A 144,179-nucleotide genomic window follows, 5' to 3' on the forward strand; every position below is an offset into this window, starting at 1 on the left:
TGAAGCCTCAAGCTGCTTGGCTTCATTCTGCAGGAGTTCCTTCCACCTAGCTTGCTATAATAGCTGCAGGAATTTTTGAAGAAGGCTGAGCCAGGCAGGCCTTAGAGACCTGTAGGGAAAATCAATATGCTTAGATTTATAGATGTAAATATAGCTGGTCCCTGACTTGATGGTTGGACTTACCCAGGATGGGAAGCAAGACACATTCACAGAAGCGATACTTTCTGGACCAACCCTCTCTCTTTATGCCAGTCAGTCACACAATCACAAGGGGAAACCACTGATCTACAGTGTGCTATGTTGCTAAGCTAGGATGTTCAGTAGGTTGGGTGGATTTCAATTCCCAATGGGTTCATTGGGAGGTAACCCCTTTAGAAGTCAAGAAGCATCTACATAAAGAATTCCAAGAGTATGACCAAAGAGATGAGAATGTCAATATGAAACGTGTGCTTCTGCCTGCATGTCCATCAGATGGCCTTTCTTCTAAGAGGGAGAATCAGAACACATTGTCTTGAGAGCTGCTGTAGGAAATGGTCCATCTGCCTATTTTAATTGGGCTTGGAAAAGAATTACTATCAGATCTATATATGGATCTCTCAGTGTCCTCACTGCCATGTACACATAAATCATCCGAGATCCTAAACCATGTTGGGCTATACTTTGTAGTCTCCCCACCGCCCCACTTAGTTTCTTAAATAGGGTGACTATGGCTCATGTTCAGCTTTGTGTACTCTGTAAATCTACCCTCTTCCAAGGTGTTTATTGTCATTGTTGTTTTAAAATCATGATTACCTAAAAGCCTTATCATTGTAAAGCCATTCTTTCTTTATGGTAGTCTTCTGTGAGTATATAGAAATATTACTCTAGCTCTTGAAATAGATGCTGTTTGGGGTGTCTTCCCGACTCCCTGACATTGAGAACATTTCCATCTCCACAAGGCAGCCATGTTTGTGATTGACGACTCTGCCCTCTTGGCTGTGAGTGGACACCTGACCCAAGGGAGCCAATCAGGTTGGGGCTGGATCCAGATGTGGTGGTCTGCCTGTTAGCTGGAATGAAGGCTGTAGACACTGTGAGTGGAAACTGCCACCATGGGGACATATTGTCCTCCACGTGCCTGGAGAAGCAGAAAAGTGGACACTTGAAGAGAAAGGGGAAACTGACAAGCAAAGTAAGGGACAGATGAAAAAATGATAGAGCCAGAAAGAGGAAGATGAACTGTCAGATGAAGAGAGAGAAAGGAGGGGGAAGAGAGGAAAAACGTGTTCCTGGTATGGTTCTAGGTACTGATTCTTGGCTCTTGTGAGACTCACTCCTGTCCTTGGGTTCTGTGATTTTTTTTTTTTTTTTTTTTTTTTTTTTTTTTGGACTGAGGATTGAACCCAGGGGGTGCTCAACCACTGAGCAACATCCCCAGCCCTTTTTTATATTGTATTTTGAGACAGGGTCTCACTGAGTTGCTTAGGACCTCAATAAGCTTCTGGGATTATATGCATGTGCAACTGTGCCTGGCTAGATTCTCTGGATTTGGATACAGAGTTCCCTTGACATTTTCCCCCATGCTAGCGTTAGTGAGTTTCTATTATTGATAAACTAGAAGTCTTTTATTAAAACAATTAGTACCTGCTTTAGTTACTTTTGAATCCTAGAACAGAAAATCAAACCTGATTCTCTCTGAATCAATAAATACAGTAATGGAGATTTACATCCAACCCGTTTGTTTCATAGTCAAAGCAGTGGTGCCCAAGGAAGTCATGGCTCACCCAAGGTCATGGTTAGAGATGGTAAAGCCAGAAGTAAGCCAGAAGTCTTTTAATGGCTTTCTGGTGTCTTCTCCACTAAACAAGTCTGCCTTTGTGTGATATTATTTAGCATCATATTTAGTGCAAAGAACACACAATCTCTGTTCTGAATGATATAGTAGGTCCAGCATAACACAGCCTCTAGTAACAGACTTTTTAGGAAGAATAATCAGAAACTCAGAGAGAAAGAGAGAATATAAATCTCTCATTTTCTAAGCTCCAAGAAAAAAAAAGCATATGAACTTAGAGCTGCTTGTGGTTGTCTTTTTAGCATGAGAAGATAGCCTGCTGAAAAACAGTGCCAGCACAGAGGAAAACAGAATTAAGAGATGGAGAGGGATAGATACCCAATGACTCGACATAGGCACCTAGATCCAACCATGCCTGAAACTGTTTTCAGTCACCAGACTCAGGCATTTCATTTTTTACTTGAGTTAGTTTGAGTTGCCTTTCTAGTATAGTTATCCCTCAATATCAGCAGAGATTTGTTTCAGGACCCCTTGTGGATACCAAAGTCTACAAATGCTCAAATCCCTTATATAAAATGGCATAACATTTGCATTTAACCCATACACATCTTCCTGTATACTTTAAATTATCTTTATATTACTTATAATACTGAATACAGTGTAAGTGTTATGTGAATAATTCTTACATTGTATTGTTTAGGGAATGATCAAAATGTACATATTCAGTATGGATGCAATTTTTTTTTTACAAATTTGTTTTACATGGGAAACCCCTCTTATTTGATTAAACAAAAATAAAATAAACTGCATAGGAACAATTTTAAAATCCAAAGAGACACTAACTTTGTTTCAAGATTGGAATAACTGATGCAACATCTCCTTGCTACCTTCTCCAGCCTTCTCGGTGGACTGCAGCGATGCATTCAGAAGCCTGTTAGCCAACACAGGAGCTTTTGAACACTTTTCCATTGATCTTTGCCTGCTTATTTCCTGTCATGCCTGCAGCTACAATATTAATATTTAATGCCCGGAGTGGTGGAACATACCTGTAATCCCAGCTGTTCAGAGGCTGAGGAGGAGGATGGAGAGTTCAAAGCCAGCCTCAGCAACTTACTGAGGCGCTAAGCAACTCAGTAAGACCCTGTTTCTAAATAAAATATAAAAAGGGCTAGGAATGTGGCTCAAATATTAAGCCCCCCTGGGTTCAATCCCTGTACATAATAATAATAATAATATTTAAGATTTAAAAGTAAAAGCCAAAAGAGGGAAGGGGGGAAAGATAAAGAAAAACCCACTTTTGCCTAAAAGTTTGAGGGAAAATCCTTATTTCTCCAACCATCCACTGAAATGATGTGCTCAGCATTACCAAGGCCAAGACCACTTAAAAAGTGGCAAGGGGCAGTCGGTATCCCACATGGGCTGACAAGGCTTTCTGCAGCTGACAAGGCTTTCTGCAGCAGGGAAGTTATTCTGGTGGTACATATTTCTCCTATCAGTTTGCCTGGAACAAATAATAAAAATTAGAGGCTTAACTTAGTCATTATGACTAAAATCAGACATAAGGCCTATCTTAGAATCCCCAATCCTGCATTTATTTTTTCACCCCCCCCCCAAAAAAAACCCCACAAAACAAAAACGGACCTCAACCAAATCACATATTTTTTTATTTTAGTTTTTTTTTTATTTTTTTATTTTAGTTTTTTTGGTACCAGGGATTGAACCCAGGGGTACTGAAGCACTAAGCTACATACCTAGTCCTTTTTTTGTATTTTATTTGGAGATAGGGCCTCAATAAGTTGCTGTGGTTGGCTTTGAACTTGGGATCCTTCTGCCTCAGCCTCCCAAGCTGCTGGGATGACAGGTGTGCATCTCTGCACCTGGCCCCAAGTCACATATTCTATACCAAAAATTTAAAGCATTTGCTACCCAGGCATAAGAGCTAATGGACAGTATTAAACACGATTCATAAAAAGAGTAGTAAGAACCCTGATACTCAACCATCATGCTAGTTAAAAACATCCCTTTACTCACCCACCCTCACCTGCCTGTCTTTAAGGAAAGGAGGAAAGATATCTTACCACTTTAAACACAAGAAAACCCCATAAATGTGAAAAATCTCCCTCAAGAAAGACACCAACACAGATTGCTCAAAACGTAATAGACTATTACAGAACTGGTCATTTAAAGAAAATAAGCACTTTGCCTCACACACCAACATTCAGGTAGCATGCTCTGAGATAGCCTTGATAGACTTAAGAAAAAAATCCTACCTGCACTCATAAGTTAATACAACCTTTAAAAGGAGGTCTAAGTTCATGTGGATACACAGAACTTTTAGAACCGTTACTGCTTAAATGATGATGGAAAACATTCCGCCAGACTGGTTTGTTAACCTGTAAGATCAGTTTTTAAAATAGACGTCACTGAGGTATTTCTTCATTACGACATTTATAAACCCAAGTCTTCTCACTACTGTGGACCAGGGAAGAGGAGGGACAGAGGGTCAATGCTTTATGTCTTGATACTATGCTTCTCAAACTTACCAAGTATTTTTCAAATATTTTTGATTCAAGATTGAATCCTTGGATGCACAACCCTCAGGTATGGAAGCCAACTATATATGCAATCAAGGTAGAATACCAAAACATTGATTATTAACCATCATTTAATTTGGTGTACTTTTTGAGGGGGTTACCAGGAATTGAACTCAGGGGTACTTGACCACTGAGCCACATCCCCAGCCCTATTTTGTATTTTATTTATAGAGAGGGTCCCCTGAGTTGCTTAGCGCCTCACTTTTGTTGGGGGTGGCTTTGAACTTGAGATCTTCCTGCCTCAGCCTCCTGAGCCACTGGGATCATAGGCATGAGCCCCTGAGCCTGGCTAATTTTGTATACTTTTGTTTCTTATTTTTACATGTTACAGAGATATATTTGGGTCATTGCAAACAGATGTTAATAATTTAGGCTAAAAGTTTAATTAACAAGAGTTATTAAAGCTAACCTAAGGGCAATGGTGACAAAGAAATACAACAGCACATGCACTTTTGTTTTCCAAAGAGAAAGTAATTTTGTCCTAAAGCAGTAATTCTTAACTGTGTGTGGGGCGGGAGTGGGAGGATAGGGGGTGAGGGCTGGGGATTTTGAATCCAGGGTCTTGCATATGCTAGGCAAGTGCTATCCCACTGAGCTACCTCCCAGGCCATTTACTTACTTACTTATTCGTTCATTCATTCAGAACTAGGGAATGAACTCAGTGTTGCTTTACCACTGAGTTATACCCGCAGACCTTTTTATTTTTTCTTGAGACAGTGTCTGGCCAAGTTGCTGAAGCCAGCCTCTAACTTGGTATCCACCAGCCTCAGTCTCCTGAGTAGCTGGGATTACAGACGTGCATCAGGTCTTGGACTTTTTTGTTAGGGTTCTGACCTGTTTTATTCTCTTAGAACTTATTGAGGACCCCAGATAATTTCTGTTTGGTAGATTATAACTGTCAATATTTAACATATGAAAAATAGAAGTCGATTTTTAAAAAAATATTTAATGATTCCTTTGAAGACAGCAGTGATAAATGTATTGCATGTTAACATAAATAACATCTTAGTATTATAGGATTAGTTTTGACCTTGCAAATCCTCTGAGATCTGTTCTAAAGAAAAATTTCAGAATTGTAGAATATGAAAGAAGGATAAAGCTTGAAAAGCGAGTTTTATTTGCCTTAGTTTATAACATTTGATCTAAAAAATAGCTCTGTAATGTGTTAGAATCTCAGCAAAGTTTGCCTAATTTGGGTGGATTGTTTCCTTGGTTTACTGATCACTGCCTTTGCATACACCATTACTTGCTGTGTCATTGACCTGGATGGCAGATTCTAGGTCTCTTCAGAACAATTTTCTACTCTTTGTGTTGACTTTATTATAGCCCTCATTTAAGGAAGGAAAAAGACAAAAGCTCTTTACTTATGGAAGAGCCAAGGGTCATTTAATCATGTTACCTTCTATGTTTATATTCAAATGCTAGATCATGTCTCTAATTAATTAGATAATAAAATACTGTTTCTGACACCCATGCTATGATCCTGTCTTAAGTACTCAAATATCAATGGTGAAAAACTGAAAGCATTCCCCCTAAAAACTGGAACGAGGCAGGGATGCCCTCTTTCACCACTTCTATTCAACATCGTCCTTGAGACTCTAGCCAGAGCAATTAGACAAACCAAAGAAATTAAAGGGATACGGATTGGAAAAGAAGAACTCAAACTATCCCTGTTCACTGATGACATGATTATATATTTAGAGGAACCTGGAAATTCCACCAGAAAACTCTTAGAACTCATAAGTGAATTCAGTAAAGTAGCAGGTTACAAGATCAATGCTCATAAATCCAACGCATTTTTATACATAAGTGATGAATCTTCAGAAAGAGAAATTAGGAAAACTACCCCATTCACAATAGCATCGAAAAGAATAAAATACTTGGGAATCAATCTCACAAAAGAGGTGAAAGACCTCTACAATGAGAACTATACAACACTAAAGAAAGAAATTAAAGAACACCTTAGAAGATGGAAAGATCTTCCATGTTCTTGGATAGGAAGAATTAATATTGTCAAAATGGCCATACTACCTAAAGTGCTATACAAATTCAATGCAATTCCAATTAAAATCCCAATGACGTACCTTACAGAAATGGAGCAAGCAATTATGAAATTTATCTGGAAGAATAAGAAACCCAGAATAGCTAAAGCAATCCTTAGCAGGAAGAGTGAAACAGGGGGTATTCCAATACCAGATCTTCAACTCTACTACAAAGCAATAGTAACCAAAACGGCATGGTATTGGTACCAAAATAGAAAGGTAGATCAATGGTACAGAATAGAGGACACGGACACAAACCCAAATAAATACAATTTTCTCATACTAGACAAAGGGGCCAAAAATATGCAATGGAGAAAAGATAGCCTCTTCAACAAATGGTGCTGGGAGAATTGGAAATCCATATGCAACAGAATGAAACTAAACCCATATCTCTCACCATGCACGAAACTAAACTCAAAATGGATTAAGGACCTCAGAATCAGACCAGAGACCCTGCAGATTATAGAAGAAAAAGTAGGTCCAGATCTTCAACATGTCGACTTAGGACCAGACTTCCTTAACAGGACTCCCATAGCACAAGAAATAAAAGCAAGAATCAATAACTGGGATAGATTCAAACTAAAAAGCTTTCTCTCAGCAAAGGAAACTATCAGCAATGCGAAGAAAGAGCCTACAGAGTGGGAGAATATCTTTGCCAATCATACTTCAGATAGAGCACTAATCTCCAGAATCTATAAAGAACTCAAAAAACTCTACTCCAAGAATTCAAATAATCCAGTCGACAAATGGGCTAAGGAAATGAATAGACACTTCACAGAAGAAGATCTGCAAGCTATCAACAAACACATGGAAAAATGTTCAACATCTCTAGTAATCAGAGAAATGCAAATCAAAACCACCCTAAGATTCCATCTCACCCCAATTAGAATGGTGATTATCAAGAATACGAGCAACAACAGGTGTTGGTGAGGATGTGGGGAGAAAGGTACACTCATACATTGCTGGTGGGGTTGCAAATTAGTGCAGCCACTCTGGAAAGCAGTGTGGAGATTCCTTAGAAAACTTGGAATGGACCCTCCATTTGACCCAGCTATCCCACTCCTTGGCCTATACCCAAAGGACTTAAAATCGCATACTACAGAGATACAGCCACATCAATGTTCATAGCTGCTCAATTCACAATAGCCAGACTGTGGAACCAACCTAGATGCCCTTCAATTGATGAGTGGATAAAGAAACTGTGGTATATATATATACAATGGAATATTACTCAGCCATAAAGAATGATAAAATTATGGCATTTGCAGGCAAATGGATGAAATTGGAGAATATCATGCTAAGTGAGATAAGCCAATCTCAAAAAGCCAAAGGACGAATGATATCGCTAATAAGTGGATGATGACACATAAGGGGGGAGGGAAGGGTTAGTGTTAGGGTTAGAGTTAGGGTTAGGGAGGGGGGCAAGTATGGAGAAAGGAAGCACTGTATAGAGGGAAAAGAGGGGTGGGAGGTGTGGGGGGAAAGGGAAAAAATAACAGAATGAATCAAACAGCATTACTCTATGTAAATTTATGATTACACAAATGGTATGCCTTTACGCCATGTACAAACAGAGAAACAACATGTATCCCATTTGTTTACAATAAAAAAAAAATTTAAAAAAAAGTACTCAAATATCATCTGACAAATACTGCCCCCAAAATTAGATCTTTTTTTTTTTTTTTTTTGCAGTGCTGGGGATCAAACCCAGGGCTTTGTGCTTGCAAGGCAAGCACTGTACCGACTGAGCTATCTCCCCAGCCCCCAAAATTAGATCTTAAATTGAAAAAACAAAATAAAATCAGGATTTTTTTCCCATCCTTTAATTATATATATATATATATGTGTGTGTGTGTGTGTGTGTGTGTGTATATATATAATTATATATATGTGTGTGTGTGTGTGTATATATATATAATTATATATATGTGTGTGTGTGTATATTATATATATATAATATATATATTATATTTTATTGTGGTAAAATATTTGGAAAATAAAACAATTTTTAAGTGTACAGAAAATCAGGATCTTTTTTACAAAACCGTCTTTGGAGTCAGGCGTGGTGGCGCATACCTGTAATTCCAGCTGCTTAGGAGGCTGAGGAAGGAGGATCACAAGTTCAAAGTCAGCCTCAGCAAAAATGAGATGCTATGCAACTCAGGGAAACCCTGTCCCTAAATAAAATACAAAATAGGGCTGGGGATATATAATAGGCTCAGTGATCGAGTGTCCCTGAGTTCAATTCCCGTTATCCCCAACCCTCTCAAAAAAAAAAAAAAAAAAAAAACATTTTTGGGATTTTCCAGTGGGCCCCTGGAATACCAGCAGGCCTAGCTCCTTCACCCTAGCAGGACATGGGTGCTGGCCTTCTCTGCTGTTGCAAGAGTCTTGTGAAAGGGCTTGAAGTCAGAAGAGATGCTCAGCCTTCCCTAAATATATTTGTATAGATAGAATATTGTTGATATAAGTATTTCAGGAACCATACACTTTAGAGGAGATTTGTCAGTGCCCTGATTGTCCGTGATTTGTTTTTACCCGCTAAATGGTGATCGGAACTCTGCTGAAATAGTGTTGTGGTGTTTTCCTGTATTTATCAGAGTCCTGGCAGCACTTTGCCTGATGATATTAGACACCAGGAGTGTAGCTTTCTCAATCCTAACTTCAGATACTATTTAAAAATGCTCCCTTGGCCTGGTCATAGCTTATAATTTTAATCTAGTATTGTTTTGTACCAAATATTTTTTTATTTGTTCTTTTCAGGTGTACACGATAGTAGAGTGTATATTTTTAAGTTGATGGACCTTTATTTTCTTTATTTATTTCTATGTGGTGCTGAGAATCAAACACAGTGCCTCACGCATGCTAGGCAAGCGCTCTACCACTGAGCCACAACCCCAGCCTCACAGTGTACTTCGACATATAAGACACACATGGAGCATACCTTATTCTAATTAGGATCCCATTCTTGTGGTTGAACATGATGTGGAGTTTCACTGATCCTGTATTCATATATGAGCACAAGAAAGTTAAGTCTGATTTATTCTACTATCTTTCCTATTCCCATCCCCCTTAATTCTAGTATTTTTTATTTGATTTTAGTATCTCCTCACCAGTGTTTTGCAAATGGAGATGCCTGTCAGATTTAACTATGGAGCTTTATAAAAAGAAAGGTGCTGCAGCCCTCCTCCTGGTTCTCTTCATTCATAGCCACAGGACCATTACCATGATTATCTTTCTCTGCAAAAATCATGTTCCTTGCCAGGCTCCGTGGTACATGCCTATAATCCCAGCAGCTTGGGAGACTGAGCCAGGAGGATCACGAGTTCAAAGCCAGCCTCAGCAACAGTGAGGTGCTAAGCAACTCAGTGAGACCCTTGTGTCTAAATAAAACACAAACTTGGGTTGGAGATGTGGTTCAGTGGTTGAGTGCCCCTGAGTTCAATCCCTTATACCCTGGTACCCCCCTTAAAAGAATCCTGATTCTCCATTTTATGAGTCAGATTTCTCTAATATAAGCTTTATTCTTTTTTCTTTTTGGTTTTACAAATTGCATTTTGATTCATTGTATACAAATGGGGTACAACTTTTCATTTCTATGGTTGTACATGATGTAGATTCACACCATTCATGTAACCATACATGTACATAGGGTAATGATGTCTGTCTCAGTCCACTCTCTTTCCTTCCCCCATCACTCCCACCCCATTTTCCTCTACACAATCCAAAGTTCCTTCATTCTTCTCTCCTCCACCTGGCCATCCCCGCTCATTATGTATCATCATCATCATCATGTATCATCACTTATCAGAGAAAACATTCGGCCTTTGGTTTTGGGGGCTTGGCCTATTTCATTTAGCATGATATTCTCCAATTCCATCTATTTACCAGCAAATGCCATAATTTCATTCTTCTTCATGGCTGAGTGATATTTCAATTGTGTATATATACCACAGTTTCTTTATCCATTCATCTATTGAAGGGCATTTCACTTGGTTCCACAAACTACCTATTGTGAATTGAGCAGCGATGAACATTGATGTGACTGCATCACTGTAGTATGCTGATTTTAAGTCCTCTGGGTATAAACCAAGGAATGGGATGGCTGGGTCAAATGGTGGGTCCATTCCAGGTTGTTTAAGGAATCTCCATACTGCTTTTCAGAGTGGCTGCACCAATTTGCAACTCCACCAGCAATGTGTGAGTGTGCCTTTATCCCCCCATGCCAACACTTATTATTGCTTGTATTCTTGATAATAGTCATTCTAATTGGAGTTAGATGAAATCTTAGGGGGGGGTTTAATTTGTATTTCTCTAATTACTAGAGATGATGAGCACTTTTTCATATATTTGTTAATCACCAGTATATCTTCTTCAGTGAAGCACCTACCCAGTTTCTTAGGCCATTTATTGGCTGGGTTCTTTGTATTTTTGGTGTAAAGTTTTTTAAGTTCTTTATAAACTTGGGAGATTAGTTCTTTGTCTGAAGTGTGTGTGGAAAAGATTTTCTCCCACTCTGTAGGCTCTTTTCACATTATTGATTGTTTCCTTTGCTGAGAAAAAGCTTTTTAGTTTGAATCCATCCCATTTATTGATTCTTGCTTTTATTTCTTGCACTCTGGGGGTCTTGTTAAGAAAGTCTGGTCCTAAGCCAACATGATGGAGATTGGGCCTACTTTTTCTTCTATTCGGTGAAGGGTCTCAGGTCTAATTCCTAGATCCTTGATCCAATTTGAGTTGAGTTTTGTACAGGGTGAGAGATAGGGGTGCAATTTCATTTTACTGCATATGGATTTCCATTTTTGCCAGCACCATTTGTTGAAGAGGCTACCTTTTCTCCATTGCATGTTTTTGGCACCTTTGTCTAGTATGAGATAACTGTACAAGTGGGTTTGTCTCTGTGTCTTCTATTCTGCACCATTGGTCTGCCTGTCTATTTTGGTGCCAATACCATGCTGTTTTTGTTACTATTGCTCTATAGTAGATTTTAAGGTCTGGTATTATGGTAACTCTTGCATCACTCTTCCTGCCCAGGATTGCTTTGGCTATTCTGGGTCTTTTGTTCTTCCAGATGAAGTTCATGATTGCTTTCTATATTTCTGTGAGAAATGCCATTGGGATTTTAATTGGAATTGCATTAAATTTGTATAGTGCCTTTGGAAGCATGGCCATTTTTTAAAATATTAATTCTGCCTATCCAAGAACATGGGAGATCTTTCCATCTTCTAAGGTCTTCTTCAATTTCTTTCTTTAAGTTCTGTAGTTTTCATTGTAGAGATCTTTCACCTTTTTGGTTAGATTGATTCCCAAGTATTTTTTTTTTTTGAGGCTATTGTGAACATAATTGTTTTTCTTGTTTCCCTTTCAGATGATTTATCGCTTATGAATAAAAATGCTTTAAATTTATGTGTGTTGATTTTATATCCTGCTATTTTGCTGAATTCATTTATTAGGTCTAGAAGTTTTTGGTAGAGTTTTTTGGATCCTCTAAATATAGACTCATGTCATTGGCAAATAGTGACAGCTTGAGTTCTTCTTTTCCTATTCATATCCCTTTAATTTCTTTGGCCTGTCTAATTGCTCTGGCTAGTATTTCAAGCACGATGTTGAATAGAACCGGTAAAAGAATGCATCCTGCCTTGTTCCAGTTTTTAAAAGGAATGCTTTCAGTTTTTCTCCATTAAGAATGTTGTTGGCCATGGGCTTAGCTTTACAATGTTGAGGTATGTTTCTATTACCCCTATTTTTTCTAGTGTTTTGAGCACGAAGGGGTGTTGTATTTTGTCAAACACTTTCTCTGCATCTATTGAAATAATCATATGATTCTTAATCTTAAGTCTACTGATGTGATGAATTACATTTATTGATTTTCAGATGTTGAGCCAACCTTGCATCCCTGGGATGAACCCCACTTGATCGTGGTGCACTATCTTCTTAACATGTTTTTGTAATTTGCCAGAATTTTGTCTTTATTCAATTTTGAGTCTTTATTCATTAGAGATATTGGTCTAAAGTTTTCTTTCCTTGATGTGTCTTTGTCTGGTTTTGGTATCAGAGTGATACTAGCTTGATAGAATGAATTTAGAAGAACTCCCTCATTTTCTATTTCATGAAATACTTTGAGGAGTATTGGTATAAGATCTTCTTTGAAGGTCTTGTAAATCTCAGCTGAGAAACCATCTGGTCCTGGACTTTTCTTGGTTGGTAGGCTTTTGATGACTTCTTCTATGTCATTGCTTGAAATCGATCTGTTTAAATTGTGTATGTCCTTCTGGTTCAGTTTGGGAGGATCATATAACTCTAGAAATTTGTCAATGTCTTCAAGATTTTCTGTTTTGTTGAAGTATAGATTTTCAAAGTAGCTTCTAATTGTTATGTATTTCAGTGGTGTCTGTCATGATATTTCCTTTTTAATCACGAATTTTAGTAATTTGAGTTTTGTCTCTCCTCTTTGTTAGTGTGGCTATGGGTTTATCTATTTTTGTTTACTTTTTCAAAGAACCAACTTTTTGATTTGTCAATTTTTGAATTGTTTCGTTTGCTTCAATTTTATTGATTTCAGCTCTGATTTTAATTATTTCCTATCTTCTTCTACTTTTGGTGTTGTTCTGTTCTTCTTTTTCTAGGGCTTTGAGATGTACTGTTAGGTCATTTATTTGTTGACTTTTTATTCTTTTCTTGAATGCGCTCCATGCAATGAATTTTCCTCTTAGTACCACTTTCATGGTGTCCCAGAGATTTTGATATGTTGTATCATCATTCTCATTTACCTCTAAGAATTTTTTTATCTCCTCCCTGATGTCTTCTGTTATCCATGCTTCATTCAATAGCATATTATTTAGTCTTCAGGTGTTGGAGTAGTTTCTATTTTTTGTCATTGATTTCTAATTTCATTCCATTATGATCTGATAGAATACAAGGTAGTATTTCTATATTTTTGCATTTACTAAGGGCTGCTTTGTGGCATAACATATGGTCTATTTTAGAGAAGGATCCATGTGCTGCTGAGAAGAAAGTGTAATTGCTCATCAATGGATGGAATATTCTATATATGTCTGTTAAATCTAAGTTATTGATTTTGTTATTCAGTTCTATGGTTTCTTTGTTTAGTTTTGGTTTGGAAGATCTATGTAGTGATGATAGTAGTGTGTCAAAGTCATCCAGAATTATTGTGTTGTGGTCTATTTGATTCCTGGAATTGAGAAGGGTTTGCTTGATGTACATGGATGTGCTGTTGTTTGGGGCATAAATATTTATGATCATTATGTCTTCCTGATTTATGGTTCTCTTAAGCATTATGAAACGTCCTTCTTTATCTTTTCTGACTAACTTTGGCTTAAAGACCACTTTAAGGATATAAGGATGGAAACCCCTGCTTTTATTGAGTCTGTGTGCATGGTATGTTTTTCCTATCCTTTCACCTTTAGTCTATGGATGTCCTTTTCTGAGATGAGTCTCTTGAAGGCAGCATATTGTTGGGTCTTTCTTTTTAATCCAATCTGCCAGTCTATGTCTTTTGATTGATGAGTTTAGGCCATTAACATTCAGGATTATTATTGAGATATGATTTGTATTCCCAGTCATTCGGGTTTATTTTTTATTTTAAATTTGACTTGGTTTCTCATTTGATTGGTATTTCCTTTAAGGTAGTTCCTCCCTTTGCTGACCTACATTGTTGTTTTTCATTTCCTTCTTTTGGAGTATTTTGCTGAGAATATTCTGTAGTTCAGACTTTCTTTTTGTGGATTCTTTTAACTTTTGTTTATCATGGAAGGATTTTATTTCAACTTCAAATCTGAAGGTTAGTTTTGGTGGGTATAAGATTCTTGGTTGGCAACCATGTTCTTTCAGAGCTTGACATATGTTGTTCCAGGCCCTGCTATCTTTTAGGGTCTGGGCTGAGAAATCTGCTGATATCCATATTGGTTTCTCCCTACATGTAATCTGATGCTTTTCTCTCACAGTCTTCAAAATCCTATCTTTGTTTTGTATGTTAAGCATTTTCATTATAATGTGCCTTGATGTGAATCTGCTGTAAATTTGTGCATTTGGTGTTCTGTAAGCCTCTTGTATTTGATTTCCTATTTCATTCTTCAAGTTGGAGAAATTTTCTAATATTATTTCATTGAATAGGTTGTTCATGCCTTTGGTTTGTATCTCTGTGCCTTCCTCAATCCCAATGATTCTTAAATTTGGTCTTTTCATTATGTCCCATAGTTCTTGAAGGTTTCGTTCATGATTTCTTACCATCTTCTCTGTTTGGTCAACTTTATTTTCAAGATCAAATATTTTGTCTTTATTGTCTGAGGTTCTGTCTTTCAAGTGATCTAGTCTGTTGGTGATGATGCTTTCCATTGAATTAATTTGGTTTGTTGTTTCCTTCATTTCAAGGATTTCTGGTTTTTTTTTTTTTTTTTTTGAGAATATCTCTTTGTTGAATTGATCTTTTGCTTCCTGAAGTTGCTCTTTCAACTGCTTATTGGAATGATCATTGATTGCCTGCATTTGCTCTCTTACCTCATCCTTTGCTTCAACCAATCATTTTAATTATGTATATTCTGAACACTTTTTCTGACATTTCTTCTACCATACTGTAACTGGATTCTATTAATCTAGGTTTACATGGATCATTTTCTTCCCTTGTTTTTTTATGTTGTTCACATATCTTCCCCTCTAGCAGTGCAGATCTGGGGTACTGAAGTTTCCCCCCATAGGTTTATAGTGACCCTACAGTTTTCCACAACCTCTTCTGACAATGAGCTTCCAGTCTCCCGCAGGCATCTCAGGATGGGATTGACCCCACTTAAAGATGGGAGCTTCTGCTTCCAGGATAATCCAAGATGGCAGCACTGGCTTCCAAATGTGTTGGCAAATGGGGACCTGCAGCTCGGATCATGGGCTCTGAGTTTGTGTGGGGTGCCGTCTTGGAGGCAGGGGTCCTGGAGGTGGGGTGCTGTCAGTTGGGCTGGTGGTCCTGCAGTTTCTGGCTGTTGTCCCAAAATGGTCACAGCCATATGTAACCAAAGTTGCAGGTACTGTGACAGTAGACTTCCAGTCAAGAGCAGGCAGCTGGTGATCTGCTGGCAGTCTGAGGCCAGTCTGTAGGGTACCAGCAGAGGACGGGCAGGTGGGCCTCGGATGGTGGGTGATAGGTAGCAGGTGATGGGAAGGTAGGAGGAAGGCAAATGGGCAAATGGCAGATGATAGGCAGCAGTCAGTGAGCAATCTGCACTCAAAAAGTAGTCAATATGCTGGCAGACTGCAGGTGATGGAGGTGAACAAAAGTGGTAAACAGCAGGGGATTGGTAAGCAGCAAAGACTTCCTCACAGAGAAACAGATTTTCCTCTGCTTAAAACCCGAGTTATAGAGCGACAGGGAACGCAGCTTCCCTCTACTCTGCCATCTTGGATCTCCCCATAAACTATATTCTTATACTTACTAATCATTTGTTTATTTTTTTCTTTTTTGGAATGACTTCATTATCTTAGTTTGGCATGCCTCATGAGCAATCAGATTTCCTTCCTGGTTACATTACAATGATGCAGGTACCGTCCCACCTTCCAATTTGATGGTTACTTGGTTATAAATTAACCACAACTGTTTTAAGTCTCTGCCACCTACAGGTAGTTTTTGTTTCACTCTGATGCTTGCCTGAAGGCTCCGCTGTAAGCTGGAAGCCACATTTTGTCTCTAACTAAGGACAGAACCTCATAGATAAAGGACTGCCTCAGACAGCAAACCACATAGACCCTTGGGCAGAGGCTCCTAAGCTGGTGTTTCTTGCTTAACTTTCAAGATGTGCCATGGACTGAATCAAGCTCTTTAGGACTCTTCAGCTGAGAGAACTGCTAACCCAACATGCATGGGATGGGATAAGAGTTAATTTCTAAGACTGAATGATGGGATGAGGGAAATTTTATTGTGTATGTGTGTTTCTTTTTAAAATATTGTTGATTTTGTTTCAAGGTTTTTCACTCTGCTTATATAAAGAAGCCCATTTCTTTCTTCTTAAGTTTTCTGTAACCTATAGAATTTAGTAGACTCTGCTTTTGTAAACTGAAATGAAACATCTAAAATGATTTTTTATTCTCATGGATCCCACATAATTCAGAAACTCCTAATTAACCTCCTTACTTTTTGTGGTAATACATTTATATGCAAAGGTTCTATAAGAATCTGGTTTGGGGGCTGGGGCTGTAGCACAGCAGCAGAGCGCTTGCCTAGCACATGCGAGGCACTGGGTTTTATCCTTAGCACTGCATTAAAAAAAAAAAAAAAAATGAACAAATAAAGGCATGCAGTCTATCTACAACTACAAAAAATATTTTTAAAAAGAATTCATTTTTCTTACTAGAATGTAATTGCATCCTATCAACTGTAAAATCAGGGCCTTAGCTAGAGTGTCACTTTGGGAATGCTGCTTCCTCTAAGGCCAGGAAACTGGAGAAATTTTGGAGAATTTAAAAAGAAATTCATCCAAACTTAGAAATGCTGCTGGAGGAATTCAGTGGTAAAAGTTTCCTAGCCACAACATATATTTTTAAACAAATATTTTTAAAAGTCATCCTAGAACTCCTTAGGAAAATGAGACAGAAGTTGATTTCAAAATTGGTCAATTCTCTATGGACCTGGTGTAAATCCAAGTTAAGAAGAACAATCTTTCTTTTTTTTTTTTTTTTGCGGTGCCAGGGATCGAACCCAGGGACTTGTGCTTGCAATGCAAGCACTCTACCGACTGAGCTATCTCCCAGCCTAACAATATTTCTTTGAGAGTGTTATGATCACAAAAGGAGAGGAAATACTAGAGGAAAATTGTGAAAAACTTTGAAATAGACCAAAAGATGCATTGGTGTTTTCAGTGGAAAATCGTTTCAGAACTCATCCTCTGAATGTTGTGATTCTAAGGTTTGTGTCTTTTGTTGTCTTTGAAATGTTTTATTGAAAAGTACTAATGGAAAAAATGGAAAAAGTGCATCCAATGAAATGCAATTCATTATTTTCCTGTGGATATTAGCTAATTTTGCATCTATTTATGCAACCTTCTCAACATTTCCTGATTCAACTACAAAAGTACAGTACTTCAAACTCTCCTTTATAGCATCTTATAGGTTCCCTCATTAAATAAAGAGATATTTTTTTTTTCTCTTTTTGGTACTGGGGCTTGAACTCAGGGGCACTTAACCACTGAGCCACATCCCTAGCCTTTTTTTATATTTTATTTAGAGACAGAGTCTCACTGGGTTGCTTAGGGCCTTGATAAATTGCTGAGGCTGGCTTTGAACTCTCCATTCTCCTGCCTCAGCAGCCTCAGCTGCTGGGATTACAGGCGTGAATCACCACGCCTGGGGATAAAATTTCTAATGTTTCATTTTGTATTTGTATAAGTGTCCTGATATGCCTTTCTGGGGGTAAAAAAATAAGCTTTAACAGGAATTTTCCCATTAGAGAGTTTCTAGCTCTTCTGTTACAATTTAAATGTGTCTCTTGTAAATGGCATAGAGATGAGTTTTGTGTGACTTACCCTATCCGACAATCTGTTTCCATCTCTAGTTCAGTCTCACATTGGCTCCCACATTTGCACTGATTATAATTACACTTAATTGCAATTATTTATTCCATCTTATTTTGTGCATTTTCTTCATGATGATTTTTCTTGGTATCTTATTGATGTCAAAATCTCTTATTCTTTTCTTAGTGTTTCCTGGATCAATGGAATTTTCTTTAGTCCCCATTTTCTTTTCTACTTGTTTGGAATTTTTTCATTCTAATATTCCGACTCAAAGATCCTGATATTCGGTGGTTGTCCTCATGGCAGAGCTGGCTGGTCACCCTACAGGAGTCACTCTCCATTTCTTCTTTAACAGTAAAACACTGAGAAACATGCCATGCCCCAAAACTCCATTTCTGTTTCTCCTCACAGGTAGAAGAGAAATAATAATACATAGGGAGAAATTGTTGGCTAAGACTTCTGGAAAGACTCTTTAATAACAGATGGCCTATCATCCTTTGTCCTTCCATCCTTTATCCTGCTTGGAATGTACTTGTGATGGCTGGAACTCCAGAAACCTTTGTGAAACATGAGGACAACTCTGAGGATAGAAGACTAACACTAAGGACAATGGAGCAGGAATAAGAGGCACTCACCTACTGATCAAAGAGTGGCCAACTCTGTCCTAAACTGCCCACCTCTAGATTCCATTCATGTGGAACAAAAATGCCTATCTCGTTCAACCATTTTAGTCAAAATTGTTATTATTAGATAAAATTTTATTATTAGATGAATGTATATCTTAAAATTTCAGCATGCCTACTTAATTTGGCAAAATCTCAAATTAGTTTGTACTCTATTCACATTATAGAACAAGGGCCCCTGCTCTAAGAACCTTAGGCATATAGTCAAATCTACATTTTTAAAATGTGTGAGGATTCTCTGTTCCCTTCCCCTATCACACACAAACACACTCATCTACACTCACATATTTATTTTCCCAAATCCTTACAACAGGGTCACAGGCATAGACCCATTTTTACAGCTGAGGAAACAGGTTCCCAGGGATTAGGTAACTTACCCAAGGCCACACTGAAGTCTTTTCTGACACCGGACGCCTTTCCATCGTGCCACAAATCCACCGGCACTCTTTCTTGGACCTTCCTTCCCATCGTGGTAGCTGGTGACAAGCACACTGGAGGGAGGCACTCCCTCTCCTGCCATCCAGGTCACGGTGGCACTGTGGTGAGTGGATGTGCCATGAAAGGTAACCAGCCAGCTCTGGTTAGCAAGTCACCTGCACACGTACCTCTTCTAGAGGAAATCCCACCTCCTCCAAGGAGCTCCTGGGTAAGGCGCTAGGGACCTCTCCCCAGAGCGTGAGCTCCATTGCCTGGGTCCTAATTAGCCTCAGCACACAAATAAAATAGAGGCAGTACTGTAATCACGATCGCAAGGTGAACAGAGGAAAATGCTGAAAGTACGGTTTTGTCACCTTGGAATCTGTGTGTGCCTCTTGGCACCACCTATGAGATATTGCTGGGAAGGAAGTTTCCTGCGTCCTGCTTGGCTGGAGCCAGGCCCAGGGGTAGAAGGGGAGATGGGAAACTATTCTAGCTGAAAATAAAGGCCAGCGGGGAGTGATTGAACGATAACAGTATCCAAGTGTGCGAGTGAATAACAAGGAAATAAAAACTCATAAGTGAATATTTCTGTTTCTTGACATATATTCAAGGAAAATATTTGCAAGGTAAATTTGATCACCTCAGTCATGTTTGAAGGCAAATGTAGTTAAGTCCTGTAACCTATATATTCCTCAAATTCTAGATCCAAACCCTAGAGAGGAATATAAAAAAATAATAATCTGTAAAAACTATTATCGGCAGTTTCAGAAACAAAATTCGGAATGAATTTTCCCAGCCAGAGGGTAGAAACACTGAAGTAAATCCTTCTCCTGAGCTTTATTGGCATTTGGGGTAAATCACAATGATTCATTTATGTGGATTTTAAATTTTTGCTGATCTCTCACTTTTTTCCAGACTGTAGTTACAATAAAGCATAAACTTTGGTACAAGCTTAACTCATGTGTCCCCCCCCCTACTTACCCTCCTAGGTCCCCATTCCTGTGTCCTGGGGGCAGGGGCTGGCTCTCATAATTCTAGGGGTGCCCTCTTGGGCCTTGCTTCTCAGATCCTAGTTCCTTTCACTTCGCCGTCACCTTTACCCTCTAGGAGAATTCGCACACTCTGGTGCCCTCTGCCTCCTGGAGCTTGGGGTCCACACAGCCAACTTGGGCTCAGACCAAGGGTGAATGTGGAACCAGCAGTTCCTCCCTTTCTAGTTCCTCTGCTAGATAACCAAAGGACTGTCTAGGGGAAGCAGATTTACCAAAGAGTAGGGCTCATTAAATGGACTTACAACGTAGGAGGGAATAAAGGGTCACATTGTGTGCCCTTCCTCATAAAAACCACACAGAACAAGGGTGGATGGGGAGCCGATGTTAGCAGGAGAGACTGCGTGGCCCCCTGCACTCAGCTCCCAAGACCTCCCGGCCAGCGGGGTTTTCGCACATATTCTCTTCTTCCTAGCACACATCTTCCAATGACAAATGGAGGTTTTCAGAGACAGCAAAGTCCAGATTCATATAATCACGCACATGTTTCTGTAGAAGCAACAAAGATTGGGCATCTTTTCTCCCATCCAATGGGCTAAGTTTTGATTTCCCTTCTACTTCCAAACCAAGGCCAAAAGTTTATGGGAACACAAGAAAAAGGGTTTGGGGAGCCCCTGATGTTCCTTTACCCACTGGTAACACAAAAGACCCAAAGGAAGTTCTCGGATGAACACTGTCCTGCACCTAGGACCTGAGCACATCCCTCCATGGGCTGCCCCATGGGAATACCCCCAAGCCAGACCGAGGCAGGGCGAAGACTGATCTTCTCATCTACCTAACGGAGGACTTATCCAGCTGTTTTATGGAAACCAAGGTTGGAGAGACTTCTATAGAACTTTCCTGAATGAACGTCAGTTGCTGTACATGCACATCCTTTCTGATTGTTAATAAGAATTACCAAACGGAGCTGATGGAAGACTTTTCTAAATCTGTAGTTCTCAAGTGGGGATAATTTTGTTCTCCAGGAGGTATTTGCCAAGGTCTGGAAACATTTTTGGTTATAACAAAAGGGAAAAGGGAAGGGAGAGTGACTTGTTACTGGCATCTAGTGAGAAGGGGTCAGGCATACTGCTAACTTCCTGCAATCCCAGCATATTATTTCTCATCTTAAGAATTTTTTGACAAAAAGTATTTGTTATATAAATATAACTTTGTAATTATGGTCATTCATCCCTTGGAGATGACTTAATAAATGGATTTTAAAACCTATGGACTTAACTCCCTCTTTGCCAAAAAGGATAAAAGTCATGTGTTTTACATAATTTTCTCTCAAATTTAAGAAATTTTGCATTTTTGGAATTTCTAAACTAATACATAATATGTGTTAAATGGTAGAACCAGGTAAAATGACAAGGAACTTTGTTCAATCTTGAGGTGCCCATAGACACATTTTTAAAACAGCATTCTGGACACTAGAATCTTATCTCTCACTCTGCACAAAATTCAACTCAAAATGGATCAAAAACCTAAGAATTAGAGCAGAAACTACACAACTCCTAGAAGAAAACAGGGTGAACACTCCAGCCTTTAGGCCCAGGAACCCACTTTCTCAATAGGACCCCCAAAGCTCAGGAAATAATGCCAAGGGTTAATAAATGGGACAACATCAAATTAAAAAGCTTCTACACAGTAAACAATGAGGAATGTGAAGAGAGAACCTACAGAATGGGAGAAAATCTTTGCAAGCTACTCTTCTGATAGAGGATTAATATCCAGAATATATAAAGATCCCAAAAAACTACACCAAAATGCAAATGACCTAATCAACAAATGAGCAAATAAACTAAACTAACACTTCTCAAAATAAGAAATATGAATGACCAACAAATACATGAAAAACTGTTTGACATCTTTACTAATTAGGGAAATACAAATCAAAACTACAATGAGATTTCATCTCAGTCCAGTCAGAATGGCAATCATCAAGAATACAAACAATAATAAATGCTGGAGAGGATGCAGACGAGAAGAAACACTTTTACACTGTTGGTTAGAATGTAAATGTGTACAATCACTAAGGAAATAATAAGGGAGTTTCCTCAAAAGACTAGAATAGAACCATCTTATGACCCAGCTTGTTATGGTTTGGATGTGAGGTGTCCCTCAAAAGCTCACATGTGAGATAATGCAAGGTGGTTCAGAGAAGAAAGGAAATCAGTGATTTAATCCCCCGAGAGAGGGATTAACTGAGTGGGAACTGAAGTGGTAGGGTGTGGCTGGAGGAGGTGGTAATTGGGGTGTGGCTTTGGCTATATATTTGTATCTGGTGAGTGGACTCTCCCTCTGCTTCCTGATGATGTCGGCCTCTTCCCTCTGCCATACTCTTCTACCATGATGTTCGGTCTCACCTAGAGCCCCCAGGAATGGATCTGGCCTTCTATGAAACCTTGAGCCCTCAAATAAACCTCTCCTTATTTAAAATCGTTCTGGTCAGATCCTTTAGTCACAGTAGTGAAAAAGCTGACTAAAACACAGCTACACTGCTCCTCAATATTTATCCTAAAGAATTAAAGTCATCTTACTACAATGATACAGGCATACCCATTTTTACAGCAGCATAATCCACAATAGCGAAATTATGGAACCAGCTTAGGTGTTCATCAGCAAGTGAATAAAGAAAATGTGGTATATATACACAATGGAGTTGTATTCAGTCATAAAGAGGAAAGAAATTATGTCATTTGCAGGAAAATAGATGAAACTTGAGAACACTGTTAAGTGAAATAAGTCACACTCGAAGAGTCAAAGGTTGTATGCTTTCTCTCATATGCAGAAGTTAAAGAGGAAAAAGGGAAATAAAGGTGGGAGGCAGTCTCATGAAAACAAGGGAGATCAGTAGACTAGAGGAAAGGGACCAGGGGGTAGGAGGAAGAGAAGGAAAGGGGAAATACTGGAGAACGATATTGACCAAATTATATTGTTCTTGCATGTGCATATATGAATCTGTAACAAAAAATTCCACTATTATGTATAATTATAATGTGCCAATAAAAATATGGAATAAAAGTCAAATTGTAAATTAAACTAAAACGTGAAAATCATTTAATTTTGTTATTTGGCTTTATAATCAGGTTTATTATCAACCATCCTATTGATAAAATTAGTTGCAATGTTAAATGCAAAAATCAGATGAACTGCTGGGCACGGTGTATGCCTGCAATCTCAGCATCTCACAAGGCTGAGGCAGGAGGATCACAAACTCAAAGCCAGTCTCAGCAATTTAGTGAGACCCGGTCTCAAAATAAAAAAAAAAAAAAATAAAAAAAGGACTAGAGATGTGTTTCAGTGGTTAAGCACTCCTGGGTTTAATCCCTAGTATTAAGAAAAATAAAATCAGACTAACCAAATTTCTGAATTTTACTTCTATTCTGCTTGAATCATATAAATTTACTTAAATGTTGATATCCTCAAATGCAGTACTTGGCTTTTATCCAGCCAGTATTTACATTCCAAAAGACAAACTTTCTCAATTAAGTTTTGTCTTTTAATAGTAGCAGTATATATTGTTGGTTGTTATTAATACTATATAGTTAGGATTATAGCCACTTCTGTGTTAAGGTTTGCAAGAAGGAAAAATAATCATTCTGTAACTGTACAATGGCAGGACAAATTTTTATATTCATGTGCCTGTATCCTTCATTGCCCCATGTTTTAGTTTCTCACTTCTACAGGAGAAATTTAAACAAACTTAGAAGCCTAAAACAACACCAATTTATTGGCTTACATATCTGAAAGTTTGAAGCCCCAGTACAGCGGTGACATAACTGGGTTCTCTGCTTAGGGTATCCTAATGCCGAAATCACAGTATCAATCAGACTCAGTTCTTGTTTGGAGGATGTGGGGGGGAAATCTGTTTAAGCTTATTTAGGTCATTAACAGAATTTAGTCCCCTGTATAGCAAGACTGAAGTTGTGTGTCCCTGCTGTCTGTGAGCACTGCTCACTGCTTTCAGCACTTAGACACTGCTCTCTGGTTCCTGCCAGGTGGTCCCTCCATCTCTAAAGTCACCAGTAGAAAACCTCCCATGAGATGATGAATCTGCTTGGTGCTTTGAATTTCTCTCCAGGAAGAGCCAAGTGTCTTTCAAGGGATCACCTGATTAAGCCAGGCCTGCCAAGGATGATCTCCCATCTCAAGCTTAATTGATTTGGGTTTAATTGCATCTGCAGTATTCCTCAGAGTAGCATCTAGATCGGTGTTTGATTGAATAATTGGGAGAATGTGTGTGTACACCAGTGAGGGGACAGGGATCTCCGGAGGTATCTTAGAACCCTGCCTAGTTTTCAGTCTGGAAATTCCTCCATGGCAAAAAACTGGGTCTTATGCATCATGGTCTGGTACCCAATTGATGTTCCATAGATAGTCACTGAGCTAAATTGTTTTAAAGGAAGACAAGGTCAGAAAATTGTTCCAGGGAACTATGAAGTTCTAGGACAGGTTATGGTTTAGTTATGGGATGTCCTCCAAAAGTTCATTGTGAAAGACTGCAAGAATTTTCAAAGGTCAAATGGTTAGATTATGAAAGATGTAACCTAAACAAGGGATTAATCCACCCATGTGAATTAATGGGACAGTAACTCTAGGCAGTGGGGTGTGGTTGGTGGAGGTGGGCCATTAGAGGTGTGCCTTTGGGGCTCATATTTTGTCCCTAGTGAGCAGAATTCTCTCTGCTTCCTGGTTACCAGGTCCTGAGCTCCTTTCCTCCTCCACACCCTTTCACCTTGATGTTCTGCATTACCTGGGGCCCAGAGATGTGGAGTCAGCCCACCATGGACTGAACCTGGGAAACCTTGAGCCAAAATAAACTTTTCTTCTTCCAAATTGTTCTTATCAGGTATTTTAGTCACAACGAGAAAAGCGAACTAAAACAGGACAGTTCCCAGCAGGAAAAAGATCAGAAAGGATGCAGTGCCCTGGATGCCTTTGTGCGCATCACTATCCTACCTTCTCCCTCTTCCAAAAAAGTAACTAGAGTTTCTACTTTCACTACGGAAATATAGTTTCTTATTCAGCGGGGAGGGGGATTCAAGGGAAAAATCCCTACTCCAGAAATATGGAAGGCAGACAATTTTCCAGAATCATGTCTAGCCCATGGAATCAAAAGGTGTGTTCAGCGGGATCATGATGTCATGATTGTCCCCCCCGGCAAAAGTACCAGCTCATTGAGAGTGGAGATGCATACTGCTCGTGCCTATATCCTCAGGGCTAGCATAGTGCTGGGCACAGCAGACACACTTAAAGATAAACGCTGATTTAAAGTTTATAGAATGAATGTTATTTAACGTGTCTCTGCTGGTAGTCATTCAGGTTCTATGCGCAAGGGCTCATTTTCTGTAATTCAGTAATGTCTGTCGGATCCTGGGCAGCCAGGGAGCATTCAACAGGTACAATCGCTGGGCCGTGTGTTTTCTCTTCTTCTAACCCAGCAGTTGACCATTTTAGGTTATGCAATATGAATTCAAGCTGAAAAATACTAAGTCTAGACTTATGAGGCTTATTCCTAAGAAATATTCAGCATTATGTAACGGAAAAAAACAAAAACCAAAAAACTTCCTTTCCAAAGACATTCATATCCATGTCTGGTAAACGCATTAACGGAAGACATTCCTTTACATTAAAGACCGAACTTTAGTCTCTGCAAAAAGAAAAGCTCCGTTTCCCTTAGATTTTCTCAGCTCCTCCACTCTTTGCCTCAGCCAAGGTTCACGTTATCTGCGGTTCTACGAGCGCCCTTGCATTTAAATCGCAGTCAGAAAAAAGCTTCCCGGACTTCCTAACTCCACATAAACACTAACCGGGCGCCAGGACAGCGCCCGCTTTCCCGTAAGCCGCGGAGCCGCGGGTGCCGGGCCCGCGCTGTGATGTCACCGGGCTCGCGGGCCGCGGCGCGGCCTCAGGTTCCGGGGATTGGCCAGGGTCCATGACGTCACGGGCCGGGGCGGCCCCGCACAGGCGAGGGCCCCGGGATGCTCCGGTTCGTTTAAAAAAAAAAGGGGGTAGGGGAACAGAGGAGAAGAACCGCCGGCCCGCGGAGTCACCAGCGCCCCGCCAGGCTCCCCGCGCTCCCGCCACGCCAGCCTTGCCCGCGGCCCGAAAGAGGCGGGGGTAGGCGGGGCGGAGGAGGAGCCGCGGGCGCGGCGCCGCGCCGTCCGCGGCCGCCGCCCGCCCCCGTTACACACCGCATGTAAACAGTCCCCGTCGGCGCGAGCCCAGGACCCGCAGGGAGTCCGCCCGGCTGGCCCGCCGCCGCCCCGGACCCGCGCCTAGCGGAGCGTCGCGCCGTGCTGCCCGCCCGGGAGGAGGGCGCCGAGGAGCGAGGAGGGCGGTGGCGGGAGGCGGAGGGAGCGGGGCGAGCGCCGAGGCGGAGGGAGCGGCGGCGGGCGCGGCGGGCCACGATGGATTTCCAGCAGCTGGCCGACGTTGCGGAGAAATGGTGCTCCAACACGCCCTTCGAGCTCATCGCCACCGAGGAGACCGAGCGCAGGATGGATTTCTACGCCGACCCCGGCGTTTCCTTCTACGTGCTGTGTCCGGACAACGGCTGCGGCGACAATTTTGTGAGTGCCTGGGGGGAGGGACCGCTGGAGCGGGTGGGAGTGTGGACGCTGCGGCCGCGTCGCTGCGCCGGAGCTCCCGCGCGGTGGGGAGGCGTAACCCGCTGGCCGCCGCGCACCCGCTGCTCCTAGCTGGGTTGGGGAAGCCCCGGGGCCGGGCGCGGCGGTGTCAGCGCCCCGGGTGGGGCGGGTGGGTGTCGGGCTGGGCGCCCATAGGATCCAGGGAACAGGGCTGGGGCGGGAGGTGTGGCGTTATCCGGAGTCCACCCCTTACCCCTGCGGGCGCTGTTTCGAGAACACGACCCCGCAGCTGGTGCGCGGTATCTGGCTTGGAACATCCTGGGGGTGTCAACCGCATCGCACTGACCGGGTCTGGGGCGCTCGGAACCTCTTAAAGAATCCGAAGTCCGGAGCTTCCTACACCCGGGCGTCCCGTCCGGCTAAGGAATCCCGTTCCCCTCCCAGTGCGCAAACACAACTCCACGAATTGCCCGGTTCGGAAGAACCCCCGACCCCCTCCCTTTTTTTCCCTGCGCTGCCTGTTTGAACACAAAGCCTCTGTCCACATTAACGATGCCCGATCTCCTGGACCTTCTTTGCGGAATTACACCCTGGATCTTAAAAACGCACGCGCGCGTGCGCATACATCCCAGTACACAGACACACACATACACACACTCGCGCGCGCGCGCGCGCGCGCGGGCACGCCTATCCCCCTTTTCCCGGTGCTTCTATTGCTCCTCTATGAGCCGCCAGCGAGGTGTGTGTGACCCGGGCGGGTTCTATCGGCCCGGAGGCGGCAGCGGCTCTGTCAAAGCCCCTGGACTTTTCCAGGGGCTGGGGAATCCCCTACACCCCTGGCTGGGAGCGATCCGGACCAGAACCTGCGGTGTCTATACCTTCCGACTTAGCATCCTGCGCCCACTTGGGATCTTGGTGCTGACAGTTTAGGAAGAGGATGCGGAGGGCAGGGAAGTTGCAGTGGAAGGGCGTGGAGACCAAGCGAGGATGGCGTTCCATGAAGTGTTTGTAAGCTCGGGGAATAAATATGGTCCCCAAATGTAAGATGGAGGCGGCTGTGGACGCGGGTTACCGTGTGGTCGCCGGCCTGAGCCTGGAGCTGGCGCTGCTGCCGCCCCTGCCGACCGAGGGGGCGGCGCAGAGGCGCGGCCTGGCGCAGGCTCCTCAGGTGGGGTGAGACAAAGCTGGGCCCTGGCTTTTACTGCCGCGCACCCCAGTTACCCGCGGGAAGTTCGCGAAGGAGTTAGAGCAAGAGTGCCTTTCTTGGACCTGGAGAGGTGAAGTCTGGTGCAAGCCTGGTGATGAAGCAGGCCTTTCCCACCATCCCCACCTCACCGAGGGGAGGAACCCACCTGAGCCCCGCCTTGCGTCACCCTAGAAGAGGGGTGACTTTGGGTAACAGCCAGATTTGAGTGCTGGCTGGGCGGCTATGACCAGTTGTCCTCCCCTGAGCCCAGTTTCCATAGCCACAAAATGAGCTTAATAATATCAGTGCTCTGATAATATAATCATGTAGATAGAGCACCTGACAGTCTCTCTTAAGCAAGGGCTCTACAAATTTGGGATTCAGAGACCTGGTGTTTTCCAAACTTTAGAGCTTGTCTATTTTTAAGAGCCTCAGTTTTCTCATCCGTAAAGTGGGCTTTCACAGGGTACTTGTAAAGAGAAAGTAAGCTATTAATAATAATCTGTAAGCACAGATTAATTGTGCTGGGAAGAGTGGGAGGACTTTAAAAAGGGATTCACTCCATTGGAAAAGTATGTGAAAATCCCAGGGATATAGTGGAAAGGGAATCAAGATCCAACTAACCATAAAATGTCAGGGTGTGATTAGAAGTCCCTCCCAGCTCCCGGCTTCCTTAGTTTGCCAGTGCCCCTCCTCCTCCCTATTGTGTGAAATAGGATATGGTTCATGGATTTTATAGGAGGGTTCCACACAGCCTTTCGCTGGGTCTGCAGGGGACAAATCCACAGAAATGACTCCAAAGAGGGCAAGTAGGCGGAGGAAGGTGCAAGGCCATTCTCTTGCCTGGAATGTGTGTGTTAAACCGTCGACATTCAGAAACATTATTTTTATTATTCCCTTTTCCACCCACATTGAGAGTGTTGACTGATAATTTAAATGGAATAGATAAGGAAGATAAAAGGTGGGGTGGAGGATAAATAAGAAGAGAGAAGATAAAAACAATTCTCAAAGTTTCTGGAAGCCATAGTGGACAAGATGCCAATAGCAGTAGTTTTCTTAGCCAAACTTTTTCTTGAATCCACTCCAGGCCAGGTGTGTCTAACTGCTGTCTGCATCTAATAAGTGTCCTACCCTAGTTCTTTTCCTTTTTCTCCATAAAATATGTTAAGCATTAGAAGAAATTTGAGTTGAGTGGAATCCCTGTTATTTGAAGGATTTGTTAGCATATTTACATAGCCACCTCTCAATTTAAAAGTTACTTTCACATCATTCTTTTATTCAACAAATTATTGAGGGCTTGTTCTTTGCTGGGTCATGGCTATCTAGCATATAAATAGCCCTCATGCCCCTGGGGCCAGTTTACCTAGCTAAGTAGTGTAGCACAGTGGTTAGCACAGACTCTGGGATCAGACATCTGAACTGTGCGGGCCCTGGGGAAGTCATTTATGCCTTCTATGCCCTGGTTTCCACTTCTGTAACCTCTCTAGCAGGATTACTTGGAATTGGTTCTGAAAGTGGGGATCATAGTTGTAGTGGTATCTGCAGGGTTGCTTGCGCATAGTGCCTGGCTTATTCTGAGCACTCCATTGGTAGCCCATTGTGCTGTTAGCTCTGTAAATCACCACCATCCATCTAGCTGCTGGAGCCAAAAATCTAAGGGAGATCCTTAACCACACTCTACTACTCCCTGAATCCAACTCACCAAAATTCTGCCAGAATCGCTTTCGAAAGACGTGCAGGTCCACCTCTGTTTTTCTTTACTCTCATACACTCACAGTAGCCTAAGCCACTATCATTTTTCATCTTCTCTCCTAACTTGTCTCCATGCTTATAGCACCTGCCCCCATACCAAGCCAGTCTCTAGCCAGCTGTCACTCAAGAGCTATTTAAAATATGATCTGGATCTGTATAAATATAAATAGTAGTGGTGGTGGTGATAACACTACCCATTCCCCACCTCACCTTAAACTGACTTCCTTTCCCTTTTGCATTAAAATCCAAGACCTTAAACTGACTTCCTGTCCCCTTTGCATTAAAACCCAAGACCTCGCCTTGGCCTCCAGCCCCTATTTAATGCGTCTCCTGTTGCCTCTCTGACCGCCTCTGGGACCGTTCTTCTCCCTTGCTTACTGTGTTTCTACTATACTGACCTTTCTGGTCTCACACACACCAAGCTCTTTCCTGCCCCGAGGCCTTTGCACTTGCTGTTCTCCCTGCCTAGAGCATCCTGGCCCCAGATCTTTACTTGACTGGCTCTTTCATGCCACGCAGACCTGGGAGAAGCCTTCCTGACCTCCCCTCCCTCACTTCACTCTCTTTTGTTCTTACCGGCGCTCATTAGACTGGATATTCTCTTTTTGTTTTCTGTGTTCTCCACTAGACTACAGATTCCATGAGGAGAGACTTCATTTATCTTATTCATCACTGAATCAGTACCTGGAACAGTGTCAGACAATTAGTTTGTGTGCAATACACATTTTTAAGAATGAATGAATGAGCTGGGTGTGGTTGCACAAACGTGTAATCCAAACTATTGGGAAGCTGAAGCATGATTGCAAGTTTGAGTCTAGCCTGGGCAACTTGGTGAGACCCCCTCTCAAAAAAAAAAAATAATAATAATAATAAAAAGGATGTAACTCAGTGGGAAAGCAACCTTGGGTTCAGTTGCCAGGACTGGAATAAAAGAAGGGGAAAAAAAAAAAAAAGAATGACATTCTAGTGTAGAAGACAAATTTCAAGAGTCAAGACTTCAAAGAAGCAGCAGTGCTACCTCTTATGTTCAATTTACTATGTATCTGACACTGTTCCAGACACTTTGTGTTTTTGAATTTGTTGAGTCTTAGTGATATCACAAGGCATGCTGTATAATTTTCCCTGTTTTACAGATGAGGAAACTGAGGCACAGTGAGGTTCACTGATTTTCCCATGGTTAGTAAGTAGTAGAACAACCTGAACCACAGCCTCAGATTGAATACAGAGCATCACAAGAGTGACAGCACGGCACCCAATCCAGTTGGGGTTCAAGGGTGACTTATTCCTGGGCCTCACAAAAATCCCTTGAGGCAGGTAAATATTATCACTGTTTTATGGGTGAGGAAACTAAGGCTCAGTGAGAGTAAGAGACTCACTGTGCTACTAAGAAGTGACAGGGACAGGACTTGAACTTAGGCCCAGATACCTGCTGTCACCAGGTAGAATGGCTGCAGGCAGGATCAGGTCAGTAGCTCAGAGGCCCAGGAGCAAGGACTCATTTTGATCATCCCTTCACTTTGGCAGCTCCAAGGTCCCTCATACACCCTTTCACAGGCTGTCCCAAACATGCTGTCCCTTTCCAGACTGCCTCTCTGATTGGGGCCACTCCCTGTGAATGGGCAGCAGATAAGAAACTGCTGGAGTGCAACTCAGTGGTGGCATGCCAGCCCAACACACCTGAGACCCTTGGTTAGGTCCCCAACATTGCAAAGAAAGCCCCCAAACCAAAAACCCTCCAGTTTCTTTTGTGGAGGGAGTTCAGGGCGGGGCCACCCTGCCTGGCTTTACATGTGTGACATCAAGGGCTCCTGGGCGCTGACAAGAGGAGGGCGAGAGGTCCTGGGCATGCAGGTGTGCCTGTTCCTCTGCAACTTGGAAGTTCTAAGGCTCAATCAGGCCTGAGGAGTGGAGTGTTGCAGCCGATCTCAGCGCTGGGCTTCTTCCTTGCTCTGGTCCAGGAGAAGGGAGCTCTGTCCTGCCCCTTTGGACCTAGGTTGCCCATGACTGATTGCAGGAGGGAGGGGCCATTTTATTGCCCCATCCCCTCGCTCAACTCAGAAACCCATTTGGATCAAAAATTCTAGGTCGTTTAATCCTCTCTCAATTCAAAAGCAAAGATAACCATTGTCATAATTACAAAGATTTTGTATGGAAGGACTGTGTAATTTGATTTTATGTATATGTGTTTGCTTATTGTATAGATGTATATTTCCCCCCTTCGTGTGGTCTAAGCATGTCTCTATTCTTAACTATTTAGTTTGTTAAATAACAACCTTTTCACTTGACAGAGAGAAAATATAACTTAATTAAAGGAGATTACATCGTGTTTATGTGGTGGTATAGATGAGAGAAAAGACTTTCTTTTCTACTTTATAGCTACACTCATTTTCCTCATCTCTCACACTGGGACAGGCATACCTGCATTGCATAGTCACCATGAGATTATGTGAGTAGCGATATGAAGATGCCTGCTAGCACGTGACATTCCACAGGGGCTGTGCGTTGTCCCTACAGAGAGGCCACTTCTGGGAAAAGATGGGCGATTTGTGTTTGTGGAATGGTAATCCTAAAGAGAGGCCAGTTATGTTAACATGAGCCCAAATAGGTGGGATTAAGCACTTACTAGGTTCCTGCTAAATGAGAGGCAGTCTACAGGTGATCCCTAAAATCTTCAGAACCCCCCTGTGAATATAATCATTTTCTATGACAGAGGCTCAGTTAAACATCTTGCAAAGTACAGTTGAAAGTGTGTGGACTCTGTTGATGTTCAGCTCCCCCTTGCTCCTGGTATAACCACAGGCAAGTTACTTAACCTTTCTGAGCCTCAGTTTAGTCTGTGGTAAAATGGAGCGACACAAGGAGCAGGCTCTCCTTAGATACAGCCTATCATGTTGGGTGGCATGTGACTTTTATGTTCAGCTGTCTTGTGGCCAGAAATCAGTTTTGGATTAAACTGCACCAATTCAGAATGGACTGAGAATGGCAGAAAATCCACACATCTGTAGAGTTGACCTTGGATGTCCTTATTGGACTGATTCCAGGTCCTACCTAGGATACCAAAATCTGAGGATGCCCAAGTCTCTTTATATAAATGATGTAGTACTTTTCATACTACCTACACACTTTCTCCTGTAGACTTTAAATCATCTCTAGATTACTTACTACCTAATACAATGATAGATACATTGTAAGTGTTATGTATACTCTTGTTTAGAGAATAATGTCAAGAAAAAGTTTTGACATATTCAGTACAGTTTTCTCCCAGTATTCTCCACAGACGTGGAATCCACAGATACAGTGCTGTGGATACAGAGACTGATTATACTACAATGAGAGAAGCCCACAGCAAGGGCCCTGACTCAGGTAAGTGTCCAGAGAGGAGAAATGGGTGTGTTCCTAGTACCCCCCAAACCAGTACTAGCTTAAGCACCTGGAGGCCCAGCAGCATGCCCACCAGAACTTAGAGCAGTAGGAGGACACAGCTTATACTCAAAACAATTTTGTAGGATCAAATTACCTTAATGATTTAATACCATTTTCTGGATTAACTGGATATTCTCATCTACACTATAGAAAAGAGGAAAGTGTTCATTTTCCTCTTTATAGGCGACATGGTTTTATTGTCTTAGCTGGGTGAGCTTTTGTAATAAACTATAGCCCACCTTAACAGAAAGAAGGACCGTAGATCACCTGTACTTCTATGGGCCACTTAATTGTGGGTATAGTGGCCTTCACTGAAGCTCACACCAGTGTGAGATTTGGAGTTGGCTGTAGTCAATAATGGCATTGCTTGAGGTCTTCCAGAAATATTTTAAACATAGCACCGCCTCCACCTTGTCCCTCTAAATAAGGGTTAGCCAAAGTTCTGCTCTGTCCCTGGTTCTCAAAGTGCAACCCAGAACAGCTGCCTGAGCATTTCTTGGAAATCAAAATATTAACCAGCCCAAGGCAGGTGTTTGATTATACATGCTTAAAATATTTTCCCAGTTGGAGTTACCATGGCCATGTGGCCCAGTACTCTGGGTCTTCACCCACCCACTTGTCTTTCTAAGACACTAGTAGACCCTCAAATCTGTTTTTAGAGCCATCAGCCCCGCCCCATGCATTCTCTCTGCCTTCCTTGGTTTGAGTGTAGACCGCTCTATTTTCCTGAAAGAATAATCATTCTGCCCTCAGTCCCTTGTCTGTTGATTGTCCCGAAGAGCCGGGGACACTGAAAGGAAGTGGTGCTTCTTTCTTTGCATGGGCTGCTTAGAAAGTGTTAGCACCAACCCTGTGTCCCATCTATAACAAGTGGCCAGGCCCTCCTATCTTGTTCTGTTTGTCCTCTTCTCACTGGGTTTTAGCTTATTTTCCTTTCATTTATTTTCCCTTTGTCCTTTTTTTCCCCAACTGCAGACTTATTTTTCAGTCCATCTTGTCTTGTTGTCTATGACTCTTTGCTACCTGCCTTCATTAGTTTTGGAAAGAAGCAACTTAAGTGAAATTCTTTTTGTTCTGAGATGCAGCGGATATAAGAAAATTAGTAGTTAGCAAATGGAGATGTCTTTTAAGTTGCCATGTCCACCTGGGTCTGTCTAGTTCAAACCCTATGTCCTTCATTTTATCATGTGGCTGGAGATTCAGTTAAAATGTTTTTTAAATTCACAAAACTGGGAATCCAGGGAGAGGTAGACACCTAAATAAAGGAAATTAGGCACAAGGCCCTTTGGTGGGTTTTAGATTTTCCTTCTCCAACATATATTCATAAGTGAATGAGTCCAAAAGTAGAGACATGGAAATTGCAGTATGAACAATCTCATCACGAGGTTAGAGATGCCTGTGAACACTTACCTACATAAACTGATCACTAAGAGGTAGTGGATGCATTGTGATTCTGTCACATGATAAGCTTTCCTGTTCACTTTGTACTTTAAAGTCCAAATGCACTTTCAAAAAAAAGTATACCAGTTTTTCATAGATCCTCCTACTTCTGAATTCACAGTGAAGTCACACTGGGTATCTGGTTTACTCATCGAGGACCTTAACTACATGGAAGGCAGAAAGTCCAACTTGCCATTTCTCCCCCATCCTGTAGATACAGAGTGGAAAGAAGGTGTGCTCTACATGTCATCCTGGCACTGTGCAAAGCACTTAATAAAACTTTGGCTTTCACTCTCTAATCTTGACACTAAGTCTAGGAAAGGCAGGCTTAAAATTGTGCGGTGCTAGATGTTAATCTCAGTTTCAGCTTGCATACTAATTTGAAATTGGCTGGAACGTCACAGATTTGAGGGTAAAAATGAATGCTGAGTAGAACTTTGTTGTCCTTGCTGAATCTCCATTGATTAAGAATCAAGTGAGATAGGTAATGGATATAAAAGTACTTTGTACTAGTAGACTTTTGTACAATGTAAGAGACTATTACATAAGTGACATTTCAGTAGCTTGACAACTTTAAGGGTCTCTAATTAATAGGGAAGCACATTTGAGCTCTTCTTGAAAGCTAGAGGGCCTGGCTGTTGTCTTTATTAGGTCGAGGAGGAAGCTCTGGAAGTCTGCTGGAATTAGAGCAGCGGGTGTCGGAAATGGACCTTTACAACTGCGAAACAGATAATTGGGGTATGAAAATTGCACATTAGCACCTAGTTATCCTCACTTGGATCTTGGAGCACTTTACGTGTGCAGCTCTAGTTCTTGGAAATCCTGCAGTGAGAAGGAAGGCAATGAAATGTGTTTATTGAGTGTCAAGCATAGAACTTTCTAGGGTGATTCTTTAATCATTTGCATGAATAGAAGGGGGTGAGTGTACATCTGACATGGACCATTTCTCCAAAGGGATCTAGTCCCCTGTGGCCTAGCCCCTCTGACTTGCTCCAGTCCACCAAATGTCTTCCCCTCTCCCTGGCCTTATATGGTTTTATTAGTGTTGAACTGTCATTGAAATAGAGCCTTGTACCTGGCAGATTCCCTGTTACCCTGGAAGCCTGATACCTAGGTCTCACTCAGATTTGCAGAGCTGGGACTTCCATATCCAGATTTCTCCTGCCGGATTCTTGGGTTTAGTCCAGATCCTTACAAAGTTTGGGAAGAGGTTTGCCTAGTCTTAAAGATATACTCACGTGGAGGAAAACTTTCTCCAGCCTTAAGAATAAAATAAAGCCTAAAACTCATTTCCTCAATACTTATGTTACCTTGATTGGTGATGCTTGGGTCTGATGCTCTCTTAAAGCACGTTCAAGGTGGTCAGCTTTTAGCAAACCATTGTTTCCCAGTGACTTTGGACTTTTTGTGTTCTCTTTAAGTTCATTTCATTTTAAAGTAAATTTACCACCACCCCCACTCATAGGCTGATCTGGGTAAGGAAAGCCTTGTTCCAAGTTCAGACTACAAACTATGCTTAATTATTCCTTCAGCCATAGCTGAAGGCAAAGTTAAGGAGTTTGAAGGCAAAGGCTCTGGTTTCTCTGCCTGTCTTAAAACCACCTTTAGCCTGCTGAATCAGGTGAGCTGTGGAAATTGCAGGTGAGGAATGTCTGCCCCCCCCCCCCCCAACCTCTTTGCTACCTCTGAATAGATGGGGAACAGAGCAGGCGAGAGCAGGGACTGGAGCTTGGGGCTTCTGTGGATCAGACATTTTCTGATCCCCTTCCATGCAAACAGACCAAGAATCAACATATGGATTCCACTCTGCACTGGAGGTTGTCTTCAGGGTGATGTAATTGAAAAAAAAAAAAAAAAAATCTGCATGGCAGTGGGTGATTCACCTCGAGGATAATGACCTGTGTGTCTTTGTTTTCTCCTTGCCCTCTTGTGGGCTTGCAGCACGTGTGGAGCGAGAGCGAGGACTGCCTGCCTTTCTTGCAGCTAGCGCAGGATTACATCTCCTCCTGCGGCAAGAAGACGCTCCATGAAGTCTTGGAAAAAGTCTTCAAGTCCTTCAGACCTGTAGGTGCCTGCTTGGCCTCTAAAGCCAGCTTGTTTTCTGCAGTGATTGTGTTTTGAATAACTCGGGTGGTAGGGAAAGTGGGCAAAACCCGGATGACTAATTGTTTTTCTCTTGTCTGCCCTGTGGCGTAAAGATAGCAGCCAGTGTGGGGAGGCTGGGGTCGGGGGGGAGGGGACGGGATGTGACACAGCTGCTTGTTGCAAGGGTGATGGTTATTTCTAGCATCACTTGAGTTGAGAATCCCTGATAGGGAGGGGAGCAGACAGATTCTATATGAGGCAGTGGAGTGTTGCTGCACTCAGCCGGCAGACTTCAAACCCAAAAGCATGGGGGCAGTTGGGAGGTTTCATTTAAATGGTGGGGTCTGTATTGAGGGTTTGCTGTAAAGAATAGAAATGTTCTACCTCCATGTTTATGGGTGCAGATGAGAATGAAATTGGATAGTGGTTCTATTTCTTTCCCTTTTTGTAAAATCTCTTGTGCAGAGCTTGCTTTTCCCCTCCCTCTCTTGGGATTTTGGAATCCATCCTTCTGTGGCTGCTGACAGGCTGTTTCCCTGCCAGCAGATAAACATGTAAAAGGAGTGCTCACCCCCGTTTTGAACATTTCTATTTCCCCCTGTCTTCATTGGAAGATAAGGTCAGATGACCAACGTCACAGCGTTCCCCCCAAGTTCAGTTCCCTGCCTATTGTAAACATTCCACATGTTCAATGGTATTTACTCTCAAATTTCTATTTATTTTTCAAATTGTTTTTAATATGATTTATTTCTCCACTGAAAAATTCAAGCTTTTAGTTCTTTGAACATAGTAGCTTGGTTGCATAATGGGCTGTGTCTAACATTCCAGTGTCTCGAGGTTTCTAAGTCTGCTTGGCATCTATCTTTCTTTCTTTTTTTCCCCCTTTTGCTGCTTGGTATCTTGTTTCTTTGTGTGTTGGATCATCTCTGTGTGCCATTTAGCGTATCTGAAAGTTTATGTAGGCAGGCACAGTGGTGCATACCTGTAATCCCAGCAGCTTGGGAGGCTGAGGCAGGAGGAGCACAAGTTCAAAGCCAGCCTCAGCAACTTAGTGAGTCCCTGAGCAACTTAGCAAGACCCATTCTCTAAATAAAATATAAAAAGGGCTGGGGATGAATGATACAAATCAGAGAATGTGACAAAAGTCACTGAAATTCCATTCCTTATAGTGATGGCCTACGGGATGGCTCAGTGCTTACGCGTCCCTGGTTTCAATCTCTGGTACCAAAAAAAAAAAAAAAAAAAAAAAAGCTATGTATAGGGGTAAATTTCGACTTCAGACGACATTACCTTCCTCCAGAGAGAGTTTCGTTAGCTCCTGCAGGACCCGGGGCTCCATCAGACTGAGACCACCTTAACAGTTGGAGGCTTGTAGTTCTTTGAATGTCCCAGGTGAGGGATAACCAGACTGCAGGACTGGTCTCTTCTAGTTCACCCTTGTCCTGGAAGAGTCTTTGGAGGTCCCAGCTTGGAGTGAGGACAGGGTAGCATGTCTGTTTCTTGGAAGACCCTGGGCTTTGACTTAGGTCTCCCCATCTCCTAGAATAAGCTGAGAATGCAGTAAAGTTTCTAGCTGCTTCTTCCAGGTTCACAGAAGCCTGCAGGACAAAAGCAGCTCTAGGCATATCTCTCTAGATCATGTTTTCCATATTTAATATGATTTTTTTTCATATTTTACTTGTTCTCAGTGGAACAGTTGGACCCATCCCTTAGGCCATCACAATAAGGAATGGAATTTCAGTGACCTTTTGTCACATTCTCTGATTTGTATCATTCATCCAACCAACCAGTTCTTTTTTTTTTTTTATTAATTTTGTAAACCAGTTTGGCTCATTCAAAATAGGTGTTTGGGGTCCTGATTTTTGTCACTCAATAAACATTTATTGAGCAGAAGGGGATGTGATCTGACTTCACTTGGCACCACATACTGCTCTGGTCCCAGCACTGGAACCAAGTGAGTGAACATCTTGGATCCCACAGAGCTCACGCTCTGGACTGGGAGGACGAGATGAACTAGTTCAGCATGTAACATGTCAGTAACAGGTGCCAAGAAGGAAGAAAGAAATCGGCGATGGGGCTAAGAAGTGTTAGAAGTCCTGAAGTTTTCAAATAGGAAGACCAAGGAAATCTTCACTGAGAGGTTAACCCTGGAGTAAAAGCTAAGTCAGGAGGAAGCCATGAAGAAATCTAGGGGAAGAGCAGCACAGGTAGAGAAGGCCTCGGGTGCAAATGCCTGTGTTCCGGGGACAGGAGGCACCAACGTGGCCGAAGGGGAAGAGAGGTGGGCAGAGTGAGGTGGAACACAGGGCCTTGCAGCTGCACAAGCAAGCCATTGGAGGGGTTCAAGCAGAAGGGGATGCCATCTGACGTCAGGCTTTGAAAGGCTGCTCTGAGGACAGTGTTGAGATTGGACTCTCAGAGGGGAAAGATGGACCAGCAGGGAGGCTGGTAGTGTCCTCCAGGCAGACACGAGGGGACACAGCATAGCAGAGATGGAGTAGAGGGCTTGGATTCTGGGGACACCTTGAAAGTAGTCCCAGCTAGACTTGCTGGTGGATTGGAAATAAGACCAGGATGACACCTGAGTTTCTTGCCTGAGCACTGAAGGGACCTGCACAGCTGTTGACAGACCGGGCAGGCCGTAGGATCTGGGATGTGATCCTGTCAGAGCTCACTTTTGGACATATCACTGTTTGAAATGCCCACTAGACATCCAAGTAGGTCTATCAAGTTAGGCAAATTTTTTAAAAAAATTGATTTCTTACCATGTGCAGTGGTACAAACTATAATTTCTGCTATTCAAGAGGCTGAGGTAAGAGAATCACAAGTGTGAGGCCTGCCTGGGCACCTTAGCAAGACCCTGTCTCAAAATTTAAAAAAAATAATAAAATAAAAAGGACTGGGATTATAGCTTTGTGGTAGAGCACCCTGGTTCAATCCCCAGTACACGAAAAAAGAAAAAAATGATCCCTCCAAATCTTAACTAGAAAAAAGGACCTATTAGCAAGGAATGTCCCCTCTGCATCTGATTTCCTCCTGGGCGTTCGTTCATTGGCCTACCACCCAGTTTTTTTTACACAGATGTCCTCTGTGCTGGAAAGCAAAGCAACTGCAGAACTGGCTTATCTGGAGAAGGTAAGCTCCAGCCAGAATTTGTTTTGCTGTTTTTCTTTACCAAGTCTGGATGCATTCTGGCAATCAGGCAGTCATGCGTAAAGGGAGGAGAATAATGCAGTCCAAAAAAATCCAGATGTGTCTCTGAAAGCAGTCGGCTTGGTTGAGTATTTTCTTTGGGTTTGAGCTGTATGTGTCGTGGAGACAGATCCGATTCAATGGTATTGGGCTTCCAGGTTCCGTTAACAATGTGGAGCTTTACATTTCAAGCAGGGATGTCGTTCCCCAGGTGCAGAGAGCCTGAGCTGGCAAAGAGCTCCTTCTGTTAGGGAAGGTTATGCTTAGGAAGCCACCTGGCTGGGTCTCTGCCCCTCCAGGAAAGGCCAGTGGGCGGCCACTTTGCAGGGTAGGGAAGGGCAGGTGCCTTTGGGCTTCAGTTTCTCCTGGGCAGGATGTGCACCAGGTTGGATGAAAAGGAGTGTTTCCAGCCGAGGAAAGGACTGTGGAGATGAGTGGGGAAATGGACCCACTCGCTCTCCACTGAGTAGTGTGCTTCTTCCTACAGCTGCTGTTTATGTTTGTCCAATAGTAAGGAGATTTGGGTTGAGCAGACAGACAGGAGGTTTTGCTGCTGTGGCCGTAGTTGAAAGTACTTGATGAAGACACACTTAGCCCAGTGCTCCAGGGCTCCGGGTCAGCGAGACCAGTGCATCGTTTCCCTGGAACTTTGTAATGACTGAATCAACCCATGCAGCTGTGCTGCTTTGCAGGGGAGCACCCACAGCAGGAATTTCTAAACACGAATCTTAGAACAGCTGATCCAGGACTTCAAATCCCTGTCTTTGTATGGTCACCCCATCGCCACCTCTGCCCTGTGCAGTCTCTCCAGAGAGATAAATACCTGATGGTTGGCAGTCCTCAGCTGCCCATTGGGGCCCCCTCCAGGCACATTCACTTGACCTTGCTGGAGACTTGGGTACCTTGCATCCATGGGCAGAAAGAACAGTCACCTCCTGTGCTGAGGAAAACCCCTGCCAAGGCCATGCCACGCCACCTCGTGCTCTGTGTATGATGACATCCACACTTTGTGGCCTGTGTACCTATACCCCTCCTCTCTGCCTTGTTTTCCCCATGCTGAAACAGTCAGTGTCACAGGGTCCTCCCTCCCTCAAGAAAGCTTTTTTTTTTTTTTTTTTTTTTTGGGTGCTGGGGATCGAACCCAGGGCATTGTGATTACAAGGCAAGCACTCTACCAACTGAGCTATCTCCCCAGCCCCTCAAGAAAGCTTTTGTTGGATTTTTTTTTTTTTGTTGGGGGGTACCTGGGATTGAACTCAGGGGTACTCAGCCACTGAGCCACATCCCCAGCCCTATTTTGTATTTTATTTAGAGACAGGGCCAAACTGAATTGCTTAGTGCCTTGCCTTTGCTGAGGCTGACTTTGAACTCGCAGTAATACTGCCTCAACCTCCTGAGCTGCTGGAATTACAGGCATGCACCACTGTGCCTGGTTGTTGGATTTTAAAGGAAGGAAAAAAGTTATGTATTTTTTCTTTGTAGGCATCTTACTCTTTGTTTTTCTTCTGCTTCATCACATTTTCAACATACCAATCCGCTGTTGCAAAGCCCTGTGGAGGGTGCAGGGCAGGGCACAAAATGGCCAGTTCTTGCCCTCAGGGAGCCAACTGATAGGAGATACAGCTGCATAAACGGATGGAAACCCCGTCTCACAGGATGGGGCATTGATTTTGGTTCAGACATTCTGCTAGATGCTATTCTGGACAAGTGACCAGTCCCATTTCCTGCTCAGCTTATCTTACTTTGTGGGTTCTTTGGGGGAAATACTTCTAAGAGGATATTTGTGAACAGGTCCTACATAGGGTGTTGTTTGTGGTTTCTTAGCCCAGTTATGTGGGATCAGGATCCTACAGTGATGAACAATCCAAGCTCTGTGGATAGGAAACTTGGGTTTGTTTTTGTCTGTTTGTTTTTGGTACCAGGGATTGAACCCAGGAGCACTCAAGCACTGAGCCACATCCCCAGCCCTTTTTTGTATTTTATTTAGAGACAGGGTCTCACTGAGTTGCCTAGGCTGACTTTGAACTCTTGATCCTCCTACCTTAGCCTTCTGAGCTGCTGGGATTACAGGTGTGTGGTACCACGCCCAACTCAGGCCACTTGGGTGTAAATCCCAGATCACTTGCTGTCTGGGCACCCTTAGACAAGTTACTTAATACTCTCTTCTGTTTCTCAGTTTTTCATTTATAAACTTAGGAAGCTAACAATAATAGATACCTGAGGAATTCTGTGAAGATTAAACAGCACCATTTTGGTGGGCTACTTGTATAGAGCATCGTACGTAGTAAGCACTAAATAAATCTTAGAATTGATCTGTATGGGGTGAAGACACAAGGCAAAATACTGTTGAGAAGTGAGCAGGACTTAATGAAAACTTTGGTGGGAGCCTTAGATTTTTGGTGGAGAAAGAAAACAATTTACTAAGTAATTTCATCACATGTTTGACACAGCATCTGGCTAGGGCAAGAGATTTTTAAAAAGCATTAGAGGATTAAGGCAGAGTTTATCAACACTGGTTCTGGCAAATATAATAAACACTCTGGGTGTCCATGTTGATCACTGCATTAGGTGCTAGGCTACAGGGAAGATGCATGGATGTTCCTGTCCCCTTCCAGAGGGCATTTGATCAAAGAGCTTTAGGGTCATGAGTGATTTTTTTTTTTTTTTTTTTTTTTTTTACAGTGCTGAGGATTGAACCCAGGGCCTTGTGCTTACAAGGCAAGCACTCTACCAACTGAGCTACCCAGCCCCATGGGTGACTTTTATTTTATTCGTTCCCACATTTTCTAAGTTTTCTATGATGATCACATAATCAAAAAATACGTTATACTTTTTAAAAGCTATTTGCTTGTGATGTGTTAGAAGTGCTGGGAACATCAGTGTGGGAGGCTGGTGGAGGCACTCAGGGCCAGGAAGTGGTTTTGTGAAAAGCTTCCTTTGTAGACATGCTCAGAGCAGGAGGCTGTCTAGCCAAGATAAGGTCCAGAAAGAGCCTGCTGCCTCCACTCAGATCCTTATAAATGTCCCCAAGTGGGGGACTAGAATCGGCTACCCTATCCTGCTCCCATGTTGTGTGGCCTCCCAGAGGTTGCTCAGCCTCAGTTTCTCATCTTTAAAATGAGAGCAACATCTATTTTACTGTGTTGTGGATTCATGGGGAGTTTGGAAATCAGACTGAGAAACACAAAAGACTGTCAAAGTCCAGCCACCCTGCTGAGGTTGGTTTCAGTTTCTGCCTCATGGCTGGTGTTGGGGCATGCTCACTGGATTCAGCTGACCACCTTCCCTCCCAGAGGGGCCCACATCCCGCTCCACTCCAGGGGCCTAGAGGTGTGATTCATTTTCTCTTGCACTGGCCCATCATATCCCAGTGGTACACGGATGGAAACAACAGTGTCATGCAGGAGTTGTTGCCATCCCATGTGCAGGCACTGCTCCCCATAAATGGCTTCAGAGACACCACCAATAACTGGCAAATGCAAGTCCATCATTGGAACCCTGCAATAAGTGACCCTCATTTGACAGGAGCTGCTGTCATGTGATTGAGCTGGATAATGAAACAGTGATTATGGGTCTCAATAATGGTGATTGTGCCATTCATTTTTTCCTCAATGTTTTCGTATCTTTTATTTTGCGATGATTGACAGATTGACTGAATAAATGAGAGAAGAGATAGCCTACTATTTCCAATTTTGCTGCAAAACTCAACCTTATCTTTGCCCTTGCAGATCCTCTCCAAGTTCTAACAGGAGACTACTCTTTCCTAGAGGATTGTCTTCCTCTCCTTTCTGTCCTGTGTCGGTCAGGGTCCCCAGGAGCCTGTTGCTCTTACAGTGCAGTGTGCTGCTTTGGCTGATGCTCCTGGGATGGCTCCACCTGGCATCAGATCCTGTGGCACCTGTGGTTTCTCCCTCAAAGTGACCCAGGTCATTTTGCCCTAAGTTGCAGTGCTATTCTGTTTCTTTTCTCAAGAAGCAAAGATGCTTCTATCAGAAAAAAAAAAAAAATCCCCTCATTCCAGCTTATTGACACGAGCAAGATTGACCAATAATGGCTGAAGACTCAGTGATCAATCCCAACAGGAAAAGTCTGTGGCCCAGAATAGTTCAGTTCTTGCTTCTGCTCCTATTGTCTAACAACCTCCTGGAAGAAGAGAAGGAAGCCACCTGTGTGGAGCTGCCCCCGTGAGTCAGAAAGTCCCATGAGAAAAAATTCTGTACACTTATGAGTTTGAATGAACAACATTGAGTGTTGAAAAGTTTAATTTTATCATGGTTTTTGTTTTCTGCTCATATTGGAAACATTCAAACCCTTGTTTTTTTTTTTTTTTTTTTTAAGAATATTGGCCCCTAAAAGTGAGATACATCTACCATTCTTGACCATTTGGCCCTTTCTTGCTGCCTATCTCTTTTTTTCCTAGTGTCAAGGAGACTGAGCTGGGTGCAGTGGCGCATGCCTGTAATCCCAGTGACTCAGGAGGTCGAGGCAGGAGGATCAAGAGTTCAAAGCCAGCCTCAGCAACTTAGCAGGACCCTGTCTCTAAGTAAAATATAAAAAAGGACTGGGAATGTGGCTCAGTGGTTAAATACCCAGTTCAATCCCCACTACCAAAAAAAAAAAAAAAAAAAAAAATAAGACTGATATAACTGATCAGGATTCCATCATGTGTTTCCTGGTATCACCATGGTACCAAGTATCATGAATCACTAAGATCTATGGTGTCAAATTACCCAAGTGCTTTAGCATCTCACTATTCAGAGTAGCTCCTGGACTGGGATACTCTTCAAAATACAGAGTTAGGCCCCACCTGAGACCCACTGAGTCAGGCTGTGCATTTTAGGTAGATTTCTAGGTGAATCACCTATACAGTAAGGTGCAAGAAATGCTGAGGGGAGCCTTTGGAAGCAGTATAAGGGACCTCTGAAGGCCCAGGGCACCTACTGTATGCACCAAAGTCCTCACTGATCAACTGCTTTCCAAGGCAGAGGCACACCTCCCTCTGATAAAGAAGCTAGCTGCTGTGCAGAGTGAGTGCCCCCTTTAGAGTGCCAAATGTCAGCTGAATGTGGCCTCAGGTAGATTATACCATTGTCCAAGGCCCTGCCGTCGGACTCACAGGTGACTGGCGTTTCTGGGTCTGAAGACTTTGGCAGCATCCCTTTCATGCACAACCTGCTGGGAGGGGTGGGCCTGCAGTCCCGTGGGATAGGAGGTTACTCCCAAGGAGCTTTGTGGGCAGCAGGGCTCTGGAAATGCCAGGGCTCCTGCCAGAGGAAGCAGAAATTTGTTATTTCCCAGCTTTCTGAGAAAAAATAATCACTGAAACTGGAGTGTATGATTATAACTTTTGGGAATAATTTAAATATACCAGCACTTAAGCTTTTTTTGACCAGTCCCCTTTTCCATGTAAGAATGTATGGGCACAATAAAAGGAAGGATCCACCAGTGTGTACTCCTGTCTCTGAAATTGCTGCTGCTTCTCCTCCTTCCCTTCCTTCTCTCTTTCCTCCTCTCCTCCTCCTTCTTCTGTACTGGGGATTGAACTCAGACACTTGTCCACTGAATTATATTCCCAGTCTTTTGTTGTTGTTGTTGGGGGGTAGGGGGAACCAGGGAGCCACATCCCCAGCCCTTTTTATTTTTTATTTTGACACAGGGTCTTACTGAGTTACTTAGGGCCTTACCAAGTAGCTGAGGCTGGCTTTGAACTTGTGATCCTCCTGCCTTAGCCTTCTGAGTTGCTGGGATTACAGGTGTATAGCCACCACATTCGGATCTGATATAGCTTCTTGACTGTGGAAGATTTGGATCCAGGAGTTAAATTTAGATTTGGCTTCCATAGATGGTAATGAGACATAGATGGGAATGCTAGATTATTATGTATCTGCATGATATCCTTGGAATTCTAGGCAAATTCTCATTCTGGTTTTTTTTTTTTCTATACACGCTTCCAGACTGTGCATAGGTATGCATAAATGTAGACATCAGCATTGCACATTTTCTCTTTATTTTTCTTTTTATTATTTTGTGGTGCGGGTATCAAACCTAGTACCTCACACATGCTAGGCAAGTGCTCTATCACTGAGCCATGCTCCAGCCCCCGGCATTGCAGATTTCAAAAACATATATTTCTCAGTAGAAAATACTGAAACCTCCAGCTGTTAGGCACAGCAATTGACAGGCCTCTTCAGGTAGCTTAATGGTTAGGTGTGGAATGTCTGCAGTCACATCACATGGGTTTTAGATCTTGGCTTTGCTATTACCAAGTAACTTTGGCAGGTTACTCAGCCTCTCCAGATCTTTTACCTGTAAAGGGGGATAATAATAGCACCTCCCCCACAGGATTATTATGAGGACCAAAGGAATCAGCATATGTAAAGCTATTCTAGACCATACCTAGCAGATAGTGAGTTAATATTCACCATTATTGTTCATCAGAAGTGTGAGATATCGCCTCCTTCAGTGGAATGCTGAATGCAAGCCTGGGAATCAAAGGAAAAGCCTGACAGATTGAGGTTCACCACTTCTTACTTCCTGGAGTGCTGATTCACAGCAGGGGGTCCAGAAACCAGCACAGCAGGAGAGAGGCAGAGAAGCCCTGCTGGAGCAATCTACTGAGGCAGCAGGAGCTCCCTGAAGATCTGAGCTGACTGTGCTTCACATGAGGGAAGCAAGAGAACCTGGCTAAGTGTTTCCACGACGCTGGACGTTTGCAGACCACCTACCTGCACTTTTCCTTTGAGCTCCATAGTTTCTGTGAGTTAGAGCAGGCGTCATGGTTCGCTTTACAGAGGAGGATGCTATGGCTCAGCAGAAGCAATGGCTTGGCAGATGCCCCTGCTAACTAGAGCCCTGGCTTCAGGACTCCAGCTCCAGTGTCTTCCCTTCCAGCATCTCAGTGGATCTGCAGACCCTGCACTGAGTGCCTGAACAATCCAGAAAGCCATCAAGAATGGCTTCTCTTCTCCAGCCCCCCAGAATGTAAGGGCTGAGCAGCTCTTCAGAGAACAGTCACAGTGCCCCCTGCTAAAGTGAAGGGCTTCCCTTGTGGCTTTCTCTGGGACCTATGACTGTGTGCTTTGAAGTCATGTCATGTGTAAGGTTAAGGTAGGGAGCTAGCAAGAGGAGGGCGAGGGAGGTGGTCATGGCTTCATGCTTGGTTTGCTGGGTCCTCTTCAACAAGGAGAGCTAAACTGATGAGCCAGAGTGTTGAGTGCTACCTACAGCTCAGGTCAGTATGGATCAACTGAGCCCCAGCAAGAAGAATGGTTGATGGCATGCCTATTTGGGACAAGGAGGCTCAGCTGCACCCTCCTTATATGGCAGTCATTGCTAACTGACTTTAATGTTTCCCCCTGAGTCTCAGAAGTCTCCCGAATCCAGGACTTCAGGAAGCTATTACTAGTCATGTCTGTTAAGTGAGAGGGACCCCGTTGGCCATTTCTCATTTAGTGATATCCCCAGTGCAGTTGAACAGTTAATTTCTTTTGAATTTTGGCATCTTCCTTTGGTGTTTAGGTGATTCTGGAATTCCTGGTCATGGCAACAGTGTATTTAACCAGCTATTGCAATGTTACCACTCTGACACTTCCACTTTGCTGTGTCATCAGGCAGCTCTTCAAATAAAACTTGGCCACCTCACTGGCCACACAATAGTCACCTGTGTTTGTTGTGACCAACCATCTCTTATCTCTTTGGAGGGAGGCAACTCTTTTATTCTATCCACTAAAATCTGGATGCGAGACAGTAGTAAGAAAAAGGGGCTTCTCTTTTCTCCCATGCACATATGATATTAACACACCCTGTCCAGACAAGCTGAGACCTGCCCTTCCTGCCCTGCCTTTCCAAGGTAGCATGTGTCTGCGTGCTGGGTGGGCTGTGTTCACCCTAGCAGACCATGTACATTGTATGACCAATAATGCCTCACAGATGATTTTGTCCTGAGTATGTCAGTCGGGCACCGTGGGACCTGTGAGAATTGCAGTTCTAGAACTTTAGACCATTGGCAGTACTTCTGTCGGACCTCTGCTTTTACTCTTTCCCCATTTGATCAATTAGGAGGAAGTTGGGGAGAAGGTGGCAGGACAGTAGACAGGCAATACAGATTAAACAGAATGGTCAGGCCAACTTTTCAAGTCTTAATGCTGTTCATGTCTGAGCCATTAGGGTCACTTGGTGAAGTGGCTTGAAAGTGATCAACCCTGGGCCACTATGTAAAAGTCTTTTGGTCACAGATAAGTTCAGGAGCCCTGAAGGCCAAGGCTTCCTTTTAGCACAAGAGCTTTTGATTCAGACTGACCAGGCCTGGCAAATGGCACTATTTCCAACCACAGATGAGTCAGTGCCTTTCGAAAATGTTTATCATGAATTCACTCTGAATGTTCCTGATCATACTTACAGTGTTTGGGAGACACAAAAAGATGAAAAAAAAAAAAAAATCATCCATAATCCCACAATCTAAACAAACATTTTCAACATTTAGATACATTTCACTGAAGTCTTTTTTATGCATCTTTATACAGATTTTAAGAAAACTGTCTCATGAAAATGAAATTTTACCATGTTCTTTTTACACTTAAGTACCAATTTTTATATCTTTAATAATTCGAAAACGCCATTTTAAGAATTCTTCTTACCGACGCACCATGACTTATTTAACTGTTTTGCTGCCAAACATTTTAGTTGTCTCAACATTTTTATGAATGTGCTGTTCATTATAGCAGCATGTGTTGTGGGGGAGAAAATAGAGTAGGGGATAGGGCTTCTGATGTCTCGATGGAAGGTCAGAGCTGTTCATCATATGCTACCACTCACCTCCCAGATGATTGCATGTGCACACAGACATGTCCTTGTATAGACACACAGAGTGCTTTTTTAAATAGTTTAAATAGCATTTTTGTTTTGTTTTTGTTTTGTTTTGTTTGATTCCAGGGATTGAACTCAGGGGCACTTAACCCCTGAGTCACATCCCCAACCCCTTTTTTTATTTTTTGAGATTGGGTCTTGCTAAGTTACCTAAGGCCTCACTTAATTGCTGAAGCTAACTTTGAACTTGGGGTCCTTCTGCCTCATCCTCCTGAGCCTCTGGGATTACAGGCGTGTATCACCTCCCCTGGCTAAAAAGCATATTTTAAATTAGAGTTTTATGGATATGCATGGTAGTTGGGTTCATCCTGACAGACTCATACATGCATACAATTTGATTTCAGTTCATGATGCCCCCTTTTCCCTGCCCTCCCCCATTCTTCTTCCTCCACTCTACTAGACTTTCTTTCACTCTTCTATTTATTTATATTTGATTGGTTATTTTTACTTATACATAAAGGTGAAATTCCCTGTGGTATATTTCCATATGCACACAACATGATTTTTAAAGAATTCATTCTGCATGTTTGCCGAGCATGTTTTTTTTTTATTTTGTTTTTGGTTTTGTATCAGGAATTGAACTCAAGGGCACTCAACCACTGACCCACATCCCTATTTTATTTGGAGACAGGTTCTCACCAAGTTGCTTAGAGTTTTGCTAATTTGCTGAGGCTGACTTTGAACTCAAGATCCTTCTGCCTCAGCCTCCCGAGCCGCTGGGATTACAGGCGTGCACCATCGCGCCAGGCTTCCTAGCATGTTTGATACTTTAAAAGAGACTCTCCAGGCTGCCCAGAAAAACTAAGCCCTTGCAGCACTATTAACAGAGGATTAACATTCTCTTCCAGGAAGTTTATAAAAGAAAAGCAATTGTAGTGGGTGGTACACAATGGCACACTCCTGTAATCCCAGGTACTTGGGAGGCTGAGGCAGGAGGATTGCAAATTCCAGGCTAGTTTGGATAACTTGTCGAGACCCAGTTTCAAAAATAAACAGTGAGAGAGCCTGGGGATGTAGCTCAGTGGTAGAGCGCCCCTGGGTTCAGTCTTCAGTACTACAAAAAGCAAAACAAAATCAGCAATAGGAGTAGTTGAGTCTTGGGGAGCAAATCATAGCTTCTGTGTTGAGTCATGTGAGGTGCTGTTTAACGGGATGTGATGCCTTTGGTTGTCTTCTTGCCTGTGGTCCATCTGGTATTTACAACTGCTTCTCTCTTGTTCTCTCCTTGTAGTTACTGGGGCTTCCGGATGCAGATGATGATGCATTTGAAGAGTACAGTGCAGATGTGGAAGAGGAGGAGCCAGAGGCAGACCACCCCCAAATGGGGGTCAGTCAGCAGTAAACCTCCAAGGGCACCTTCCGGAAAAGGAGAGTGAGCCTGCTGTACCCTAGGTGGGGTCCTGTGCTCCTGGGTTAGCATTTTGCATTAGCACTTCGAAACAGGACGTCTGGCTCCCAGCATCCAAATTAAAATGAAATACCTTTTTAATGACCACACGATATCTGTGATGAGCTTTGCTCAGAAGTGACCTGAATTTCAGTCCCGCTTCAGTGGGGTTTCTATGGAGTTGTCTTGGTAGCCTTTGCCACTTTGAATTTAGAGTCTCTTGTGGCTGCCTGTTTTTTCTTGAGTTTATGTTGGAGAATTAACATTAATTCACTGACTGGAATGTAGAGAACTCTGAATGTATTAAGGATGTGTTTTGAGTCCTCGCAGGTGACCTGGCTGAGGAGCAGCATGGCAGAGAAGCAATGCAGTCTGCACTTTTTATGTACCTTTTAAGTGTCCGTAAGTGAAAGGTTTTGCTTATAAAGCATGAGTTTAAATATCTAGTCGTTAAACTGCACAAGTGCGAATACAAAGGCAAAAAAGGTTGCTCACTTCGCTTTGGATTAAGAGGGTAAGAGAGGCAGAGAAGCCTGAAAGTGTTGCCATCACTGAGCTGGTTACCTGGTATGTAGCAGCTGGTTCCTGGTTAGATGTAAATGTTACTTGCTTGTTCAGTTGTTTTAAAACTTGCTAATTCCAAAGCCACTTTTTAAATCTAAGAGTGGAAAATATAAAGGGGTGAAAGACAAAAGCTAACAATTTCTTTAGGCTGTTTATAAACCATCCCACACATGAAATGAAACATTACCTTCTCTCTTTATAATGAGATGGCCACCTGTTAAATCATGAAAACACCCAGAATCCAAGTAAGTGCCACTTAAACTTTGAAGCCATAGATCCATAGATAAATTTAGTAGGTAAATAAACCAAGATAAAAATTTTTTAAAAAGTATAATGGAATCCTTTACTTTCTTAATCATTTATTCTTAAAAAAAAAAAAAAAGTCAAGAAAAGGCTCCCCGTCTATAATTTATTTAAAATTATAACAAGTACTTTAAGGGACCTAATGGAAATGAATTTTTAAAGTCACATGAAAATAGGCATCTTGATCATCGGGTAACTTGGTTAAAGGGGGCACTTTTAATGATCAAGATACTCAGAGAAACAACTGCTGGCATCATTTAGCCAACAAATGCTTACTGGGGACATCCTCTAATGCCAGGGTGGAATTATTTGACACACTCATTTTCTTGGACTGTGTGCATCATCTCTGGTTCTAATCATTTAGGATGTGGAATGAATGCCTCCTTTACAGCACTTGACTTCCCCTAGCATCTCTGCTGGGAATGTTCCAAACATGCACACATGTGCCCGTTAGATCATTAGTATTTTGAATTAAAAAAAAAAAAAAAAAAAAAAAAATCCGTAGCAGAGGCCACAGAACTCATGGGAGTCTTGTACATCTTCCAGGCATGTCGGTGTGAACCTGATCATCTTAACATTTTCTGTTTAATCGAGTGGTGCTGTGAGGAGTTTGGCTGCTAGTGGTCTAATAATGTGCTGTACTTTTCTGTCATCGGGTAAATAACACAGTGGTCTCCATCCATGCTCCAGTGACCCATGTCTTATTCTTTTCTTGGAAAAGCACATTAAAGGTTAATTTCAAGTCAGATCAATTTCCCTAGAGTAACCTATTAGCAAAAGCAGACTTAGTGTTTCATCCATTGGGGTGAGTGTGTCCTGCCCCTGGTGGCCCTGCCCATTCCACTGGCTTTGTCCTGAGCAGAGGCCATCGTGAGCTCTGCAACTGCAGAGAGAACCCAGGTTTGGTAACCTTGATTTTAACACAGTGACTGCAAGAATGACTTCTGCACCGAAAGAAAAATGGGTGATTAGCTTGCTCCATCCTAAGGTGAACTGGAATTTACACACAGAGGGTCTCACATCTAAGTTTATATATGTTTCAAAATGGAATGGATGTTAATGGAAAATGTATTCTATCAGAAAAGTGTTTAGACTTCGACCAGATACAGTTTGTTATTATCATGTTAATGTTCTGTTTATAAAAATGGAGCTGAGCTAGTCATTCAGTGAGCCGATGAGAATTCTGGTCTCTGTTCTGCCCCAGGGTTGGGGAGAGAGATCACTGTGTGTGACTTACTTGATGGTAAAACCCCAAAGGTTTTAAGCAGATCCAATTGTTTCCTCTAAAACTTCCTCCTCTGGTGGTGTGTATGCCCCTCAAGTGCTCTGGCACGCATGCACACACGCTCCCTATAGCCCACACTGTGGGACACTCTTATTAGCACCTGTTGGTCAGTGAGATTGGACAGCCTGTGGCTTGTTAGGGAATTGATTCTGTGGTGCAACTAGTGTGGGACCTTTCCTAGACACTAGGAGGTGCAGATGTGTGCTGGGGTGAGGAAAGACACCTAGGTTCTCGCCTTGACTCTGCCTTTTTTTGGGGGGGTACTGGCAATTGAACCAAGGGGCACTTAAGCACTGAGCCGCATCCCCAGCCCTTTTATTTTTTATTTTAAGTTGCTTATAGCCTCGCTAAATTGCTGAAGCTGGTCTCAAACTTGAGACCCTCCTGCCTCAGCTTCCCCAGTCACTGGGATTTTGGGTGTGCATCACCACACCTGGCTTGCCTCTGTCATTGACTGCGTGACCTTGATGAGTCATTTGACTAGTGTCTGAAACAGGGGTGTTTGCTCTTCCAGCTTTTAACACTGTCCTTCACCTGCTTAGCCAAGTGTATGTATGTGGGAGCAACCATCAAGGACACTTAGAGACACAGAAAGGAAATTTGTTTGGAATCTTGCCAAAGATACTGTCCTGAGGATGCTGGCCACAGATGGGCTACCTTAGAAAGTGTTGACTTGTGAGTGTCCAAACCTCTGGGGCCTGGGATGGGCCCCAGCCTGGGTGGCTGACGAAATCCCGTTTCTCTTAGGAGAGGGCACAGGGAAGCCCCAGAAGAAGTGCTCCCCTCAGCTGTACGTTCACTGCCTGTGTCAGGCACAGCTTCTTAGTGCCCTGCCGCTGGGGACTTTGAAAGTGGTATAGTTTAGCTTAACTGAGAGGGGAGATTTGCATGAAGAACAGTTGGAAAACTGTGAAAGATGAGTCCTTTGACTTTTACCATGTCATTCAGGAGAGAGAAAGTGACAGTGAGAGTGGAGTGAGTGTGTGTGGGTGGGGGGGGTGAGTGTGGGGGAAGGGTTGATGACTTGTTGATCCCTGTGGCCAGTTGTGAAATCAGAAATCATGCCTGTGATAATATATAAAACCTTGATCCTGGGTTTGAGTGAACCATGGAGATGTTTTTCATGGCTGCCTGGTTGCTTTCCTCTGCCCAGTGGCCACATGGAGCAGGCTTCAGGGAATGGCAGAGATGGCAGGGCTGGGGGGGTGAAGCCCCACGCAGTGCCTGGCACCACCATGGTTCAGGGTGCCAAGGTGTCCACCCGTGTCTCCCAGGCCCACAGCAGCACATGGTACATTGTTTTTCCATGAGCAGAACACAAAAAGTCTGTTATGTAGGGAGATTCTCCTCATGTCCTGGGGCCAGAATTAGGCTTCCAGTGTCCTTAAGAGAAAACTTCTCTAGTAGCAGCCGTCCTTGTTCACATATAAACAGAAACTGTTCTCTAGCACAATACGCATCTCTGAATATTGTTTCAGTTTCATAAGAGCACAAAGTGGATGGTCCGAGGGGAGCCGTGATCCCAGAGTATCAGTGCAGTTGATACTTTAGGAACCTGCTGGGCAAGTTAAAATTCATGATTTGGGAAACTAGTATGAACAAATCTGGCTTCCCACAGCGAGAGGCATGTAGGAATAGACAGGACTTAATTTGGGGTGGGAGGTGATGGAGAGGCACAGTGAGAGAGTTAGGTCTTTAAGTCGGGTGTCTGAGTTGGGGGAACACCCTTGACAGTTCCCCATGAGGCGCAGGAAAACTGTTTTCCTGACTGACTCTAGGGGCCTCCTTATCCTCAAAGAGAATGACTGCCGAGAGGACTGAGAGGAAAGGCCTTGTGCTGGTGATGGCTTTGTGATTTTAAAAATCCCTATACCCCCACCTCTCCATCAGGTCCCCAAGCCAAGGATGCGATAGGTGTCCTGCACATCTGGTGAAATTCCTTCCCTTAATAAAACCAGCTGCTGGCCAGAGAAACCTGTCTTAACAAGAGTGCCGACAGATCCAAGAGCAGCCGTGATCACACGCAGGTAGAACATGAACCAAACTGAGTCTCGCCAGGGCTGTAAGAGGCCCTGGTCAGGAATGACCACCTGCTTCTCCTGCTTCAGGGGTGCAGAAAGAGCACAATGAAAACCCCAGTGAGCGCTGACTCCAACGAGATGTCATTGCCTGTCGGTTGCTTCATCTTCAGAGAAGCCTAACACTTTTTTTTTTGGCATTAAAAAAATAATCTTTCATAAAGACCAGTTATCTTGGTTTTATTATAACAGGTATGACACCAGAAGCTGAGGTCTTCTAGGTTTTATACAGAATAATTCTAAAACTTGACAAAATGCCAGTAGCCCATGGTGTCTGTGGCAGCGTGCTGTCAGCATTTCATGTTCCACACCCCACCTAGAGCACCGAAAGGCTGAATAGGCACAAACAGTTCAAAGTGGGTTCCAGGCCACATAAAAATTCATACTGCATTTGCTTAGAACTGTGTTCAAGTTGTTTGGTACTAGAGAGAAAGCTGACAGTTTGTTCTTGGTAAACTGCCTTCCCTGGTTTTTTCTTTTGTTTTGTTCTGGTTTCTCAAGATTCATTTCTTTACCAGGTACTTTCTGATACAAGCGTCAAGTCACAGAGTACTCTGTACAAGAATCAGCTTTGTAGAGGAGGAAGTAAACCTTCAGTGCCAGGCAAATCAGAACCGATCTGCCTGCCAGTCCCAGTTGGTGTATGAGAGCACATTTAGCCATCGACAGGAGAAGCAGAAGCAAGGAACGATTGTTTTTGTTGGTTTGGGCTTTTCTCTTCTTTTCTTTCTTTCTTTTTTTTTTTTTTTTTAAGGCAAGAAGTGTTTCCCGTAGGGTGTGTGTACTTTCTTTGCCTTCACATTTCCTTTCAAAGAAATCTCTTGTAAATTACAAAACTGTGAAATGGGTTGCCAAAAACTGTTGCCCTTCGTTAGATGCCTCGAACAGTGTAAAATCTCTCCTGCACCCTGTCTGCATCTGCTCCCTCCTCCCTCCTCGGAGAGAGGATCTCATCCAACAATGTAATTACCATACGCTTGCTATTAAAGAGCCTTCCAAACCCTGCTGGACTGTGTCTCTTTTTTACTCTCTTCACAAAGTTTGGTCCTAAAGGACGGCGGGAGGAAAACTGGGCCCCTGGGAGGGATTAATAGGGAGGTGGTTACATAAAACTGATCCAGGGCTGGGGATATGGCTCAGTTGGTAGAGTGCCTGCCTTGCAAGCACAAGGCCCTGGGTTCAATCCCCAGCACCACAAAAACAAAAAACAAACAAACAAAAAACACTGATCCAGAGGTTAATAACATGTATATGTGTATGTGTGGTGGTAGTGGGTATTCATAGATCTCATTCAGCCCGGTAGTGGTGTTTAGTAATTGTCTACTCTCCCTCTGAACTAGTATTTTAGTTTTGCAAGGACTTACTTATTTCTAACCTAGTTAGCAGCCCTTTGTGGCACAATCAGAAATCTATATCCTGTGGCCATTCTCTGACACCATTTCCCCATGACTTTCCTCCCAGCTGTCATTATTCACTAAACAGTGGCACTTAAATAATAAATCTGAAAGTTAGCTGTAAGTTTCATGATTTGATTAAGAGCAAGTTTCTTTTTCCAAATGAATTGGTCTCTATAGATTGTTAGATTAGATTGAGAGGGGCTTAATAGCTCAGAGGCCGTGTGTGTGTGTGTGTGTGTGTGTGTGTGTGTGTGTGTGTGTGTGTGTGTGTGTTATAACTTACTTTGTTTCTGTTGTGGCTGTCGTCAGTGATTTAGCCAAGTAGTAGGCAATTCGTAAACCTAGACCTCACTGGTCTGGAACTAACTGCATACTGGTGCAGACCAAACTTTTCTTACAAGGGAATCTCTTTGTTAGTGCAATTTGATCACTCTTGTATTTTATTGATCATTTATGTATTTTATAAAATGCAGGGACTGATATTGAACATACATTTCCAAGCTGGGTGTGGTCCTGTACCCGCATACACCGAATTAAAAATATTTTCCCCTTTGTAGATAATCATTCTGTAATCTGTTGGCAGGGGGAAAGATTTTAGCCCAGACTTGGCCCTGACTGACTGTTCAGCATGTCCCTTCTGCCCCCACCCAGCCTTTGTTTCCTCATTTGTAAAAGGAAGAGTAGGGGATGCAATTCTGAGCCCCTTTCAGGCACTAGCATTAGGAGTGCACCTGGACCTGGCTGTGGAGCCAACAGGAAGGGTGGGCATGATTCACAAGGAAAACAAGGTCTCACAGCCGTGGCTGCTACCAGCATTGGCAAACTGCTCTCCGGTTGGAGCCCAGTGTCCAGAGGATTCCTTTTAGAAACAAAGGCCCCAGCTGGTGGCATGGATGTATAATGAGCCAAAATGCTGGTCCCTCGACATCTTCTGCCTTCCTGTGCTTCCCTTCTCTTTGTGGTCAGTAATAAGGAGTCAGAAACGATAACAAAATAGGAAGAGCAGGGTGTCTTGCTCAGGGATGTAATCGAGTGCTGTTTTCTTTAGAAATAAGCTCCATTTCCATTACAATGTTGGGCCAAGTGTGATAACCACGCCGTCCCCAGTGCTCATTATGCACACGAATGGATAGATGTGCAACCCAAGAAATAAAGCACACCCCCCTACAGTGTTTGGACCTGCACCAGGGCTAGACCAAGGGGGCTGGTGTGTGTGTGTGTGGGAGTATCTGGGGTCCTGTTGAATTGCAGTGAATGAATATTCTTTTCTCCTTTTTGTAAGCTTGGCCATCTGGTAGTTTGGAAACTGGAGAAACGCAAGCTGAAATCGCTGGCACTCTACCTTTCCTCTTAGTATTGTACTAAGGGGAAAAACCACCCAAAATCTCTGCAATACTTTCCTATCACTGACCCACCTTTTCCACTGTTTGAAATAGAAAACCATGACACTTATAAAAATCTGGGCAATCTCTAAGTAGATAGCCAAAGGAAAGGTAGGCATTTCCTAGGAGAGAGTATTTAAGTAGCAACGATATTTCCTCCTTATTTTCTAGTGAAATACTGAAACAACCATGGAATGGAAACACCTGCAGTGAGATAAAGTTGGTCCTTCGGGATGCCTTTTAACTGGAATCCTCTAGAGGTCAGTACCACATAAGGAAAGGGCTTCCCGGTGCTGGGTACCCACGCCCTTCCCTTTGTGAAGGCTTTGGGAGAGGAGGTGCTGTCCCAGCCGGGCATAGGAGAGTAAAGTGTGTATTTTTCTTTATGTACAAACCCCTCCCACTTGACTCGTGTTGTTTTTTGTGTCTTCTCACCCATCTTTCTCCGCAGCTCCCACACCCACGTACCACGTACTGCTAGTTGATTGACCAGTCAATGAAGTGTGGCATTTGGCTCACTGGGAGAGGGGCTAGGGAACTGCCAAAGATGAGCCGGAGCATACTGCATTTTGCTTTGGGAAGGTGCAAGGCCGCTCTGCATTCTTATTCCTGCTTGTTAGCCCACAGGCTTTGCTAAACCCTGCAGCTCCTGATGGACTTCAGGGACTACGGGTTTCTATTTAGAGCCCAAGTCCAGCTCCTTGAGGTCTACATGGGGTTGGAAGGGGGAGGGGGAGAATTTGAGCATCTTTGAGAGACGTGGCCAGAATTTTAGTGGGAGCCTCTAAAAAAGTGTCAGGCATTCCTGGGGGCTTCCCAGGGACAAGATGCAAGAGCACCAGGCAGGGATGGTCACAGGCTTCCCAGACCACTTAGGTCCAGATCTGGAACCAGAGGCAACCTTGGGAGTCCCCAGAGGTTCCCAGTGTGGCCCAAGGTTTCCTTTTAGCCCAACAAGGAACAGGAAGGGGAAACTGTAAAGACTTCTCTCCCTTTCTTTGTTGCCCCTTCTTCTGTTCAGGACTCCTGAGGAGGCTTCACCCACACCACAGTCCACTAAAGGATATGGAAGGTTGTCCTTTGTTAGAGGATTGGACTGAGCCTAGGACACACTGACAAGGGTCATGATGGAAAGGACAATGGAAGCCAGGGCTCACGGGAAAAATTTCTTAATGCTTGGTGCCTTAACAACAGTTTCACTAGTACCATTAAATTTCAAAATGATGAACCAGGTGTGGTGGCACACTCCTGTAATCCCAGTGTCTCAGGAGGCTGAGGCTGAAGGATCGCAAGTTCAAGGGCAGCCTGGGCAACTTGACTCTCACCAATTTAGACCCATTTGACCATGCTGGGTGGGTTAGGATAAAAACTGATTCCCGCCTCACCTCCCCAATCCATGTGCTTTCAAAGATTGGACAATGGCTGGAAGAAAGAGTTGAAAGAAAGATTTGAAAACGACTGGCAACAGATTTATAAAATAGAATTTTCAGGAATGGGCAAGCCCTGGGAAGAAAACCCAATTTGCCTTCCTTTCTGGCTCCTTCCTAGGTCTTGTCCTCTGAAAAACCTCTAAAGCACCCCTGCACATTCCCAGCCCTCTCCTTCTCCTCTCCACACCAAGGCAGGCACCCACAGCCCCTTGGTCCCCACCGGTGGTGTTCGGTGGCCACACTTACCGCAGCGCTGTGGAGGGAACGAGTGGAAGCCAGACACCACATGTCAGAGGACATTCAAACCCCGGTGTGCCCTTCTGCTTGTTAGGGTCATCTCTACCTCATTGCTTCCCTAAGGAATGTGGGTGCCCAGATTCATCTTTCTTGCTTTGGAATCCTGAGTATCACCACGTACAGACAGCCCTGTGACTGGAACCCTCCACTGGTCGCAGGAGCGTGGGCTAACTGGGGAAGCTGCTATGGGAGAGCATGCTGAGCCCACAAGCTCAGCTTCTCTGGTTTCCAAATGCGAGGTGAGAGGAGGGAACAGGCCAGGTGAGTTCAGAAGCCCAGGGAAACGGATACTGAAGGTGCGTGAAGCTGTCCTGCCCTGGAAAGCCGAGAGAACAGAGTCACGTGGTGGGACACTAGGCTTGGTTTTCACTTGAGTTTGGTTTTTTAGATCTTTAGTTTGTTCTATGCAGCAATGTTAAAGGACCCTTTGAGCCTAAGCATATAAGGGGCCATGAGAATACAGACTTGTAGAAGACCAACTTTAGGGCCTGGAAAGCAGGAATTTTAAAAATTTTCTGACTCCAGTATCCTCTGACATCAGAAGTAGAAGTCTAGTAACTGGAAAGCCTACAAACTATACAGTCTGCCACTGAGGGCTTGCTCTGCAGGGGGCTTGTGGTCACATGCTCCCCCTCCTCAGGAGCATCCTTGAAAGAACTGTCCGTAAGTCTGTCTTTCGCACCCAACTGTCCTCCCTGAGTTCTCTCCTCGCCCCTCTTGCCTCCCGCCGAGCGCTTCAGCAGTGCCTTCTGCATCTGTGGACTCCAACGAATAATCAGAGAAAATGACACCAGTACTGAAGATGTGCAGACTTTTCTTGTCATTATCCCCTAAATAACAGCACTACAACCATTTACATAGCCTTTACATTGTATGAAGTATATGTAAATCTATAGTTTATTTAAAGTATATGGAAGGATTGCATAGATTATATGCAAATACTGCACCATTTTCAAGAGACTCGTGTGTCTCAGGATTTTGGTCTCTGTGGGGGGTTCTGGAACCAATCCCCTATGGGCGCCAAGGGATGACTGTAATTTAAAATCCATCATCTGAATTTAATATGGGGTATCATTAAATTCTTTACTTGACAACACTGACTTCAAAAGCAAATCCATTCTGTTTACAAGGGGACTCAGTTTTCAAAGTGTACTGGGAAAAAAAAAATCCCTGTATGAAAAATGAGTTACTGAAAGCAGGCCATTTGCCAGCTGACTTATACATGGCAGCCGCCCAGCTGGAAAAAACACTGGACACCAGTGTTAGGAGTTCTTTTCTTTCCTTCCTGGTAGGAATGTGGAAGAAGAGTGTTGAAAAGGTGAGGAAGGAGATGAATGAAGTCATCTGTCGACTTACAGTTTCTTTGTTGTCTTATAGAGATTTCAGCTCCAGGGGCCTTGGGCTGTCATTTTAATTGGGTGGAAGCTTATGGAGCTCACCTAAGCTTTCAGGGTAGGGACACAAGAGGGCTTCAGTCACTCTTTTCAGATCTTACTTTTAGCCAAGTGTAAGTAGAACTGATCAAAACCTCATAAAAGTTGCTATTATCAGGTCCGCTCTCTTTCTCCCAAGCTCCTTCCCTCTTCTCCCACTCTCATTCCTCTCCCTCATCCCTAGTTTAAAAGTGGTAATTGGGCCAAGAGATGGGTTGTGCTTGATGGTAGAGTGAGACCATTCTGATCTTGCTCTCCCTTTTCTTCAAAGACTCCATTACTGAGCCTGGTCCACTCCTAAACAGCTTCCATAATCGGTTCCAGGGAGGGCTAAGTGTGATAATGAGTCATTTGATTCTGTGTTAACAAATGGGAAGCATCTCTGTATATACCTCACCAAGCTCTTGAAAGCCTGTCGTCCTGAAGCAAGCCCCAAATGGCACCCAGTATGGTGCCAATGAACTCATCTAACCCATCCCCAAAGTCTGTCTCTTCAGAACTCTGGCCAACCCTTTGCTTGGTGCATGAAAGAGTGCTCCCTGGGGTGTGTTCCAAACCTTGCTCTCACCCATGCTCTTGAACTCTGGAAGAGCACAAACAAAATTGGCCACATGCTCTTGAAAAAAATCAGTTAGGAAGCTGGCATTGGCAACTACAGGTAGCATTCGGACAAAAGAAAAGAAACACCTAGTTGCACATGCTGCTTGCCTCCTTGGAGGACCTCTCCCTGGAGGAGCGTCTTCCTGCTGCTGAGGAAGAGCGTGACTGATGTCAAGTTGAGCAGAGAAGCTTCTGGGAAATACCATGACCTTGGGCTGTTATTCCATCATCAGAATAATGGCACTCTTGAGAATCCTCTGAAAATAGAACTTTTCATGTGGCTACACTGTGGGCTACACTTTGTAACAGTGATGTCACCAAGGAGGCAGAAAGGAGGGGGCATCCTCTGGGGCAGGGCGATTCATTCTGTTTCCCGACTTCTGAATATTGATGTCATCCATCTTCCCCAAACCACACCAGCCCGGGGGGTTAGAAGAGAACCACATCCACTGTCCCAATTCACATTTCTCTGACTCTGTCACTTACTTGGGGGATTCCCAGCCCTCCCAGTTTCTTCCCAAATGCTCTGGGGTGGGGTCATCAGGGGCTTACTCATGTATGTTTGAGAAACTCATCTTCTGGGGTCCTGGTACCCTCTGGCTTTAGCTCCCAGCTCTCTGCCATGGCTGCAGTACCCCAGTGGCTGCCAGGTGCCAGTCCTGCAAAGGAGCATGTGTCATCCACCAGTGGGGCCCACTTGCTGCTACCATCTGCTAGTGTTTGCCCTGAGGCTGCGAGACAGTAACACTGAGTGTGGTCCAGGGTGTTGTTGCCAGTGACACAGAGGTTTTCAGCATCAATGAAGGTGACACCCAGTGACAGCTTTTTTTACTTTGTATTCATCTTCTATGCTCTCACTGAGTCCACACACCTGGATATTGTGCCAACACTCACCTTCTCATCCAGCCATGTCTCTTTGACCTTGAACCAGTCTATGAACTTGACATGTTCCCCTTAGTTGAATTCTGCTCACAGAGCCTGCTCAACCTCCCCTGTAAGCTGCAACTGGCAGGTCCACCCCATTTGTGTCAGCCTGTGTGGAAAAGGCATAAACTGGCTCTTGCCACCCTCCTGAAATAGGGCAGATAATTCCTTTGGGTGACTCCAAGGTACTAAATGGAGGTAATTTAGCAAGCATAGAGGAAGGCTGAAACCCCATGTGATGTGAAGTCTTGTATGTGGATCAGGTGACTCTCAGGTGCTGGGGATTTGAACCCCAGGGGCACATTACTACTGAGCTATATCCCCAGCCCTTTTTATTGTTTATTTGGAGACAAGTTCTCAGTAAGTTGCTTAGGGCCTCACTAAATTGCAGAAGTTCGCCTCAAACTTATGATCCTCTGGCCTCAGCCTTCTGAGTCACTGGGATTACAGTTGTGCACCACCATGCTGGGCTCTTGTTAGCCATCTTCTGCCTCAGCCTCTGGAGTTGCTGAGATTACAGGCATGCACCAGCACATCAAGCGACTCTTCACGCTTATAAAAATTATTTTGTGTGGAGCCAAATATCACAAAGTGATTTCTTGACTCTCAGAGTGACAAAAGCCTGTGCCACTAATCAGAGTGGTGGACCAGCAAGCCTTAAGCCCTAATGCTCTTTAGACCTGATTACAAAACTTGTGAAACATGCAGATCCTTGGGCTCCACCAGGTCCCTGCTGGACACGGGAGCTGTGGGTTTACAAATACTTCAGGTGATCTTTATGTGGGTGGTCCATGAACCATGCTTTGAGAAACCCTGGGGTTTAGCCAGACGTAGACTCATCACATCATTCACCACGTCAAAAAGGAGCCAAGATTCATCACTAGGTTCCTGGGTGCCAGGGGCTGGGCAGAATGCCTTCCTGCTTTTAACACATCTTGTTCCACAAGGAAAATCTTTATAGAGCCACCACAGTTGACATCTTAAGACTCGGAGGACAAGAAGGCCCTCCCTCTAAGCTCACACAGTGACAGAGCTGGGAGTAGAAGTTCTGCCTGATTCCAAAGCCTGGTCTCTTGTAACAGGGTGTTGCTTTGGTGGTATATGGGGAACAATAATGAGCAGAGGCCAAGTTGTATTTGGCAACAGTGTTTTATTACAGCTGAAAACTACACTACCCTCAGCACATCTATGGCCCCAATAGGAAAGAAAGGGAAGTATTGCAAAGGGACCAGCCAGCCTAAACTTGAACCAGAGGACTCCCTCCATGAATTAAGTATGCCACCAGGTTGGACACTTGAAGGTCATGGCAGAAGAGGATGGATGTAGGCTTCATTATCCAAATGTGCCATGATGTATTCATTTCTTTGTCACCTATCTACCCCCCTTTGCTGCATAAGGATGACTGGTTTTCTAGCTATCCCCAATGCTAAGCACAGTGCTAGCTTTCGAGAAACTTTTGTGGAATGAATGAAGGAATGAATGAACGAACAAGTGAGTGGGGAGTGAGGAGAAGAAGGGCAAGGCTGTGCTTTCTCCCTGGGGACACGGGGAATTTGCTCTCATTCATTCACAGGTTGAGAAGTGAGCACTGGAAGTCAGATACCCAAGTCACAAGCTGCCACGACCCTGCCTTTGTCCTCATGTCTCCAAGAGTTGTTGGTTAGTTTCAGAGATGCTCTGTTACGTCAGAAAATAGGAAGAGGAGTGAGAGGGTGGTGTGTCTCCCCCACACCAAGCCTGGATAGCCCTCCAGGAAATATCATCTGCAGATGGCAAATTCAGGAAGCACAGCAACCCTTCATGCATCGTAGTGAGAAGGCCCAAAGTGTGCTGGGGGCTCTCCCTGCTTTCTGCATCACCCCCACCCCCATCCCCAACCCATAGGCCATCTTAGACACAAGAGCACCTTCTGGTGGCTGGAACATCTCGCCCAGGCTGCCAGCCTGTACACCCTCTCTGGGAAAGCTGAGAAATGGCCTTATCCCATCAGAGTGGTCCAGGGACAGAGTGGTCCGTGTGCCTCCCAGGCAGTAGTGAGAGTGGGTAGCAACTCTAATGAAGTCACCTGCCTTCTGGGTCTATATCCAAATCCCAGTACTGCTGGAGTTACAGGGAGCCTGCCTGGAACCACCAGTCCTCTTTTTAAACATTCCCTCCTCACATTTCAGGAATCCTCACTGTCTGCCATCAGGCCCCACAACTAACTCCATGATCATCAAGGGCTGGGGTGCGGGCCAGGAAGGAAGGAAAGGAGCCGTCCCAAGTCTTGGGTTTGGATTTCAGAAAATGAATTGCACCAAAAGACATGGACTGTCTGGCTCCAGTTGGCTCAGTAAGGAAATGGCCATAGGTCTTAGGCGGGGCTCCACAGAATCTGCAGGCACATTAAGGCGCTATGCCTTCAGAACCGTGCCATTTCATACTTCCATCTGCCTGCCCTTTCCACTCACTTCTTAATTGGCGCTCGCTTCCTATTTTGAGGTTCAACCCCCACTTTCCAGGACTGCTCAGACATACTTTGTCATTGCTGATTGCCAGGCCCACCCTTCTTCCCTGGTGACTGTTCAAGCAGGCCTTTATTACCAGGTATGATCTCCCAAGCCACAGACTTGACCCTTCAGACCCCATGGAACGTTGAGGAGCCTTACCCTACAGTTTCCAAAGATGTGAATGGGAATTTGGATTTGAGACACCTGCGTTAGAGCTCTGACACCTTCCCCACTGGGTGGCAGAATTGGGTTCTGATTGGGATCACATTCTACCTGTAGCATCTTCTTCCAGGAGTCTGTTGACCTCAACCAGCCTGCAATCATGTAATGTGTTGGTAAAGACACAAATGGTACCAGTGTCCAAGATGGGTCATTGAGTCTGGAGTGATGTAAAGAATCAAATTTGTTTTCTTGCCTGTAAACAAAATCCTCAATCTGCCTGGAGTCCCTGTGACACTGGTGGCAGCTGTAGGTACTGGCCTGTGATGGCCACAGGCCATTGAACTTGAACAGCTGCCTACCAGCAGCTCCAGCTCTTCTTCCCCAGCCATGCCTGCAGCTGGTCTGTGCAGAATGTGTATTACAGTAGCGATGCTGTTCCCGGTGTCTGCCCAGTAGAAGCCTGCAAATGACTTCTATTTATAGGGGGCATTCCTCAGGCCCACACGGTGCTCTCTGCCTGCTGAGCAGTCAGCAGAGTCCCTGACAGACACCAAAGGGTGGGGCTGCAAATCTCCTTTGGCAGAGAAGGGCATTGTCCTGCCACAGACAATGGTAGGACGGCCCTGGCGTGATGTCAGATGAGTTGACAGTAGCAGCTGCCTGCACATTCCCTCTCCGCAGTGACAGCTGAGTCCTGCCAAATCCAGTGAGCAGTCCCAAGTCTTGGGTCTGGATTTTGGAAAATGAATTGCACCAAAAGGCAGGGACTGTCTGGCTCCAGTTGGCTCAGTAAGGAAATGGCTGCAGGCCATAGGTCATTACTCAGTTCTGGCTGCCTGTGTCTTTAGAGGCAACGTGATTGCTAAAGGCAGTAGAACGAGCAGCAGGAGCCAACACAGGGCCCAGTCATGGCAGGTTGGCCAGGTGGTCTGGAGGGAAGGCCCTTCTTTCTCTCAGGCCCAGCATCCCCTGGTCTCGCCACCTCCTGCACCACCTCCTCCGGCTTAGCTGGTGGCACCTGAACCCTACAAAGTACTTTAAACATACAGCACAAATAGTCCAGATAAAAACAGCAAGGGCTCCATCTCTGCAGGGCAGTAATACTAGTTTCCTTTTGCAGCCTACAGGTTTCCACTTAGTAGTTAATCCTGAGAAAACAGGACAGCCCGCCTGCTGGTTGGGTTTGCACTATGGAGAGACACTGAGCCACACTCGAGTCTCAGCTTAGCCCTTTGCTGGTTGTGGGACTCCAAGCTAGCTAATTTCTCCCTGCATCAGATTTTCCACTAGTAATTTGGGATAAATAACCCAACAGAAAAATGAACTAAGGATACAGAGAGGCAATTCATAGAACAAAAAAATGTGATTGGCCAATAAATATATGAGAATGTGCTCAAGCTCTAGCCATCAGGGAGCTGCAAATTAAAACAAGACTTCATCCTTGGGAAATTGAAAAAGATTGATAATGTGCAGTGGTGGCACAGAGGCACTGTCATACGCTACTGGTGGGATTGGAAATTGGTTCAGCCACATTAAATGTGTACACATTAAATGCACTTTAGATGTGCAAGCCCTTTGGCTTCACAGTCCCACTTCTAAGAAGCTATCCTGAAGAACTAATGGCATATTATGGATATGCAGTGTTGTTTTTAATATCTAAGAAAAAGGGAGACAAAGAGAGGAAGGAAGGGAGGGATGGTGGGAGGGTGATGGGCAGCAGGAGGGAGCAGGGAGACTTCCGCTTTTCACTCGATAATTAAATCTGTGGTTTTGCATCTTTTACAATATATATTGCAAGGTTATTCTTGTGTTCTGTCACCCCCGTTCCTTATAAAGTTGTCAGAGCAAAACTGACAAGAGGAAGGTTGCAGCAGGAACAGAATTTGGAGGAAGTATCTGTTCCGATCTGGATGTGATGAATTCCGATGCCTGCTAGATAACTGAGCGTGGAGGCTGAGTAGGACAGAGTCTGCAGCTTGGACAAGTGGAAGTTGGAGAGACCTGATGGAGGACCAGCCCCCTAGGACTTATGGACAATGGAAGAAGAGTTTCATTCATGAGATAGGGTGAGGCATGGAGACTAGTATGGGGAGCACCCAAGCCCTGGGTTCCAATGCCCTAATGTGATTGGATTCCTGCTATGTATCTAAACAAGTAGCGTCCTAATCAATTCTTCCTGGCATCGCTAGCATCTTATAAAATTTCCTTCTATCTTCTTCTTAGCGCTGCTCCCTGCTCTCTCTCTCCAATTTACAGTTGTGTGTGGCTTCACTCTTTTGGTGGTCTCTGGAGTTCCTGACTTGGCCCCCATGGTGCCCTGAGGTGGACCCCCTACATGCTGCAGAGAAGCCCTGCCCACCCCTAGCCAGCCACTCCTCACCCCTTCTTCAAGCTCCAACCCAGGCTGAGCCGAGACCTCTTTGGAGATTTCAACATTTGTACATTTTTTTTTTTTTTTTTTGGCATGGTTTCTATTTAATTACCAAAAGGCAGATATGTCAACATTGTCACTTTATCCCTGCCCTCCTGACAGACCATAAAATAGAGTTAAGATGGAAAATGTCTTATATTCTATTGTGGTGTGACACATTGCCACAGACTCAGCAACTTAAAGCAACACACACCAATCATCTCACAGCCTCTGTGCGTCAGGAATCTGGACATGTCTCAGCAGGGTCTCCTCTGCAGCAGGGTCTCTCCTGAGGCTGCAGTCAGCATGTCAGCCAGGCTGGGGTCTCATCTGAAAGCTCCACTGGCCAAGGGATCCTCTCCCAAAGTACTCAGTGTATGTTGACAGAATTCAGTTCCCTTCTGGTTGTTGGGCTGAGGGCCTCCATTGCTGACTGGCTCGGGTCCCATGCCACCTGGGCCTGGGCAGCCTTTCTAGTTACTTTATCAGTGACTGTGAGCAGAGAAGGCAGTTAGGGAAACTGAAAGCAATGTCTTGCAATGTAATCTTGGAAGAGACATACCGGTCACTGTCTCTGAGTTCAGGTGGTTAGAAGCAATTGCCAGGCCAGCCCACACTCAAGGGGAGGGGCACCACAGGGTGTGAATACCAGGAGGGAGGAATCATGGGGGCCTGCTTAGAGTCAGCCACCACAGGAAGTAACACCTGGGGTTTAACTCAGGTCTGTGGGCCCCCAGTGCGTGGGCTCTTCCTTCTCTGCATACCTGGGCCTCTGTGCTTGTGCTCTGCTGGGCCTGAACAAAAAGATGACAGTACTATTATTTTCCTAATATGACTCTTGTAACCAGGGATATTGAGTAATCTTGTTTTAACAATCAAAAAACGGGACTTTCAAGTTAACTTGCCTTTTCCAAACCACAGTTTGATTAAAGCCTGGTAGTGAGGTGACAGTGGTAGAAGTTCAAGGTGCCCTGTTCATGAGGGCAACTGATGACAGTGGCCATCACCTTTCAGACTAGTCCTGTACCCTGGAGGCTGCCAAGCCATCTCTCTATGACCAGCTACACCAACTGGGCCATTTATTTAATGCTGCCTCTTGGGGAAGGAGGTGGTCAGAGGAGCAGGGGCGAAAAGGCCCAACAGAGCAGCTTCTCTGTCACCTTCTTCCAAGCCCCTTGGGTGGGATGGACCATCCTTGACCAGCAGAATGTACTTTCGTAGTGGCAGCTGAAAGAGATGGGAAGTATCAGTCCTCTCTCCCCATCTTACTCCCAGTCCCCGCACTGTTCCCAGCAATCCTCTGACTGGCATAAATCTCAGCGCCCAGGCTTCTGAGCTAGGTGGACGTAGTCTCTCAGATCTCCCTCCGTCCCCAGTCTGTTTCGCAGGCTGCGGCTGAGTGAAGCTCTCTGTCCACTGCCCCACTCCTCAGAAAGGTCACTTCAGCTCCCTCAACCCCCATTTATCTCCTCATCTGGTACCTGCTGTCTCAAGATTGACTATAAGTGAGTGTATTGATTTAATAAATATTTATTGAAAATTCACTAGAGGTCAGATAACATTCTGTATATTCTTTATACATAGGTATATCTGCACATAGGTACCTATAACATAGAGGCTAATAGCACAGCTTTGAAGTCAAATAGATCCTGCCAGTTAGTAACAGTGACCTTGACTTTGAGAAGTTGTCTAAACACTAGTTTTCTCTTCTGCAATATGGAGATGGTTATTCCTACCTCATGGGACAGTTATGAGGACCAAGTGATCTGATTCATGTGCAGTACTTAGCACTGTGCCTAACACATAGTAAATACTTAACAACACTCCTGTGTAGTCAGCATAGAACACATTCCCCACCCCCACCAAACTGCAGGCTTTGTGAAAGTTGGAACCACACCTATCTTATTCACCTTTATAGCCTCAATACCTGGCACAAGGTCTGGCAGGTGATGAGTGTCAAATGGGTTAATAAGTGAATAATTGTTACTGCAATAATGACAAAAATATTAAACCTGGTGCAAATTTCCCAGGAGCTCAAAGATCTCTCAAAATTATTTAATTCAGTTTCAAAGTCCATTTTGGATGATAAGTAACAAGCATGACCATTTACTTAAGCATTTGACTAAGGCTTAAAGGGCTAAACTCGACTTGACTAAGACCACACAATACATCTAGTTATAAGATTGCATGGCTATAGGGTTGACATTCAGATTCTTGAACTCTTGGCATATTGCTTCTACACATCCAATATAAAATCATCCTCTCAGCCCAACTAACTTTAGCAAATATGGAAAAGCCCCTCTGAACCCCAGAATTTGTGGGCTTTCTAGTTCCTTGTGACCACAAGTCATTTTAGTGCTGAGCAGGTGGTGGAACAAAAGCCAGCTGTCTGCTCCTTGTTGGTCAAGAGTGGGATCCAGCATCCCTGCAGAGTTGGTCCTGTAGCCCTGGGGTGATTTCCCTGCGTGGTGATGGATACTGCACATGAGGAGCGCCACTCCTGCAGGACGCCAACGAACCTGGCATCAGGCAGTCTGGCTTGCAATTCCTAGCACCACTAGCTGGGCGAACTTGAACAAGATATTCAATTCTTTTCACATTCATTTTCTCACCTGGAAAAGAGGGGAAACAACACCTTGTAAAGACTTTATAATAAGATATATGACACAAGGTTCTGTGCCCAGCACAGTTCCCAAAGAATGTTTGTAGAGTTTGGGTCAGAATGCAGGGCCAGTATTCATCATCCTACATGGTGACAAGCCCAAGGGAATTTTCTGATTCCCTATTCCTCCTCTATAGTCCAGCCAAATCCCCATTGGCACGTTGGACACAGCAGTGATTTTCAAGATTTATCTCAGAGCTTTTTTTGTCTAGCAAACTTAATATAGAATGGAACTTTCTATGTGATCTGCCCCTCCACATTTTGTGATGGTTTCTCCATACATCTTTTTGAGCCCTGAAGTTTCCCAGAACTTAGGTGGAAAACATCTGAACTTAGGATCCTAGATGGTCCCCCATCAAAGTAATAATAATATTAGCATATTATAATAGAAATGCTAGCTATTATTTATTATGATTACAGCTTACATTTACTATAGTGGTTCTCAAACTTTAGCTTGCATCAGACTCACCTGGAAATCTTGTTGAGACACAGACTGCTCTGGCCCTGCTCCCCATTTCTGATTCAATAGGTCTGGAGCGGGACCAAGACTCCAGATTTCTAACACCCTATTAGTGATGACTATGCTAGAATTTGGGAACATTCACACTCAGAGCTACTGGTTTACTGTGATTAGGTGCTGAGCTAAGCGCTCCATGGGAGTGGTTTTACTAAATGCTTAGAACCACACCATGAGGTAGCTCCTTACTGTTCAGATCCCTTACTTACAGGTGAAGAAACAAATAGGGTTTAAGAAACTTGCTGAAGCTCTTGCAGCTATTAAATGGCAGATTCCAATCCAGGTCTGACTTAAACATCCTAACTCTTAATCATGCTGTTAAAATGTTAGAGTGAAAACATACTATAAGGGATGAGTACACTTATTTACACTCATTGAGCCAGAACAAGTTGATGAAATATCACCTTGGAGATATTTTCCCAAGAGACAGTACTTGTGACCAAGGATGGAAAGAATGATCAAAAGGACAATTTTCACTTTATTCATTTTTAATGACTTTACTAATTTACTTACAGGTTGCCTACCATAAGCAGGGTGCCATTTGATGCAACAAGAGTCAAACAAAGTCCCATGTCCCTCAAAACTCACAGAGCACTCAATGATACTAAGTCAAATAGCAATTTGCTCAAGTTATGAAACCTTAAGGTTCAGCTTCAGCCCCGTTCTTCTCTTGTCTTAGCCCTTTTGGTTCTGACTCTTCTGAGTCTTATTATCTTGTATTATTCATTCTGTCTGTTCATCTGATGAATTTCCATTCTGACTCATGCAATTCAACCCAATTCTGACATCCTGATGTCAAAAGCCTTCCTTGTCAATAGACTTTTTGTTGTTGTTCTTGATTATGGACAGGATTTGGTTGGTGTTTGACAATTGCTAACTTGCAAAAATGACTAATAGATGGAGGTTTTTTAATTGGTCTGCTCTTGTGTTCTGACTCATTACTGGTGATTACCCAATGTGTCTGATATGCCAAATGGGCGCTTAATGAATGGTCAAATGCCTGGATCTGAGACAACATATTGAGGGTCAAGGGAACAATGGGCTTGGGAGGAAAGGAGGTCATGCAGATCCCCATTCTGCTGCTGGTACCTTTGCTTCTAGAGAGGTATGAGGAGGTAGAATTAGATCCTGAAGATATGTGACTCTTTCTGATTCTAAGGGAAATTCCTCTTAATTTAGGCTTTAATATATTTTCTGTGAAAACCCATTTCGAGGAAAACTCTCAGCATTACTGGTACTAAGTTGAATGTACTTATCCAGCAGAGCTATACCTGTTTTAAAAAGCAACCATAGATTACTTTTAAGTTGAGTCTTGACACTCAGTCAAGTTTCAAGGAACCATGTAAAGGAAAGAAGAAGGAAAAAGGGAAGAGAGGAATACAAGGACTGTGGCAAAAAAAAAAAAAAAAACATGATTGTTGGCAAACACGAGTTTTCATAATGAGCCATCGAAAAGCTATCACTGTCTCCTGGAGACACACGATTCCGTCATCTAATCTGCAGATTTGTTTACATTAAAAGCAAAACTAAATTTAAGTTTCAAAACCCATATGAACTGTTTGCTTGAATGGGTGGTTGCAGCCAGTCCTCCTTGCAAGCTGGCCCAGGGAACATTTAAGACACAGACTGTCACCCTAGCAGGCACTTGGATGAGTGGAATGAAACGAGTGCTTTCAAAACTTAAAAACTGAAAAGAGAATGATAATAATAAGCCCACACAGTTCTTTTAGTGAATGTCAAATTTTACTCCCTTGTCCCTGCAGAGTCACTAGTGATTACTCTTATTTGGGTATTTCCAGTGGAAAGATACTCAGCTTTGTGAAGTCTCTGTAGACTGTTTTGAAGGACACAGCTTTCATTTTGGCATGAAACTAGATTGGGCTGAATTTACCCCCACCAAGATAATTCATGCCGCCTACTCATGCCCCGCTCTGCCCTTCCTCTTGGCAGGGTCTCTTACAGTATATCATTCAGCCTTGGCCTTATCCTCAGGTTGCCTAGCCAGGACCTCATCCCAGTAAGTGGTGGAGAAGGAGAGGGAGGAGGTGGTATAGCTGAGTGTTTAGGGGCTTCAGATCTGGAGCAGGAAAGACCTGGGTTCAGATTTCAAATCTACCTCTTACTATGTGTCCCTTGACCTCCAGCTTAAAATAAGTCTTGATGATGATGATGATGATTTACTATTTTTCAGTGCTGGGGATCAAACCCAGGGCCTCAAGCATGTTAGGCAAGCACTCTACCACTAAGTCACACCCCCAGCCCAGTATGAGCTTATCATAATGACTCAGTGAGATAATGTGCACTGAGAGCTTAGTTTAGTGTGTATTAAAGGTACCTGTTATTACTGGCAGTCTTTGTCTTAGTCTTAAAACTCTTAAAAGAGCAGTCCTCTGATGAACTTGTACCAGATTATGAACTTTGTCAAAATTGGGTTCCAAATTCATTATACAGTGCTATCCAATGGAACATTCTATAAAAATAGAATTTTCCTTATCTGTGCTGCTCAATATAGTATAGCTACTTGCTGCAAGTAGCTATCAAGCACTTCAAATTTGGCTAGAGGAAGGGACTTTTCGAATTTAATTAACTTAAACATAAATAGGCATCCATGTGTGATCTGTGACTACCATGTTAGGGAGCACAGCTTTGTGAGTTAAAACTGCCAAATCTGTGTGCGAAAGAGCAAATACTATAACAAAGCAGTTATGTGGGGATATAAGGAAGCAGACAACTCACAAGATTGAACAAGTCAGAATCAAATTTTTAAAGGTGATGAGCATCATTCTTGTAAGTCCTTCAGTGTGAAAGCAAGTGACATCTGAACCATTTCTAAGGCTTCAAAGTCAAACAAGCTGGTTCAAATAACTGACGAATTGTAATTCCAGCGAGAAACTGAACTTTGACTTGGAATTTGCAATAGCAAAGTTGGTGCCATTGGTGAACAGCCATAATGAACAAATGAGGCAGCATCGAATCTGATCATCAAGCCCCATCAAGTGTGATAGAGTTCCTGAATGTCTTCAAGTGCATGTTGAACCTGTGCAGGTGAGAGCCATTTTGGGGGAACAATAATAGCAAACTAGTATTTATGTCACTCACTGCTGAGTTGGCCATGGATTTCCTCATTGGCAGCCTAATGAAATAGCCCATATGGGCAGAAATTAAGAAAGTTGGCATGTGTTCTCTTCCTATTGGCACAATTCAAGATATAGGTATAAATGGTGTTTGTTCAGTAATAACTCAAACATGTTACATGCATTTTAGAGAATGTTTAGTTGGATGATAAGTTTAAAAAAGAAGAGAATTACAATACAGAGACATTAAGAGTCCAAGATGAAAGAAATAATGTAGAAATAATGTTTCAAAAAGCACTGGTTTTACATAGCACTTGATAGTTTACATAGAAATCCTATGTGGTGGGAAATCCTAAGAGTGGCCCAGCACTGGAACTGAAGAGAACCGATTTTGAGAGCGAGTTCTACCAACTACCAGTTGGGAGTCCTTCAGCAAACATCTGACACTAGCTACCTCATAAGATTCTTCTAAGGGTTACATGGAAAGCTATAAAACACTTTGCAAATGAAAAGAATTATCATCATCATCATCATCATCATCATCATCGTCATGTTGATTTTCTCAACGATCCTCTGAGGGACTAGACAGCAGGTCGACCTTGTTACAGATGAGGAAACTGAAGCCTAAGGGGTTGAATGACTTGCCCAAAGTCACACAACTAAGAGGACCAGCATTCTTACTGTGGCCTCAGAAAATTGGGTGGAGCTCCAATGATGAATACAAAAGTTTGATACTTCTTTTGGAGTCCTTGTTCTAAAAATTCTTAAAATTATGAGAATGTAGATAGGAAGAGTCGGGAGTGCCTGACCCACAGGCAGGAGGAGAGGCCCTCCCTGAGGGCCTGTGTGTTGGTTATAAAAAACAGCAGCCAAGCAGACCCAGTCTGGCCTGCACTGGTAAATGAAGTTGTATTACAACACAGCCACACTCTCACTTCTGAATTCTTTGGTTGCTTTGGTACTAAATAGCAGAGCTGAGTAGCTGCAAAGGAGAACAGTGATCCTCAAAGCCCAAATGTACTATCTGGCCTGCTCTGACTACTGCTTTAGAGACCAGTTTCACACATAAAATACATGACACAATGTATAATGTGTACATTATATACATTATTCTTTGTATACATTATACATGGGTGTTCTGTCCCCCAGGATCTGTCAATCAGCATTGGAAGAGCATGACCCATACTTCTAAAATTGCCACTGTGATCAGCACTCCCGAGCCCTCAGCCCCAGATCTCCACATCTGCTTGTGTCCTGAAAGCAAAAAGGACTACATCTAGACACCAGGAAGGTTTGGGACTTCTGTTATCACTCACTTGGGTGGACATGGTTTGGGGTATACAAGAAAGAGTTGAGCAACAATGAGTAATTAGAAAACAAATGACAAAACCAATCGATTTGATAGATCCAGCTGAAAGGTAGATATTTTAATAACCAAATGAGACTGGGGCAAAGGATGAGTAGATGATTATAAGAGGAAAGAAAACGGGTAGATTAGCCACATGCGGTGGCAAACGCCTATAATCCCAGCAACTCGGGAGGCTGAGGCAGGAGGATCACAAGTTCAAAGCCAGACTCAGCAATTTATTGAGGCCCTAAGCAACTTAGTGAGACCCTGTCTATGAATAAAACATAAAGAGGGGCTGGGGATATGACTCAGTGGTTAAGGCCCCTGGATTCAATCCCTGGTACCCGTCCCCCCCTCACTTACTGATGTTACAGTGTTATATATGGTATTTATTCAATACCATGGAATAAAATTGGGGTGTTTTGATACATTGTTCTCTTACATCCTGTAAAAAACAAAATTAGCACTAACTTTTGTAATTGTCATGAGTTTGCTTTATCAGGGATCTTTCTTCTTCATCAAGATCTGAGTTCCTAGCAAAGGTCCTTCAGTTCAACCTGAAAGACTCCCTTCACAAGGGGCATATCAAGTGGGGACAAATTCCCTGGGCTCTTGTTTAATGGGTGCTGTGATTTAAATGTGTGTATCTCTCCAAAATTCCTGTGACAGTTCAGCCTCAATGTAACAGTTTGAGAGCTGGTCAGGCCAGGAAATGCCAACCCCAGGGATGGGAGGCGCACATTAAGAGAGCTTCTCCAGCATGTGCAAGGACCTGATGCATTTCCCAGTACCCCCTGCTGCACACCCCACCCCCAACAAGTACATTTGTCAAGATGGGTGCAATGATGTATGGCTGTGTTTTAATCAGCTTTTTGGTCATTGTGACTAAAACACCCAACAAGAACAATCTGGAAGAAGAAAAGCGTCTCTGGGGCTAACACTTTCAGAGGTCTCACTTCATAGACAATTGACCTCATTGCTTGACCAGAGGTGAGGAAGTCCATCGTGGTGGAAGGGCTCAGGGGAGGAAAGCTGCCCAGTTCAGGGCAGCAAAGAAACAGAAACCTTGAGTGTAGATATGATGAGGTCTTTCAAAACCACAAAGTTAGTTCAGATTTTCAGACTCAAGATGAAAAGACAACGGAAGTATCCTAAAAGTTTTAATTTCTAAACAAGTATATATCAGGCTCAAGACACTAAAGCAAACAACCTTCCAGAGTCCTTTGTTACTTGGACTATGAAAGTGGAAAAGGTCCTGGAGGCCCCAAAGTGAGATGACCACTGGGGGTTATGACCAGGTGTGACTGGGTCATTGCTTGCTCTGACCTCACAAGGGGCCATTGTGAGGGAATGTCAAAGGGCAGGTATATAAGAGAGTGGCCGCAGGTGGGTTTTTGTCCATAAGTACAGGAAGCTCTTGGTGGTGACCTGTCGGACTCCCAGATAGATAGCGCATTTGGTGGTGGTTGGCGGTTGGTGGTTGGCGGCTGGTGGTTGTGGTCTTTGGAGATTGGTTTTTTTGATTTGGGTTTTTTTTCCCTTTGTTTTTTTGCTTGCTTTCGTTTTTTGGTTTTTTATTTTGGTTATTTGTTTTAGTTTATTATTTTTTTTTTAGCTAGCATCCTAAGATGGTGTTCCGTTTTAGGATAAGCAGTGAGAGTAGTGAGAGCAGTGTAGAGCCCCAGGGGCCGGGCTCCTATGAGCCGGCCCTCACGGACCATTATGAAGTTCTGCAGGGCATTGGGGAAGGCGGCTTCGCCAAGGTGAAGCTCGCCCGCCATCGCCTCACGGGGACAGAGGTTGTGGTGAAGGTCGTGGCGAAGAGAGTCTGGACCCTCCCCTTCCTATGTGAACCTGAGCTGATGGCGAGCTTGGACCACCCCAACGTGATCCAGCTCTTCCAGGTCATTGAGACCAACAGGTATCTGTACATTGTCATGGAACATGCAGGTGGGGGACATCTCCGGAGCCTGGTCCCGGAACCCGGAGGCCTGCCGGAGGAGGAGGCCCGCAGGCTGTTCCGAGAGATCGCGGGAGCCGTGCGGTACTGCCACGCGAAGGGCATCGTGCACCTGGACCTCAAGCCGGAGAACGTGGTGCTGGACGCCCGGGGCCAAGCGAAGCTCATCGACTTCGGCCTGAGCACCCGCTTCAGCCCCGGGGAGAAGCTGAGCAGGTTCTGGGGCACGCTCCTCTACTCCGCCCCCGAGGTGGCCCGGCGGGAGGACTACGAGGGCCCCCCGGCCGACGTCTGGAGCCTGGGCGTCGTCCTCTACTTCATGCTGACCGGGAGCCGCGCCTTTCTGGCCAACACGGCCCGCGAGGTGAGGCGGCGGGTCACCGAGGGCGCCTACGAGCTGCCCCCGCACCTTTCCCAGGGCGCGCAGAGCCTCATCCGGGAGATGCTGACGGTGGACCTCGCGCAGAGGCCCACCCTGGAGCAGGTGCTGGGGCACCCGTGGCTGAGCCAGGGCGCGGAAGCGTCACCCGGTCCTGGCGAGGCGCCCCCTCTCCTCCCGGACCCCGCCATCGTCACCACCATGTTCGACCTGGGTTACGACCCCTACGACATCTGGGTGTCCCTGTCAACTAAGAGGTATGACAACGCCATGGCTACGTATCTCCTGCTCAAGCACCAGCGCAGCCAGGGCGCGGGCTGCCGGTGCCAGGTGAAGACCGTGCGGCGTCGGGGGCTCGGGCCTCGCCCAGGCCCTGGGCCTCCCCGCATCCTCCTCCCCAAGAGGTGTTCCAGCGAGCCTGCCCTTCCCTCGCCCCGGGAGCAGCAGCAGCCCGACGAGGCCAGGCGGACCTGGCAGGAGGGGGGTGGCAGTGCCAGCGTGCCTGCCATTCCCCTCCGCTTTTTCCACGTGGACCCACCCCCTCCCAGCCTGGCCTCCAAGCCCGACCCTGTGCCCAGCAGCCCCGACCGGTCCCTGAGCCTCAGGAGCCGGGTCGCAGAAGAGGGCAGCTCATCCTCCCCAGGCACCTCCCCGGAACCGTCACAGGATCGCACCGGGCGTTGGAAGAGGGTGAGGAGGAGGATCTCCAGCTGCTTCAGACAGCTGTGCTGTGTGCCGTGCTTCGGTCCGTCAGTGCTCAAGAACAGAGTGGCTCCAGAGGAAATGCCCAGCCAAGACCAGCGGAACCAGCGCACAGCCAGGAGACCCTGAGGTGTGCCAACTGGCTCAGGACTCTGCCCAGGAGCGCATCTGGATCCACCAGGAGTCTCCTGTGCCCCCACCTGCGAAGACGCCTCGTAGAGACTTTTCCGTGGGACACTTCCCCTGCCCTGCTATTGGTCCTTTCTCCCGTGCTTTGGGAGAAATTTATTCTTAATTTCTTTTTTGCCCCCACGAATTGTATAATAAAATTGATATTTCAAAGATTAAAAAATGGCAGTTTTGTTTGTTTCGTTTTTAAGAGGCGGTCCTCAGAGCAAAGGCCCAGGCCCAGCAGCCAACCTCTCCAGGGCCTGGACCACTGTGCCTCCCTTTCTGAGTCAGTGTAGATACTCGCTCCCCTTGAGTCAGTGTAGACTTGATTCACTTTGATCTGATCATCTTGGTCAGAAGGAATCCTTTTCCTGGTCTTCAGGCTCCTCCCTGAAGTGTGAGGGGAGGGTGGGTGGCAGCTGTTGAAGACACCTGTGGCAAGACAGTAGAGACTCCAGAGTGTTCTATGGCTTCATCTCCATGATGCCATGTGCAGGGAAGGGAGAGGTGGGCATATGAGTAGGGCTGGGTCTGCCTGCAGCAGTGGCTGGGAACATCACCACATGCCATGCAGCCTGCCCACCCCAAAGCTGCTCCTAGTCAAAGCTAAAGGTTGTGGAGAGAGAACACAGGGGATTTGGGGAGCAGAGATGTGAAATCTCAGGGATACTATGTACATAAAAGCATAGTGCACCCACGTGGAATTGCTCTTATCTTTGGAAAATGTGAAGTGCTCACAAAAAGTAAGAAAGGCTCAGTAGAGGAGGCTTTGTGCACCTTCCAGCTCTGGCATCTCTGCAGCTCTGGGACTCCAAGAGGAAATTTTTAAATAAAAATGTGTTTTATTTAAACATATATGTTATTTGTAGGAGTCAGAAGATGAAAGAATGAGTATTATTATGTTCATATGAGGGTATTTTTTCCATTAAATTTATCCAGAAAATTGCTTTTATCTTTAAAAGACAGTTGTGAGAATTCTAGTTTTTGTAGTATTTTGATAATGACTTGGGTTGAAAGCATTTTAAATAATTCCAAGGTTTTTAGTTCAAGATTTTAAAACTTTGTCTTACAATAACATGGCTCCATTAAAAATTTTTGTCCATATCAAAATGTTTCCAAGGATCTCCTGAGGAGTTGGTAAGAAGACAGCCCCATAATGGGCCATGTGCTTATCGAGCCCATGGTCATAGAAATAGCAACTGATCCCGCTAAATGACAAAAGGTTTTTGTTGAGAATTTTTTTTTAACACTGCAGACTCTGGACTCTAGGCCCTCTGAGCTGACATACCTTGCTTTAACCTCCATGGGCCTCATTTTCACAAATGTGAAATGTGGGCAGTGATAGGTCCCTCAGAGTGGACTAAACGTTCAATTTACGTTACAAGTTGGACATTGCCCTAGACCGATGATTGCCACTATCCCACAAATGTTCAAGCATATATAATTTAATGAATAAACTAACTTTCATGATTACACCATTTCCAAAGTAAGGACTGGTTTTGGGAAAGTGTTGTGTTTAACTAAGGCTACCTTTGCTTTATGTGATATGAAATTTCCTTCCTGTCCTATCAAAATTCCTAAACATATGGTCATTTTAATCTGATCAGAATCACTGGAGAGTGAAGAAGATGTGAACTATTTTAATCACAAATGGGAGTTCTTCAAAGGCATTTGGCAGAATGAATATGAAGTTTTATAAAATGTGTATAAATGCTATAAAAGCAGACTGCAATATTTTGATGATATCAGAAGAAAAGAAGGAAAGAAGGGTGTGTCTGGGATGCACACTTAGAAAAACAAATGGTGAGGGTTAGATTGCACTTTGTATGGGTCCTGGGGAGTCAATACACCTAGTGGCTTTGGTCCTGGGGTCCATGTAGTGCTGCACTCAGGAAAGAGCCTTCCACATCCTTGGAGAAGGTGGACACAGCAGAGGGACAGCCTGGGAACATCTCAGTGGCTCAGCATCTTTCTACCTTGTGTATGTGACTGGGAGTGAGAAGCAGATGAAGCTCATTGCTCTGTGATATCATCCCAGCTTTCTTTGGAGAGTCTTAAAGTAGATGTCACACTTCTAAGAATAAACCATAGCTACCTTCAGGAGCTCCTGGTCATCCCTTGTATATTACGAGCATCCATTTTCAAAGACAGCAGCATGAGTTCCATGATGGTTTAAACTCTGCCTCTTTCCAAATGCTTCTTAGACCACTCCTCACAGGACACCATATTTTCTGTTAATTCACTTCTATACCATGAGCTCAAGCTTCAAATTTGTGTTCCTTAAAATATCCAGTTACTCCAAGTGCTCTATGACTAAGTTATGTTGGAAAATTCTACATAGTCTTCTTTCTTGGAGAATTAGCATTTATATCACTGTTTAGACTATCAATATTTTCCAGACTTATCAGTCACTATGAATAAACAATGCATATTTAGCAGTACTCGTTTGGGATAGTCAATACTTAAGTTCAGGATTGTTATGTTGATTAAAACAGAGAATGCACATAGTTTCTAATGCATAAAACATAATCAGGGCTCAATAAAGGTAGAGTGATTTTTATCAAGCTTAGCTAAAGGTCCTGCTGCATCCTGAGCATTGCACACAAAAGTAGATAAAACGGTATCTGCCAGCTGCTCCTGGGTGACACTATGGGAGTGGATATGGTCGTCACATCCTTTTTCTCTTACATGGTAATTCTTTTGGGGTCACTGGATGAGATGATGTGACTCCAGGTAAGCACAGGCTTACTGGGCACAGCTGACAGCCTGCAGGACACTGAGACACATCAGTTTCTGGTGGGGTGGGCAGGATGCACCACCTCTGGCACTCAGTCCCAGGTGTGTTCACCAGCTCAACCAGGACACACCTCTGATTCTCATGGGTTACTCTGAATTGCTTCGATGTCCTGCTGGATAGGATGTAGGATGTGTAGGGTGACATCAGAGTCCTGGCATTCCACATTGTGACCTCTTCAACTCCCCAGTGCCAGTGAGTCTCCAGTCCCAAGATCTCTGGGCCCTGAGCCATGTCCCTGGCACCCACCCACCTTATTTCTAAAGACCCCTGATGAGGCTCAGGAGTGTCTCACAGGAGTCCTTTAGCCCCAAACGCTATGCCCCAAACAGTCTGCAAGCTCAGGAACCTGCTGCGACTCCCCTGGCTCTAGTCTTTGCACAAAGGCCAGTGGATGTGATCCTAAGAAGGAGCGCTGTGGGGTAGATGGAGTTTGGTGCGGGTCACAGCTTTGGGCATGTGTACCCAGTTGGGGGCCTGTTATTCTGGGCCCAGCTGCTTTGCATGAACAGAACATGGGTCTGTCAATGTTCAGAACATTAGGAATGTTCCCTGCCACTGTTCCAGCCTGTGCCAAGGGTTCCTCTCTCAAACTGGCATAATCCGTGATAAGCACCTAATTCCGGAAAGGAGGTAGAATTTTCTGGCCACCATGTTGGCAGCACATTCCAGGCATGATGGGGAGGCCAGAGATCTGATTTCTCACAAAAAGTTAATGATATACATCAATGAAAATGAGGCCCGAATGGGGATGAAGTTAATTGATAAGACTGCCTTCCTCAGGGATTCTAGGCTTCAGTTTCCAACACTCAGGGGTACGGGATTTTAAAATGGCTGTAGAACTCTTAATATATGCCTCTCATAGAGGTGTGAGGTATATGTCTCCTGCCTGGAATCCTGGATAGCCTGGTTACCACTTCAGATAATAAAATATGACCTCCGAGGCTGGGTGATAACAGGCAATGGGGCCTCAGCCTTGCCCACTGGAACCCTTGCACTGGAACCACAAACTGTCAGGTTCACTGAACCACAAGCTGTCAGGTTATATGTTCCACTGGCCTGAGGCTGCCACATCTGGGGGAAGCACAGCTGCCTGGACAGGACTCACAGATGCACCCTGATGGACGGTGCTGCTGAGCTCAGTGTGCAAGACAGCGCAGCCCAGGCGCCAGGCATGTGAATGGAGGCTCCCGATGATTCTAGCTCCCGGGTGTCAATGCCCTCGTGCCTTTGAGTCTTCCTAGACGAGATACCAGAGAACATGAAGCAGAGGCAAGTCATCCCCCCTGTACTCTGTCCTAATTTCTGACCCACCAAATCCCATAACCATAATGAATCAATGTTTTTGGAGGCATTTTGTAATTCAGCAACGGTATCCAAAACAGATTCTGATGATAGTGGAAGCCCTTCCACTCCCACATTGAAAAAGCTAATGTCCTTGAGGAAAAAGTAGATGTTTATTCCAGTTTATGCCTAATGATTCTTTTTTTATTTTTAAGGATTAACGCTTAGCAGTGTGACATCAGATGGCAGGTCTTATGCAGAATGCACTTGTTGTTTGGTTTTGTGCATAAACAAAACACATGTGAAACATGTATATTTTTTAAATCATGAGAAAAACAGTATTCCATGTACAGTATAAAATAGATTAAATGAGTGGAAATTTTTAGACATGAGTGTTTCAGAGTATGAAAATAATGAATTATATGCTGTAAGAAAACAGAAATATAGAGTTCCCATTTATTATATGTATCAGGCACTGCTCCAGACTCTACATCCTCCCACCCACCCATTCAGCCTGCCTGCCAACCAAATGAGACAGGGGCAAAAGACAGATATGTGATGTTCAAAGAAAAAAAATAAATAACTAGCTGGAATTTCCCCATCAACAGGTTGCTAACACCTCCCAGGGAGGGGGAAGGACTACACTTCCCAACACAGGCAATCGCCCCCTGAATGGCTCTTTTCCTGTTTGGTTATGTAGGTATGAGAAGAAAGGAAACCTAAAATCTACAAAGGGGCCAGACACCCCTACTTCCATGGGCACCAGATCTGCTGTGTCCTCTTCTCCAAGGGTGCCAGATCTGCTGTGTCCTCTACTCTTTAGAGGAGTCGTTCTCTCTGCTCTGTCTCTTCAATAAAATTTACTCTTGCCTTATCATTCTGCTGGTGTTTAATCTTCAATACCGGGAGAACAATGACCCGATCTTAATTTTCAACTGTGGTATCATAACCATACATCTAACTATTCTTCCTTCCAGCCAACCATGCCTCCACCTACTTGTTGATCTGTCCATATATTTTTCCATTTATCCACCCACCCAGCTAATCAGTCAAAAAAACCATTAATCAACATTAAGTGAAAATTCCTAGGATTAAGTTCTGTACTAGGTGCTGAGCATTCAAAATGAAATAAAATCCAGTCTCTGTTCTCACCTAAAATAATTCATAGGCATCAGGTGATATTAGCTTCAAAGAAAAAGTTTGGAAGGGTCCCCTCCTTTTCTATTTCATGGAATACTTTGAGGAGTATTGGAATGAGCTCTTCTTTGAAGGCCTTGTAGAACTTGGCTGAGAACCCATCTGATCCCGAACTTTTCTTGGTTGGTTGGCTTTTGATGACTTCTTCTATTTCTTACTTGAAACTGATCTATTTAAAATGTGTATGTCCTGTAGATTCAGTTTGGGTGGATCATATGTCTCTAGAAACCTGTCGATGTCTTCAAGATTTTCTTTTTTTTAAATATCTCTTTTAATTTTTTACAGACTGCATATTGGTTCATTGTACACAAATGGGGTACATCATTTCATTTCTAAGGTTGTACACGATGTAGATTCATACCATTCGTGTAATCATACATGTGCACAGGGTAATGATGTCTGTCTCATTCCACCATTTTTTATACCACCTCCCTCTCATTTTCTACTACATAATCTAAAGTTCCCCCATTTTTCTCTCCCTCCCCACCCTCCCACCACCATTATATATCATTCTCCACTTATTAGGGAAAACATTTAGCCTTTGGTTTTTTTGGGATTGGCTTATTTCAGTTAGCATGATATTCTGTAATTCCATCCATTTACCTGTAAATGCCATAATTATATTCTTCTTTATGGCTGAATAGTATTCCATTGAGTATATATACCACAGTTTCTTTATCCATTCATCTGTCAAAGGGCATCTAGGTTGGTTCCACAATCTAGCTATTGTGAACTGAGCTGCTATAAACATTGATGTGGCTGTGTTACTGTAGTATGCTGATTTTAGGTCCTTTGGGTATAAACTGAGGAATGAGATAACTGGGTCAAAAGGTGGGTCCATTCCAAGTTTTCTGAGGATTCTCCACACTGCTTTCGAGAGTGGCTGCACCAATTTGCAATTCCACCAGAAATGTAAAAGTGTACCTTTTTCCCCACATCCCCACCAACATCTATTATTGTTTGTGTTCTTGATAATAGCCATTCTAATTGGAGTAAGATGAAATCTTGGAGTTGTTTTAATTTCATTTCTCTGTGGCGGGCAGAACCCGGGGCCCAGAGTTATGCCACATGTATCCAAAGATGGCGACTGGCAGAGAGCAAACGGTGTTCTGAATATGCATGGAGAAAGGCAGAATGCGTTTACAATTGGCTGTATTATAATCAGTTCAGCTGCGTAGCACGTGGACAGATATACTTTACATGTATGCTCAAGCGAGTGACTGCTTGACCTTTAATAGGATTGGATGGACATATCTGGTTACAATTGCTTATGCATGAGACTGCTTATATATTGAGGGTGTTATTTGAATAAAGAGGAAGCTGCTTCATGAATTTCTAAAGAGTACGTGTCTTCTGTCCCGCTGGTCGGGTGTAAGCGCGAGGAGCGGAGGTTTTCTGCAAGTGGTTTTCAGTAAGCGAAAAGACAAAGAAGCCGTGGTTTCCCGTAAGAGAAGCCGTGCGGCGAGCCGCTTGAAGCAGCCCTGTCGGCAAGCAGCCGCGGTTTTCCGCAAGTGGTGGCCTGCCCAGGGAAGAAGCTGCAGCGATCCTTAAGTTGTGGCCTGGACTAGGATCAGACGAGGATCGAACTGGAAATTGGTGAGCGCTGAGGTATAAAAAAAAAAAAAAAAAAAACAGTTTCACTAGCGTAATTAACGAGAAGTTTTCCCTATTTGAGGAAACGGTTGCCTTAAGGTTTTAACAGAAGAGTCCCCTAAAGAGGGATTATTAACAGAGGATTCTCCTAGAGAGAGAATATATTGAAAGGCTGTCCCAAGAGACAGTGAAGGATGTCCCATAACAAATATGTGTAAATTAATATTTGTGTTACCTTTTCTTGTTTGTTTTCTGTTTGTTGTTGTTATAGCGTTGTGTACATTAGTTCGTTTTTGTCTGACTTCCAAAAAACCAAAATCTCAAAAACAGTTAAGAGAAGGGGAAAAGATATTAGAAACTGTTAAAAAAAGAACAATCAAATCAAGCTTCTGAAAGAGAAAGTAGATGTTCAGACTCTGAGGAACAGGAGAAATCTGAGACAGAGCCAGAAAAGAAGTTACCTCAGTGGCATTTAACCCCTACCGCACCACGCCCTCCGGCATATAATCCAGATCATCACTCTTTTTCAAGTTGTAAGGGCGCATTTACTTGCTGCACAGGGGAGGCCCCCAGACAGTGGGCTGATGTAGAATCTCGATCAGTGTTCCCAATACTCCCAGTATTTGAAGATCGAAACAATCAGAGATACCATTAAATATTAGATATAGACCTCTGTGTCTCCACCAGAGCAGTATTAACTCCAGAGATGGGAGTACAGCCAATACCACTTTGGCTGTTGGCCCATTACCTAAAGGAACAGTGGGACTAGTTCTGGGGAAGAGTTCTTCTGCTTTAAAAGGATTAAATATTGTCCCTGGAGTTATAGACCCTGATTTTACAGGAGAAATAAAAATCCTTGCTGCTTCACCAAGAGGTGTAACAATAATAGCTCAGGGTGATCGCATAGCACAATTGTTGGTCTTACCCAGTTGCTATGATCAATATCCATCAAAAATATTATTAAGGGAAATAAAGGGTTAGGTTCTACTGGCCAAAATAGGGTCATGTTAACATGGGGTTTAAAAGACAGGCCTATGACAAAGTTAGTGATAGAAGGCAAAAGTTTTGAGGGCTTATTAGATACTGGGGCTGACAAAAGTATTATCAAAATTATAGAATGGCCAAAAGCCTGGCCACTTCACCAGGCACATCAGACTTTAAGGGGATTGGGTATGGCTTCCAACCCTAACAAGAGTGCAGCCATATTAAAATGGAAGGTGGCTAACCAGGAGTTATGTTCTGATACTGCCTGACGTAATGCAGTTGCAGGCAATCCTCAATGGAATCTAAACATGCTGACAGGCCAAGGACCATATGAAGGGCAAGGTAATCAGATTAATTTCCACACTGGTGTGTATCAACAAATTAACCCTCAACTTTTAATCTATCCTTATATGGATGATATTTTGCTAGCTCATAAGGAAAAACCTGTCTTAGAGCAATGTTATAATTCCTTACAAAAGTCACTTGAAAGATGGGGCTTACATATTGCTATGGATAAAATACAAATCACAGACACCAAAAACTTCCTGGGATCTATCATAAATCAAACTATGGTTAAACCCGCAAAAATTACTGTTCAGGTGGACAAGCTTAGAACTTTAAATGATTTTCAAAAACTTTTGGGTGATATTAATTGGATTAGACCTTACCTTTATTTACCCACCTCAAGTTTGGGCCCCCTGTTTGATATTCTTAAAGGTGATTCTGACCCTCTTTCTAAGCGAGTGCTTACCCCTAAGGCTCGAACAGCTCTCAAGCTTGTTGAAACAGCTATGGAAAAGGCTCATCTTGATCGTATTGACCTAACTAAGCCTTTATCATTCATTGTCTTGGCCACAAATAAGTTACCCACAGGAGTGTTTTGGCAAAAGGGTCCTATTCTATGGGTTCACATGAATTATGCCCCTAACAAGGTCTTAGCCTTGTTTACTGAATCTGTGGCAGAATTAATCCTTAAGGCGTTAAAAATATCCCTTTCCAACTTTGGATCACATCCCTCAACTATCATTACTCCATATACTACTGATCAGATACAATATCTTATTAATAATTCAAATTCATGGGTGGTAGTCTTTACTAGTACTTCTGCTGTGTTTGACAATCATTTGCCATCTGATCATTTTCTCCAATTTTGGAGTCAACATCCTATAATTTTTCCTAAAGTCACCCGAAAAGAACCTATTACAGGAGCTACCCTTATATTTACTGATGGATCAAAAAATGGTACAGGTGCTATTACTATAGATAATGTTACAGAAACATTGTTGTTTAATACTCTATCTGCACAACAAACAGAACTATTAGTAGTTATAGAAGTATTCAAAACCTACCATGAGCCTTTTAACCTATTCTCTGATAGCAAATACATTGTTAATGCTGTTCAAAATTTAGAATTAACTGGTATGATTTCCCTCACCTCCACTATTACTAAATATTTGCAAAGTTTACAAAAACTTATTTGGGACAGAAAAAATCCTTTTTTTATTGGGCATGGCTGGGCTCATACTGGCCTTCCAGGTCCTTTAAGTTTACACAATGATTTAACAGATATGGCCACCAGAGACCCACACATCTTTAATACGCTTGAAAATGCAAAAACTTTTCATTCCAAATTTCACGTAAATGCTTCCACTCTACATACACGCTATGAAATTACTAAGGCAACAGCTCGAGACATAGTCAAGTCTTGTGCTAAATGTGTTTCATTTATTCCTAACCCCTCGTTAGGAGTAAATTCAAAAGGGCTTCAGCCCAATCATACTTGGCAAATGGATGTAACTCATTATTCAGAATTTGGAAATCTACAATTCATTCATGTGTCTATTGATACCTTTTCAGGATTTATTATGGCCTCTGCTCTTACTGGAGAAAAAAACCAAAGATGTAATAACACACTGTTTACACTCTTTCTCCATCCTAGGAGTTCCCAAACAAATTAAAACAGATAATGGTCCTGGATATATGTCCCAGGCCTTTAAACAATTTTGTTTCACCTTTGATATTCAACATGTCACAGGAATTCCCTATAATCCTACTGGACAAAGCATTGTTGAGCATGCCCATTTAATGCTTAAAAACATGCTTTATAAACAAAAAGGGGGAATAGGGGCATCATTCAGATCTCCAAAAGACAAATTATCTGTTGTCTTGTTCATTTTAAATTTTTTAAATCTTGATTCTGAGGGCCGATTGGCTGCTGACTGTCATTCAGAACCTAATAAAAAGCATCTACCTCAAGTGCTCTGGAAGGACATTCTATCAGGACAATGGAAAGGCCCAGATCCGGTATTAATCTGGACCCAAGGGTCTGTTTGTGTTTTCCCACAGGACGCACAATCACCAATTTGGGTGCCGGAGAGATTGGTCAAGGCCTCAACAGAGATTCAAAAACAGGAAGAAGATGGGGAGACTTCTCCTGCTGATGGTGCTGGCGAATTCTCACCAAATTAACAGAGGAGACTCGTGTGAACTATGGGGGATAGTAGATGTGGCCCTATCCTGTACCCCTTACCAATTCCTCTATTCTATATCTTCCTAACTTTACAACATTTGGCCACATTTCTGCTGTCTGCTGTTCTATGGGGAAAAGAATGGTTTAAGTTTTTGTCCAGGTGAGGTCTCTTGTGTGTTGTATCTGTCCTGTGCTTATACAAAATGCATATACATCTGCACAGAAAAACAGCCATTATTTGCCAAGCTCTCGTTGCAAATGATGCTGGCCCATCCCTTCAATTCTGGTTTATTATGCTGGACCCATAGCCAATGACGGGTAAGATTCATGGGGAGCTCATACCAACCTAACACAGGAAATGAGGGCTAGAGCCTCATTGTCCAATGATGAGTAAGGATGTTGCTCTGCCATGGACAACCTAAGACAGGCACGGTCCCTTTTATAAACAGAAAGAGGGAGTTGTGGCGGGCAGAATCCGGGGCCCAGGGTTACGCCACATGCATCCAAAGATGGCGACTGGCAGAGAGCAAACGGTGTTCTGAATATGCATGGAGAAAGGCAGAACGCGTTTACAATTGGCTGTATTATAATCAGTTCAGCTGCGTAGCACGTGGACAGATATACTTTGCATGTGTGCTCGAGTGAGTGACTGCTTAACCTTTAACAGGATTGGATGGACATATCTGGTTACAATTGCTTATGCATGAGACTGCTTATATATTGAGGGTGTTATTTGAATAAATGGGAAGCTGCTTCATGAATTTCTAAAGAGTACGTGTCTTTTGTCCCGCTGGTCGGACCGTAAGCACAGGGAGCGGTGGTTTTCTGCAAGCGGTTTTCAGTAAGCGCAAAGAAAAAGAAGTCGTGGTTTTCCGTAAGAGAAGCCGTGCGGCGAGCCGCTTGAAGCAGCCTATCGGCAAGCAGCCGCAGTTTTCTGCATTTCTCTAATTATTAAAGATGTTGAACACTTTTTCATTTATTAATTGCCTGTATGTCTTCTTCGGTAAAGTGTCTGTCCAGTTCCTTGGCCCATTTATTGATAGGTGCCCCGGCCCGCAGGACATCAACGGGTACCTGGAGGGGGGTGCTGGGATTGAAAGAGACAAGAGACACGAGAAATGGAGACAAGACAAAAGCCTGATCAAGTCTCGTTTATTAGAGGAATTAACACAGTTAATATAAAGTACAGAAACCAATCAGAGTAAAGCGCGCGAAGGCAAGACTAGTCTCGCGCCAGAACTCCAATAAGGAAGTGTAATTGTCCAATCATGAAGCACCACGTAATCTAGTGTGATGCACCTGGTATAGTCTGACAGGTGTGTAAACAGGTAATGGCACGCCCCGCCAGCATCCGGCAGGTGCCATCTTAGCTCAGCATGAGGCGCGGCAGGGGGCATGACCATGAGTCAAAGCGCCTGACCATAAGCCAAGGCGCGTGACCTTGAGGCAAGGCAGGGCGCGTGACCTGCCGGCTCCGGACAGATAGGGTTCTTTGTATTTTGGGTGTAAAGTTTTTTAATTTATAAATTTTGGAGATTAGTACTCTATCTGAAGTGCATGTGGAAAAGATTTTCTCCCACTCTGTAGGCTCTCTCTTCACATTCTTGATTATACCCTTTGCTGAGAAAAAGCTTTTTAGTTTGAGTCTATCCCATTTATTGATTCTTGCTTTGATTTCTTGTGCTTTGGGAGTCTTGTTGAAGAAGTCTGATCCTAAGACAACATGGTGAAGATTTGGGCCTACTTTGTCTTCTATTAGGTGCACGGTCTCTGGTCTAATTCCTATGTCCTTGATCCATTTTGAGTTGAGGTTTGTGCAGGGTGAGAGATAAAGATTTAATTTCATTTTACTGCATATGGATTTCCAGTTTTTCCAACACCATTTGTTGAACAGGCTATCTTTACTCCATTGCATGTTTTTGGCTCCTTTGTCTAGTATGAGGTGACGTATTTATGGGGTTTTGTCTCTGTGTCTTCTATTCTGTACCATTGGTCTGCCTGTCTATTTTGGTGCCAATACCATGCTGTTTTTGTTACTGTTGCTCTGTAGTATAGTTTAATGTCTGTAATTGGGATACCTTCTGTTTCACTGTTTTGGCTATTCGAGGTCTCTTGTTATTCCAGATGAAGTTCACAATTGCTTTCTCTACTCCTATGAAGAATGTCATTGGGATTTTAATTGGAAATTCATTGAATCTGTATAGCACCTTTGGTAGAATGGCCATTTTGACAATGTTAATTCTGCCTATCCAAGAACATGGGAGATCTTTCCATCTTCAAAGGTTTTCTTCAATTTCTTTCTTTAATATTTTGTAGTTTTCTTTCACCTCTTTTGTTAGATTAATTCCCAAGGTTTTTTTTTTTTTTTTTTTTTTTTTTTTTTTTGAGGCTACTGTGAATGGAGTGGTTTTCCTAATTTCTTTTTCAGAGGATTCATCGCTTATGAATAGAAATGCATTAGATTTACACGTATTGATTTTATATCCTGCTATTTTGCTGAATTCATTGATTAGTTCTAGGAGTTTTCTAGTGGAAATTTTTGGATCGTCTAAATATAGGATCATGTCATCAGCAAATAGTGACAGCTTTAGTTCTTCTTTTCCTATTTGTATCCCTTTAATTTCTTTGGTCTGTCTAATTGCTCTGGAAAGTCTTTCAAGGATGATGTTGAATAGAAGTAGTGAAAGAGGGCATCCCTGTCTTGTTCCAGTTCTTAGAGGGAATGCTTTCAGTTTTCTCCATTAAGAATGATGTTGGCTGTGGACTTAGCATAGACAACCTTTACAACGTTGAGGTATGTTCTTACTATTCCTATTTTTCTAGTGTTTTAAACATGAAGGCATGCTATATTTTATCAAATGCTTTGTCAGCATCTATTGAAATAATCTTGTGATTCTTAACTTTAAGCCTATTGATGTGATGAATTACATATATTGATTTCCGGATGTTGAACCAACCTTGCATCCCTGGAATAAACCCCACTTGATCATGGTACACTATCTTTTTAATATATTCTTGTATGCAATTTATCAGTATTTTCTTAAGGATTTTTGCATCTATGTTCATCAGGGATATTGGTCTAAAGTTTTCTTTCCTTGATGTGTCTTTGGTTTTGGTATCAGAGTGATACTAGCCTTATAGAATGAATTTGGAAGGGTTCCCTCCTTTTCTATTTCCTGGAATACTTTGAGGACTATTGGTATCAGTTCTTCTTTAAAGGTCTTGTAGAATTCAGCTGAGAATCCATCTGGTCCTGGGCTTTTCTTGGTTGGTACGCTTTTGATGGTTTCTTCTATTTTGGTGCTTGAAACTGATCTGCTTAGATTGTGTAGGTCTTCCTGATTCCATTTGGGAGGATTATATGTCTCTAAAAACTTCATCAATGTCTTTGATATTTTCTATTTTGTTGGAGTATAGATTTTCAAAGTAGCTTCTAATTATGTTATGTATTTCAATGGTGTCTGTTGTAATCTTTCCTTTTTCATCACAAATTCTGGTAATTTGAGTTTTCTCTCTCCTTCCCTTCATTAGTGTGGCTGGGGGTTTATCAATTGGCTTACTTTTTCGAAGAGCAAACTTTTTGGTTTGTCAATTTTTGAATTGTTTCTCTTGTTTCAATTTCATTGATTTTAGCTCTGATTTTAATTATTTCCTGTCTTCTACTATTTTTGGTGTTGATCAGTTCTTCTTTTTCTAGGGTTTGGAGATGTATTGTTAGGTCATTTAATTGTTGACTTTTTATTTTTTTAATGTATGAGCTCAATGCAATGAACTTTCCTCTTAGTACTTCTTTCATAGTGTCCCAGCGATTTTGATATGTTGTGTCATTGTTCTCATTTACTTCAAAGAATTTTTAAATTTCTTCCCTTATGTCTTCTGTTATCATTGTATCATTCAATAGCATATTATTTAGTATCCAGGTGTAGGAGTAGTTCTTGTTTTTTATTTTATTTTTCACTTCTAATTGCATTCCATTATGGTCTGATAGGATACGGGGTAGGATCTCTACTTTTTTGTATTTACTAATGGCTTCTTTGTGACATAGCATATAGCCTATTTTGGAGAAAGATCCATGAGCTGCTGAGAAGAAAGTATATTTGCTTGATGATAGATGAAATACTCTGTAAATGTCCATTAAGTCTATATCATTGATTGTATTTAGTTCTATACTTTCTTTGTTCAGTTTTTGTTTGGAGGATCTATCCAGTGGTAAGCGTAGTGTGTCAAGGGCCCCCCCACTATTAATGTATTTGGTCTGTTTGATTATTAAAATTGAGAAAGGTTTGTTTGATATACATAGATGCTCCATCTATGGGGCATAAATATTTTAAATTGTTATATCTTGCTGTTTTATGCTTCCCTTAAGCAGTATGAAATGTGCTTCTTTATCCCTTCTGACTAACATAGGTTTGAAGTCCACTTTATCTGATATGAGGATGGAGACCCCTGCTTTTTTACTGGGTCCGTGTTCATGGTATGTTTTTCCCCATCCTTTCACCTTTAGTCTGTGGATGTCTTTTTCGATGAGATGAGTCTCTTAAAGGCAGCATATTGTTGGTCCTTCTTTTTAATCCAATCTGCCAGTCTATGTCTTTTGATTATTGAGTTTAGACCATTGACATTCAGGGTTATTATTGTGATATGATTTGTATTCCTGGTCATTTGGGCTTATTTTTGGTTTTTAACTTGACTTGGTTTCTCATTTGGTTTTTCCATTAGGGTAGTTCCTCCCTTTGCTGACTTGTATTGTTGCTTTTCACTTCCTCCTCATGGAATATTTTGCTGAGAATGTTCTGTTGTCTTGGTCTGGATAATGTGTCTTGGTGTGGATATGTTGTAATTTTGTGCACCTGGGGTTCTATAAGCCTCTTGTATTTGATTTTCCATTTCATTTTTCAGGTTTGGGAAATTTTCTGATATGATTTTGTTGAACAGGTTGTTCATGCCTTTGGTTTGTATCCCTGTGACTTCCTCAATCCAAATAATTCTTAAATTTGGTCTTTTCATGATATCCCATAATTCTTGGAGGTTCCACTCATGACTTCTTAACATCTTCTCAGTTTGCTCAACTTTATTTTCAAGATTAAATATTTTGTCTTCATTGTCTGAGATTCTGTCTTCCATGAGATCTATTCTGTTGGTGATGCTTTCTATTGAGTTTTTAATTCGGTTTATCATTTCTTTCACTTCAAGTATTTATGTTTGTTTTTTTTTTTTTCCCCAGAATCTCTATCTCTTTATTGAAGTGTTCTTTTGCTTCCTGCATTTGCTTTTTTAACTGTTTATTGAAATGGTCATGCATTGCCTGCATTTGCTCTCTTATCTCGTCTTTTGCTTCATAGATCATTGTAAATATGCAGATTCTAAACTCTTTTTCTGTCATTTCTACTTCCATGCTGTCATTGGATTCTATCACAATAGCATCTTGGTTTGTTAGGGACACTTTCTTCCCCTGTTTTTTCATATTGTTTCTATATATTCCCCTCTAGCAGTGAAGGCCAGAGATACTGAAGTTCCCTGCCTGCAGGCTTATTATGACCCTGCAATTTTCCACTAAATCTCCTTTGAAGGGGAGATTAATACCAGTAGCACCCAATACAGAGAAAATGCAACCCTGAACCAGACAACCCCTATAAAGACTTTAATATTATTATGATGGAAAGGATCAGTTTGATTACTATTTACAGTATTTCTAGATGTGAACAAGAGGATGGGGAAAGGGTGTAGAACATAAGTGAGTAAATATAGGTACCTGTCAAAAGGCCTCCAGTATCCTGTAGGTGTCTCAGGAAGGGAGCTGCACTTCCAATGATGATGACCATGCCCTCAGGAATAATTCAAAATGCCTACACCAGCCTCCAAAGTAGCTGGGGAGCTCCAGCAAGGATGTGCTGAGTCAGCACGAAGGCAGGCATAGTGTCCCTCAGCAGTAGGGGGGCAGGTGTGCAGGCTCAGCTACTGGCCTCTGTCCTAGTATGGGGGTGGGATGGGGGGCTCAGCACTGGGTCCGACCTCGGTGTGGGGGAGGCCTCTCACTTTTGTGTGGGGTGTGGGTTCAGTGATGGCTTCCGACCTCAGTTCAAGATTTTCTATTTTGTTTGAGTATAGATTTTCAAAATAATTTCCAATTATGTTTCGTATTTCAATAGTGTCTGTCATGATATTTCCTTTTTCATCATGAATTTTAGTAATTTGAGTTTTTCTCTCTCCTCTTTATTACTGTAGCTAAGGGTTTATCAATTTTGTTTATTTTCTTCAAAGAACCAACCTTTTATTTTGTCAATTTTTTTAATCATTCAGTTGTTTCAATTTCATTGATTTTAGCTCTGATTTTAATTATTTCTGGTCTTCTACTATTTTTGGTGTTGATCTGTTCTTTTTCTAGGGCTTTGAACTGTAATGTTAGGTCTTTCATTTGTTGACTTTTTTTTTTTCTCTTTAATTGAATGCACTCCATGCAATGAATTTTCCTCTTAGTACTGCTTTCATAGCATCCCAGAAATTTTGATAAGTTGTATTATTGTTCTCATTTACCTCTAAGAATTTTTTTTTTATTTCACCCCGATGTCTTCTGTTATCCATGCATCATTTAACAGCATATTATTTTGTCTCTAGGTGTTGGAGAGTTTCTGTTTTTTATGTTATCATTGATTTCTTATTTCATCCCATTATGATCTGATACAGTACAAGGTAGTATCTCGAGGAAAGAAAACTTCAGACCAATATCCCTAATGAACATAGATGCAAAAATCCTTAACAAAATTTTTAGCAAATCACATACAAAAACATATTTAGAAGATAGTGCACCATGATCAAGTGGGTTTCATCCCAGGGATGCAAGGTTGATTCAACATCCAGAAATCAGTAATGTAATTCACCACATCAACATACTTAAAGGTAAGAATCATATGATTATTTCAATAGATGCAGAAAAATCATTTGATAAAATACAGCACCCTTCATGATCAAAACACTAGAAAAAACAGGGATGATAGGAACATACCTCAACATTATGAAGGTTATCTATGTTAAGGCCATGGCCAATATCATTCTAAATGGAGAAAAACTGAAAACATTCCGTCTAAAAACCGGAACAAGACAGAGATGCCCTCTTTCACCACATCTATTCAACATCATCCTAGAAACTCTAGCTAGAGCAATTTAAACAAACCAAAGAAATTAAAGGGATACAGCTAGGAAAAGAAGAACTCAAACTATCACTATTTGCCAATGATATGATTCTATATTTAGAGGAGTCAAAATATTCCATCAGGCCTGGGGAGATAGCTCAGTCGATAGAGTGCATGCCTTGCAAGCACAAGGCCCTGGGTTCAATCCCCAGCACTGAAAAAAAAAATTCCACCAGAAAATTTCAAGAACTCATAAATGAATTCAGTAATGTAGCAAGATATAAAATCAGTGCTCATAAATCTAATGCATTTTTATTCATAAGTGGTGAATTCTCTGAAAGAGAAATTAGGAAAACTACCACATTAACAATACTCTCAAAAAAATAAAATAAAATACTTGGGAATCAATCTAACAAAAGAGGTGAACAACCTCTACAATGAGAACTACAGAATACAAAAGAAAGAAATTAAATAAAACCTTAGAAGATGGAAAGATCTCCCATGTTCTTGGATAGGCAGAATTAATATTGTCAAAATAGCCATACTACCAAAAGCACTAAACAAATTCACTTCAATTCCAATTAAAATACCAATGGCATCACTCATAGAAATCGAGAAAGCAATCATGAAATTCATTTTGAAGAATAAGAGACCCAGAATAGCTAAAGCAATTCTTAGCAGGAAGAATGAAGAAGGGGGTATCACAATACCTGAACTCCAACTATACTACAGAGCAATAGCAACAAAAACAGCATGCTATTGGCACCAAAATAGACAAGTAGACCAAAGGCACAGAATAGCAGACACAGAAGCAAATCCACATAAATACAGTTATCTCATACTAGATAAAGGTGCCAAAAACATACAATGGAGAAAAGACAGCCTCTTCAACAAATGCTGCTGGGAAAACTGAAAATCCATTTGTAATGAAATGAAATTAGACCCCTATCACTCACTCTGCACAAAACTTAACTCAAAATGGATCAAGGACCTTGGAATTAGACCTGACACCCTGCACCTTATAGAAGAAAAAGTTGGTCCAAATCTTCACCATGTTGGATTAGGATCAGACTTCCTTAACATGACTCCCAAGGCACAAGAAATAAAAGCAGGAATCAATAACTGGGATAGAATCAAACTAAAAAGCTTTTTCTCAGCAAAGGAACCTATCAGCAATGTGAAAAGAGAGCCTCCAGAGTGGGAGAAAATTTTTTCCACACATAATTCAGATAGAGCACTAATCTCCAGAATCTATATAGTACTCAAAAAACTTTCCACCAAGAATACAAATAACCCAATCAACTAATGGGCTAAGGAAATGAACAGACACTTCACAGAAGATCTACAAGCAATCAACAGATACATGAAAAAATGTTCAACATCTCTAGTAATAAGAGAAGTGTAAATTAAAACTACCCTAAAATTCCATCTCACCCCAATTAGAATGGTGAATATCAAGAATATAGGCAACAATAGGTATTGGGGATGTGGGGAAAAAGATACACTCATCCATTGCTGGTGGGGTTGCAAATTAGTGCAGTCACATTGGAAAGCAGTATGGAGATTCCTTAGGAAACTTGGAATGGAACCATTATTTGACCCAGCTATCCCACTCCTTGGCCTAGACTCAAAGGACTTAAAATCAGCATGCTATAATGATGGAGCCACATCAATGTTTATAGCAGCTCAAGTCACAATAGCCAGATTGTGGAATCAACCTAGATGTCCTTTAATAGATGAATGGATACAGAAACTGTGGTATATATACATCATGGAATATTATTCAGTCATAAAGAAGAATAAAATTATGGCATTTGCAGGTAAATGGATGGAGTTGGAGAATATCATGATAACTGAAATAAACTTTGTTTTCAAAAAACAAAGGCTGCATGATTTCTCTGATAAATGGGTGATGATACATAACAGGTGTAGTGGGGAGGCAAGAATGGAAGAAGGATGAATAGTATAGAGGAAAATGAGGGGTGGGGAGGGGGTGGGTGAAGGAAAAATAATAGAATGAGACAAACATCATTATGCTATGTACATGTATGATTATGCAAATGGTATGACTCCACTTGGTGTATAACCAGAGAAATGAAAGTTGTAACCCATTTGTGCACACTGAATCAAAAATAAAAATAAAAAAATATAGTTCACAGGCTAAGAGAAGAGCTTATAGCATAAAAGTTTTGAAATGTGTGGGACTTTGATTTTTATCATCAAAGGGACCCTTGGTTCACTGTGGCACTGTGTTGGAGAATATAATGCTAAGTGAAATAAGCCACTCCCCAAAAACCAAAGGCCAAATGTTTTCTCTGATAAGTGAATGCTGATACATAACAGGGGGAGGGGAGAAGTAAGAGAAAATGGAGGAACTTTGGATTGTGTAGAGGGAAACAAGGGGAGGAAAGATGGTGGAATGAGACATCATTACCCTATGTACATGTGTGATCACACGAATGATGTGACTCTACATCATGAACAACCAATGAAATGAAAAGTTTTACTCCATTTGTGTGCAGTGAATCAAAATGCATTCTGCTGGGGCTAGGGAGATAGCTCAGTTGGTAGAGTGCTTGCCTCGTAAGAACAAGGCCCTGAGATCGATCCCCAGCACCCCCCCCCCAAATGCATTCTGCTGTCATGTATAACTAAAAAGATAAAACGATAAAAAAAGAAAACTGTTTATCACCAATTGCTATATCTAAATGCCAGGGTCATCACTAAAATCACAGGTTGAAATACTAATCCTAAAGCCATGGTATCAGGAGATAGGACCTTTTAGGAGATGATTATGTCATGAAAGCAGAGCTCTCAAAAATAGGAAGAGTATCCTTATAAAATAGGCCAAGGGAACTCTTTCATCCCTTTCACTATAAGGATATAGCAAGCCATCCTTGAGAAAGTGGGCCCTTGCTAAGCACCAAACATACCCATGGTGTGATCTTGGACTTCCCTCTGTAACTATGAGAAGTAGATTTCTTATGCTATGAACTACCTCATTTATGGTGTTTTGTTATAGAAATGTAAATGGACTAAGACACTACTCATTAGGGAAATACAAATCATTATCACAATAATATAATCCCTCATGCCCATTAGGATGATTACCATTTTAAAAAATAACAAGTGTTGGAAAGGATATGAGAAATCGGAGCCCTTGTACACTGTTTGTAGAAATGTAAAATGGCTCTAAAACTCTGAAACATGCCTCCCATCAAGGGGTGAGGTTTATGTCTCCTGCCTGGAGACCTGGGTAGACTGGTAACAACTTCAAACAATAAAATATGATGGTGGCTATACTATGTAACCACCAAGGCTGGGTGAAAACAGGCACGAGGCTTCTGTCTTGCCCACTGGAACCATTGTACTGGAGCCACAAGCTGTCAAGTTATATGTCAACGATCCGAGGTGTCCACATTTGGGAGAAGCACAGCTTCATGGAGGGGACACGTGTATGCACTCCAGCTGATAGTCCTGCTGATCTCAGTGTGCAAGACGTCTCAGCCCAGGTGCCAGACTTGTGAATGGAGACTCCCAATGACTCTAGACCTCAGCCATCATGTCCTGCTCACGTCTGTAAGTCTCCCTAGATGAGATACCAGAGAACATGAAGCACAGGCAAGCCATTCCCCTGTACTCTGTCCTAATTTCTGACTCAGTAGAAACTGTAACAATAATTCAATTGATACTTTTCACTACTAAGTTTTGAAGCATTTTATAATTCAGCAATAGTATTCAAAATAGATTTTGATAATGGTGGAAGCCCCTTCCACTTCCATGCTGGAAAAGCTAATGTCCTTAAGGAAAAGCAGATCTGTTTATCCTAGTTCATGCCAAATAATTGTTTGGTTTTTTAAAGGATTAATGCTTAGCAGTGTAACATATAAGATGGTAGGTTTTATGCAGAATGCACTGCACTTTGGTTCTCTGCACAAAAAAAAAAAAAAAAAAACATGCGAAACAATGTGCATTTTTTTTTCTAACATGAGAAAAACAGTATTCCTTGTACAGTATTAAGTAAGATAGGTTAAATGAATGGACATTTTTTGACACAAATGTTTTGGTATATGAAAATAGTGTATTTATATGCTGTAAGACAACAGAAATATATAGTTATAATTCATGATATGTACCCAGGTACTGCTCTAGACACTTTATATCCTCCTATCCATCCATCCATCCACCCTGCCAACCAAAGGAGACAGGGGAAAAGTCAGACAAGTGATTGTCAAAGGAAAATGAAGTAGATAGAACTTTCCCATCAACCAGTTGCTAACACCTCTAGAGGAGGGAGGAATCACACTTTTCAACACATGCCATCAGTCCCTCAATGAATCTTTTCCTGCCTTTTGGTCATGTAGGCTTGAGGAGAAAGAAAACCTCAAATTTATAAAGGGGCAAGACACACTCATACCTGAGTCTCCTATTTCCAGACTAATCTCTCTCTTTCTTCCTCTCTCTCTCTGTTCTCTTAAATAAAAATTGGTTTTTACTCTTGCCTCAGTGTTTCTTGGGTGTTTAATCTTCAACAAAGGGGGATGAGGACCTGATCCTGATCTTCAAGACAGTTATCAGCTGGGGGCTCTGGCAGGATGGTCACTGAGGTACACTCCTTTGCACCTGACATCTTTCCAAGGTGCACCTTCTGGTCTCTTTCTTTCTTCCTGGAGGACAAAAACGGGCACCTGTCACCTGATTAAATGCAGGTAATGCAAGCCGCCATTCTACAAGACTCAGGGGAGAGGAGTCGTGGCCCAGGTGGCTCCTAATGACCTGTCCTGTGGGTCAGGCATGTTGGGTTCTTCCAAACCCATTTCCCACTGTCCTATCCAGGCATGGAGCATGTCAGACATCAGTAGACAGCATCTCTAATCCCAGTTTGAGATGCCCAGAGAGATGAACAAATTTTGAAACAACTTTGAGATTCTGGCCAGGATGACTGCCCAGAGGTTTCTTTCCCAACCTCCTCTCCTCACAGCCTTGATAGGGTATCTTAGGGTGACTGGTTGATCAAGCGGTGCTGTGTGAACACCCCCGTAACATACACCACCATACGAGTTGAATAGCACTCTCCCATGCTCACTCTTCCCAACACTCTCCTCCTCTCCCCTGTCAGACTCTAGCCCGTGAGACTCTTGCCAATCAGACTCTAGTCAGTCAAACTCTAGCCACTGAGAGTGGGATATTTTACATGGCATAGTTCATAAGGAAATGCCTAGGTTCCCTTTGTTTACATATTAGGCCCCCAGAATTCTGTAGGGGTTCTCCCCATTGTTGTCTCTGTGCTTGCTGAGTTTCTTTGGTTGCAAAAAGGGAGGCACTTTCAATTCACTCCTCCAGGAAAAGGACATTAAACATTCAACAATCACTAGATCTCCTCCTTATCCTCTGGAGATTCCTTTAGCCTACAGGGCAGAGGAATATACTCCACCACAGGTCATTTTTATTTTTCATGGGTTATCACGTTTGGAAGTTTAATAGTGGCAGAAGGAGATCAGTCATGCTGCTGAGTCTGATTCCACCAGGGTCTTTGTCATGCAACCAACAGGGACACTTGTTCATTCTTGCCAGTGAGACAGCACTAAATCTGGCAGAACCAAATAGCAAGAGATGGGTTTGTTGGCTGTCAGAAGCTCATCTAGGGAGACATTCCTAAGGAAATGGACTCAGATGGGAGCTTCATTCTCAAGAGTGATGCCTGATTCACCACTAGCCTGAATACTGAAAAATTGGGTTAAGTTCCACCCACAGATACTCAAAACTGAGCCTTATATTCTTCTGCTGCCAGGCTTGGGAAGTGACCTAATCACAATTGGAAAAAGAAGATGTCTTATAATTTTCTACATCCAAACCTGGCCTCATTATCAACTAGGGGAATGGAAAATGATCTACAGGGGAAACATAAACTACAGCATCACACCTTAAGAGACTGATTTTACAAAAGAAAAAATGGTTAAAATACCCTCTGTGTGAGGTTTTGCCTCTCAAGCTCAAAATAGTAGTTTATCTTACTTGTTAGCCTTCTGCCAGGTCCCTATCTCTCCAAGGCATGCATCTGAAATGTAAGCAACAGAGGCGATTATCCAAAATGAGTTTGAGACCAAAGGAAAAGAGATGTCCTTTTTAAATTCAATCTGCTGTGGGACCTAAATTGCTGGCTATCTTATGCTCTTGCACTCCATCACTGGCTTTCTTAATAAGTTCCTCCCTGAAGCACAAGAGAAATAAATAGAATGATCTCATAATACAAGTCTTTTTTACCTTGAGAATCTTTACCTGAGGATTTCAGGACTCTCACATTCTTTAAATATCTGGACTGACTCTACTCTGTCCCAGAAGCGCACTTGATCTGATAAAGATGTTCTGCATCCTCCTTTAGTAGAGTGACTATGGCCTTGTCCTTGTTTTAGAACTCCTGTTGTTGGTGGTGGTGTTGTTTTTAATTATCTATATTTTTGAGCTTACGATTTTACAGTGAATTCACTTTTGATCTTCTCAAACTCAAAACAGTAGCTTACCTTACTTGTTAAATGGATATATTTTTCTGATCAGTCTTAATTTTATCTATCTATGAAGGTTTTTACACTCTTTGTCCAGAGGATGGTTTTTCAAGGGTCAGTTCTCAAATACATTGGAAAAATCTTACAAAATCCTAACAGGACATGGACATGGTGAACTTGGGAATAAATCTGATAGCCATCAAGGACAAGTGGCCACCTGAACTTTTATTTCAGTGTCCACCATGGTTGTCAGACTTTACACCTAACATTTACAACTGTACCGTCCTGCTCTATATTTAAGTCATCATGTAAAAGTCTGATAGGCTCTATTTGAATTTCTAAAAGGTTAAATCTAATAAACCAGGCTCTAATAAATATCTGTAGTGTTGTTTTCTACGTGTAGAACTACAAGATCTTTGTTTCCTGTCTGTTTTATGTATGTGTGCATATCTGTGTATTGTACTGTTGTGTCTACATCTGTGCTGTGTTCTTATATCATTGTACATGGTATCAAAATTGGCATATAGCTAAATGAGCATGCACAAATCAACATTAAATGAGAAATGGACCCAATACCTTTTAAAGTTCATGTGATCTTAAAAAAAGTTGTATTTAAATTGGGTAAACAGATGAGAGTAAAGATATCTTTAAAATTACTAACACACAATTTGTCTAGATGGTCAGACAATTAACAGGGTGTTGGTTTCTATAAAATGGTTAGAATGTAATATCCATTGCCTCTAGGATTTTTCTTCAACAGGGAGGAGATGGTTAAGACGGTAAACTACACTTGTCTAATATCTAGGCTTCTACAGTTAAAAATGAGTAAGTCACATTTAATATCAATGGGATTAATCATAAATATGTTTGTTAGAGGAGACATCTGATCAATTAGCAGAGTTAAAATGGTAAAATATAAACTGCTAAATACCCAATCAAGTACTCTTAACTTCTAAAATTCCATAAGATAATATATTTAAACATTAAATGGGTTTCATAAATTGGTCAATGGAAAAGATTAAGAATACTTTGTTTCTGTGTCCTCACTAAAAACAAGATTACTAAGAGTTAAGATGCAATCAGGTATAATTCCAATACAAAGAGCACAAAAGATTTCATTTGAGATTCAATTAAAGTACTATAAAAGCATAAAGTATTTCATCTTATTGAAGTGGAATGATTCAGAAATATCATAAGGATTATTTTAATTTCTGAATTTTAAGAGGAATCAATATCCAGGAAAGAGGTATAAGAAGGCTCTAGGTGTGGAAATACATTTCAATATGAAAGCAGAATAAAAATGGAGTGTTTCCAGATGAGAAAGTATTTTCTGTGATAAAGTAAAAGTTGTAGAATGTCTTCCTAAGTTGTAGAAGGTTTGTGGAGGATAAATCTCAAAAAGTTTGTGTGTAACTAAGTTGACTATAAACAGTTTAATCAGTTAAAGCTCTTCAAGATTTTTCCTAAGGTCAAATATTAATATACTGATATAAACCAAAGTTTCATCCTCTATGTGTTAAAGCAACAAAAATATCTTAAGATATTAATCTGGTCTTATCCAACAAGATAATTTCTTGGATCTGTTAAGTTTTATTCTTCAAAGAAACTAGTCTTTAAGGAATTAGGGTTTGTTTAATTTTGGTTAAATAGCAAGTGTTGATGGCTGCAAGATGGCAGACTAGAGGGAGGCTGCGTTTCTTGTCGCTCTGTAACTCTGGTTTCAAGCAGAGGATATCTGTATCCTTGTGAGGCAGTTTTTGCAGCTTATCGATTCCCTGGTATTTACCCCATTTGTCTGCTGTGATGACCTGCATTCTGCCAGCATATCAACACCTTTTTTGAGTGCAGATTGCTCACTGTCAGGTGCCTATCATCCACCATTTGCCTGCCTCTCGCCTGTCCATCGCCTGTTTTACACTTATCCATCACCCAACGCACGAGGTTCACCTCCTGATCGTCCGACAACAGTTAGCACACTGATTGCCGACCACCAGTGGAGCACCAGCTGCCTGCTGTTGCCTGGAAGTTCACTGTTACAGTACCTGCAGGTTTGATTATATGTGGCTGCTGCCATTTTGAGACAACAGCCAGGCCCCGTAGGACCCCTAGCAGGACTGACTGAGCTCCGTCTCCCGGATCCCTCAGCCCGACCGATCACTCCCTGCCTCTGGGGCCCTCAATTTGACTGACTACTCCCTGCCACCAGGACCCCCAGACCAACTGACTGCGCCCTATCACCGGGACCCCAGACCAATTGATTGCATCCGGCCTCCGGAATCCCACAACCACACCAAATACACCTGACCTCCAGGATCCCTGCCTGACCAACGCATCCCGCCTTCAGGACCTCCAGCTGACCACGTCCACACCCTGAGCTGCAGCTCCCCATTTGCCAACACATTTTGAAGCCACAGCCACCATCTGGGATAATCCTGGAAGTCATAGCTCTGATCTTAAGTGGGGCAAATCCCATCCTGAGAAGCCTGCTGGAATCTTGAAGCTCATTGTCAGGTACCTCTCAAGCATCAGGTTACTGAACGCTGGGAGGTTTTAATACTATATGACTGTTATACTATAGATTTTCTTTTTTCTCCTTATAGAAATATTGAAGTTTTTATTTCTTTACTTTTCTTGCTCTCTTTTCCTTTTGTTTACCTGTTCCCTCAGAGTCTCTTTCTCCCTTTCTGCATGCTAACATCCAATTCTTTTGATTATAACTCTCACCCCTTTCTATTATCTAGAACTGCTGTATAATCTTTTCTTATCCCATTAATAGTCAAATTCTACATCCCTCTGCATCCTCTTTGTCCCCACTACAAACTCCAGACCTTATTGTAAATCTGTTTTCTTTTTTATTGAAGATAATATTTTAACTCATTCTGTTTATTATGACAATTTTGTTATGGTCCTCATAGGGGTTATTTGGTCTAGGATTGCATAGTGTTTGAATTGGGCACTGCTAATATTTATCTTCCATTAAAGAAAGGCTTTTGGAAACCTATAGGGCCACGATAAGCCTATAGGGGGAAATCTGCAATACCGCAGATCTGCACTGCTACAGGAGAAGATACATGAACAACATAAAAAAACAAGGGAAGAAAATGACCCAAACAAATCTAGATTCTATATTAATAGAATCCAATGACAGTATGTTAGAAGAAATGTCAGAAAAGGACTTCATTATACATGATTAAGATGATTCGTGAAGCTAGGATGAGATAAGAGAGCAAATGCAGGCAATGAATGATAATACCAATAAGCTGAAAGAGCACCTGCAGGAAGCAAATGATCATTTCAACAAAGAGATAGAGATTCTCAAAAAAGAAAACAAATGGAAATCCTTGAAATGAAGGAAACAATAAACCAAACAGAAAACTCAATGGAAAGCATCGCCAACAGACTAGACCACTTGGAAGACAGAACCTCAGACAATGAAGACAAAATATTAAATCTTGAAAATAAAGTTGCCCAAACAGAAAAGATGGTAAGAAATCATGAACAGAATCTGCAAGAACTATGGGACATCATGAAAAGACCAATTTAAGAATTATTGGGATTGAGGAAGGAACATAGAAACAAACCAGAGGAATGAACAACCTATTCAATGAAATAATCTCAGAAATTTCCCAAGCCTGAAGAATGAAATGGAATATCAAATACAAGACGCTTACAGAACACCAAATGCACAAAATCACAACAGATCCACACCAAGGCACATTATAATGAAAATGCCTAACATTCAAAATAAAGATAAGATTTTGAAGGCCACAAGATAAAAGCATCAGATTACATATAGTGGGAGACCAATACGGATAGCAGCCGACTGCTCAACCCAGACTCTAAAAGCTAGAAGGGCCTGGAACAACATATTTCAAACTCTGAAGAACATGGTTGCCAACCAAGAATCCTATACCCAGCAAAACTAACCTTCAGATTTGAAGATCAAATAAAATCTTTCCGTGATAAACAAAAGTTAAAAGAATTTACAAATAGAAAGCCTGCACTAGAGAATGTTCTCAACAAAATATTCCATGAGGAGGAAATGAAAAAAAACAATGGAGGTCAGCAAAAAGAGGAACTACCTGAGAGAAAAACCACTCAAAGGAGAAACCAAGCCAACTTAAAAACCAAAAATAAGCCAAATGACTGGGAATACAAATCATATCTCAATAATAACCCTGAATGTTAATGGCCTAAACTCATCAATCAAAAGACATAGACTGGCAGAATTGATTAAAAAGAAAGACCCAACAATATGCTGCCTGCAAGAGATTCATCTCATCGAAAAAGACATCCACAGACTAGAGGTGAAAGGATGGAAAAAAACATCTACCACGCACATGGACTCAGGAAAAAGCGGGGGTTTCCATCCTTATATCAGATAAAGTAGACTTCAAGCCAAAGTTAGTCAGAAGGGATGAAGAAGGACATTTCATACTGCTTAAGGGAAACATAAATCAGGAAGACATAATGATAGTTAATATTTATGCCCCAAACAATGGTGCATCCTGTACATCAAACAAATCCTTCTCAATTTCAGGAATCACATAGACCACAAGACAATAATTCTGGGTGACTTTAACACACCACTGCCACCACTAGATAGATCTTCCAAACTAAAACTGAACAAAGAAACCACAGAACTCAATAACACAATCAATAACCTAGACTTAATAGACATATATAGAATATTACATCCAACAACAAGTGGATTCACTTTCTTCTCAGCAGCACATGAAACCTTCTTGAAAATAGACCATGTGTTATGCCACAAAGCAGCCCTTAGGAAATGCAAAGAAATAGAGACACTGCCTTGTGACCTATCAGATCATAATGGACTGAGAGTAGAAATCAATGACAAAATAAAAAACAGAAATTACTCCAACACCTGGAGACTAAATAATGTAATATTGAATGAAACATGGATAACAGAGAACATCAGGGAGGAGATTAAAAAATTCTTAGAGGTCAATGAGAACGATGATACAACATATAAAAATCTCTGGGACACTATGAAAAGCGATACTAAGAGGAAAATTCATTGCATGGAGTGCATTCCAGAAAAGAATGAAAGTCAACAACTAAATGACCTAACATTACAGCTCAAAGCCCTAGAAAAAGAAGAACAGAATAACAGGCAAAAGTAGTAGAAGACAGGAAATAATTAAAATCAGAGCTGAAATCAATGAAATTGAAACAAAAGAAACAATTCAAAAATTGACAAAACAAAAAGTTGGTTCTTTGAGAAAGTAAACAAAATAGACAAACCCTTAGCCACACTAACAAAGAGAAGGAGAGACAAAACTCAAATTACTAAAATTATGATGGAAAAGGAAACATCACGACAGATACTACTGAGATACAGAACATAATGAGAAGCTACTTTGAAAATCTGTATTCCAACAAAATAGAATCTATGGAAGACACTGACAAATTTCTAGAGACATATGGTCCTCCCAATCTGAACCAGGAGGATGTACACAATTTAAACAAATCGTTATCAAGCAATGAAATAGAAGAAGCCATTAAAAACCTACCATCCAAGTAAAGCCCAAGACCAGACGGATTCTCAGCCGAGTTCTACAAGACCTTCAAAGAAGATCTCATTCCAATACTTCTCAATGTATTCTAGGACATAGAAAAAGAGGGTACCCTACCAAACTCATTCTATGAAGCTAATATCACCCTCCTACCCAAACCAGGAAAAGACACATCAAGGAAATAAAATTTTAGACCAATATCCTTGATGAATGTAAATGCAAAGATCCTTAACAAAATATTGGCAAACTCTATCCACGAGCATATTAAGAAAATCGTGCACCACGATCAAGTGGGGTTCATCCCTGGAATGCAAGGATGGTTCGACACTCATAAATCAATAAACGTAATCCATCATGTCAATAGGCTTAAGGATAAGAATCATATGGTTATTTCAATTGATGCAGAAAAAGTTGTTTGACAAAATACAAACCCCTTCATGCCCAAAACACTAGAAAAAATAGGGATAGTAGGAACATACCTGAACATTGTAAAGACTATTTATGCTAAGCCCATGGTCAACATCATTCTTAATGGAGAAAAACTGAAACCATTCCCTTTAAAAAAGGAAACAAGACAGGGATGTCCACTTTCTCCACTTCTATTCAACATTGTCCTCGAAACTCTAGCCAAAGCAATTAGGCAGACTAAAGAAATTAAAGGGATACAAATAGGAAAAGAGGAACTAAAGCTGTCACTGTTTGCTGATGACATGATTCTATATTTAGAGGATTCAAAAAACTCCTCCAGATAACTTCTAGATCTTGTCAATGAATTCAGCAAAATAGCAGGCTATAAAATCAAAACACATAAATGTAAAGTATTTTTATACGCAAGCGACGAAACAACTGAAAGGGAAATAAGGAAAATAACTCCATTTGCAATAGCCTCAAAAAAAAAAATACTTGTGCATCAATCTAACCAAAGAGGTAAAAGATCTCTACAATGATAGCTACAAAACATTGAAGAAAGAAATTGAGGAAGACCTTAGAAGATGGAAAGATCTCCCATGTTCTTGGATAGGCAGAATTAATATTTCCAAAATGGCCATACTACCAAAAGTGCTATACAGATTCAATGCAATTCCAATTAAAATCCCACTGATGTACCTTACAGAAATAGAGCAAGCAATTATGAAATTCATCTGCTAGAATAAGAAACCCAGAATCAAACATCCTTAACAGGAAGAATGAAGCAGGGGGTATCGCAATACCAGAACTTCACTATACTACAAAGCAATAGTAACAAAAACGGCAATGGTATTGGCAGGGACACAGACCCAAATAAATACAGTTTTTTCATACTAGATAAAGGTGCCAAAAATACACAATGGAGAAAAGATACCCTGTTCAACAAACGGTGCTGGGAAAACTTGAAATCCATATGCAGCAAAATGAAATTACTCTATTACTCACCCTGTACAAAACTCAACTTGAAATGGATCAAGGACCTTGGAATCAGACCAGAGACCTTGCATGAAATAGAAGAATAATTAGGTCTGAATCTTCATGATATTGGCTTAGGACCAGACTTCCTTCACAAGACTCCGAGAGCTCAAGAAATGAAAGCCAGGATCAATAAATGGGATGGATTCAAACTAAAAAGCTTTTTTTTTTTGCAGCAAACAATCAATAATGTGAAAAAATAGTTCACAGAGTGGGAGAAAATCTTTTTCACACGCACTTCAGATAGAGCACTAATCTCCATAATCTATAAAGAACTCAAAAAACTTTACACCAAGAATACAAATAACCCAATCAACAAATGGGCTAAGGATATGAACAGACACTTCACAGAAGAAGATCTCCAAGCAATCAACATACATATGAAAAAATGTTCACCATCTTTAGTAATAAGAGAAATGCAATTCAAACTACACTAAGATTCCATCTCACCCCAATTTAGAATGGCAATTATCAAGAATACAAGCAACAATAAGTGTTGAGAGGATGTGGGGAAAAAAGGTACACTCATACATTACTGGTGGGACTGCAAATTAGTGCAACCACTCTGGAAAGCAGTGTGGAGATTCCTTAGAAAACTTGGAATGGAACCACCATTTGACCCAGCTATCCCACTCCTCGGCCTATACCCAAAGATTTAAATCAGCATACTACAGAGATACAGCCACATCAATGTTCATAGGCTGCTCAATTCACAATAGCCAGACTGTGGAACCAACCTAGATGACCTTCAATTGATGAATGGATAAAGAAACTGTGGTATATACACACCAATGGAATATTACTCAGCTATAAAGAATAATAAAATTATGGGCATTTGCAGGCAAATGGATGAAATTGGAGATATTATGCTAAGTGAGATAAACCAATCTCAAAAAAATTCAAAAGGCAAATGATCTCACTGATAAGCGGATGATGACACATAAAGGGGTGGTGGGAGGGGGAATGATGGAGAAGAAGGGACTGTATAGACTGAAAAGAAGGGTGGGAAGGGTGGGGGAGAGGAAAAAATAACAGAATGAATCAAACATTCATTACCCTATGTAAATGTATGGATTATGCAAATGATTATGCTGTTACTCCATATACAAACAGAAAATGTATCCCATTTATTTACAATAAAAAAAATGTAAGCTGAGGGCTGGGCTGGGGCTCAGTGGTGGAGCACTTTCCCAGCACACGTGAGGCACTGTGTTGGATCCCCAGCACCATGATTATAAAAAAAAAAGAAAAGAAATAAAAGTCTTTTTCCAAAAAATGCACAAAAAAAATAATAATAATTAATTTTTTTTGTAAACTTTATAAGTATGGTCCTTTAGTGCTTTACAAAGTACAACTTCTAATATAACAACCAGAGTTAATTTGAGATAACAGGCCATCACCCAAAAGACAGAGAGGAAATAAAGCTGACTTTGGGTACTAATACCTCAATTAAGAGAATGGGTTACAGACATTAAAGTTAAAACCCAGTACTCCTACTTTAAGATTGGTGAAATTGGATTGATGGAAGTTTAAGATCAAAATATAGAGACTACATTTAATGAAGTAAAAGGGCCAAGAAAAAAAATAGCCAATATTCAACTCTTTCCCCCTGAAGTCAGCTTGAACCCATGGAATGAGGGCACTTCTCTAAGGGCTTTGCCATCTGGGTCACATGACCTCTCAGTCAGGGGACCATAAAAAACAGAAAGCCAACCAGTGTGCATGCTGTAAAGAGGAGGGTCAAGGAGAGGAAAGTGTCTCTAATGCTTCTAAAGGAAGTCACGGGGTCAATAAGACCTTGAATTACCCTGGTAGATGACATCAGAGGAGCTAAGAGGTAGCTCCCAAGTTCCCAAGAGTGAGAGTGACCCCCTGAAGAAATTCAGTTCATTCTTAGCATTGGATAGGAACAAGGTCAACTTGATCTTAAACACCTGACAAGAGAGTTATAACCAAAACACAGCCTGCCTGGGCATTTAAAAGGAAAGACATTGGTTATCCAAATGTGACTTGAGATGTACATTTGTGTCAGCCTCACCAAGACTAAGTAAGACTGGAGGCTATGAAAGAAAGATTCTTAGAAAGGAGTGCCTAATAACTATCAAAAGAGACTATCATAGTCAGAAAGGTTTTTTTTTTTTTTTTTAGTGAACTTAAGACCTACAAATTTTCCTCACCTCTTATACAGGTAGGCTTCATGTATGTTTGCTAGTATGATTATCTAGTCTGAAGTGACAGAAATAAAGGGGTCTCTACTAAACACAGAGATCATGCCAATAAAGAGATATATTACAAAAATAAAATGATATTAGATATCTAACTATCTCTTGTGGGGACATCTATGACATTATAATAACTAAGTGTTCTGTTTACATTCCTGATAACTCTGACAATGCAATTAATATTCTTAAAGACTTATATTCCCAACTAGAGGCCATGTTTCTCACTGGTTTTTTCATGGGAACAATGCCTTCATTCTTATACCTCTGGTGAGAGATGATGGTTTCTATCATAATCAGGATATTCATGAACATGTTCCAGATGACATGGTATTTATTTTGCAATTTATCTCACTCCAATACTCATGGCTTCTTGTTTCTCTCATAGAAGCACCAATCTCCAAGATAAGTTTACAACCTTCTCTTTCTGAACCAAATTTTATCACAGACTCTTTGATTGACCCAAAGCATTTCTGAAAGGGAAACCCAAAATGCTTGTCCAATGTTGGCCCTCTCACCTGAAGCAGCCAGAGTGGTCATGGCTTATTTCCCTTACAAAGGATGGGGGAACAATACCAGGGCAAGGGACAGTTAACTGATTATGGAAGAAAATGAAATTAAGTAGACAGCACTTCCCCATTCACCTGGTGCTAACATCTCTTGGGGAAGGGAAAGATTGGACTTTCTAACTTAAGGCAGTTCACAAGCAATCACCCCTGAATGCTCCTTTATAGCCTTTTGGTCACTTTGGGTAATGTAGACATGAGAGGAAAGAAAACCTAAAACCAATAAAGGGGCACACACCCCTACTCTCATGAGCACCAGCTCTGGGTCCCCTATTGTCTGGAGGAGTCTCTCTCTCTCTCCCTTGTTCTCTTAAATAAAATTCAGTTTTTACTATTGCCTTGGCATTTCTCAAGTGTTTAATCTTCATCAGGGGAATGAGGACCCAATCCTGAATTTCAGGACCAGTATCACAACATACATCTAAATATTCACCCTTCCTTCTTTCTATTTCTCCATGCTTCCAGCAACTCATTTATCTGTCCATCCATCCACCCACCCAATCAATTGGCAAAATACCACACTAACCATATTAAGTGAAAAACTCCTAGATGTTAAGTTCTAAAGCAGGTGCTGGACATCCAAAATTAAATAAGATCCAGTCTCTGTGTTCTCACGTAAGATAGTCCATAGGCTAGGAGAAGTGCTTATAGTATAGAAGATTTGACATGTGCGGGATTTTGATGTTTATTATGGCCCATGCTTCAGTATGGTTTGTGTCCTTCCTTATGAGGAAATCAGGTTGGGGTCCTGGTTCAGCTTGGCTTTTGTCCTTATAAGGAGATCAGGGAGGGGACCTGGGTTCAGTGTGGTTTTTGTCCTTATAAGGAGATAGGGTGGGGTCCTGGTTCAGCTTGGCTTTTGTCCTTATAAGGAGAGAGGGGTGGTCTTGGTTGGCATGGCCATTGTGAGGGCATGTCAAAGGGCAGGTATATAAGAGAGTGGCCGCAGGTGGGTTTTTGTCCATAAGTACAGGAAGCTCTTGGTGGTGACCTGTCGGACTCCCAGATAGATAGCGCGTTTGGTGGTGGTTGGCGGTTGGTGGTTGGTGGCTGGTGGTTGTGGTCTTTGGAGATTGGGTTTTTTGATTTGGGTTTTTTTTCCCTTTGTTTTTTTGCTTGCTTTCGTTTTTTGGTTTTTTATTTTGGTTATTTGTTTTAGTTTATTATTTTTTTTTAGCTAGCATCCTAAGATGGTGTTCCGTTTTAGGATAAGCAGTGAGAGTAGTGAGAGCAGTGTAGAGCCCCAGGGGCCGGGCTCCTATGAGCCGGCCCTCACGGACCATTATGAAGTTCTGCCAGGGCATTGGGGAAGGCGAGCTTCGCCAAGGTGAAGCTCGCCGCCATCGCCTCACGGGGACAGAGGTTGTGGTGAAGGTCGTGGCGAAGAGAGTCTGGACCCTCCCCTTCCTATGTGAACCTGAGCTGATGGCGAGCTTGGACCACCCCAATGTGATCCAGCTCTTCCAGGTCATTGAGACCAACAGGTATCTGTACATTGTCATGGAACATGCAGGTGGGGGACATCTCCGGAGCCTGGTCCCGGAACCCGGAGGCCTGCCGGAGGAGGAGGCCCGCAGGCTGTTCCGAGAGATCGCGGGAGCCGTGCGGTACTGCCACGCGAAGGGCATCGTGCACCTGGACCTCAAGCCGGAGAACGTGGTGCTGGACGCCCGGGGCCAAGCGAAGCTCATCGACTTCGGCCCTGAGCACCCGCTTCAGCCCCGGGGAGAAGCTGAGCAGGTTTCTGGGCACGCTGCTCTACTCCGCCCCCGAGGTGGCCCGGCGGGAGGACTACGAGGGCCCCCCGGCCGACGTTCTGGAGCCTGGGCGTCGTCCTCTACTTCATGCTGACCGGGAGCCGCGCCTTTCTGGCCAACACGGCCCGCGAGGTGAGGCGGCGGGTCACCGAGGGCGCCTACGAGCTGCCCCCCGCACCTTTCCCAGGGCGCGCAGAGCCTCATCCGGGAGATGCTGACGGTGGACCTCGCGCAGAGGCCCACCCTGGAGCAGGTGCTGGGGCACCCGGGCTGAGCCAGGGCGCGGAAGCAGTCAACCCGGTCCCTGGCGAGGCGCCCCCTCTCCTCCCGGACCCCGCATCGTCACCACCATGTTCGACCTGGGTTACGACCCCTACGACATCTGGGTGTCCCTGTCAACTAAGAGGTATGACAACGCCATGGCTACGTATCTCCTGCTCAAGCACCAGCGCAAGCCAGGGCGCGGGCTGCCGGTGCCAGGTGAAGACCGTGCGGGCGTCGGGGGCTCGGGCCTCGCCCAGGCCCTGGGCCTCCCCGCATCCCTCCTCCCCAAGAGGTGTTCCAGCGAGCCTGCCCTTCCCTCGCCCCGGGAGCAGCAGCAGCCCGACGAGGCCAGAGGCGGACCTGGCCGGAGGGGGGTGGCAGTGCCAGCGTGCCTGCCATTCCCCTCCGCTTTTTCCACGTGGACCCACCCCCTCCCAGCCTGGCCTCCCAGCCCGACCCTGTGCCCAGCAGCACCGACCGGTCCCTGAGCCTCAGGAGCGGGGTCTCAGAAGAGGGCAACTCATCCTCCTCAGGCACCTCCCCGGAACCGTCACAGGATCGCATCGGGCGTTGGAAGAGGGTGAGGAGGAGGATCTCCAGCTGCTTCAGACAGCTGTTCTGTGTACCGTGCTTCGGTGCGTCAGTGCTCAAGAGCAGAGTGGCTCCAGAGGAAATGCCCAGCCAAGACCAGCGGAACCAGCGCACAGCCAGGAGACCCTGAGGTGTGCCAACTGGCTCAGGACTCTGCCCAGGAGCGCATCTGGATCCACCAGGAGTCTCCTCTGCCCCCACCTGCGAAGACGCCTCGTAGAGACTTTTCCGTGGGACACTTCCCCTGCCCTGCTATTGGTCCTTTCTCCCGTGCTTTGGGAGAAATTTATTCTTAATTTCTTTTTTCCCCTCACGAATTGTATAATAAAATTGATGTTTCAGAGATTAAAAAATGGCAGTTTTGTTTGTTTCGTTTTAAGAGGCGGTCCCTCAGAGCAAAGGCCCAGGCCCAGCAGCCAACCTCTCCAGGGCCTGGACCACTGTGCCTCCCTTTCTGAGTCAGTGTAGATACTCGCTCCCCTTGAGTCAGTGGTAGACTTGATTCACTTTGATCTGATCATCTTGGTCAGAAGGAATCCTTTTCCTGGTCTTCAGGCTCCTCCCTGAAGTGTGAGGGGAGGGTGGGTGGCAGCTGTTGAAGACACCTGTGGCAAGACAGTAGAGACTCCAGAGTGTTCTATGGCTTCATTTCCATGATGCCATGTGCAGGGAAGGGAGAGGTGGGCATATGAGTAGGGCTGGGTCTGCCTGCAGCAGTGGCTGGGAACATCACCACATGCCATGCAGCCTGCCCACCCCAAAGCTGCTCCTAGTCAAAGCTAAAGGTTGTGGAGAGAGAACACAGGGGATTTGGGGAGCAGAGATATGAAATCTCAGGGATACTATGTACATAAAAGCATAGTGCACCCACGTGGAATTGCTCTTATCTTTGGAAAATGTGAAGTGCTCACAAAAAGTAAGAAAGGCTCAGTAGAGGAGGCTTTGTGCACCTTCCAGCTCTGGCATCTCTGCAGCTCTGGGACTCCAAGAGGAAATTTTTAAATAAAAATACTCTATCATGCTGTTTTAAACATATATGTTATTTGTAGAAGTCAGAAGATGAAAGAATGAGTATTATTATGTTCATATGAGGGTATTTTTTCCATTAAATTTATCCAGAAAATTGCTTTTATCTTTAAAAGACAGCTGTGAGAATTCTAGTTTTTGTAGTATTTTGATAATGACTTGGGTTGAAAGCATTTTAAATAATTCCAAGGTTTTTAGTTCAAGATTTTAAAACTTTGTCTTACAATAACATGGCTCCATAAAAATTTTTGTCCATATCAAAATGTTTCCAAGGATCTCCTGAGGAGTTGGTAAGAAGACAGCCCCATAATGGGCCATGTGCTTATCGAGCCCATGGTCATAGAAATAGCAACTGATCCCGCTAAATGACAAAAGGTTTTTGTTGAGAATTTTTTTTTAACACTGCAGACTCTGGACTCTAGGCCCTCTGAGCTGACATACCTTGCTTTAACCTCCATGGGCCTCATTTTCACAAATGTGAAATGTGGGCAGTGATAGGTCCCTCAGAGTGGACTAAACGTTCAATTTACGTTACAAGTTGGACATTGCCCTAGACCCATGATTGCCACTATCCCACAAATGTTCAAGCATATATAATTTAATGAATAAACTAACTTTTATGATTACACCATTTCCAAAGTAAGGACTGGTTTTGGGAAAGTGTTGTGTTTAACTAAGGCTACCTTTGCTTTATGTGATATGAAATTTCCTTCCTGTCCTATCAAAATTCTTAAACATATAGTCATTTAATCTGATCAGAATCACTGGAGAGTTAAGAAGACGTGAACTATTTTAATCACAAATGGGAGTTCTTCAAAGGCATTTGGCAGAATGAATATGAAGTTTTATAAAATATGTGTAAATGCTATAAAAGCAGACTGCAATTTTTTGATGATATCAGAAGGAAAGAAGGAAAGAAGGGTGTGTCGGGATGCACACTTAGAAAAACAAATGGTGAGGGTTAGATTGCACTTTGTATGGGTCCTGGGGAGTCAATACACCTAGTGGCTTTGGTCCTGGGGTTCATGTAGTGCTGCACTCAGGAAAGAGCCTTCCACATCCTTGGAGAAGGTGGACACAGCAGAGGGGACAGCCTGGGAACATCTCAGTGGCTCAGCATCTTTCTACCTTGTGTATGTGACTGGGAGTGAGAAGCAGATGAAGCTCATTGCTCTGTGATATCATCCCAGCTTTCTTTGGAGAGTCTTAAAGTAGATGCCACACTTCTAAGAATAAACCATAGCTACCTTCAGGAGCTCCTGGTCATCCCTTGTATATTAGAGCATCCATTTTCAAAGACAGCAGCATGAGTTCCATGATGGTTTAAACTCTGCCCTCTTTCCAAATGCTTCTTAGACCACTCCTCACAGGACACCATATTTTCTGTTAATTCACTTCTATACCATGAGCTCAAGCTTCAAATTTGTGTTCCTGAAAATATCCAGTTACTCCAAGTTGCTCTATGACTAAGTTATGTTGGAAAATTCTACATAGTCTTCTTTCTTGGAGAATTAGCATTTATTTCACTGTTTAGACTATCAGCATTTTCCAGACTTATCAGTCACCATGAATAAACAATGCATATTTAGCAGTACTCGTTTGGGATAGTCAATACTTAAGTTCAGGATTGTTATGTTGATTAAAACAGAGAATGCACATAGTTTCTAATGCATAAAACATAATCAGGGCTCAATAAAGGTAGAGTGATTTTTATCAAGCTTAGCTAAAGGTCCTGCTGCATCCTGAGCAATGCACACAAAAGTAGATAAAACGGTATCTGCCAGCTGCTCCTGGGTGACACTATGGGAGTGGATATGGTCGTCACATCCTTTTTCTCTTACATGGTAACTCTTTTGGAGTCACTGGATGAGATTGATGTGACTCCAGGTAAGCACAGGCTTACGGGCACAGCTGACAGCCTGCAGGACACTGAGACACATCAGTTTTCTGGTGGGGCAGGCAGGATGCACCACCTCTGGCACTCAGTCCCAGGTGTGTACACCAGCTCAACCAGGACGCACCTCTGATTCTCACGGGTCACTCTGAATTGCTTCGATGTCCTGCTGGATAGGATGTAGGATGTGTAGGGTGACATCAGAGTCCTGGCATTCCACATTGTGACCTCTTCAACTCCCCAGTGCCAGTGAGTTTCCAGTCCCAAGATCTCTGGGCCCTGAGCCAAGGCCCTGGCACCCACCCACCTTATTTTCTAAGGACCCTGATGAGGCCCAGGAGTGTCTCACAGGAGTCCTTTAGCCCCAAACACTATGCCCCAAACAGTCTGCACGCTCAGGAACCTGCTGCGACTCCCCTGGCTCTAGTCTTTGCACAAAGGCCAGTGGATGTGATCCTAAGAAGGAGCGCTGTGGGGTAGATGGAGCTTGGTGCAGGTCACGGCTTTGGGCATGCGTGCCCAGTTGTGGCTGTTATTCTGGGCCCAGTTGCTTTGCATGAACAGAACATGGGTCTGTCAATGTTCAGACATTAGGAAGGTTCCCTGCCACTGTTTCTAGGCCTGTGCCAAGGGTTCCTCTCTCAAACTGGCATAATCCGTGATAAGCACCTAATTCAGGAAAGGAGGTAGAATTTTCTGGCCACCATGTTGGCAGCACATTCCAGGCATGATGGGGAGGCCAGAGATCTGATTTCTCACAAAAAGTTAATGATATACATCAGTGAAAATGAGGCCCCAATGGGGATGAAGTTAATTGATAAGACTGCTTTTGTCAGGGATTCTAGGCTCAGTTTCTAACACTCAGGGGTGTGGGATTTAAAATGGCTGTAGAACTCTTAATACATGCTCCCATCAAGGTGTGAGGTGTATGTCTCCTGCCTGGAATCCTGGATGACCTGGTTACCACTTCAGACAATAAAATATGACCTCCGAGGCTGGGTGATAACAGGCACATGAGGCCTCGGCCTCGCCCACCTGAGACCCTTGCTCTGGAACCACAAGCTGTCAGGTCATATGTTCCACTAGCCTGGGGGACATATGCCACATCTGGGGGAAGCACAGCTGCCTGGACAGGACTCACAGATGCACCCTGATGGACGGTGCTGCTGAGCTCAGTGTGCAAGACAGCGCAGCCCAGGCGCCAGACATGTGAATGGAGGCTCCCGATGATTCTAGCTCCCGGTTGTCAATGCCCTCGTGCCTTTGAGTCTTCCTAGACGAGATACCAGAGAACATGAAGCAGAGGCAAGTCATCCCCCCTGTACTCTGTCCTAATTTTGACCCACCAAATCCCATACCATAATGAATCAATGTTTTTGGAGGCATTTGTAATTCAGCAACGGTATCCAAAACAGATTCTGATGATAGTGGAAGCCCCTTCCACTCCCACACTGAAAAGCTAATGTCCTTGGAAGAAGTAGATCCTTGGAAGAAGTAGATCTGTTTATTCCAGTTTATGCCAAATGATCTTTTTCTTTTTTTTTTTTAAGGATTAATGCTTTGCAGTGTGACATAAGATGGCAGGTCTTATGCAGAATGCACTTGTTGTTTGGTTTTGTGCATAAACAAAACACATGTGAAACGTATATTTTTTAAATCATGAGAAAAACAGTATTCCATGTACAGTATAAAAATAGATTAAATGAGTGGAAATTTTTAGACACGAGTGTTTCAGTATATGAAAATAATGCATTTATATGCAGTAAGAAAACAGAAATATAGAGTTCCAATCTATTATATGTATCAGGCACTGCTCCAGACTCTACATCCTCCCACCCACCCATTCAGCCTGCCTGCCAACCAAATGAGACAGGGGCAAAAGACAGATATGTGATGTTCAAAGAAAAAAAAAATAATAGCTGGAACTTCCCCATCAACAGGTTGCTAATACCTCCCATGGAGGGGGAAGGACTGCACTTCCCAACACAGGCAATCGCCCCTTGGATGGCTCTTTCCTGTTTGGTTATGTAGGTATGAGAAGAAAGGAAACTAAATCTACAAAGGGGCCAGACACCCCTACTTTCCATGGGCACCAGATCTGCTGTGTCCTCTTCTCCAAGGGTGCCAGATCTGCTGTGTCCTCTACTCTTAGAGGAGTCGCTCTCTCTGCTCTGTCTCTTCAATAAAATTTACTCTTGCCTTATCATTCTGCTGGTGTTTAATCTTCAATACAGGGAGAACAATGACCCGATCTTAATTTTCAACTGTGGTATCATAACCATACATCTAACTATTCTCCTTCCAGCCAACCATGCCTCCACCTACTTGTTGATCTGTCTATATATTTTTCCATTTATCCACCACCCAGCTAATCAGTCAAAAAAACCATTAATCAACATTAAGTGAAAACTCCTAGGGATTAAGTGTCTGTACTAGGTGCTGAGCATTCAAAATGAAATAAATCTAGTCTCTGTTCTCGCCTAAAATAATCCATAGGCATCAGGTGATATCAGCTTCAAAGAATAAGTTTGGAAAGGTCCCCTCCTTTTCTATTTCATGGAATACTTTGAGGAGTATTGGAATGAGCTCTTCTTTGAAGGTCTTGTAGAACTTGGCTGAGAATCCATCTGGTCCTGAACTTTTCTTGGTCGGTAGGCTTTTGATGACTTCTTCTATTTCATTGCTTGAAATTGATCTATTTAAAATGTGTATGTCCTGTAGATTCAGTTTGGGTGGATCATATGTCTCTAGAAACTGTCGATGTCTTCAAGATTTTCTTTTTTTTAATTTATATTTTAATTTTTTACAGACTGCATATTGGTTCATTGTACACAAATGGGGTACATCATTTCACTTCTATGGTTGTACATGATGTAGTTTCACACCATTCGTGTAATCATACATGTGCACAGGGTAATGATGTCTGTTTCATTCCACCATTTTTTATACCACCTCCCTCTCATTTTCTACTACATAATCTAAAGTTCCCCCATTTTTATCTCCCTCCCCACCCTCCCACCACCATTATATATCATTCTCCACTTATTAGGGAAAACATTTAGCTTTTGGTTTTTTTGGGATTGGCTTATTTCAGTTAGCATGACATTCTGTAATTCCATCCATTTACCTGTAAATGCCATAATTATATTCTTCTTTATGGCTGAATAGTATTCCATTGAGTATATATACCACAGTTTCTTTATTCATTCATCTGTTGAAGGGCATCTAGGTTGGTTCCACAATCTAGCTATTGTGAACTGAGCTGCTATAAACATTGATGTGGCTGTGTTACTGTAGTATGCTGATTTTAAGTCCTTTGGGTATAAACTGAGGAACGAGATAAATGGGTCAAAAGGTGGGTCCATTCCAAGTTTTCTGAGGATTCTCCACACTGCTTTCGAGAGTGGCTGCACCAATTTGCAATTCCACCAGAAATGTAAAAGTGTACCTTTTTCCCACATCCCCACCAACATCTATTATTGTTTGTGTTCTTGATAATAACCATTCTAATTGGAGTAAGATGAAATCTTGGAGTTGTTTTAATTTCATTTCTCTAACTATTAAAGATGTTGAACACTTTTTCATTTATTAATTGCCTGTATGTCTTCTTCTGTAACAGTGTCTGTCCAGTTCCTTGCCCATTTATTGATAGGGTTCTTTATATTTTCGGTGTAAAGTTTTTAATTTATAAATTTTGGAGATTAGTACTCTATCTGAGTGCATGTGGAAAAGATTTTCTCCCACTCTTAGGCTCTCTCTTCACATTCTTGATTATACCCTTTGCTGAGAAAAAGCTTTTAGTTTGAGTCTATCCCATTTATTGATTCTTGCTTTGATTTCTTGTTGCTTTGGGAGTCTTGTTGAGGAAGTCTGATCCTAAGACAACATGGTGAAGATTTGGGCCTACTTTGTCTTCTATTAGCGTGCACGGTCTCTGGTCTAATTCCTATGTCCTTGATCCATTTTGAGTTGAGGTTTGTGCAGGGTGAGAGATAAAGATTTAATTTCATTTTTACTGCATATGGATTTCCAGTTTTCCCAACACCATTTGTTGAACAGGCTATCTTTACTCCATGCATGTTTTTGGCTCCTTTTGTCTAGTGTGAGGTGACGTATTTATGGGTTTGTCTCTGTGTCTTCTATTCTGTACCATTGGTCTGCCTGTCTATTTTGGGTGCCAATACCATGCTGTTTTGTTACTGTTGCTCTGTAGTATAGTTTAATGTCTGTTGTTGGGATACCTTCTATTTCACTGTTTTTGGCTATTCAAGGTCTCTGTTCTTCCAGATGAAGTTCATATTGCGTTCTCTATTCCTATGAAGAATGTCATTGGGATTTTAATTGGAAATTCATTGAATCTGTATAAGCACCTTTGGTAGAATGGCCATTTTGACAATGTTAATTCTGCCTATCCAAGAAAATGGGAGATCTTTCATCTTCAAAGGTTGTCTTCAATTTCTTTCTTTAATATTTTGGTAGTTTTTTTTCACTCTTTAGTTTAAATTTAATTCCCAAGTATTTATTTAATTTTCTTTGAGGCTTCTGTGAATGGAGTGGTTTTCCTAATTTCTCTTTCAGAGGATTCGTCACATGAATAGAAATGCATTAGATTTACACGTATTGAGTTTATATCCTGCTACTTTGCTGAATTCATTGATTAGTTCTAGGAGTTTTCTAGTGGAAATTTTTGGATCGTCTAAATATAGGATCATGTCATCAGCAAATAGTGACAGCTTTAGTTCTTCTTTTCCTATTTGTATCCCTTTAATTTCTTTGGTCTGTCTAATTGCTCTGGAAAGTCTTTCAAGGATGATGTTGAATAGAAGTAGTGAAAGAGGGCATCCCTGTCTTGTTGCAGTTCTTAGAGGGAATGCTTTCAGTTTTTCTCCATTAAGAATGATGTTGGCTGTGGACTTAGCGTAGATAGCCTTTACAATGTTGAGGTATGTTCCTACTATTCCTATTTTTTCTAGTGTTTTAAACATGAAGGCGTGCTATATTTTATCAAATGCTTACTCAGCATCTATTGAAATAATCATATGATTCTTAACTTTAAACCTATTGATGTGATGAATTCCATATATTGATTTCCAGATGTTGAGCCAACCTTGCATCCCTGGAATAAACCCCACTTGATCATGGTGCACTATCTTTTTTTATTTTTTAATTTTTTTATTTGAAAAATATAAAATTAGACAAATGTTAAAATTTTCTGCATTCAGAATCATAAACTATAGTTAACAAAGTACTGATTCTTTTTTATTTTCACAATCTTTTTTTCTTTTTTTTAACTTATTTTAATTAAAAATCATAAATTTATATAGGGCAATGTTGTTTGATTCATTCTGTTATTTTTCCCCTTCCCCCCACCCCTCTCACCCCCTCTTTTCCCTCTATACAGTCCTTCCTTCCTCCATTCTTACCACGCTCCTTATCCCTAACCCTAAACCTAACCCTAACCCTAACACTAACCCCTCCTACACCCCATTATATGTCCTCATCTGCTTATCAGCAAGATCATTCGTCCTTTAGTTTTTTGAGATTGGCTTATCTCACTTAGCATGATATCCTCCAATTTCATCCATTTGCCTGCAAATGCCATAATTTTATCATTCTTCATGGCGGAGTAATATTCCATTGTATATATATGCCACAGTTTCTTTATCCATTCATCAACTGAAGGGCATCTAGGTTGGTTCCACAATCTGGCTATAGTGAATTGAGCAGCTATGAACATTGATGTGGCTGTATCTCTGTAGTATGCTGATTTTAAGTCCTTTGGGTATAGGCCAAGGAGTGGGATAGCTGGGTCAAATGGTGGTTTCATTCCAAGCTTTCTGAGGAATCTCCATACTGCTTTCCAGAGTGGCTGCACTAATTTGCAACCCCACTAGCAATGCATGAGTGTACCTTTCTCCCCACATCCTCGCCAACGCCTATTGTTGCTTGTGTTCTTGATAATCACCATTCTAATTGGGGTGAGATGAAATCTTAGGGTAGTTTTGATTTGCATTTCTCTTATTACTAGAGATGTTGAACATTTTTTCATGTATTTGTTGATTGCTTGTACATCTTCTTCTGTGAAGTGTCTGTTCATTTCCTTAGCCAATTTGTTGATTGGATTATTTGTATTCTTGGTGTAGAGTTTTTTGAGTTCTTTATAGATTCTGGAAATTAGCGCTCTATCTGAAGTATGAGTGGCAAAGATATTCTCCCACTCTGTAGGCTCTCTCTTCACATTACTGATAGTTTCCTTTGCTGAGAGAAAGCTTTTTAGTTTGAATCTATCCCAGTGGTTGATTCTAGCTTTTATTTCTTGTGCTATGGGAGTCCTGTTAAGGAAGTCTGATCCTAAGCCAACAAGTTGAAGGTTTGGACCTACTTTTTCTTCTATAATCTGCAGGGTTTCTGGTCTGATTCTGAGGTCCTTGATCCATTTTGAGTTGAGTTTTGTGCAGGGTGAGAGATAGGGATTTAGTTTCATTCTGTTGCATATGGATTTCCAGTTTTCCCAGCACCATTTGTTGAAGAGGCTATCTTTTCTCCTTTGCATATTTTTGGAACCTTTGTCTAGTATGAGAAAATTTTATTTATTTGAGTTTGTGTCCATGTCCTCTATTCTGTATCATTGATCTACTTGTCTATTTTTGTACCAATACCATGCCGTTTTTGTTACTATTGCTTTGTAATAGAGTTGAAAATCTGCTATTGCGATACCCCCTGCTTCGCTCTTTCTACTGAGGATTGCTTTAGCTATTCTGGGTTTCTTATTCTTCCAGATGAATTTCATAATTGCTTGCTCTATTTCTGTAAGGTACACCATTGAGATTTTAATTGGAATTGCATTGAATCTGTATAGCACTTTTGGTAGTATGGCCATTTTGACAATATTAATTCTGCCTATCCAAGAACATGGGAGATCTTTCCATCTTCTAAGGTTTTCTTTAATTTCTTTCTTTAGTGTTGTATAGTTCTCACTGTAGAGGTCTTTCACCTCTTTTGTGAGATTGATTCCCAAGTATTTTATTTTTTTCGATGCTATTGTGAATGGAGTAGTTTTCCTAATTTCTCTTTCTGAAGATTCATCACTTATGTATAAAAATGCATTGGATTTATGAGCATTGATCTTGTAACCTGCTACTTTACTGAATTCACTTATGAGTTAAGAGTTTTCTGGTGGAATTTCCAGGTCCTCTAAATATATAATCATGTCATCAGCGAACAGGGATAGTTTGAGTTCCTCTTTTCCAATTCGTATCCCTTTAATTTCTTTGGTTTGTCTAATTGCTCTGGCTAGAGTCTCAAGAATGATATTGAATAGAAGTGGTGAAAGAGGGCATCCCTGTCTTGTTCCAGTTTTTAGGGGGAATGCTTTCAGTTTTTCACCATTTAGAATGATATTGGCCATGGGCTTAGCGTAAATGGCCTTTACAATGTTAAGGAATGTTCCCACTACCCCAATTTTCTCTAGTGTTTTGAGCATGAAGGGATGCTGTATTTTATCAAATGCTTTTTCTGCATCTATTGAAATAATCATGTGATTCTTAACTTTTAGTCTGTTGATATGGTGAATGACATTTATTGATTTCCGGATGTTGAACCAACCTTGTATCCCTGGGATAAAACCCACTTGATCTTTTTAATATATTTTTGTATGCAATTTACCAGTATTTTGTTAAGGATTTTTGCATCAATGTTCATCAGGGATATTGGTCTAAAGTTTTCTTTCCTTGATGTGTCTTTGGTTTTGGTATCAGAGTGACACTAGCCTTATAGAATGAATTTGGAAGGGTTCCCTCCTTTTCTATTTCCTGGAATACTTTGAGGAGTATTGGTATCAGTTCTTCTTTAAAGGTCTTGTAGAATTCAGCTGAGAATCCATCTGGTCTTTGGTTTTTCTTGGTTGGCAGGCTTTTGATGGTTTCTTCTGTTTTGGTGCTTGAAACTGACCTGCTTAGATTGTGTACGTCTTCCTGATTCCGTTTGGGAGGATTATATGTCTCTAAAACTTCATCAATGTCTTCGATATTTTCTATTTTGTTGGAGTATAGATTTTCAAAGTAGCTTCTAATTATGTTATGTATTTCAATGGTGTCTGTTGTAATCTTTCCTTTTTCATCACAAATTCTGGTAATTTGAATTTTCTCTCTCCTTCCCTTCATTAGTGTGGCTAGGGGTTTATCAATTTGTTTACTTTTTCAAAGAACAAACTTTTTGGTTTGTCAATTTTTGAATTGTTTCTCTTGTTTCAATTTCATTGATTTTAGCTCTGATTTTAATTATTTCCTGTCTTCTACTATTTTTGGTGTTGATCTGTTCTTATTTTTCTAGGGTTTTGAGATGTATTGTTAGGTCATTTAGTTTTTGACTTTTTATTTTTTTAATGTATGAGCTCAGTGCAATGAACTTTCCTCTTAGTACAGTTTTCATAGTGTCCCAAGATTTTGATATGTTGTGTCATTGTTCTCATTTACCTCTATGAATTTTTTAAATTTCTTCCCTGATGTCTTCTATTATCATTGCATATTTCAATAGCATATTATTTAGTCTCCAGGTGTAGGAGTAATTTTTGTTTTTTATTTTATTGTTCACTTCTAATTGCATTCCATTATGGTCTGATAGGATACGGGGTAGGATCTCTATTTTTTTGTATTTGCTAATGGCTTCTTTGTGACATAGCATATAGCCTATTTCGGAGAAGGATCCATGAGCTGCTGAGAAGAAAGTGTATTTGTTTGATGATAGATGAAATACTCTGTAAATGTCCATTAAGTCTACATCATTGATTGTATTTAGTTCTATAGTTTCTTTGTTCAGTTTTTGTTTGGAGGATCTATCCAGTGGTAAGCGTAGTGTGTCAAGGGCCCCCCCACTATTAATGTATTTTGGTCTCTTTGATTATTAAAATTGAGAAAGGTTTGTTTGATATACATAGATGCTCCATCTATGGGGCATAAATATTTTAATTTGTTATGTCTTGCTGTTTTATGCTTCACTTAAGCAGTATGAAATGTGCTTCTTTATCCCTTCTGACTAACATAGGTTTGAAGTCCACTTATCTGATATGAGGATGGAAACCCCCGCTTTTTTACTGAGTCCATGTGCATGGTATGTTTTTCCCCATCCTTTCACCTTTAGTCTGTGGATGTCTTTTTCGATGAGATGAGTCTCTTAAAGGCAGCATATTGTTGGTCCTTCTTTTTAATCCAATCTGCCAGTCTATGTCTTTTGATTATTGAGTTTAGACCATTGACATTCAGGGTTATTATTGTGATATGATTTGTATTCCTGGTCATTTGGGCTTATTTTTGGTTTTTAACTTGACTTGGTTTCTCATTTGATTGGTTTTTCCATTAGGGTGGTTCCTCCCTTTGCTGACTTGTATTGTTGCTTTTCACTTCCTCCTCATGGAATATTTTGCTGAGAATGTTCTGTAGGGCAGGCTTTCTATTTGTAAATTCTTTTAACTTTTGTTTATCGTGGAAAGATTTTATTCCATCTTCAAATTTGAAGGTTAGTTTTGCTGGGTACAGGATTCTTGGTTGGCATCCATGTTCCTTCAGGGCTTGAAATATATTGTTCCAGGCCCTTCTTGCTTTTAGAGTCTGGGCTGAGAAATCTGCTGATATCCATATTGGTTTCCCTTTATATGTAATCTGATGCTTTTCTCTCGCAGCATTTAAAAGCCTATCTTTATTTTGTATGTGAGGTATTTTCATTATAATGTGTCTTGGTGTGGATATGTTATAATTTTGTGCACCTGGTGTTCTGTAAGCCTCTTGTATTTGATTTTCCATTTCATTTTTCAGGTTTGGGAAATTTTCTGATATGATTTTGTTGAACAGGTTGTTCATGCCTTTGGTTTGTATCCCTGTGACTTCCTCAATCCAAATAATTCTTAAATTCGGTCTTTTCATGATATCCCATAATTCTTGGAGGTTCCATTAATGACTTCTTAACATCTTCTCAGTTTGTTCAACATTATTTTCAAGATTAAATATTTTATCTTCATTGTCTGAGATTCTGTCTTCCATGAGATCTATTCTGTTGGTGATGCTTTCTATTGAGTTTTTAATTCGGTTTATCATTTCTTTCACTTCAAGTATTTATGTTTGTTTTTTCAGAATCTCTATCTCTTTATTGAAATGTTCTTTTGCTTCCTGAATTTGCTTTTTTAACTGTTTACTGAAATGGTCATGCATTGCCTGCATTCGCTCTCTTATCTCGTCTTTTGCTTCATGGATCATTTTAAATATGCAGATTCTAAACTCTTTTTCTGTCATTTCTACTTCCATGCTGTCATTGGATTCTATCGCAATAGATTTATTCTATCACAATGGTTTGTTAGGGACACTTTCTTCCCTGTTTTTTTTTTTTGTATTGTTTCTATATATTCTCCTCTAGCAGTGAAGGTCAGAGATACTGAAGTTCCCTCCTTGCAGGCTTATTGTGACCCTGCAATTTTCCACTACCTCTTCTTTGAAGGGGAGATTAATACCAGTAGCACCCAATACAGAGAAAATGCAGCCCTGAACCAGACAACCCCTATAAAGACTTTAATATTATTGTGATGGAAAGGATCAGTTTGATTACTATTTACAGTATTTCTAGTTATGAACAAGAGTATGGGGAAAGGGTGTAGGATGTAAGTGAGTAAATATAGGTACCTGTCAAAGGGCCTCCAGTCTCCTGTAGGTGTCTCAGGAAGGGAGCCGCACTTCCAATGATGATGACCATGCCCTCAGAAATAATTCACAATGTATACACCAGCCTCCAAAGTAGCTGGGGAGCCCCAGTGAGGTTGTGCTGAGTCAGCAGGGAGGCAGGCATAGTGCCTCTCAGCAGTAGGGGGGCAGGTGTGCAGGCTCAGCTACTGGCATCTCTCCTAGTGTGGGGGTGGGATGGGGGGCTCAGCACTGGGTCTGACCATGGTGTGGGTGGGGCCTCTCACTTTGGTGTGGGGGGGCAGGTTCAGTGATGGTGTCCGACCTCAGTTAAAGATTTTCTATTTTGTTTGAGTATAGATTTTCAAAATAGTTTTTAATTATGTTTTGTATTTCAATAGTGTCTGTCATGATATTTCCTTTTTCAACATGAATTTTAGTAATTTGAGTTTTTCCTCTCTCCCTCTCTTTGTTACTGTAGCTAAAGGTTTATCAATTTTATTTTTTTCAAAGAACCAATCTTTTGTTTTGTCAGTTTTTTGAATTGTTCTTTTGTTTCAATTTCATTGATTTTAGCTCTGATTTTAATTATTTCTGGTCTTCTACTATTTTTGGTGTTGATCTGTTCTTCTTTTTCTAGGGCTTTGAACTGTAATGTTAGGTCTTTCATTTGTTGACTTTTTTTTTTCTCTTTAATTGAATGCACTCCATGCAATGAATTTTCCTCTTAGTACTGCTTTCATAGCATCCCAGAAATTTTGATAAGTTGTATTATTGTTCTCATTTACCTCTGAGAATTTTTTTTTTATTTCACTCCGATGTCTTCTGTTATCCATGCATCATTTAACAGCATATTATTTTGTCTCTAGGTGTTGGAGAGTTTCTGTTTTTTATGTTATCATTGATTTCTTATTTCATCCCATTATGATCTGATACAGTACAAGGTAGTATCTCGAGGAAAGAAAACTTCAGACCAATATCCCTAATGAACATAGATGCAAAAATCCTTAACAAAATTTTTAGCAAATCACATACAAAAACATATTTAGAAGATAGTGCACCATGATCAAGTGGGTTTCATCCCAGGGATGCAAGGTTGATTCAACATCCAGAAATCAGCAATGTAATTCACCACATCAACATACTTAGAGGTAAGAATCATATGATCAATTCAATAGATGCAGAAAAATCATTTGATAAAATACAGCACCCTTCATGATCAAAACACTAGAAAAAACAGGGATGACAGGAACATACCTCAACATTATGAAGGTTATCTATGTTAAGGCCATGGCCAATATCATTCTAAATGGAGAAAAACTGAAAACATTCCCCCTAAAAACCGGAACAAGACAGGGATGTCCTCTTTCACCATATCTATTCAACATTGTCCTAGAAACTCTAGCTAGAGCAATTAGACAAACCAAAGAAATTAAAGGGATACAACTAGGAAAAGAAGAACTCAAACTATCACTATTTGCCAATGATATGATTCTATATTTAGAGGAGTCAAAATATTCCATCAGGCCTGGGGAGATAGCTAAGTCGGTAGAGTGCGTGCCTTGCAAGCACAAGGCCCTGGGTTCAATCCCCAGCACTGCAAAAAAAAAAAAAAAAAAAAAAAAAAAAAAAAAAAAAAAAAAATTCCACAAAAAAAAAAACAACTTGGGAATCATCTAACAAAAGAGGTCAAAGACCTCTACAATGAGAACTACAGAATTCAAAAGAAAGAAATTAAATAAAACCTTAGACGATGGAAAGATCTCCATGTCTTGGATAGGCAGAATTAATATTGTCAAAATAGCCATACTACCAAAAACACTAAACAAATTCAATTCAATTCCAATTAAATACCAAATGGCATCACTCATAGAAATCGAGAAAGCAATCATGAAATTCATTGGAGAATAAGAGACCCAGAATAGCTAAAGCAATTCTTAGCAGGAAGAATGAAGAAGGGGGTATCACAATACCTGAACTCCAACTATACTACAGAGCAATAGTAACAAAAACGGCATGGTTTTGGCACCAAAATAGACAGGTAGATCAATGGTGCAGAATAGAGGACATGGACACAAACCCACATAAATACAATTTTCTCATACTACACAAAGGTGCCAAAAATATGCAATGGAGAAAAGATAGCCTCTTCAACAAAATAGACTTTGGAATTAGACCAGACACCCTGCACCTTATAGAAGAAAAAGTTGGTCCAAATCTTCACCATGTTGGCTTAGGATCAGACTTCCTTAACATGACTCCCAAGGCACAAGAAATAAAAGCAGGAATCAATAACTGGGATAGAATCAAACTAAAAAGCTTTTTCTCAGCAAAGGAACCTATCAGCAATGTGAAAAGAGAGCCATTCTGCTGGGGCTGGGGAGATAGCTCAGTTGGTAGAGTGCTTGCCTCGTAAGAACAAGGCCCTGGGATCCCCCAAAATGCATTCTGCTGTCATGTATAACTAAAAAGATAAAACGATAAAAAAAGAAAACTGTTTATCACCAATTGCTATATCTAAATGCCAGGGTCATCACTAAAATCACAGGTTGAAATACTAATCCTAAAGCCATGGTATCAGGAGATAGGACCTTTTAGGAGATGATTATGTCATGAAAGCAGAGCTCTCAAAAATAGGAAGAGTATCCTTATAAAATAGGCCAAGGGAACTCTTTCATCCCTTTCACTATAAGGATATAGCAAGCCATCCTTGAGAAAGTGGGCCCTTGCTAAGCACCAAACATGCCCATGGTGTGATCTTGGACTTCCCTCTGTAACTCTGAGAAGTAGAATTCTTATGCTATGAACTACCTCATTTATGGTGTTTTGTTATAGAAATGCAAATGGACTAGGACACTAATCATTTGGAAATGCAAATCAAAACCATAATAATATACTCCCTCATTCCCATTAGGATGATTACCATTTTAAAAAAATGACAAGTGTTGGAAAGGATATGAGAAATCGGAGCCCTTGTACACTGTTTGTAGAAATGTAAAATGGCTCCAAAACTCTGAAACATGCCTCCCATCAAGGGGTGAGGTTTATGTCTCCTGCCTGGACCTGGGTAGACTGGTAACAACTTCAAACAATAAAATATGATGGTGGCCATACTATGTAACCACCAAGCCTGGTTGAAAACAGGCACGAGGCTTCTGTCTTGCCCACTGGAACCATTGTACTGGAGCCACAAGCTGTCAAGTTATATGTCAACGATCCGAGGTGTCCACATTTGGGAGAAGCATAGCATCATGGAGGGGACACGTGTATGCACTCCAGCTGATAGTCCTGCTGATATCAATGTGCAAGACGTCTCAGCCCAGGTGCCAGACTTGTGAATGGAGACTCCCAATGACTCTAGACCTCAGCCATCATGTCCTGCTCACGTCTTTAAGTCTCCCTAGATGAGATACCAGAGAACGTGAAGCACAGGCAAGCCATTCCCCTGTACTCTGTCCTAATTTCTGACTCAGTAGAAACCATAACAATAATTCAATTGATACTTTTCACTACTAAGTTTTGAAGCATTTTGTAATTCAGCAATAGTATCCAAAATAGATTTTGATGATAGTGGAAGCCCCTTCCACTTCCATGCTGGAAAATCTAATGTCTTTGAGGAAAAGCAGATCTGTTTATTCTAGTTCATGCCAAATAATTGTTTGGTTTTTTAAAGGATTAATGCTCAGCAGTGTAACATATAAGGTGGCAGGTTTTATGCAGAATGCACTGCAGTTTGGTTCTCTGAAAAAAAAAAAAAAAAAAACAAAAAAAAAACACACATGTGAAACAATGTGTATATTTTTTCTAACATGAGAAAAACAGTATTCCTTGTACAGTATTAAGTAAGATAGGTTAAATGAATGGACATTTTTAGACACAAATGTTCTGGTATATGAAAATAATGTATTTATATGCTGTAAGACAACAGAAATATATAGTTACAATTTATGATATATATACCAGGTACTGCTCTAGACTCTTTATATCCTCCTATCCATCCAAACATACATACATACATAAATACATACATACATCCTGCCAACCAAAGGAGACAGGGGAAAAGTCAGACAAGTGATAGTCAAAGGAATATAAAGTAGATAGAACTTCCCCATCAACCAGTTGCTAACACCTCTAGAGGAGGGAGGAATCACACTTTTCAACACATGCCATCAGTCCCTCAATGAATCTTTTCCTGCCTTTTGGTCATGTAGGCTTGAGGAGAAAGAAAACCTCAAATTTATAAAGGGGCAAGACACACTCATACCTGAGTCTCCTCCTTTCCAGAGGAATCTCTCTCTTTCTTCCTCTCTCTCTCTCTGTTCTGTCTCTTAAATAAAAATTAGTTTTTACTCTTGCCTCAGTGTTTCTTGGGTGTTTAATCTTCAACAAAGGGGGATGAGGACCTGATCCTGATCTTCAAGACAGTTATCAGCTGGGGGCTCTGGCAGGATGGTCACTGAGGTACACTCCTTTGCACCTGACATCTTTCCAAGGTGCACCTTCTGGTCTCTTTCTTCCTGGAGGACAATAATGGGCACCTGTCACCTGATTAAATGCAGGTAATGCAAGCCGCCATTCTATAAGACTCAGGTGAGAGGAGTCGTGGCCCAGGTGGCTCCTAATGACCTGTCCTGTGGGTCAGGCATGTTGGGTCCTTCCAAACCCATTTCCCACTGTCCTATCCAGACATGGAGCATGTCAGACATCAGTAGACAGCATCTCTAATCCCAGTTTGAGATGCCCAGAGAGATGAACAAATTTTGAAACAACTTTGAGATTCTGGCCAGGATGACTGCCCAGAGGTTTCTTTCCCAACCTCTCTCCTCTCAGCCTTGATAGGGTATCTTAGGGTGACTGGTTGATCATGCAGTGCTGTGTGAGCACCCCCGTAACATACACCACCATACGAGTTGAATTGCACTTTCCCATGCTCACTCCTCCCAAGCACTCTCCTCCTTCCCCTGTCAGACTCTAGCCCGTGAGACTCTTGCCAATCAGACTCTAGTCAGTCAGACTCTAGCCACTGAGAGAGGGACATTTTACATGGCATAGTTCATAAGGAAATGCTTAGGTTCCCTTTGTTTACATATTAGGCCCCCAGAATTCTGTAGGGGTTCTCCCCATTGTTGTCTCTGTGCTTGCTGAGTTTCTTTGGTTGCAAAAAGGGAGGCACTTTCAATTCACTCCTCCAAGAAAAGGACATTAAACATCCAACAATCTCTAGATCTCCTCCTTATCCTCTGGAGATTCCTTTAGCCTACAGGGTAGAGGAATATACTCCACCACAGGTCATTTTTATTTGTTCATGAGTGATCACGTTTGGAAGTTTAATAGTGGCAGAAGGAGATCAGTCATGCTGCTGAGTCTGATTCCACCGGGGTCTTTGTCATGCAACCAACAGGGACACTTGTTCATTCTTGCCAGTGAGGCAGCACTAAATCTGGCAGAACCAAATAGCAAGAGATAGGTTTGTTGGCTGTCAGAAGCTCATCTAGGGAGACATTCCTAAGGAAATGGACTCAGATGGGAGCTTCATTCTCAAGAGTGATGCCTGATTCACCACTAGCCTGAATACTGAAAAACTGGGTTAAGTTCAACCCACAGATGCTCAAAACTGAGCCTTATATTCTTCTGCTGCCAAGACCTAAATTGCTGGCTATCTTATGTTCTTGCACTCCATCACTGGCTTTCTTAATAAGTTCCTCCCTGCAGCACAGAGAGAAAAAATAGAATGATCTCATAATACAAGTCTTTTTTACCTTGAGAATCTTTTCCTGAGGATTTCAGGACTCTCACATTCTTTAAATATCTGGACTGACTCTACTCTGTCCCAGAAGCGCACTTGATCTGATAAAGATGTTCTGCATCCTCCTTTAGTAGAGTGACTATGGCCTTGTCCTTCTTTTAGAACTCCTGTTGTTGTTGTTGTTTTTAATTCTCTATATTTTAGAGTTCATGGTTTTACAGTGAATTCACATTGATCCCCTTAAGCTCAAAAACAGTCGCTTACCTTACTTGTTAAATGGATCTATTTTTCTGATCAGTCTTATTTTATCTAACTATGAAGGTTTTTATACTCTGTCTTTGTTCAGAGGATAGTTTTTGAAGGGTCAATTCTCAAATACATTGGAAAACCTTACAAAATCCTAACAGGACATGGATATGGTGAAGTTGGGAATAAGTCTGATAGCCATCGAGAACAAGTGGCCACCTGAACTTTGATTCCAGTGTCCACCATGGTTGTCAGACTTTACACCTAACATTTACAACTGTACCGTCCTGCCCTATATTTAAGTCATCATGTAAAAGTCTGATAGGCTCTATTTGAATTTCTAACAGGTTAAAACTAATAAACCGGGCTCTAATAAATATCTGTAGTGTTGTTTCCTAACTGTGGAGCTACAAGAACTTTGTTTCCTGTCTGTTTTATGTATGTGTGCATATCTGTGTATTGTATTGTTGTGTCTACATATGTGCTGTGTTCTTATATCATTGTACATGGTATCAAAATTGGCATATAAATAAGTGAGCACTTATAAATCAAAATTAAATAGGAAATGGACCCAATACCTTTTGAAGTTCATGTGATCTTTAAAAAAGTTGTATTTAAATTGGGTAAACAGATGAGAGTAAAGATGTCCTTAAGATTACTTACACACAATTTGTCTAGATGGTCAGACAATTAATAGGGTGTTGGTTTCCTTAAAATGGTTAGAATGTAATATCCATTGCCTCTAGGATTTTTCTTCAACAGGGAGGAGATGGTTAAGACGGTAAACTACACTTGTCTGATATCTAGGCTTCCACAGTTTAAAATGAGTAAGTCACATTTAATATCAATGGGATTAATCATAAATATGTTTGTTAGAGGAGACATCTGGTCAATTAGCAGAGTTAAAATTGTAAAATATAAACTGCTAAATACCCAATCAAGTACTCTTAACTTCTAAAATTCAATAAATATATTTAAACATTAAATGTGTTTTCATAAATTGGTCAATGGAAAAGTTTAAGGATACTTTGTTTCTGTGTCCTCACTAAAAACAAGATTACTAAGAGTTAAGATGCAATCAGGTATAATTCTAATACAAAGAGCACAAAAGATTTCATTTGAGATTCAATTAAAGTACTATAAAACCGTAAAGTATTTCATCTTATTGAAGTGGAATGATTCAGAAATATCATAAGGATTATTTTAATTTCTGAATTTTAAGAGGAATCAATACCCAGGAAAGGGGTATAAGAAGGCTCTAGGTGTGGAAAAATATTTCAATATGAAAGGAGAATAAAAATGGAGTGTTTCCAGATGAGAAAGTATTTTCTGTGATAAAGTAAAAGTTGTAGAATGTTCCTAAGTTGTAGAAGGTTTGTGGAGGATAAATCTCAAAAAGTTTGTGTGTAACTAAGTTGCCTATAAAAAGTTTAATCAGTTAAAGCTCTTCAAGATTTTTCCTAAGGTCAAATATTAATATACTGATATAAACCAAAGTTTCATCCTCTATGTGTTAAAGCAACAAAAATATCTTAAGATATTAATCTGGTCTTATCCAACAAGATATTTTCTTGGATCTGTTAAGTTTTATTCTTCAAAGAAACTAGTCTTTAAGGAATTAGGGTTTGTTTAACTTTGGTTAAATAGCAACTGTTGATGGCTGCAAGATGGCAGACTAGAGGGAGGCTGTGTTTCTTGTCGCTCTGTAACTCCGGTTTCAAGCAGAGGATATCTGGTTTTTTGTGAGGCAGTTTTTTCTGCTTATTGATTCCTTGGTGTTCACCCCATTTGTCTGCTGTGATGACCTGCAGTCTGACAGCATATCGACGCCTTTTTTGAGTGCAGATTGCTCACTGTCAGGTGCCTATCATCCACCATTTGCCTGCCTCTCGCCTGTCCATCGCCTGTCTTACACTTATCCATCACCCAACGCATGAGGTTCACCTCCCGATCGTCCGACAACAGTCAACAAACTGATCGCCGACTGCCAGTGGAGCACCAGCTGCCTGCTGTTGCCTGGAAGTTCATGTTACAGTACCTGCAGGTTTGATTACACATGGCTGCCACCATTTTGAGTCAACAGCCAGGCCCCGTAGGACCCCTGGCAGGACTGACTGAGCTCCGTCTCCAGGATCCCTCAGCCCAACCGATCACTCCCTGCTTCTGGGGCCCTCACATCGACTGACTACTCCCTGCCACCAGGACCCCCAGACCAACTGACTGCGCCCTATCACCGGGACCCCAGACCAATTGATTGCATCCGGCCTCCAGAAACCCACAACCACACCAAACACACTGGACCTCCAGGACCCCTGCCTGACCAACTGCATCCTGCCTTCAGGATCTCCAGCTGACCACATACACACCCTGAGCTGCAGTTCCCCATTTGCCAACACATTTCAAAGCCACAGCGGCCATCTTGGATAATCCTGGAAGCCGTAGCTCCGATCTTTAGGTGGGGCAAATCTCATTCTGAGATGCCTGCTGGAGGCTTAAAGCTCATTGTCAGGTACCTCTGAAGCATCAGGCTACTGAACTCTGGGAGGTTTCATTACTATATGACTGTTATACTGTAGATTTTCTTTTTTCTCCTTATAGAAATATTGAAGTTTTTATTTCTTTACTTTTCTTGCTCTCTTTTCCTTTTGTTTACCTGTTCCTTCAGAGTCTCTTTCTCCCTTTTCTGCATGCTAACATCCAATTTCTTTTGATTATACTTTCACCCTTTCTATTATCTAGAACTTCTGTATAATGTTTTCTTATCCCATTAACAGTCACATTCTACATCCCTCTGCATCCTCTTTGTCCCCATTAGAAACTGCAGACTTTATTGCAAATCTGTTTTTTTATTGAAGACAATATTTTAATTCATTCTGTTTATTATGACAATTTTGTTATGGTCCTCATAGGGGCTATTTGGTCTAGGATTGCATAGTGTCTGAATTGGGCACTGCTAATACTGATCTCCCCTTAAAGAAAGGGTTTTGGAATCCTATAGGGCCACGATAAGCCTATAGGGGGAAATCTGCAATACCCCAGATCTGCACTGCTAGAGGGGAAGATACATGAACAACATGAAAAAACAAGGGAAGAAAATGATCCAAACAAATCTAGATTCTATATTAATAGAATCCAATGACAGTATGTTAGAAGAAATGTCAGAAAAGGACTTCATTATACATGATTAAGATGATTCGTGATCAAAGGATGAGATAAGAGAGCAAATGCAGGCAATGAATGATAATACCAATAAGCTGAAAGAGAACCTGCAGGAAGTAAATGATCATTTCAACAAAGAGATAGAGATTCTCAAAAAAGAAAACAAATGGAAATCCTTGAACTGAAGGAAACAACAAACCAAATAAAAAACTCAATGGAAAGCATGACCAAAAGACTAGACCACTTGGAAGACAGAACCTCAGACAATAAAGACAAAATATTTAATCTGGAAAATAAAGTTGCCCAAACAGAGAAGATGGTAAGAAATAATGAACAGGATCTCCAAGAACTATGGGACATCATGAAAAGACCAAATTTGAGAATTATTGGGATTGAGGAAGGCACAGAGATACAAACCCAAGGATTTCATTGAACAACCTATTCAAGGAAATAATATCAGAATATTTCCCAAGCCTCAAGAATAAAATGGAAAATGAAATACAAGAGGCTTACAGAACACCAAATGCACAGAATCACAACAGATCCACACCAAGGCACATTATAATGAAAATGCCTAACATTCAAAATAAAGATAGGATTTTGAAGGCCGTGAGAGAAAAGCATCAGATTACATATAGGGGGAGACCAATATGGATGGCAGCCGACTTCTCAACCCAGACTCTAAAAGCTAGAAGGGCCTGGACCAACATACTTCAAGCTCTGAAAGAACATGGTTGCCAACCAAGAATCCTATACCCAGCAAAACTAACCTTCAGATTTGAAGATGAAATAAAATCCTTCCATGATAAACAAAAGTTAAAAGTTAATTTACAAGTAAAAGCCTGCACTAGAGAATGTTCTCAACAAAATATTCCATGAGAAGGAAATGAAAACGAACACTGGAAGTCAGCAAAAAGAGGAACTACCTGAGAGAAAAACCACTCAAAGGAGAAACTAAGCCAACTTAAAAACCAAAAACAAGCCAAATGACTGGGAAAACAAATCATATCTCAATAATAACCCTGAATGTTAATGGCCTAAACTCATCAATCAAAAGACATAGACTGGGAGAATTGATTAAAAAGAAAGACCCAACAATATGCTGCCTGCAAGAGATGCATCTCATCGAAAAAGACATCCACAGACTAGAGGTGAAAGGATGGGAAAAGACCTACCACGCACATGGACTCCGTAAAAACGCGAGGTTTCCATCCTTAGATCAGATAAAGTAGACTTCAAGTCAAAGTTAGTCAGAAGGGATGAAGAAGGACATTTCATACCGCTTAAGCGAAACATAAATCAGGAAGACATAATGATAGTAAATATTATTCCCCAAACAATGGTGCATCCCTGTACATCAAACAAACCCTTCTCAATTTCAGGAATCACATAGACCACAACACAATAATTTTGGGTGACTTTAACGCACCGCTGCCACCACTAGATAGATCTTCCAAACTAAAACCAAACAAAGACCACATAGAATTCAATAACACAATCAATAACCTAGACTTAATAGACATATATAGAATATTTCATCCATCAACAAGTGGATTCACTTTCTTCTCAGCAGCACATGGAACCTTCTCAAAAATAGACCATATGTTATGCCACAAAGCAGCCCTTAGGAAATGCAAAGAAATAGAGACACTGCCTTGTGTTCTATCAGATCATAATGGACAGAGTAGAAATCAATGACAAAATAAAAAACAGAAATTACTCCAACACTTGGAGACTAAATAATATGCTATTGAATGACACATGGATAACAGAAAATATCAGGGAGGAGATTAAAAAATTCTTAGAGGTCAACGAGAATGACAATACAACATATAAAAATCTCTGGGACACTATGAAAGTGATACTAAGAGGAAAATTCATTGCATGGAGAGCATTCCAGAAAAGAATGAAAAGTCAACAACTAAATGACCTAACATTACAGCTCAAAGCCCTAGAAAAAGAAGAACAGAATAATAGCAAAAGTAGTAGAAGACAGGAAATAATTAAAATCAGAGCTGAAATCAATGAAATTGAAATAAACAATTCAAAAAATTGACAAAACAAAACGTTGGTTCTTTAAGAACGTAAACAAAATAGACAAACCGTTAGCCACACTAACAAAGAGAAGGAGAGACAAAACTCAAATTACTAAAATTCATGATGAAAAAGGAAATATCACAACAGATTCCACTGAGATACATAACATAATGAGAAGCTACTTTGAAAATCTGTATTCCAACAAAGAAGAATTTACCGAAGACATAGACAAATTTCTAGAGACATATGCTCCTCCCAAACTGAACCAGGAGGATATACACAATTTAAACAGATCAATATCAAGCAATGAAATAGAAGAAGCCATTAAAAACCTACCATCCAAGAAAAGCCCAAGACCAGATGGATTCTCAGCTGAGTTCTACAAGACCTTCAAAGAAGAACTCATTCCAATACTTCTCAAAGTATTCCAGGAAATAGAAAAAGAGGGTACCCTACAAAACTCAATCTATGAAGCTAATGTCACCCTCCTACCCAAACCAGGAAAAGACACATCAAGGAAGGAAAATTTTAGACCAATATTCTTGTGGAATATAAATGCAAAGATCCTTAACAAAATATTGGCAAACCATACCCAAAAGCATATTAAGAAAATCGTGCACCTCGATCAAGTGGAGTTCATCCTTGGAATGCAAGGATGGTTCGACACTCGTAAATCAATAAACGTAATCCATCATGTCAATAGACTTAAGGATAAGAATCATATGGTTATTTCAATTAACGCAGAAAAAGCATTTGACAAAATACAACACCCCTTCATGCTCAAAACACTAGAAAAAATAGGGATAGTAGGAACATACCTGAACATTGTAAAGGCTATTTATGCTAAGCCCATGGCCAACATCATTCTTAATGGGGAAAGACTGAATCCATTCCCTTTAAAAACGAGAACAAGACAGGGATGTCCTCTTTCTCCACTTCTATTCAACATTGTCCTCAAAACTCTAGCCAAAGCTAGAGTTTAGGCAGACTAAAGAAATTAAAGGGATACAAATTGGAAAAGAGGAACTTAAACTGTCACTGTTTGCTGATGCCATGATTCTATATTTAGAGGATCCAAAAAACTCCTCCAGAAAACTTCTAGACCTCATTAATGAATTCAGCAAAATAGCAGGCTATAAAATCAACACACATATCTAAAGCATTTTTATACGCAAGTGATGAAACAGCTGAAAGGGAAATGAGGAAAACAACTCCATTTGCAATAGCCTCAAAAAAATAAAATAAAATACTGGGCATCAATCTAACCAAAGAGGTAAAAGATCTCTACCATGAAAACTACAAAACATTGAGAAAAAAATTGAGGAAGACCTTAGAAGATGGAAAGATCTCCCATGTTCTTGGATAGGCAGAATCAATATTGTCAAAATGGCCATACTACCAAAAGTGCTATACAGATTCAATGCAATTCCAATTAAAATCCCAATGACGTACCTCACAGAAATAGAGCAAGCAATCATGAAATTCATCTGGAAGAATAAGAAACCCAGAATAGCTAAAGCAATCCTTAGCAGGAAGAGTGAAGCAGGGGGTATCGCAATACCAGAACTTCAACTCTACTACAAAGCAATAGTAACAAAAACAGCATGGTATTGGCACCAAAAGAGATAGGTAGATCAATGGTACAGAATAGAGGACATGGACACAAACCCAAATAAATAAAATTTTCTAATACTACACAAAGGTGCCAAAAATATGCAATGGAGAAAAGATAGCCTCTTCAACAAATGGTGCTGGGAAAACTGGAAAACCTTATGCAACAGAATGAAACTAAACCCCTATCTCTCACCCTGCACAAAACTCAACTCACAATGGATAAAGGACCTTGAAATCAGACCAGAGACCCTGCATCTCATAGAAGAAAAAGTAGGTCCAAATCTTCACCTTGTTGGCTTAGGATCAGACTTCCTTAACAGGACTCCCATAGCCCAAGAAATAAAAGCAAGAATCAATAACTGGGATAGATTCAAACTAAATAGCTTTCTCTCAGCAAAGGAAACTATCAGCAATGCGAAGAGAGAACCTACAGAGTGGGAGAATATCTTTGCCACTCATACTTCAGATAGAGCACTAATTTCCAGAATATACAAAGAACTCAAAAAACTCTATACCAAGAATACAAATAACCCAGTCAACAAATTGGCTAAGGATATGAACAGACACTTCAAAGAAGAAGATCTATAAGCAATCAACAAATATATGAAAAAATGTTCACCATCTTTAGTAATAAGAGAAATGCAAATCAAAACGACACTAAGATTCCATCTCACCCCAATTAGAATGGCGATTATCAAGAACACAAGCAACAACAGGTGTTGCAGAGGATGTGGGGAAAGGGTACACTCATACATTGCTGGTGGGACTGCAAATTAGTGCAGCCACTCTGGAAAGCAGTGTGGAGATTCCTTAGAAAACTTGGAATGGATTTACCATTTGACCCAGCTATCCCACTCCTCGGCCTATACCCAAAGGACTTAAAATCAGCATACTACAGAGATACAGCCACATCAATGTTCATAGCTGCTCAATTCACAGTAGCCAAACTATGGAACCAACCTAGATGCCCTTCAATTGATGAATGGATAAAGAAACTGTGGCATATATATACAATGGAATATTACTCAGCTATAAAGAATAATAAATTATGGCATTTGCAGGCAAATGGATGAAATTGGAGAATATCATGCTAAGTGAGATAAGCCAATCTCAAAATACCAAAGGATGAATGATCTCACTGATAAGCGGATGATGACACGTAATGGGGGTGGGAGGGGAGCAAGAATGGAGGAAGGAGGGACTGTATAGAGGGAAAAGAGAGGTGGGAGGGGTGGGGGGGAAGGAAAAAATATAACAGAATGAATCAAACATCATTACCCTATGTAAATGTATGAATATGCAAATGGTATGCTGTTACTTCATGTACAGAGACAACATGTATCCCATTTGTTTACAATAAAAATAAATTAAAAAAAAAACTAGTCAATGTAAAAAAAATTTTTTTTCTGAGTCTTGTGAACCATTCTTGGAAGAAGCTGGCCATGGTACAGAAGGATTTTTCCAGAGAAGGGTCCATGGAGTTCCCATAGAGAAAGGGAGACTTGACTCAGAATCAGTGGTGTTCTTGGCATGCATGATGGAAAAGGATGTCATCATGCACTGGTCAAAGGGATAGACAGAGGTATATTTAGGAAAGTACACATACATTCAAGGAAGAAAGGGGGGTAATCTCAAAAAAGATGCATGATCAAGAAAGGAATACACGCTCAAGGGAGAGACAGCAACCAATTGGTATGGGGTGCTAATATTCATAGAAGGCCAGTGCTAGGAGCTGGACAGGAGGTGGAGGGCTTGGAGCTACACAGTCTTGTACCAGTTTCCTTTTGCTTGCACATTTCCTTTATTTTACAAGGGCATGTCACTTAAGATTGACAACTATGCTTTCCACATCTCACTGGCTCTTGGGCCTTTCCTTTAAGACTTAGTAGCTCTCTCCCTCTTTATCCTAAATCCCTATCTCAGTCAGTCAGAAATACAGGTGGTCTGGACTTGGTACTGGCATTTGAAGTATGGGTACTCTTGAAGGACTGAGACTTCAACCTTTGAGTCTCCACTAACTTTGGGTAATTGGCTTCAGAATTGAAGCAAATTGTAGAACACCCAGCTGGTGTCCAAGTATTGGTTGGCATCAGAAGACATCCCATTTTCCTCACACCAATAAGCTTACAGTGTAGCAGGGAAGGTGAGCAATGAAGCAAGTCATTAGAATAGGGTGATGTGCTTGATGAGGCAAGAGGATGAGGTGTTCTGCGGTTACAGGGCAGGGTCCTCTATGAACCTGAGGCAGCACAGAAGTGCCCCCTCACCCTGATTCTTGCAATCAGGCCAGAAAGATTTCACACAGGTCAGTCAGCATAACAGGCATGAGCTTATTAAAAGGGATAGATAGGAAAGGGGAAAGGGGGACACTCTCAAGGGGAGGAGTGGATCCTCTCAGAGAGGAGAGGGATAGCATGTTCTTCCTGCCTTCCAGTTTTATTGGGGGGTCCCAGGGAAATTTCCAGAGAGTCCCACCCAGGTCCATCTCTTGTCTTTTGACTGATGGCAGGATGTCCCCACTGCAATGACAACTCTAGGTTCTAATTAGAACCTGTCCTTATGGTTTTTATGGTTAGGGGGAATTATCTTTATCTTCCTGAGTTCCAGGATTTGGTCAGTATGAGGGTGACAAATGTCCCCTCCTTCAGGATAACTTGTGTTCTTACCAGCATTTCTCCTGCACATAACACGTATTTTGCTGAGGGATGTAATGTATCCTGTAGACTTAAGCCAGGCAGGACTGCAGACAAATTGCTTTTTAAAAGAGAAATCATGTGGGGGTCAGTACAGTGGGTTCTGGGTTATGAATTATTCCCTGGGTTGGGGGTTGTGGCTCAGTGGTAGAGCAGGACCTGCCTAGCACATGTGAGGCACTGGGTTCAATCTTCAGCACAACATAAAAATAAAATAAAGTTATTGTGTCCATCCACAACTAAAAAAATTAGAACAAAAAGAATTATTCCCCTAACCTCATGCTAATCACCACTCATGTCCCTCTTCCTTATCATTATACCTTCAAGGACTGAAGGTTCCTAAATTCTTACTAAATTACCTGGTCATAGATTAGGTCTGAATCCTTTCTACTGAAAGAGGACAAAGTTTGGAGAATTTACCTGAAGCTCCTATTCTCTATCAGATGGGGGGCATGGACAGTTAAGGGTACATAGCATCAGGGCAGTCCAGAGGTCCATGGTGGCAACTGGTGGGTGACAGGACAAGGTGTATACAGGACAGGCATCATGGTAGGACAACAATAAACAAGACAGCCATTAATTACTTTTTTTGTAAATAATTAGCAAAAAAGCAATCAGTAGTTTTTTTTTTTTTTTTTTTTTTTATCAGCCAATCTCTGGAAACCAAAAAAATAATAACTTATTACAGTTTAAGGTAGAATTCAACATGGAATGATTTATGAGGAGAGGCCACTTAAGGCTTTACAAATATAAGCAAAGTTGTTAGAAATATACACAACACTTAGTCTTATTATGGCATAGGTGTCACCTTGAGCTGTATTTAAGCTATCTAATGCTTAATGATTTTTGTAAAATAGTTTTTTTGTCATTGGTATTACTTCTGTGTTTAATAGAGGAATCCCTTTTGCTGTGTAATTTAGGGCTCTCTTGGTGATGTGCCACATTATATCTTTTAGACCAATTTGAGGGATAAATGTCAGAGCTAGATAATCATACCAGCAAAAGAACAACAACAAAACAACCTTTACAACCTCGCAGTTTTACTTACTTTGGAGAGGACTGACACAAGTGTATATCTCAAGTTACATTAAAAGAACATTTGTCTCTCCTTTTAAATGCCCATGCATTACTGTACTTTGTTATACTTTCATGCCAGGTATTTAAGACCAAGTTGATAAAAAAAAATGACCTGGCTCCTGTTTACCATTAAGATCAGCTGAAATT

At 41.9% G+C, this 144,179-nt stretch overlaps 2 protein-coding genes across 4 annotated transcripts; both read left to right on the top strand.

Moving 5' to 3' along the window:
- Nucleotides 1-26,047: 26,047 nt before the first annotated feature.
- MTURN (maturin, neural progenitor differentiation regulator homolog) lies at nucleotides 26,048-55,209 on the top strand. Of its 3 annotated transcripts, none has more exons than XR_013765667.1 (4): nucleotides 26,048-26,626; nucleotides 36,387-36,509; nucleotides 49,819-49,979; nucleotides 54,017-55,209. XR_013765667.1 is itself a non-coding variant. In XM_079150712.1 (3 exons), the coding sequence occupies exons 1-3, from the start codon at nucleotides 26,465-26,467 to the stop codon at nucleotides 49,927-49,929; spliced, it is 396 nt and encodes a 131-aa protein (XP_079006838.1). In that variant the 5' UTR covers nucleotides 26,050-26,464; the 3' UTR covers nucleotides 49,930-55,209. The 3 variants fall into 3 exon arrangements, 1 of the variants encoding a protein (XP_079006838.1); XR_013765668.1 differs by having other exon boundaries at nucleotides 54,723-55,209; XM_079150712.1 differs by having other exon boundaries at nucleotides 26,050-26,626; nucleotides 49,819-55,209.
- Nucleotides 55,210-75,957: 20,748 nt separating this feature from the next.
- On the top strand, nucleotides 75,958-77,499 carry LOC306667652 (sperm motility kinase 4A-like; the record flags this gene model as incomplete). Its single annotated transcript, XM_079150389.1, has 1 exon — nucleotides 75,958-77,499. The coding sequence occupies one exon, from the start codon at nucleotides 75,958-75,960 to the stop codon at nucleotides 77,497-77,499; it is 1,542 nt and encodes a 513-aa protein (XP_079006515.1).
- Between the last annotated feature and the right edge of the window lie 66,680 nt (nucleotides 77,500-144,179).

The sequence above is a fragment of the Sciurus vulgaris genome (assembly GCF_902686455.1).
Source record: "Sciurus vulgaris genome assembly, chromosome: 8".
Taxonomy (NCBI): Eukaryota; Metazoa; Chordata; class Mammalia; order Rodentia; family Sciuridae; genus Sciurus; species Sciurus vulgaris.

Bases quoted from the DNA above. Each gene is read 5' to 3' on its own strand.
- MTURN (XM_079150712.1), top strand. From the start codon at position 26,465: ATGGATTTCCAGCAGCTGGCCGACGTTGCGGAGAAATGGTGCTCCAAC. The intron at 26,627-36,386 runs GTGAGTGCCTGG...GTGGGCTTGCAG, and splicing joins ACGGCTGCGGCGACAATTTT to CACGTGTGGAGCGAGAGCGA. The intron at 36,510-49,818 runs GTAGGTGCCTGC...CTCTCCTTGTAG, and splicing joins TCTTCAAGTCCTTCAGACCT to TTACTGGGGCTTCCGGATGC.